Source organism: Ascaphus truei, chromosome 3 (assembly GCF_040206685.1).
Source record: "Ascaphus truei isolate aAscTru1 chromosome 3, aAscTru1.hap1, whole genome shotgun sequence".
Lineage (NCBI taxonomy): Eukaryota > Metazoa > Chordata > Amphibia > Anura > Ascaphidae > Ascaphus > Ascaphus truei.
In genome coordinates this window covers 145414255-145545235 of record NC_134485.1, presented here as the reverse complement: position 1 = coordinate 145545235, position 130981 = coordinate 145414255, and the positions used below count along the sequence as shown (strand labels likewise).

The 130981-nt window shown below is 45.3% G+C and overlaps 2 protein-coding genes across 5 annotated transcripts in view; both read right to left on the bottom strand.

Annotated features, from left to right (window-relative positions):
* Nucleotides 1–7221, bottom strand: part of BCAS3 (BCAS3 microtubule associated cell migration factor) — a 1601451-nt gene extending 1594230 nt beyond the window's left edge. For both annotated transcript variants that reach the window (XM_075589630.1, XM_075589629.1), the window contains exons 1-4: nucleotides 7072–7221; nucleotides 6004–6094; nucleotides 4073–4127; nucleotides 2755–2830 (exon numbers count right to left, since the gene is read on the bottom strand). In XM_075589630.1, coding sequence (XP_075445745.1) covers nucleotides 2755–2830; nucleotides 4073–4127; nucleotides 6004–6074 — 202 coding nt within the window. In that variant the 5' untranslated portion in view covers nucleotides 6075–6094; nucleotides 7072–7221. The remainder of the gene's footprint in view (nucleotides 1–2754; nucleotides 2831–4072; nucleotides 4128–6003; nucleotides 6095–7071) is intronic.
* Nucleotides 7222–28271: 21050 nt separating this feature from the next.
* Nucleotides 28272–114870, bottom strand: PPM1D (protein phosphatase, Mg2+/Mn2+ dependent 1D). 3 transcript variants are annotated; one of them, XM_075589623.1, is made up of 7 exons: nucleotides 114098–114870; nucleotides 93904–94129; nucleotides 76564–76688; nucleotides 67173–67360; nucleotides 45332–45571; nucleotides 43364–43453; nucleotides 28272–30550 (listed from the first exon to the last, which is right to left on the bottom strand). In XM_075589623.1, the coding sequence occupies exons 1-7, from the start codon at nucleotides 114498–114500 to the stop codon at nucleotides 30002–30004; spliced, it is 1821 nt and encodes a 606-aa protein (XP_075445738.1). In that variant the 5' UTR covers nucleotides 114501–114870; the 3' UTR covers nucleotides 28272–30001. The 3 variants fall into 3 exon arrangements, with proteins under 3 accessions (XP_075445738.1, XP_075445742.1, XP_075445743.1); XM_075589627.1 differs by having other exon boundaries at nucleotides 43364–43450; XM_075589628.1 differs by lacking the exon at nucleotides 43364–43453 and having other exon boundaries at nucleotides 114098–114868.
* Nucleotides 114871–130981: the final 16111 nt, after the last annotated feature.

Here is a 130981-nt window from a genome sequence, read left to right as displayed (position 1 = left end):
CAGATTTGACATTTTAATGTCAAAGCAAGCACAACCATCCCATTAAAATTGGTGCAGACTATTAATAGAGTTGACAAATGTTTTAATAATCAGTAAAGTTGTATATTAACTTGAATATTTTGTAATAAGCAACAGACGCAAGTGGAGCAGGTGTTTTTGCCGTGGGATTTTTGCTTATTAATGCGAGGGGTGGCGCAAGAAAAAAAAATTCTGTTCTACTCTGTGAAATTGGTTCCTCCTCTCAAGCCACACATGTGGGTCTCTATAAATGCAAGGAGAACTGGGGACACATCTCAGACACTCTGGATAAAACCCAGAGAGGTGACAACCCTGATTTATGATTAGCTTTTCACAAGGGGAACACAAAGTTAAAACAGCACTGCAAATTAATAATCATGCAACATAAAATAGTCCAGAAAACAAACAGGTAGCGCTATATCCCACAAATAGGCTGGCTGCCTATGATATAACCCTGACCCCTAGTCAGGCAATAGAAGTGGAAAATGTTATATCTATGGCGCTCTGCACTATTATAAATTGAACAAAATGTAATAAAAATATAATAAATAGATGTTATACAACCAGTATCACGGAATTCGCCCATCCATACAGGTGCTCCACGTGGTGTTGATATACATGTAAATATAAGAAATTCAAATCATAGCATAATACTGCAACAACAAACATACAACATATATCTAACACTAGACAAATACTGAGATCAACAGGTGACAATTAACAAACACATTTAATTATGACATATCATTATAAAATTACACATAAAAATACATGAAAAAGGTTCTAGCAAGACACTCCAACTCAGGTGGGGGTACCTGCTTTCCGGAGGCAAGAAGGTATCAGTCGTTGGATAGATTAAAGAGTATCCCCTCTTATGGAAAGCTGCTGCCGTTGCCGACACCTGGGCTCAGACGTGTAGTACTCTTGTGTATCAGGGACAGGCTTCCCTAACCCGCGGCGTCTGCCTCCATTCGCAATCTTACCCCTGAGGAAAGCTGGACTTTCGAAACGCGTATGGTGGTTCTACGTGGTCCTTTACACTCGGGTGTGATTGCTGTCTCCCTTGGAAGCTGTTGCCTGTGGGCTGACTCTTGTCGGTGCATGAATCACCCGCACTCTGAATTTGCATCGTTTGGCGGGGTCGGGACAGGACGGATCTGCGGCTGCCATTCCACAGCCACCACTACACGTGGACAGTGCTGATTGCGGACGGAGGCAGACGCCGGCGGTTAGGGAAGCCTGTCCCTGATACACAGGAGAACTACACGTCTGAGCCCAGGTGTCAGCAACGGTAGCAGCTTTCCATAAGAGGGGATACTCTTTAATCTATCCAACGCCTGATACCTTCTTTCCTCCGGGAAGCAGGTACCCCCACCTGAGTTGGAGTGTCTTGCTAGAACCTTTTTCATGTATTTTTATGTGTAATTTTATAATGATATGTCATAATTAAATGTGTTTGTTAATTGTCACCTGTTGATCTCAGCATTTGTCTAGTGTTAGATATATGTTGTATGTTTGTTGTTGCAGTATTATGCTATGATTTGAATTTTTTTATATTTACATGTATATCAACACCACGTGGAGCACCTGTATGGACAGGCGAATTCCGTGATACTGGTTGTATAACATCTATTTATTATATTTTTATTACATTTTGTTCAATTTATAATAGTGCAGAGCACCATAGATATAACATTTTTCCACAACATAAAATAGTCCACTATTTATGTCAAATTTAAAATAGTAAGAGGCCTTTTTCGTTCAAAAATGCCACGTCAAACAATTTCAATTGCACTTGTGTGCACCCATGAGGTAAACCCAAATGTTTCCATCTGTGCCCAATTTGGCTGTGGTTGGCACACGGATATAAAAATAGCATGTATTAAGATTTGTACACTATAAAAACAATTAAAAGTATGTCAAAATCATCTGCCAAGTTTAACTTGGCGTAAATCCTAAAAAGACTGTTAGTGTAGAATAAAGTTACTGTGTATCAACCCACAAATGTATTTAACGCAGAAGGGATGTTTCATGATATAGATTAACAAGTTGTATTATCACAGTATGGCTATTATACATAATATTACACCTAATATTATACTAATAAATTGCAGTACCTAAAACACATCTGTCTGTTTTAATTTAAATTGTATTAATCAGGTATTCAAAATGACGAGTCAAACTAGATTTCAAGCAAAGCATTATGCGTAATTTCAGGCTGCATACATAAGACGCACAATTTATGAAGGTTTTTATTATCTCTTTGCTCTGAAATTGTTGCAATTTGTTTTAATAATAGAATGTGTGTTCAATCCTTGATATTGGTGTTATTTACACCTAGAGAAATATTTTTCATACAGTTTTAAATTAAAGTTTCACCTCAACATTTTTCTCCTCTAGAAAAAGTGTTTCACTTTAATTGCGAGCCTGATACAAATTAAGAGAGTAAGGTGGAGTTGTAACGAAGTTTTGTTTTGAAAAATTCATGTCAATTATCTGGCAAATGTGGCTGCTAAAACATTGCTGCAAAGTTTTACAGTTGCATAGTCTCCATGACTGAGGAATGCATATAATAGGCAAGAAATTTAAATGTAGCATTAAGTAATATTTTGGCAAACGAAGTAAGATGGAATTGTCACTTTTACCCATCATAACTTGATTATGTCTGGTTTGCATGAAACATTAAAATATTGAGGATTAATGTACATACTAAAGGATGAATATGAAGCCATTTACCATTCAGATCTGCATTATCAAACCGGACCCAGATTATTTTTTCTTTTTCATCTGTGGTAGGCGACCCGCTGTAAGCCTGTAAGGTAAACAGAAGCAATCAAATAAGTACACATTGAAGGTCATGTTAGTCCTTTCTGCAGCTTTTTAAAGCACTCTTTCCACTTTGAAAGACAACTTCAATTTAATATATGGGCAAATCAAGAACAAATTATCTGCCATTTTAATATTACAGCTTTAAGACCAAAAAACATGCTTTTAATGGCAGAAAAGCAAATAGATCATCTAAATTTTAGTCAACATGTCAAATAAACCTGTGCAGGAGGATGCAACGCCAGATCGATGATGTAAAGCAGAGCTGAGAAAAAAATCGCAATAAGCCTATAAATGCTAATTTTATTATTTCTTTCCATACATCCTTCCAAGACTTTGCTCCTACTGAGGCATAGTTTGGAAATAGATTGGGTGAGAAGAGAACGTGGTGGATTCCCTAACAGTGTATAACACAACTCCAACCTGACAGTCCCCAACAGAAATATGTAGATGAACGACTTATAATTATCTGTTTAACAATATAACTATATTTAAGACATTTACTCTATTAGTGAGTAGACCGGAATAGAATACGATATAATAAGTGGACAAGTGGGGTTTTCGCGGATTTTACATCAACATACTTTTTTTTTTTTTTTTTTTTTTTTTTTTTTTTTTTTACATTTTCAGAGTAGCAACAATTGTTGAGAGATCAAGAAGTGTTATTTTACTTTTTTCCCCTTGAAGTGAAATGGATGCTGGATATTAATGAGATAAAGATAAACCTGAACAGAAAATTAAGACTCTAAATGGCCAGACAGCATGCATATAGTGTGACGTGTGAAAATTATTTTAAAGTTTTTGGTTTTGGACCATGTCATTTATTCTGATTTCCATATAATTTAGAAAGTGAACTCCCAAAACAAAAAGCTGTAAAGCCACAATGTGTGAGGACGGATGGTAGTGACTAGATCGGCTAAATGAACTTTAGATAGACCAATGGCTCCCTCTGCATGACGTACGAGATATTCATTTAAGTAAATGTTCAAGATAGTGACGAAGATTCAAAGTGGTATACTTTTTTTGGCTATTTTTGTGGTGCATTTGTCAACAATGGGATGAGCAACACTTATTTTTCGCTTTAAGCAAGATCCTTTAAAATCTGAAATACGGCTGTAACATTAAGAGATACAAATGATACCATTTTCACCTGTGAAGCATGACAGGTGCATTGCTAAAATATTCATTGTGCCTTATTACTTTTACAGAAGATATTTTTAACACTAACCTGTGGCACCACATCTTGAAGAAATGTAACAACACTTTCCATGTATGATTGTTCCCTAAAACAAAAACAAGATTTATAAGAAACACAATGAAAAAGAACAGACTAAAATATATATTTTTTTTAATAACGTTACTTTGTGCATGCAAGCATCCCCAATTACTCTTAGGGCAGGTTTGCTATATTTCGCACATTTGCTGAAAAGTCATCTTGTGCATGGACAGGTTATCTCAATTATAAAAAACAGTGTTTCATGGTGAAAAAATAATAAAATAATAATAAAGTCCTGGCGCAAATATCATGGAGAATACCAGTCCTTCCAAAGAAATGGGGAGGGTAGAAGAATGGAGTCAAGGACAGTCCTGTTTCCACCGTTCTTTTCTTTATATGGAGTATTCTCTTGTTCCTATTCTTTTGTCTTGGTGCTCTGCAAGGAAAAAGCACAAAAACAAAAAACCATTGCGCAGTATCTTCAGAGTGACGAATACACCTTTCCCCAGCCACTATCTACTTACAGCAAGACTGTAGGGAATGGACACCGATTGGTATCTTTATTGCTGATTCCAGGCACCCGCAATATACACTGGATCACTCCGCACCACGTCTTGTCTCCAAGTATCTATTCTGACACTCGAGTGCCCAGAGGATATAGAGGACAGATATGGTGCAAATACCGCTACAAAAAATTATTTTAAAACCATATACACAAGACACCACAAGGTATCACACTCACATTTAAAATGTGATGGTTCAACCATCTACAACGTGCCGTCCGCTGTTTGTAAGTTTTAAGCTGCATGCACTGGTAGCTGGGGTTGGATCCTTCCCTCCTTCCAAGCGGCCGCGACTCTAATGAGATCCTCCCCCCAATGTAAACACTGCCATGCTGATGCTCTTTTCCTACATGCACGGGATGACGTCACAAATAAGCTCCACCCTACGCGTTTCGTAACTATCGCGTTACTTCGTCAGGGACGTCACTGACGAAGTAACGCGATAGTTACGAAACGCGCAGGGTGGAGGTTATTGGTGACGTCATCCCGTGCAAGAAGGAAGAGAGCAGCAGCCTGGCAGTGTTTAAATCGGGGGGAGGATCTCATTAGAGTCGCGGCCGCGAGGAAGGAGGGAAGGATCCAACCCCAGCTACCAGTGCATGCAGCTTAAAACTTACAAACAGCGGACGGCACGTTGTAGATGGTTCAACCATCACATTTTAAATGTGAGTGTGATACCTTGTGGTGTCTTGTGTATATGGTTTTAAAATAATTTTTTTGTAGCGGTATTTGCACCATATCTGTCCTCTATATCCTCTGGGCACTCGAGTGTCAGAATAGATACTTGGAGACAAGACGTGGTGCGGAGTGATCCAGTGTATATTGCGGGTGCCTGGAATCAGCAATAAAGATACCAATCGGTGTCCATTCCCTACAGTCTTGCTGTAAGTAGACGGTGGCTGGGGAAAGGTGTATTCGTCACTCTGAAGATACTGCGCAATGGTTTTTTGTTTTTGTGCTTTTTCTTTGCAGAGCACCAAGACAAAAGAATAGGAACAAGAGAACACTCCATATAAAGAAAAGAACTGTGGAAACAGGACTGTCCTTGACTTCATTCTTCTACCCTCCCCATTTCTTTGAAAGGACTGGTATTCTCCATGATATTTGCGCCAGGACTTTATTATTATTTTTTCATATTGTTGGTACAAGTCGCTGGATAGACTTGTTAGACTGTCCTAAGTCTGCCATCCCACAATTTTATTAATAGTTGTAATTGGGATTATATCACACATGTATTGTTTTCACGTTAATTACATTGCAGTTTAGGTTGAGCACACAGTGTAGTATATTTTCTAGTCAGTGTTTCATGGTAATGGAAGGAATTCTGGGAACCTATGCCAGAGAACGCAACTGCAAGCAAAAGATAGCAGCAATTCTTACGTGACTGCCTGAGGACGAACCATCACTCCACCCGTGCATCGACTCGGACGGCGAGGAGATTCTGTTGTCATATTTGAGTTGTGAATTTATGCTGGAAATCAAATTTGAAAAAAAAAAAAAATAATAATAATTAAAGTAAGTGATTATTATTCCAAGTGCAGCCTATTTTTTGTTTGAAGATTTGTACAAACAATTTCACAAGTTTAAGCAGTTGCAAATATAAACTAACTACTGTGAGGCATAAAAATGTTTTACAAATGCAATTTACTGGAAATAAAAATAGCATTAAGGAGGGACTTTCATTATACACACACGCCACAACTCAAGATAATAACGGTTATTACAATATACAGTACTATAAAGTTAAAAAAAAAAAAACATTTAGCGCTGCTTTTTTTGACATAAGATTTATGCAACTGTACCTCAATTTTTACATAAAGGTGCATACATCAATCTCTTCACTACCATATACTGTAGGTTAGAGATTGTGAGCAATTTTTAGGTTTTAGACTGAAAATCTTACATTTCTGTTTTCTAATCAGTTCCACCTCTTGCAGCAGCACAAAAAGGCAACACAATGGGAGTATGGAAACATTTTTTTTAAAACAATAAACAAGCACACCAATAAACAATTTAAATGTGTCCTTTTTTGCATTAATTTTTAAAAAAAAGTCACAATTCCACATCTCTCCTGATTACTATTGAGATGGCTAAATTACTCATATTGCCTATGAGTCTGAGTCAGCCCTATAATTTAAATACTTGTTGAACAAGCGAGTTAAGGTTTTGTAGCAATAGTAATATTGTTAAATACACACACACACACACACACACACACACACACACACACAGAGATAAATACAATATTGGTGTGTCAATTCCCTGTGACAGGAGGCATTCAAAGTAAGTATGTAGGGTGATATAAAATTAGTTATCTTTCTTGAGTGCTCGTACGACGGTCGCTACCACCAGGATCACACACAAAAGTAAAAACTGTCCACGGCACTCCAATTGAAGTAAAACATTGTTTATCTTATTCAATCAATAAAAGTACACAGAAGTACGTACTGTACTAAACCAGGAGACGTTTTGATCCCAACCGGTCTTTTGTCAAGCTCCGAATGCAGTAGTGTCTCAAACTGGTTGTTTGTGAGAGAGCTTACCTCACCGTCTTCTGATTAACTTCCTGTATACGGAAGCCTAGGAGGGTTAATTGTAGAATACGGTGGCTCTTAAGGTTAAAAATAACAGGAATTTCAATCACCACTCAAGAGAGGCACATTATCTTCAATGGCTCAATTAGATGAAACAAGGGAAACCAACTCTAATGATTGTCATGGATACTGTCATAACATGGAAGCATTGTTCAGATGTTTTGCACTATGGTGACCTCTTAGGGACAATATATTCGATCAAGTAATTCTTAAATATGATCATATACTCTGAATTCAGCTACAGTATGTTGCAAGTGATATATCAAGAGGTCTGTGAATCAAATGCTATACATACTCATAAGATGCAAATCTAAACCTGAGTTTGTAAATAATTTGCAGGAGTTTGTCATAAGAATAACAGTCAATACAATTCAATAATATTTACTATGTGTACTGTACAGATTATAGAGTAAAACGAGATATTTCGCCCTATTTCCTTACTGTCTGTCACCCATAAGCCTCAGCGGTGCCTTACTTTCCAGAGTATCCTTTTCTGGCCCGTTAGTAGTTAATTCAAGGTTCCTAAACCCTGTGGTAATATTTAGTTGTGTGTCTTATGGCTTCGTCCCCGGGGGCAGTGGCAGCGTGCCCGACGGCGTACGCGCCGCATACAATGTACAGCCCTCTATGGGACAGGCCCCAGTCAGCGTTTGAGCGCGCACGCACATGGTGCAATACGCGACTGCCTTTGCCAAAAGACAAGATTTTACGGCCCCAGTCACTGCATGCACGCGCGCATCGAAGTGCGGAGCGTGCACCAGTTTAAGGCATGATCTGCGTTGGAATGCGCGTCCAGAAGATTTTTGCGGGAGCGCGGCCATGACGCGCTCATTGGCTGAACCGCCACCGTGACATAGCCAGCACTCAGCCTTTGGCGGGCTCCTCCGCTCAGGGTGCGCCGTCGCTTTCGATGACGTCACATACGGAACTCAGCTCCCGCTCGCCCTTGGGGGTTGACGTCCCCACCGCAGCAGCTCTTGGGTGATACTTCGGCCGGAGCATCACAATGGAGTGCCCCATTCACTTTCTTTCAACGTAGCATTGGACACGCTGTAAGGATCCGTGAGTCTCGCTACACTCTGTGTGCTTCTCGCTTACCCCAGCCCGCTATCGGGTGCTCCACTTCCCCCGCCTCCTGCGGCGTGTCACCTGGGCCATCTACCAGCCGCCGATCTACGGGCACGCGCAAGTATTAATGCGGAATCCTCTGGTCCCGCCTCCGGGTTGCACTCGATTGGGGGCATTATCGGCACGTCACATATACGCAGGTCGCGCGCTCTACGCGCACAGGTACCGCGTCACCAGCCTCCGTCTGAAAGCCATCCCATACCTGTCACTCAGCAGGCACTCCTGACGCCCCCTCTCATCTTGTCCTCATTGGTCCCAGTATCCTTATATGCTTAGCTGTTCCTCTGGTTCATCGGCTGAGCATAAACCTTCCTACGAGTGAAGTGTTCATTGCTGTCTAGCCTCCACAGTCTTGTCGTGCTTCCTAATCCTTGCTCCTGACCTTAGCTTTTCCTCCGGACTCCACTCTTCTGTTCTCCTGACCTCGGCTACATACGACCTCTCCCTCCCGACCCCGGCTAAGCACCTTGACGATCTGCTCCTCCCCAAAACTGACCTCGGCTAAGTACCACGACGATCCGCCTCTCTCCAATTCAGACCATGGCTACGTACCTCCTATGATCCGCTACTCTCCAACACTGACCTCGGCAAGTATTACTGACCATCTTGACCTCTCTTACCCAGACACGGTTACCTCGACCAATCTACACTCCAGACGCACCCACGCGGCTGTGGGTTGGTGCAATATCAAATCCGCACCTTGGCCTTACGGTCACGCCTTATTTGTATCTAAAGTCCTCTCCTGCCGTAAACCTTTCTCACTGACTGCCCCGCACCTCTGGAATGCCCTTCCCATCAATACCCAACTAGCACCCTCTCTATCCACCTTTAAGACCCACCTTAAGACACATCTGCTTAAAGATGCATATGAATAGCACTGGATAATCCTGGACACATGACACATAAAGCTTGGCCCCCTGCAGACGCACTTACTAGAATTCCCTCCTACTGTCTCTGTACGTTCTCCCTACCTACCAATTAGATGTAAGCTCCTCGGAGCAGGGACTCCTCTTCCTTAATGTTACTTTTATGTCTGAAGCACTTATTCCCATGACCTGTTATTTATATTATTTGTTATTTCTATGATTACAACATGCATTACTACTGTGAAGCGCTATGTACATTTATGGCGCTATATAAATAAAGACATACAATACAAGCCCCCTGGGAAAAAGGACCAGGACACCTTGCTGGTGGATGGTGGCTGCTTGCAGGCAGTGGTCCCCCACCTGCACCACCAGCGGAAGTGCCTCAGCCTCCTCCTGAGGCGGTCATCTCACCAGATACATTTCTTGAATAACACGGGGCAGAGACACACAGTTCTCTTGGAGCTCCCGATTCCGCAGTCCATGCCTCGTGCGGGTGTAGGTAGACCCGCATCATCTCTGTGTGGCTCAGTGCGAGTGGTAGCCCCATATTGGGCTTAAGATGGGGAGTCCCGCACCTCTTACACCTTGACTCCAGGCTCACCTCTCCCCCAGTAGAGGGGGATGAGTTTTCCTCATTTAGTCACACTAGTAGGAAGCCTCCTGGTAGTGAATGTTGGGAAATTCTAAAGTCAGCCATGGTAGGGATGTTGAGTGGGAACAGGGTTAGATAGCTCCTGCTCCATGCCTCACCCTGGTGGATCCAGGAGCACAGGCTCATTATAGATAGGCACGGCGTCACTTTCATGCAAAGCCACTCACAGCAGGTAATTTGAGGGGGTTTCTGAGAGCTTGCTGGGTATCTGTGTGTTTTTTAACTTTGTCCAGCTGGTCTCAGCTGTTTTGGAGGTTAGTGGCTCCTCCCACCCAGGGTTTAAAGCTCACCCCTCCCCACTTTCCAAGTAAGCAGGTTTTCTTTGCATGCAGCTGGTTGCGACAGGTTCAATGCCAGGACCATCCTGCCTCTAATTATAGAGGTAAATAAGGATTTTAATCAGTTAATGTTAGGACCTGCGAACTGTTCGTGGCTCGCAGGCTTATACGCTTTGGCCAAAGGGTTAACTAAATGACCCTTTTTCAAGAGATATATAGGTATTTCACTGTGTATTTTTGTCACATTGGATGTTGCTCTGGACTTCTTTGTTTCTTGTTTTATACAATTAGCCACGCCCAGTAGCACTCCTTTTGACACACACACACATATATATATATATATATATATTGTGGTCATTTTGAGGGGTTTCTGAGAGCTTGCTGGGTATCTGTGTCTTTGTTAGCTCCTGCTCCTTGCCTCACCCTGGTGGATCAAGGAGACCAGGCACATTATAGATAGGCATGGCGTCACTTTCGTGCCAAGCCACTCACAGCAGGTGGGTGCGGCTTTGCTTTCACGCCGAACCCAGCCCTTATTGTGGGTGGAGCTTTGTTTTCAGGCAAAACCAAGAACAATTTGCAACAGAAAGGTTACAACTTTGCAAACCTCCCCACGCAATCCTCCCGATGTTGTCAGGAACCGCTCTTTCACTTGCTGTATTGCTGTAGCACCTTAAAAATTGAGGTTCTGGCCCCCCGATCTTCGAGAGCCCCCCTGGCATGCTACACATACGTGGACAGTTCAGCTAGAGCACACTGAGGCTCCCTGTGCTGGGGACCGCTTAAGTATTTGCTGCAGTTCCTCAAACGGAGGTTCTAGGCTGCCTGAGATCAAGCGCCCCTCCTCAGACACTACCGCCATACTGTGAACAGAATTACTAGTGGTTGGACCCGTGATGCCATAGTCCCCTTCCGAAGTTTCTGGGTCCCCAGGATCCCAAAATACCCCCAGGAGCCCTACACATCAGTCCTCTGAAAATGGCCTTGATACAGTGGTTTTTCAAGCACCTGTCAATTTGGCATGAACTAGAACATATTAGGGAGCGAGCAGCACGGGCTGCAGTTCCACTTGCGGGGAAGTTGGTCCCTTGCTGGGCAAGAGTCCTATTGGACCCTACACCTGCCCCCCATCGTTCATAACAGGAGCGTACCTCCTTTCTCGTACTGCAAAAGCCTGTCCTAATGATGCAATCTCAGCAGCGACTCCAAATGTAACTGGTGTTCCCCCACCATAAGGGAGATTTCACTATTACCTGTACTCTCGCTGTGCTGTACCTGTGAGGCTTACAGGATTGCAAGTGTGCGCCAATGTTATTGGGGAAGACAGGACAGGCTTTCAGGATATTCTTTTTCTGGGTGCAGCGCCTCTATTTCCAGCAGGCCCCCGCAGAGCTGGGTGCAGTTCCTGCAGGAAAACCATCTTGCACTCCCCCTGATAAACTGCAGTCACAGGCAGGAGTAGAAAAAGAGCAACTGATCTTTATTGAGTACAGCCGTACACAATCAACAATGCATTTCCTCTGGTCCCTGGAATCAACCCCCAGGGCTTGAAGTCCCAAAGGTCTATCCTTTGCTCCCCTACTCCCTGGTGGAGTAAGGGGTAAGAGCTCCCACTCCCCTGCGGGAGGGGATAGAATAACAACCCACTCCCTTGAGGGCAGAGGGGAGAACTGACTAACTGACAACTTCCAACTGTCAATTCCAAACTGCCCACCCCAACTGGTACCAGGGGCGCGGCTTCAGGTCTCAACCCTGTGTGGGCGGCACCTAGGCCTAAGGCCACGTGATTATTAAACAGGCAGAGGACAAGTCAGGCAGCACCGCTTTGTGGGGGGGAGGTGGGGAAGGGTATAAGCCAAACTGCGGCCTGGGGGCATTTAACTAACCTTTAGTGGACACTGCATTTCTAATTTATTTTGCAAAAGGATATAGGTTTTTCGGTTAACAGTTGTGTTACAGTAAATATGTTTCAATATAAAGTTGATGCCATTCCTTGACAAAGGCTGCCTAGATGGCCGAAACAGGATTCAATACAAATTCCAGCACTAAACCTAATGAATATGGGATGGTGATCCAATTATTAAATGTTAAATAAATATGATTAAACAATTATTAATAAATAATATTATATCACAGTAAAGGGTGACAGTATGATCGTCCACATATACAAGTCCTGCTTCCAAACTCACGGATCGTCCAAATCCTTCAATCAATTGATGAAACAAATAGTCCTTGGTGCTGGTCTTTAGTTGCATGTGAACAACGTGATAGTGCTGGTCAAAATGCACTATAGTTGGTGACAAGCATTAATAAATGTATTAAATAATAGTAATCGTGCAAGTGAATTATTGCAATAAAATTATGCAATTCTCTTAATGAATCAAATGTCTAAGTAACTAAACAATATATTCATGACGTGAAATGGTTAATTAGTGAAGGTGGTATACCATTAGTTAAATCCCAGTGATATGTATGAGCATGGCCGCCAACAGCCCCTTGATTTAAAAAAAAAAAATTACAAAAAAATGAATGGCCCCGATTAACCCGTGCACATGAGCAGAGCCGAAGTCACGGCGCGCATGCGCAAGGCAAGCAGGGTGTCCGGCCTGCTGCCTGTGGGCCTGCTCCGTCCTCACTCGTCCCACGTTGGGAGTGGGGGGGAGTGGAAGCGCCAACCCAGCTTCCCCCGCGCGCCAAACCAGCTTCCCCTGCGCGCGCCTCCTGCCCCAGCCCTCTAGTCTCCCTCCCCGAGCCCACCTCCCGCCCCGGGCAGCTGCCCCACCCAGTCACTGTCACCCAGTCACTAAGTCACTGTCTCCCACCCAGTCACTCGCACTCACCCAGTCACTGTCACCCAGTCACTCAACCCACCCACCCAGTCAGTCTCCCACCCAGTCACTGTCACTCAACCCACCCACCCAGTCACTGTCACCCACCCAGTCACCCAACCCACCCACCCACTCACTCTCACCCACCCAGTCACTGTCATCCACCCAGTTACTGTCACCCACCCACCCAGTCACGGCCATTCACCCAACCAGTCACTCAAAGGTCACTGTCATTCACCCACCGAGTCACTCAAGTCACTAATGTGTCACTAACCCAAACCCACCTAGTCACCCACCCAGTTAACCCAGTCACTAACCCACCCACCAAGTCCCTAACCCAAGTCACTAACCCACCCAAGCCACTCAATCATCCACCCACTCAGTCACTCAGTCACCCACCCAGTCACTCAGTCACCATCCCAGTCACTGTCACCCACCCAGTCACTGTCACCCACCCACCCAGTCACTGTCATTCACCCACCCAGTGACCAAGCTAAGGTAACTAACCAACACACCCAGTCACCCACCCAAGACACTAACACACCCACCCACCCTGTCACTAAAAGTCCCAAACCCACCCACCCAGTCAAGTGTCACTAACCCACCCACCCAGTCACTAACCCCCCCAGTCACTAGTCACTAACCCACCCAGTCACTAACCCACCAACCCAGTCACTAACCCACCCACTCAGTCACTAACCCAAGTCACTCAGTCACCCACCCACTCACCCACCCAGTCACTGTTACCCACTGACCACAAGGATAAATGTCCCACCCTTATATGTGGTCAGCGCTGCCACTATGGTGTGTGTATACTGTTGGTGCACTTTAGGATAAAGGTACCTGCCTGGTGCTCCAGCACCCGGGAGTGCCGAGGAGATAACGGGGAGGATCCGCTGATCCAGCGATGTCCTCCGCGACAAGTCCACCTCCACGTGAGATGGTATCCTGCAGAGTGGTCCCACATGCAGGTAGTCTCTCTCTCTCCCTTGTGGTATATATATATATATATATATATATATAAATATATATATATATATATATACATATAATGCATGAAATCACCAGCAAGGTGATAAAAGAAGACAGCACTCAGCAGGTAAAGTCCAAATAAACTGTATTCAGAGTATTCACTCAAATTGGGAATTTGTGTGAATACTCTGAATACAGTTTATTTGAACTTTACCTGCTGAGTGCTGTCTTCTTTTATCACCTTGCTGGTGATTTCATGCATTATTCATCTTTATGGGTTAAGCATCGCTCTTATACCTACACACCTAGGAGGGCCAGTGACCGCTTTTGGATATATATATATATATATGTGTGTAATAGTCGTCCCATGGACTGGTGAAAAAAGTGTAAAAGTGGGTTAAATAAAGCATGAGCTTATGCGAGTAGTGTAATTAAAATCTGGCTAAAGCCAGTATCATACTTACCTTTGCTATAAAGGTAATCTGGGTGCACAAATTCCCTGGTGTGAATATATTAAAACTTACACATATGTAGCGGGTGTACCCCTAGGGTACTATAACTATGGGTACTGTGGTCACCTGTGAGGCTAACAAGAGGCCTGAACCTCCGCCACTGGGAGCCTGCGGTATACTTACACTTGGTGCAGCGCCTCCACAGATGAGGGATCCCAGCGGGGTGGGAGTGTGCCCTCACCAGAACAATCATACAGTAAACACACACACTTGAATAAAACAGTATTTACTAAACATCTTAGTAACCGTGGCATATCATCAACACATCATTGCATAACTTTGCATCACCCTGAATGCGTACCATCCCACCAACACACATGTCCATCAGTACATCACCCTTTGTCCTTGGTGTACTAAAGTGCCAGGGCACTTAACCTCTGAGTGTCTACCAGCTATAAGGTCAATGTGAATGTGAGGGATAACGCTTCCCTGTGTTGGGGCCCGTTGGTGCACTTATACTACCTTCCTGGTTACTGTCCTAACCAGGATAATCCTTGGATGGTAAGCAGCTCCGCAACGTTATCCCATGGCGCGATGCGCTGCTCCCTGCAGGAATGGATACACAATCTGACTCCCCAGGGGAGGGATCCCCAGCCGGATGATCCTTTACAAACAGTCTCTGCTATGGAGTCAGATCCTCTTTCAGCTACACACTGTACTGACAGTCAGGCACTGTCCTGCAGCATCTCACTCTCTGAGTACAGTGAAGGAGTCCCTATCTTTAGGCAGTTCCCTATACCATACAGTTACTTCTCTACAGTGTCTCAGGGGACTAACTGGGCCCTGGGCGTATACCTCTGGCCTAGTCCCTGGAGCACTGCTCCATGGACACTACCTGCCCCTTCAGTCTCCAGGTCTTGTTTTTACACTTCCTGTCCCAGCAGGCAGTAGTCTTTCCTTCCTTCAGAAGCAATCCAGGGAAGCATCATGGGAGTTGTAGTCTCTCATGCACAATTAACATTGGGACCGCGTGCGCCTAGGACACTGCGCATGCGCGACTCTAATGGCCACCGCAACCTTGCCCCGCTCTTGCGCAACCTTCCATGGCTCTTCCAGGCCCTCGCCGCTTCTGCGCATGCGCTACTCTGCACTCGTGCGCGCGCACGCCCAACATGGTGGCGCCCTGGGGCGAGAACCACCGGTAACTCCTTTGCCCTGCATAAATATACTGAGGGTAAGGAAGAGGAAAACGGGAGCGCGGGGAGACCGGAGGGTACCTGGCTACATCCTCCCCCTGGTGAAAACCTTAACCACCCGGCTTGAACCAACACATATACAACATTATATAATAAAAATGCAGTTTCTGTGTACAACTTAACGATCAACTTTAAACAAGATTGTACATTTCTACAAACATATTTATCACAGAGGCTAGCTTGGCTTTTGCTTGTTTCTGAGACTCATAGTGAGGTGCCCCTAATGAATCATAAGCCACTCTAGTGGGAGGGCGTCTCACTCGCTGACTTTTGCGAGTCTCAGTCTCCATCTCTTCATCTGGGGAGAGTCCATCATAGGCTTGAGGCCTGGACTCTCGGGCAGAGGGTGAACCAGTTTGGGAAAAGTCTCTTTGTGACTGAACATTGTCTCTGTGTGGCACAAAACTCGGGCTATTAGGATTTAGTTGAATATTGGGTGTCTCGTCTGAGGAGGGGACTGGCGTCACAGGCCCATTACCCGTTGCTCCTTCGGGAGGTGCCCATCAATCTCGGTTGGAAGTACCTCCCAGAGGATCTGGAGTCGTCTCCGCTCTTGAACTTGAATTCTCCATAGACTCTTCAGGCTCACTATCGCTAACTACTGTTTCTGCTTCTGGGTCACTTTCTCCCAGTTGTGGGATAGGTAACAAATGGTTTCGGTGCCAGACTTTTACTCTGCCATTCACGTCACATATGCGATAGACAGGGAGGCCCGGCATTTGGGACTCTACTTGGAAGGGTCCCTCTCTCCAGCGATCAGCCAGCTTGTGCTTGCCGGGAATCCCTAAGTTGCGTGGGAGAACCGCGTCTCCAGGTTTGAGCTCTTGATAACGTACTTTGTGGTCGTACCTCCTCTTGTTATTGACATTGAGTCTAGCTGACTCTTTCTGCTAACTGATAGGCACGGTGCAGACTATCCTGGAGTATTCTCACATATTGATAATGAGCCATATTGGGTACCCCATCGATAGATACCCGCAGGCGGATGTCGACTGGCAATCTGGCTTCTCTCCCAAACATCATGAACTATGGCGTGTACCCTGTGGACTCGTGCCTAGTGTAATTGTAGGCATGCACCAATGCCTCCACATGTTTGCTCCATTCTCCTTTTTGGGAATCTTTAAGAGTGCCTAGCATGTCCAGCAATGTCCGATTTAATCTTTCAAGGAGCGCATCCCCCTATGGATGGTAGGGGGTAGTCCTTGATTTCTGAATATTTAACAGGGTTAGCAACTCTTTGATCAGTTTGCTCTCGAAATTTCGTCCCTGGTCTGAGTGCATCCTATTGGGTAGACCATAGTGCACAAAATACTTCTCCCACAGCACTTTGGCCACAGTGGTAGCTTTCTGATCTTTAGTTGGAAAGGCTTGTGCATAGCGAGTATAGTGGTCGGTCACTACTAGCACGTTGCCTATGCCTTTTGAGACTGACTCTATACACAATTAGTCCAGAGCTTTTAAGATGACCCATTGGGGCAGCACGGATGGGCAGTGTCTTTCTTTGTATACATCGTATGCACTTCTGGCAATGTTGTACCACTTACTCTCGCATTTTAGGCCAGAAGAACCGATCTCTTGCTAATCCGAGTGTCTTATCCACTCCTAGGTGTCCGTGATCATCATGCAAGGATCGTAAGACAAGTCGTTGTAGATGTCTAGGCAGGAACAATTGGCGGCGATCCAGATGGTTGTGGTATGGAACAATCCGATAAAGGAGGCCGTTGTCCATTTCAAATTTTTCCCATTCCCTCATAAGAAGTGCAAATATATCTTTAGGGACCGTTCTCATCATAGAGGGATCATTCTTGTATTGAGCCTCACGAACCGCATTAACCACTGGATCACTGGTTTGAGCTAGGACCATTTCCTTCCAAGTGAAGATGACATTTTGAGTAAGACCCATGCCATCAGGGTGGCAGTATGCATTTGGAAGGGCCTGGGGTCGGCATCCTAATGAATCCACCACTCGCAACTCTGAGAACGCCACCTTATTCTCCACTACCGCTGCCGTAGAGCACATTGTCTTCATTCCAGGTCCAGAAATCTCCTCCCAAGGCTCGTCATCCGACATAGGGTTGAACCCCGGTCTTCTAGATAGTGTGTCCGCGCCTATGTTCAGAGGCCCGGGCTTATATTTTAAGGTGAACTGGTAGTTGAATAAGGCTGCCAACCACCTGTGACCAGTGGCATCCAGTTTGGCAGTTGTTAAGATGTAGGTTAATGGGTTGTTATCTGTTCTCACTTCAAAGGAGACACCGTACAGATAATCGTGGAGCTTTTCTACTATGGCCCACTTGAGGGTGAGGAATTCTAACTTGTGAACCGGATAGTTCTTCACACTAGGAGCCAGGCTTCGGCTCACATACGCCACTGGACGTAGACCAGTCGGGTACTTCTGATGTAACACCGCTCCCAGCCCGCTGAAGCTAGCATCTACATGCAAGACATAGGGTTTCTCCGGATCAGCATAGGCCAGTACAGGAGCTTCCGTCAGACTCTTCTTCAGCCCCAGGAACGCCTTCTCACAGTCGGAGGTCCATTTATCTCCAAAAGGTGTCCTAGCAAGGGTAGCTTTCTGTCGAGGCTCTTCGGGGTAAATCTTAAGTAGATTATTGAGAGCCTTGGCCTTATGAAACCCTGTACTGCCCGCAGATCTGGCCAGTCCCCAGTACTGAGGTGGGTAAGGGTATAACATGCACCCACAGCAGTGAGGGAGTGCCCGGAGTGTGGTAGGGTGCGTTGCCGGGACTGGTGAGAAAGGATTAGCCAGATACTTGCCGAGTCCGGGGCGCCAGAGGTCCGAGTAGTGAGATCCAGAAGCCGTAGGTCGAAGACAGGAGAGAACAGCGTAGTAGAGTCCAAAGCCGGGTCCAGGGGGTAGAGAGGTACACGTAGTCAAACGGAACCCGAGATCAAGTCCAAAGGTAGCACACGGGGGAGGAACTGGAGCGAGAGCTGAAACACACAAGAGAGCCAGGCATAGAACTCCGTACAGCAAGAGCCACAAGAAACTATGCAGAGCGAGGAAGGAGAGGGCAGACTGGGGTAATATACGTGGGTGGACCAATAGGAGGAAGAGGTGGAGCGGGGGTGTGCCCGAGCAGGCCCAGGGATAGGCTCAGGTGCCTAAACAGGGAGCCAGCCAGGTGAGTGGAGGAGATTGCCCTGATGTCCTGCGGCAGGTGGGAGGCGGAGCCAGACGTGCGAGAGGATGACCAAAAGGAAGGTTTCCGCGCGCGCGCCCCGGCAGCGTGCGGGTGGAGACGGCGTGTGCCGTAGGGGAGAGGAGCGGCGCCCGACCGGAACGGGTAAGGAGCCGGCAGGGAGGGCGCACGGCGTGTGCGGTGATGCAGGAAGCCGGAGCAGCGGGGACCCGCCGTAGGGAGCGTGTCCCCCGATCCCTTACACCTTACTAGAGTATCCTTCAACGAACCTTCTGTAATAGCCGCAGAAACCTAAGAACGATCGTAACTCCATCACATTGTCGGGTCTGGGCCAGTTGACCATGGCTTCCACCTTGGCAGGATCTGTGGCCACTCCTTCGACCGAAACTATGTGGCCAACATAGGAAACGGAGGTTCTGCAAAATCGACACTTATCTATGGATAGTTTCAGGCCTTCTTTGCCCAACCTATCCAACAACATCATGAGACGGGCCTCATGTTCTTCTAGGGTCTTCCTGAACACGATTATGTCATCCAGATGGACGATGCACTCGCATGGATTCATGTCCCCGATTGTCTTCTCTATCATCCTCTGGAATGTCGCAGGAGCACCACAAATACCTTGAGTCATCCAGGTGAACTGGTAAAACCCAAGGGGGTAAATGAAGGCCTTTTTCTCTTGGTCAGGCGGGCTAATGGGGACTTGATAGTAGCCTGAGCGTAGATCCAACAAGCTGAACCATTGACTGCCAGACAACGCATCAAGGATCTCCTCAATTCGCGGTAGTGTGTACTGATCAGGGATAGTACGTTGATTCAAGGTACGATAGTAAACACACAGGCGGACGGACCCGTTCTTCTTCCTGACTATCACTATTGGAGAAGCGTAGGGACTTCGGGACTCAGTCACTATGCCGGCCGTCTCCATCTCGTTGATGACATTCCTTACATCATCCACATCCCGTGGTGCAATGCGTCTGGACCGTTCTCGGAATGGAGTGGCATCGTTCAATCTGATCGTGTGTTGGGCGTTACGGCTACAGCCCACGTCCAGCTCACTGGTAGAGAACACTTCTCGGCGCTCAACTGCTTCTTTCATTCCTCAGAGATAGTTGAATCTCCAAAGTCAAACTGCAAGCCTTCGGATTCTTCCTGGGCGGTAGCAGCCTTCACATGCACTACTGTCTCGACCGTGGTCACCGGGTATATCCTGCCCAGTCTTTGTCCAAATTCAAACGGCACTGGATGTGGGGAGACGTTTTGCATGGACATCGTAATTTTCTCAGGAATAGCTGCTGTCCATTCCCTCATCTCCGGCACCATCTTGTATCCTCTTTTGAAATCGTCTTCAGGAGTGGTCTCCAGAGAGAACAAGGTGTCTGCAGTACTTCGGCCCCAGTATCTGACCACGGCGGTCATATGTCTCACTCCCTAACCCTATAAATTTAAATATGCCAAACAAACTACCAGAGCAAACTTGTCAAGGAAAGTTGAACACCGCTTCATGATGGTATCCTCGGAATGGGTCTCCTCATAGACAGATATTATGCGATGTAGATTCTTTTGTTTACTCTGATCTAAAACAAACGGAAAAGGAATCACACTGACACGTTCCCTGGTTGGTAAAAGCAGCAAGTGTTTTGGGCACACACTCATCCTCTCGCAGTCCCAGTCGCGTACCAGCTCCAACCTGCACACAGAATGCCCGATCGTCCACTGCTGCTTCCGTGTTGTGATCACGAAGACGCAGGAAACACAGAAGGGCTGCTGATAGTGCTGCTCCTACCAGCAGAATATTCTGACCAAATACGTTGTCCCCCCGAGGGACAATTCTTTTTTTGGACACTGCTCCTTTTAACTTTAGGAACTACATGAGTTGTTTTTGGGGCACTTCCATAAACTTTGATGAAGTCGCATTTCCGCAACGAAACACGTAAAATGCACTAGTGATGTCACCCACAGAATATCGGAGCAAGCGGTTAAAGCTTAATATTGGCATCTGCTGTTACCTGTTAAAACTCTAATCTATTTGTTTGCAGTACACGAGTGCATTTCATATATATGAAAAAAGAGAAGAAAAAAGCGCCCGATCTTCGTGTGATAACATTTAAAAATGTAATAAAACCAAAAATCAATCTCACAATTTATTTGGAGCGGTAAAAAACCACGGATTAAAGTAAAAATGATGCAGAAAGCTAAGGAAGCTGGTGGCCTGGCGGTTCCGAGCGTTATATCCTACTACAAAGCGGCGCAGTTGTGCCAAATTACGCAGTGGCATGGAGATCCTGAGCTCAGGCGGTGGGTGGCGCTGGAGAGGGAGGTGTGCGCCCCGCTTGAGCTCAAGGACACGGGTGAAGGATGTACTCATTCCGCTGGCCTCTGTTCTCAACTCACTCTCGGTTTGGGAGGCTTCTAAAGGTAATCGCTCGATAACCTCCAAACACACACTTATGGCTCCCTTATATGGCAACCCAGATTTTGCTCCTGGTTTAGCAAACAAGAGTTTTCCGCTTTGGCGCAAATTGGGGATTAGGCGCTTGAAGGACCTGGAGGGTAGTGGCAAGATTAAATCCTTTGAGCTATTACAGTCGTAAATAGACATACCTAACACTGAATTTATGAGGTACCTCCAGGTTCGGGCATATTACAACACACACCCGGTGAGACCACCGTTAACGAATTTTGAACAGCTCTGCGTGCGCGGGGCAGACATGCGGGGACTGATCTCTGCCTTATACAGAGGGGTGGTTAATACTGTCTCGGACAGGACAGCCAAACCCCGTTTTATGGTTCAGTGGGAGGAGGATTTACAGGGCACATTAGAGGACGAGGACTGGTCTGCGGTGTTTAAAGCCGCAGCTAGTAGCTCCATTTGTACGACATTGAAGGAGAACTCATATAAGGTGTTGTTACGCTGGTACCTCACCCCAGTTAGATTAGCAAAATTCATCCCGGGCTCTTCCCCGCTCTGCCCTAGGCAGTGCGGGGAACAGGGGGATCTGGTCCACATGCTGTGGTCTTGCCCGAAAATAGTGCCTGTCTGGACCCAGATCCGAGATTGGCTGCAGAGGATCTTCTTGGGGCTCAAAATTCAGCTGGACCCGTGGCTATTTTTATTAGGCAAACCTACGAATGAGGTATCTAGATCGGGTAACAAGCTGATAGCACATTTTGCTACCGCTATGAGGTGTGAGACCGCAGCATTGTGGAATCAAAATGCGATTCCTTCTATAGATAAAATCAGAAACAGAATTTGGTTCATATGCCGAATGGAGAAGTTAACGAGCTTAGTTAACGATTCGGCCGATAAATTCGAAAAAGTCTGGTCATTATGGTTGGCTCAGACTGATATCCAGGGGGTGAATGATGCCACAATATGGCTTTGATAGATTTAGGTTAGTTCTCCTTGGATGGGTGGCTGGGAGCTAGATATGACGGACGGACAGAAGGGAGCCCCCAGGGACTTAGCGATATTCTAAATAGATAGAAACAGAAAGCTGAAGTGGAACTATTCCAGAGACCTCTGGGAGGTGGTAAAGAGCAGGGCGCCAGTAGTGGTGGTGCATGACACCTGAAAACACGATAAAAGTGGTTATGCTTCGCCGATCCCTTTCCCCCTCCCCCCCCCTTTTTTCTCCACTGTTGTCGTGGGTTTGTTGATGTTTTGTCCTGTTGTCTCCCCATCTTGTGTTCGTTTTATGTAGTTTGTCCTTGATAGTTCGGTGTATACTATGAACAGTTATCAATATCCTGTATTCTCATGTTTGTATGCACAAAAAACTAATAAAGACAAAGTTGAAAAAAAAAATATATAATAAAACATGTGTGAAGACAATTCAAAACTCACAAGAGTACGATATAAAACAGCATTGTATAAGTTTATACTCATATACAGGAGTAGCCTCGAAGTGCCGCCGCGTCTCTGCTCTTCCGCTGGGAATGCTTTAGATGTCGCCACTCCTCATCAGTGGTGTAACAGGTTTGAAATTCCTCCGTCAACCACAGTCCTGTGGCGCAGGTTCCCTCTAATAAAAGAGTCCCAGTGTACCGGAGCAATGTTTGGCCTGCTCAAACCTCTTGGCTGCTAGTAAAAGTCAAATGAGCACTAAATCATGTGCAATAATTATCCCTGAAGAAGTCAGAGAAAGTCTGAGGAAACGCGTAGGGATGGTATTATTGCACATGATTTAGTTCTCATTTGATTTTTACTAGCAGCCAAGAGGTTTGAGCAGGACAAACATTGCTCCGGTACACTTTGACTCTTTTATTAGAGGGAACCTGCACCACAGGACTGTGGTTGACGGAGGAATTTGAAACCTGTTACACCACTGATGAGGAGTGACGACATCTAAAGCATTCCCAGCGGAAGAGCAGAGACGCGGCGGCACCTCGAGGCTACTCCTGTATATGAGTATAAACTTATACAATGCTGTTTTATATCGTACTCTTGTGAGTTTTGAATTGTCTTCACACATGTTTTAATACATTTTTAAACGTTATCACACAAAGATCGGGCGCTTTTTTCTTAAGGTTCGTCAAGGGCGTTTGTTGCACCCAAGAAGAAAGCTGCCAGCATCTTTGTTTCATTTGAGATCAACACAGGTCACATTTTTTTATTAGATTCACTCACATAGTATATATACTTACATTTGGACAATAATATACACATATATATTTTTCACATATGTATTTTTTTCACTCATGATTTTTATTTTTTCTATTTCTGTATTTTTAATTTTTATATTTTTTTAATTATATATTATTTTTGTTCAATTATATTTGCATTAAGCCAGCATTGAATTTACATTATTGATCATTGTATGGGCACATAATTTTTGTTCATTATTACCTTATTAGCTAAGTTAGTGGTATTTATATCGATTTATTACAACATCATTTTCAACTTAATATTCCTGGTTATATCCTTGCATTTAGGCGCAGTCTTTTTATTTTTATATATATATATATATATATATATATATATATATATATATATATATATATCTATATATATATTTCTCAAAATCTTGTGTGTGTGTCTGGAGACCATTTGATTGGTCCGTCAGTCCGCCCGCCCTCCCACGGCTCTCATTGGCCGGTGTGTCTCGCCCACCCCAGTGTGTCCTGCCCCCCCACGGCTCTCATTGGCCGGTGTGCTCTAACCCACTGTTCCACTCACACACCACACTCATACAGCTTCAGACTCTCATCCCCCTGAGCTTCCTCATACTGTGAGCCTACCCTGCGGATTCCATTCGTAACACACACCACACTGACACAGCCTCAACCACTCACCCCTGGAGAAGCTGACCACGACACAGAACAAAGTAAGTACAACACTCCCCCCTCTAACCCCTCCGGCCTTGACCCCCCCCCCCCCCCCTCTATCACCCCTCCGCACTTGCCACCGCATACGCCCTTCCCACACTCGCCACCGCATACGCCCTTCCCACACTCAAACACCACATGCCCGCCAGCCTCACACACACCACGCCTTTGAGCCCGCTCCCCGGCGCTCCCTTCCCCAGCTCTCACTTCCCCCCCCACCCGAGCCCGCTTCCCCCCCAGAGCAAGCCACCATGCTCTCTCCGCCTCTCCCTTCACCGGCTCCTATCTGCAGCCAGAGGGGAGTGATGCGTGCGCGTACCGTTCTGCCTCACCGGGGGGGCCGGACACTGCCGACGTGGATGTGGAGTGCAGCCGGTACCTGGAGGGGGGAGGTTGGGCCGCGGCCTAGCTCCTCTGTATCAGCCCGGTAGCCGGCGGAGGCCAGGAGGGAGGAGAGACCCGGGGGCAGCCCGAGGAGCGCGGACGGGTGCGAGGTGAGGAACCGCAGGGGGAGAGAGGGATATATGGGCAAGCTGGGGGGTATGCCTCCTTGGGATCAGGGCGACAGGGGGAGATTGTGATGCTGGCTCCTTCCCGTGCACCCCCCCACCCACGTCACTGCCAAAACCCCTATCACTGCCTGCCCACCACCCCCACCCCTATCACTGCCTGCCCATCCCCCCCACCCCTATCACTGCCTGCCAATCCCCCCCACCCACCCCTATCACTGCCTGCCCATCCACCCGTCACTGCCTGCCCACCCCCACACCCGTCACTGCCTGCCTGCCCACCTCCACACCCCAGTCACTGCCTGCCTGCCCACCCTGACACCCCATTCACTGCCTGCCTGCCGCCCCACCCACCCACCCCAGTCACTGCCTGCCCAACCCCCCACCCACCCGTCACTGCCTACCCACCCCAGTCACTGCCTGCCCACCCCCCCCACCCACCCGTCACTGCCTGCCCACCGCCCCCACCCACGTCACTGCCTGCCCACCCACCCCAGTCACTGCCTGACTGTAACCCGTCACTACCTGCCCATCCCCCCCACCTACCCGTTACTGCCTGCCCACCCCCCAACCACCCGTCACTGTCCGAACCCGTCACTTCCTGAACCAGTCCCTGCCTGAACCCGTCACTGCCAGACCACCCCCCCACCACCAGTCACTGCCTGCCCGCCCGCACACCCCTCCCTGTCACTGCCTGCCCACCCGCACACCCCTCCCAGTCACTGCCTGCCAGCCCCTCCCAGTCACTGCCCGATATCCCAGTCACTGCCCGACCGCCCGCCCACACCTCCCAGTCACTTCCCAACCGCCGCCCGCCCACACCTCCCAGTCACTGCCCGAACATCCGCCCACACCTCCCAGTCACTGCCCGACCGCCCGCCCACACCTCCCAGTCACTGCCCGACCGCCCGCCCACACCTCCCAGTCACTTCCCAACCGCCGCCCGCCCACACCTCCCAGTCACTGCCCGAACGTCCGCCCACACCTCCCAGTCACTGCCCGACCGCCCGCCCACACCTCCCAGTCACTGCCCGACCGCCCGCCCACACCTCAGTCACTGCCCGCCCGCCCACACCTCCGTCACTGTCCGACCGCCCGCCCACGCCTCCCAGTCACTGCCCGACCGCCCGCCCACACCTCCCAGTCACTGCCCGACCGCCCGCCCGCACCTCCCAGTCACTGCCCGACCGCCCACACCTTCCAGTCACTGCCCAACCGCCCGCCCACACCTCCCAGTCACTGGCCGCCCACACCTCCCAGTCACTGGCCACCCACACCTCCCAGTCACTGGCCACCCACACCTCCCAGTCACTGCCCGCCCACACCTCCCAGTCACTGCCCGCCCAAATAAACACCCACCCCTCCCTGCCCTAATAGGGGAATGGACATGTGACGGGGGGGGGGCGCACCGGCCCCTGATCAAAGGGAGGACATTGGAGCTGTGAAGGGGGGGGGGAATTGGAGCTGTGAATGGGGGGGGCGGAGCTGTGAAAGGGGTGTGGATCGGACATCTGAACGCGGTGGGGGGAACCAGCTGTGAAGGGGGGGTGCGGAGAGAGGGGGGGGAGCAGGAAAATTAAAGCCCAGGCAACGCCGGGTATATCAGCTAGTGTACATATATATATTCACCCATAATGTAACGAGAAGCATACTTTAAAAAAAATCGTCCCATCAAACTGGTACAAATGGCAAACATGGGTGTTTAGTATTTATCTTGTGTTTTATAGTATAATATAATGTGGACAGGTGATCCAGGATGAGCAGTTTCCCTGTCAATTGAGAGGTCAGTTTATTGCAAGAAAACCTGATTTGGAGCATATTGCAGTAGCCAAACTTTGGAAGACAAAAAAATGTAAATTTTGCTTTCTACTGATTATTGGTAGAAACTATATTATAAACCAGACCAGTATGAGAGAAGGCACACATTGGACACACTTGTATAATAAGAGGGTAGTGAGCAACTTTCCATTTAAAGCAGCACTCATGCCTAGGGCAAAAATGGACTAAGGACAGTGGCATGTTTAAATAGGTTTAATGTAGCTGATTGAGAACAAAAATATCAGACTAATATAAATATTAAGAAAACAATTTTGTCTATTTTTTAGTTAGATTTGCCAATCCTCAAAATAATAATATGTATCATGTTAGCATTGCTGTTTTTTGGTTGCCAGGCAATAAATGGTGCCATCATTCAACAAATCAATAAACATAAGTATCTGCGTGCTTGTATCTAGTGTGTCTGGCAGAAGATTCTAATTGAGAAAATAACTTTGAACAGGATTGAATCCTTCTAAAGAAGCCAATTACATTGATGGCCTATTGAAAACATTGACAGGGAAGATAAAAACGGAGCACAATCCAATGCAAAAAAAGATCCAGAGTTGGCTAACTCATGAAAATAGAAAGACTTTATTGGATCATACAAAAGATCCCTACAGAGGCAGCAAAAACACACAATGCGTTTTGCGCATGTAGCGCTTCATCATGTAGCGCTGTCAATGTTTTCAATAGGCCATCAATGTAATTGGCTTCTTTAGAAAGATTTAATCCTGTTCAAAGTTATTTGAACTTCTGAAAAAAAAACAAGTATCTCGTTTTGACAGAAACACTAGATTCAAGCTCATCAGATACTTATGTTTATCGGTTTGTCGAATGATGGCACCATTTATTGCCGGCGACGCTTTTACTATTGAAAACATTGGACTTGTTTTCTTGATTTAGTCACTCACATCTCAAAGCCTTGATACAGACCTGGCTTTTAGAGAAACATTTTAGATTATGTATGTATATATATATATATATATATATATATATATATATATATATATATATATATATATATGTATATATATATATATACACACATACACAAAGTGTGTGCTCCATAGTGCTTAGCAGTATGAAAATTATTTAATAGTTTGGTTAAAAGGAGTGGTAGGAGATGCACTCACAAGGGAAGGTAAGTTAAAAGCATTTAGAGAGTAGTGCTCATGGTCACCACAATGGAGCAGTCCTCTGGCACATCTGTGACTGGAACGCTGGGTGTAAAGGTGAACAGTGTCGGGTAAATCTGAATAACTGGATGGTAGTAGGTAACGTCTTGGAGCAGTAGCAATCGTATATATATACGATTGCTACTGCTCCAAGATGTTACCTACTACCATCCAGTTATTCAGATTTACCCGACTAAATAACTAAAATGTTTCTCTAAAAGCCAGGTCTGTATCAAGGCTTTGAGAACTACTGATGTGAGTGACAAAATCAAGAAAACAAGTCCAATGTTTTCAATATATATATATATATATATATATATATATATATATATATATATATATATACAGTGTTCGACAAACCTATACATTTGCACGCCCCGGGCCACAACCAAAATAAGTACGGGTGCACTGTCCCTTTAAGAAACTACTTTCTTGCAAATTAAAGCCTAGTCCCGTTAGGGACACTAACTCACTTCTTGAGCCCTTACTAACAGGACAGCCAGCTAATCTGGTCATGCCCAAAACATGCTACACAAACGATAACCAATAAGCATAATAATAAAGTCTTATCTGTATTGAAAAACACATTCCTCTTCAATTGTGGTCACAGAAGAAAAATCAAGTCTAACGGTTCACTGATTTTATTTAGGTGAACATACTGTACAGAGAGGATTTACATACTCATGAGATCTGTTTCACTCTACTCACCACCAACCCCTTTCTTCCCCCAAAAGATAAAATAACTTAAGAAATTCTGGTTAGAAGTATTGCAGCATTTACAGATAACTCTCTCACTACAAGAAGGGCCTGCTGAGCATTGATTGCATATAAAAAGTTATCTCCGAAAACAATGAATGACAGAACTGTCTTGCAGCAAAGTTCAACCACTCTGCTAGAAGGGATCTTGCTCTTTAGATCCTTCAAAGCAAGATCTTATAAAAAAAAAAAAGTGAGCGAGCACTTGTCCCTCTCAATGTAGAAAACTGTACCTTTTAAATCATCCTCTAAAAACATCCAGTGGAAGCCTCCTCCCCACCCACCAACTTTGATTAGGAAGAACTGTATTGCTGCGTTATTTATTTTTATGTCGAACAATAAAAGAAGACAATTTCTTAACGTTAAGGAGGCATACAAATCCTTACCTCATTATAGGTGGCCTCTCAATTCTGGCAAGATATTGTTTAATAAAAAACGAAAACAAACAAAAAAAAAATAGCATTTTCTGAAAAAGATAGAAATAGGAGCTTATTCTTTCAAAATAAATGTTCCATCTGTTTAATAGTGGCATTAATAAGTTTACCGATACAAAATTTGGTGTGTCAAACTTTAAGGCTGAATTTGACTATTTCTCTTTTTTATTGTGAAGTGTCGAAAAGGGGAGGCAAGTCATCCAGTCACTCCCACGTCACACAATTCACAGTTAGCGGTTTAAGTAGTATTTCCTGTTAAGAGCTTTTCTTTTTTTTTACCTGCATATTAACATTGTAACTTTTTAAATGATAAATCATAGCTATATGCTTCCATAGCCATAGATGAACAGTCATAGAATTGCAATATTTGCGCTGTCACACACAGAAGTTTTTATTTTGGGGGTAAGGCATGTCGAATACTGAGTCATGCAGAGGGCGAAGTGCCATAAAGAAGCCTTGGTACTGTGTTTCGTCAGACATTATTATATTTTTAAACATTGTGACAAGGCTATTTGGACACAATTTGAACAGGTTTACACCAGTGTTTCTCAGTTACAGTGCCATTGTCACATTAGCACCCCTGTACTGTTAAAATAATTTTAAAATCTAAAATACTAGAAAATTATAAATTTACATCTGGATATGACATCACAGACACCGTTTTGTGAAAATGCAATGGCAACTTTAAAATTCCTCAGTAGTTAAATATTTTATATCCATTTCTAACCAGTTTTAGAATGGAAGTAACTACTGATAAAACAATAGATGGGTCATGGTAAATTGGGATCCTTATAGTACGGTGGAGAAACACTGCCTTACGCTAAATGTACGTGTATGTGATATCAAAATAGAAGAAAAAAAACCCCAACATGATGAGACTTAAAATTGTCTATTTCCATAAAAATTTGTTATACTCCATACTACTCGGTACCATCATACGTCACCTTCAACAAATTATTTGATTGGGTCTCTAATCTTTAGACAGCATAAGAGTTGGAACTGTAGAGAGATATTCCGTACTGCTTATTGTGCAGCAAGTTATTTTTCAAGAGGGATGTCACTCAATATGAAATACTGTTTAAAAAAAAAAATCATAAAAATACACGGGAAAGACATTCAGCATAAGACATTGATGCACACAAAGATACGTGTAAAAAATATGCATTTAACAGACACATATTGTTTTTCTGTGCTGCTGTAACAAAGGATGTCCGAGCTTCTTCTGGCCTCTGAGGCTACGTCTCATAATCACTTTGTCCGCACCTCTGCGCTTCGGTGTGATGGACGGGCCCTCTGGCTGCGCCCCACCGTTCCTGGTTAAGTTCCGCCGGGGTTTCTTCTCGGCTGGTCCACTGTTGGACTCCTCCAGTGTCCGTTTCAAGGAGCTCGTCCTATCAGTTTCTGGGTTTTTTGTCTGGCTGCTGCCTGAGGCCTTCGGAGCATGTGCATCTGAGCCAGCGTTAGAGGAGTTGGTAGGGAAAAGGCAGAGAGACGGGGAGACGCTTGGGGAATGAAGGGACCACTGGGCCCGGCTGGTGTTCTCTTCAGATGTGTCCGCGTCTCCCGGTGGTGGGGAGGGAGTGGCTGCTCCTCTACAGTTTCCTGACTTGCTGCCCCATTCCACATAGTTTTCAGAGTATCCATTCCTGCGTATTAGGGATGGAAGCGGCTCTGAGAAAGTTAATCGCCACCAGGGATCCTCCTCCTCCAAAAACTTAATTAGGGGGAAAGAAAAAAGAATAAATGAATATTCATACCGCTGTTAAAAAGGCATAAAAGACATTTACTAAAGCACATACATAAAAAAAAAAAAAAAACATGGTTAGATTACATTTTAATAAAAAGTTACATAGCTTTAACAGGTTTAAGAACCATACATGACCAGGAGGGAGGCAGGCTCTAGACGTGCAAGCACTTTCTGAACACACAGTGACGGCAAACAAAAGGGAGAAGCCAGAGCAAAATCAACCCAAATAAATAAACACCCTCATGTCTCAGATGTTTACAAACTTTAAAATCATTTAAAAATATTACTGTATGGGGTCAGATTATGGAAAGCAAGGCAATCACCCAGATGTAGCCCCTTAAACATGGCACTGGCATTAGTTTGTTTTAGTCCTAGGAGGGCTCCGACATGTAGCTACTACATAAGGGGTCTGGCACTCCAGGAGCCCAATGACTTAGTAGATACATTAAAAAAAATGCTTGTTATGCTAGGAGAGATCGCATCCTGCACTCCGCGATGACTCCTTCCCTTTCACTCTGGTGCTGTGGCCCCTCCGACATTCAAAATATTAAGGAAAGTGTAACCTCTTTGTACTCTAGGGGCTCGCGTCTCCCAAATTACAATTTTTACAGAACAGTTCCAAACAAAAACAAGAAAAAAAAATACATTAAAAAATTACTACGGGGGGCGTGGCCAGCAGCCGTTCTGTGAAGCAGCACAGTCACAGAGCTCCGTGAGACACCCACAATAAGGCGAGCAAAACACCTCTAAAACCGCACCAAACAGAGGCGAAAAAGCACCCCACGAGCGGGGGAGACTCACCCGCACCCCGTGTGGCCCCGAGGCGGTGAATCGAGCGTGCAGCAAGCGTGGGGGAGAGCTGGAATCCCGGAGCCCCTCCGGCCTTAAAATTCAAGATGGCCGCCGGACGCAACTGAAAGAGCTCAGAGGCGGCTGCACCCGGCTTGAAATCCTGATCGACGGGAGAGGTAGCAGAGATAACAGGGGGGCTCTGACCAACAGCAGCCAAAGCAAAGCCAGACAGGGCAAACAAAAGTGGGAGAGAGGGAGGACAGCCACTACATAACTGCAGAGCTGGGGAAACGTGGGGCAAAGGCCACCCAGCCTGCACACTAAAGGAGAGCTGACAGAAGGGCATTTGCCCCCACCTGGCCCCTACACCAGACCCTCCTAAGAGCAGCTCCGGCCAAGAGTGAAGATACCTGAGGGTCCCCCTCCCCGCTCCCCCCGTATCAAGAATTCACAGCAAACAGACACTGAACCATAAAGCTAAGAATTTAAAAATATACACTGCACACCCAAGATGGCCGCCGGTGATCTGTGACTGAGGGGAGAGAGGATAATACAGAGAGATCTGCAAGAGGACCTACTGAACATTAAACTACACACAACGGGCACTATCAGATCTAAACATCAAAACCTGAAAACAAACGTTGAGCAGACGCGCACATGCACGCCCCCTTCCCCCCCTCCCAACCCCCGACGAAACGCTAAAGAACCAGGGTCTATGTACTTAGCCCCATGCACTAGCAAAATGTCCAAGTGAGAGGATGCAACTGTGGTACTGAGATAAGCCCAGAAAAAGAACGAGATTTACTCTGAATTATTTAATATCTTAATTAAATTATATTAATTATTATCATAATTTAACGCAGCCAAACATAGCATAAGAAGAAAGACTGTGGACTGACACACCCGCACACCCTCCAGCTGAGTGCCGGCGACATGGCTCCCCCCAGAAAGTCAGGGAAACCAGAAGCCTCCACGTTCTTCACGAAAAGAAGCACTACGCCCTCACTAACAGGCACAAGCCCAAGACCCAGAGGAAACGGACTCGGGCGCAGATCAAAATCCAGATATCAGAAGTGAGCTAAAGGCCTGGGTTAAAGAAATAAAGCAGACGTTCCACGAGGAGTTGCAAAGCGCAATGCAGAGCCTCCACATTAGAGTCGTGGAGCAAGTGGAGACGGACGGAGAAATATCCCAAATAAAAGAACAGATTGCCCGACTCCAGGATGCCCAAGAACAGGCGAGAATAGATCACGGAGGAACAATCTCAGAATCCGGAACATTCCAGAGTCAGTCCCCAACGAAGAAATCAAGCCCTACCTCAACAGGCTATTCCAGAGCATCCTCTCTGAAGCTACTAACGCTAAGCTGGAACTGGACAGAGCCCACAGAATATATAGACCAAAAGAATTTGAAAACAGAGGGCCCAGAGACATAATTACAAGGCTCCACTATTACATCACCAAAGAGGCAATATTCAATAAGGTCAGAAACCTAGACAAGATCCTTTTTGAAGATGCAGAACTACAGATCTTCTCAGACCTCGCACCAACAACAATCGCCAAAAGACGCAAACTCAAAGTAATTACAAGTTACCTGAGAAGCAAGGACGTCAGATACAGATGGGGCTTCCTCTTTCGCCTCCAAGCCAGAGGAATTCAAGAGTGACAAAGCGAGGACTCGCGCACAGCCGAGACGAGAAAGGTGGGCCAGAGTGCCTAAGAATCCAAGATAATCAACCACGCCCCAAACACTGAGGCTTGATAACCTGAACTTGGCAAAGCTCTGAGAGCATAGAAGAGACATGCTCGCCCCATCTGGTGCCCCCACCTCAGACCTTTTATACCGATCCAAATAGGAAGTTGCAAACAACGGGGGGCACAAGGAAGAGAAAAAGAGAGCAGAATAACTAAACAACTGATAGAAGAAGGAATAAGCCATTATTATTCCTCTAGAGACTTTGTTTAGCTTAAATAACATCGTAACCGTGTTCCACTTTATGTTATGATTGTTCCAAAAGTTTGACTGTTGTGTTTTATCTCCTTATATATGTGTTCTAGTTCCAGTCTGCCTCACTAGAAAAGAAGGTTACCCAGCAACCTGGACCACCGACAAGGGCCCAAGCAGGGACGCTGACTGCATACGTTCACAACCTTTCAGACTGCAAGTACCACATTGCACCCCACACACACCCTTCACTTTTTCTTGACTCTGCATGTCCCAAACACCCCAAAAGCAGTCAAAGGCCCAAAGCAACAGAGGGCCCTACCCCATACCATGTTAAAACCCCCCAAGGTTACTTTTGTTCCACTCCATCCCATACCCCCCCTCAACCCCCATTCCACCCAAGCCGTTACACACATGTAGGCATCCAAAAAGACACAATTAAAACACAAGCTAAGCCAAGATTGAGAAAGCCGGAAAATCCCCATAGGACACCCAATAATAAAAAGAAGACCATAGCGATTACCTACACAAGATACCTTAAACAAGAATATGGCTAAATTACTAAAGGTAAATACCCAGAATGTAAAGGGCCTGAATTCCCCTATGAAAAGGAGACTACTGTTCAGGGATCTCAAAGTTAGGCAAAGCGACATACACATGATCCAAGAAACGCATGTAAATAGAGAGGATACGATCAGGTTAAAAGACACAAATTTTCACCAAATTTTCCACTCACCAGCGATAGATAAGAAAGCAGGAGTAGCCATCCTGATCAGAACCAGCGTCCCCTTTGAAGTAGAAAAAATAAAAAGAGACAAGATCGGCCGAATGCTAATTGTGTCAGGCAAACTGGGCACAGCCGAACTAACACTAGTATGCCTATATGCCCCTAATCTGACCAGGAAAGCTTCATCAACGAGGCCTTCGAGGTGATAAACCAAAACAAGAAGGGTTACTTAATAATTGGAGGTGATTTCAACACAGTTATAGACTGCACGAAAGACAAGGCGAGATTCACGAGTAAAGAGCACCACTCGAGATTGAAGAGCTCGATCGCCCTTAAACTAAGTATAAGAACGAGTGGGTTGGTCGACTCTTGGAGACTAATGAATCCCATATCCAAAGGATTTACCTTCTATTCAGCCCCGCATAGGCAATACACCCGCATTGACTATATCCTTATATCTAGAGAACTGGCAGGCCAGATAACCAAAGCAGAAATAGACAATATAACATGGTCAGACCATGCCCCGGTATCACTAACCATAAGAGACATTCACCAGAGGCCGACAGGCACGCTCTGGCGTATGAATGACCTTCTACTTAGGATACCAAAAACCAAAAAAGCCATAGAATCCGCCATACGGGATTATTTCCCACTAAACGATAACGGCCAAGTCAGTGACTGCACATTATGGGCAGCGCACAAAGCCACTCTTAGGGGGAAAATAATCAGTATTGCCTCTCATAGAAAAAGAGAGAAAAACAAGAGGATAGACAGCCTCAATAACAGTATTAGAAAAAATGAAGAGTCATAAACAAAACCCAACAGGTACCGTTAGAGCCACAAGCGATAAAGACAGATCAGAACTTAAAGGTATACTGATAGAAGACACAGAGAAAGCAATGGGGTGGACAAACCAGATTTTCTATGAAAAGGGCAATAAAGCAGACAGACAGCTAGCGGCCAAACTCCGAAATAAAACAGCGAGCCTTAATATATATAGCATTAAAACCAGCCAAACTATTTTAACTTATAACCCAGCCGAAATCAACAAAGAGTTCGTCCAATACTACAGTGATTTATACAACCTAACACCCAGAACAAGATAACAGGGAAGTAGAAACAAAATTAGATGAATACATAAAAGCATCAAAATGAACCAAATTGGATAAATCAGAATCTACCCAACTAGGAGCCCCAATAACATTTGAGAAGGTATCAGCAGCCATTAAATCCCTCAAGAACTCCAAAGCCCCAGGCCCAGATGGGTTCACTAACTTCTATTATAAGAAATTTGAGAATACACTGAAACCATACCTAGTCCGATGGTTCAACAAGATTCTGGATGGTGAAGCCCCACCGAAAGAATCCCTAGAAGCCTCAATTATCGTCATACTAAAAGAATGGAAAGACCCTGCGCTATGCTCTAGCTATAGGCCCATCTCTCTGATCAATACAGACATAAAACTATTCGGCAACATTTTTGCAACTAGATTGAACCGAGTACTAAATACCTTGATCCACCTGGACCAGGTGGGATTTACCCCAGAACAACAAGCTTCCGATAACATACGGAGAATAATTAACATTATCCACAACAGTAATACGAACCAACGTCCCACCCTGGTTCTGGGGCTAGATGCCGAGAAGGCTTTTGACCGAGTGGACTGGTCCTTTATTTTCCGGGTGTTCAGAGAGATGGGCCTAAACGACAACTTTATTATGGGTATTAAAGCGTTATACTCCAACCCAATAGCTACAGTGCATACCCCAGGCTATACTTCAGCACCATTTAAAGTTTCTAACAGAACTAGACAGGGCTGCCCCCTCTCACCTATGCTATTCGCCATGTGCATAGAAGTACTAGCCTCAAGGATTAGAGGGAATCAGGAGATAGAGGGAGTTTCTATAGGAAACAACATATACAAAGTGTCCTTATTCGCGGACGATACCCTACTCTCCCTGACTAACCCGGAAACCTCACTAAAAAAAACCTATTCGACACATTAGACGAATTTGGCAAACTATCAAACTTCAAAGTGAACCACACTAAATCAGAGGCTACAGGCCTACTACACATACCCAAAGAAACAGAAAATGCACTAAAGAAAACATTCCCAATAAAATGGATGCCAGGCAAAATGAAATATTTAGGAGTGTACATTACAAGACTATATGATGACATTTACAGAGCAAACTACCCAAACCTTATCAAAAGCTTGAAAAAAGACCTAGAGGCCTGGTCAAGATACCAGATATCCTGGTTGGGCAAGATTATCTCTGTGAAAATGAACTTGTTACCCAGAATACTCTATCTGTTCCAAGTGCTTCCTGTAACCGTCCCAATCTATGTAATTAAAGACCTGGAAAAAGAGATAACTAAATTTATCTGGAACGGAAGAAAACCCAGAATAAAGAAGAAACGGATGGTCCTCCCTCTGACCCGGGGAGGCCTAGGTCAGCCTGATCTAGCTAAATATTACGAAGCAGCCAGACTAAGCCCACTAATTTATTGGTACAGAGCCCCAGGAAAAACCCCGTTGGTGGACATAGAGAGGTCGGAAGCTGGGTACGAGGAGCTAGCGTCTCTTCTATGGGAAAAAAAGGCAAATAGGCAGCCAAGCTATAGAAATCATCCAGTCTTACTACACTCCTTAAATATCTGGGATAAAAACTGCAAGCATAAGCAGATCTCTTCCATCCCTTCGCCTCTAACACCAATCAGATCTAACCCTAACTTTACCCCAGCGCATAACTCGAACATCTTTAAACAATGGGAAGAGGAAGGGCTATCTAAGTTAGGAGACATGCAAAGAGGAGGCAAGGTCAAATCATTTATGGGGATAAGAGAGGAATACAATATCCCAAGCGTACAAATATTCCAATATATACAGCTGGCCCACTTTGTCTCCTCGATACAGCCAGGAGACACTTGGAACAGACCACTCACCAACTTCGAGAGTCTGTTCCAAAGGGGACAATACAACAGAGGGACGATTGCCCAACTTTACCAGACGCTACTGAAACAAAATGTAGGCCAAACAAGCAAAAACATATCGGAATGGGAACACGATATTGGAAACCCCTTAGAGGAAGAGAACTGGGAAGAAATATACGAAATGATAGCTAGAGCCTCGCGGTGCTCAACAATCAGGGAAACAAATCTGAAAGTCCTACACAGATGGTACTATACCCCAGCGCGCCTCCACTCTTTCTTCCCATTAACTTCACCTATGTGCTGGCGTAACTGTGGCCAAATAGGCACATTCAAACACATATGGTGGTCCTGCCCTAAGATAATCCTCTTTTGGGGGAGAATCAAGCGGCTAATTGAAGGGGTAACAGGCATGGACCTACCCTGGGACATAGAAACAGTGCTCCTACTAAAACCGAACGAGGGCCTAGAGAGAAAAATAGACTACCTGATAACACAGATCCTATCAGCAGCCAAAACACTAATAGCAAAACACTGGAAGCAGAACGACCCCCCTCCTATCACCGAAGTATTGCACAAGATAAATTACATTATGACAATGGAGAGACTCACAAGTCTAATCCATGACCGGCACCACACCTTTCTGACACCATGGGATCCGTGGGAGACATACATTTGGAAGAATCCAATAGGTTCAACGATATAAGGAGACTACTAATGGGTAAACAGACTTAGTTCTGGTTGAGGATGCCTCATGTGTACCTGAATGTACGCTCCATTAGTGGAGCACATGATAATTGTCATTCCACTACCCCTTCCCCCCACACCCTTTTATTTTTTGTACCCACTCTCCCCCACCCTCTCTTCTCTCTTTTGTTTCCACTTTCGTTATCAGTTTGGAAAAAATAAAAAATACAAGTTATAATTTAAAAAAAAAAAAATTATTACTACAATAAGCACTCACTATTTTTTTCTTAAATATGTTTTTCAAAGGCACCCCACAGCAGATTAACCTATTGCTATTTGTTTACGAAGATCTTCAGTAGGACCACACATTCATTACAATAACACCATGAAGTGTGACACTAAAAAGAACAAATAATATTAAAAGTCATGAATGACCCTGTTAAGTTGAATGTTCGGGTTTTTCCAAGGATTCAATTTTTTTTCCCCGTGGCAGGAGGGGGATTTATTGTTTATTGCTGGATTGCATCTAAACAATTATAGAAATATTTGTTTTTTAGATAGTCTTTCAAAAAGGTATTAATAGCAACCCTTAACCCCTGAGTGACTAGTACAGTGGCTTTAAGCAATTTCTAGTGATAAGTGATAAAAAAATTAAACAATTTACAAGGGATTATTTCCACCTAAATGGACAAGGCTCCCTTTTATAGAAAACAAAAAAAAGGAAGCCAATGAAAGATGCCTAAATACTACTTTTTTTATTTTACAAAGAGAATGAAAACAAAACATGATCTGATGGCCAACCATTCAAGCATTCCTCACCCATATTAAAAAGATAATCTAAAATGTTGTAATGCTTCACTGAAAGTGGCTATGCGAGAAAGGAAGTGAATGAGTCGATGAAAAAGTGTTGACTATAGGTCGACAGGACCTTTTGAGTCCTAAGCAGGATGCTCGTTCACATGATAAGCTTTTTTTGTATTTCCACAGCCTGCAAATCCTTTAGCATTGGCATATCCTGGCATGGGATACAAATATTGGACACCTTTGTAAGGATTGTCCTCTTTTTTTTCTTTTTTTTTTGCTATAAAGTGGCAGAACTGTATCAATGGATAAATAAAAATTCTAATAAAAATCCAATGGCTTCCACAACTGAAAGGTGCCTTCAAATGCCATGGCTGTGTCAACTGCGCATTTATTAATCACTAGCACCCAGTACACCCATCGACCAAAAAGGGACTCAAATTAAGATTGATAATTGTATGAACTGTCAAACCAAGTATATTTCACCATGTGCCCCTGCGGTTTATACTACATAGGTAAAACCAAAACAATGTTTAAGGAATGTATGGAACGACATAGATTGATGATCAGGAAGGCATTGGCAAGGAATTGTAGTAATAATAAACTCGTATCACAACACTGTTGCAAGACAGTCATCAGAGAGGCCACAATGTGAATAAATGAGATGCATGCCAATCGCACGCATCACAAAATTACCTTGAGGTGGTGATGGGGACAAAAGCCTCTTACAATTGGAAACAAGGCTGATTTAAAAGTTGGGTACGCTTTCACCTAAGGGTTTGAATGAGGATGTCAAAATGGGATGTTTTCTATAGTATTTTTCTTTTATATAGGGTTGTGTCATGTGATGATGGCTACCAATGTGCAATGAAGTTACTTTCTTCATATCAGGACTATGTAGATCTCGGATCTTTTTATTTCCTTTTACCAATGGGTGACAGTTGAACGGCTGCAAAAGAATGAAAGCAGCAAGACAAGACAGCTGAATTTCCAGGGTAACTAAAGACTGTGAACCGACCAAGCGACACACTATGGACGGCCATGACGCTAAACTTTTTGCTCTTCCTGGAGCCAGTTGACGGTCGCAGCCAATTTCTGCACAATTTTTTTTACAGCAGTGATACCGGTGGGAAGGATACAGGTCCTGACTTCCCTAAGTATACCCTATGCAGCGGTGCGCAAACTGGGGGGCGCAGGCGGTGTGCCGGCAGACGCTGTGCGCGGGCGGTTGAACAAGCTCCGTGCTGCTTCTCTGATCTCTGTTTGTTGCGGGGCCTTGCTGTGCGGGCGGGTTCTTGCTGCGGGGGCGGGGTCTTGCTGCTTCTCTGCGGGGCTTTTCCTGCACACAGACAGCCCCTCCTCCTCCTGTCTGTTTCCCCCACACGGGGTACCGGAGCATGCGAGTACTACCCCCCCAGGTAAAAGTGTGTGAGAGTGTAAGTGTGAGAGTGTCTGCAGTGTGCGAGAGAGTGTCTGCAGTGTGCGAGAGAGTGTCTGCAGTGTGCGAGAGAGTGTCTGCAGTGTGCGAGAGAGTGTCTGCAGTGTGCGAGAGAGTGTCTGCAGTGTGCGAGAGAGTGTCTGCAGTGTGCGAGAGAGTGTCTGCAGTGTGCGAGAGAGTGTCTGCAGTGTGCGAGAGAGTGTCTGCAGTGTGCGAGAGAGTGTCTGCAGTGTGCGAGAGAGTGTCTGCAGTGTGCGAGAGAGTGTCTGCAGTGTGCGAGAGTGTCTGCAGTGTGCGAGAGTGTCTGCAGTGTCTAAGCAGTGTGGTAGTGTCTGAGTGTGTGAGTTGTGATTGAGTATGTGTGCTGTGTCTGTGCGTGTTGTGATCGAGTATGTGTGGGTGTTGTGATTGAATGCAGAGGTGCGCAAACTGGTGTGTGCGCCCGGGGGGGGTAGCGCAAGCGGCGAAACCTGGTGTGCGCGGACCGGCAGACGCTGTGCACTGGAGGGCAAAAAAGCTGTGTGCGGGCAGCAGAACCAGACAGTGGAGGTGGTGGCCACGTGATGGCGTGGGGCTTCGGTGGTACGAGGGAGGAGCACGCCCCAGCGCTGTGATGTCAAACGCCCCTCCTTACGGTGTCTGCCCTACAATAGCGCTGTGTTCCTGCTCTCCTCCGCTGGCAACCTGCTTCGCTGCGATCCTCTGCAAGTGAAAGGGTAGGCTGCCACTATATCAATCATACTATGAATGTACAGAAATAATAAAAAAAAGTGAAAACACAACATTGAAAACGGAAAAAAAAAAATAATACTGTAGGTAGGAGTGTGGATGACACTGGGTACAGCAAACCAAAGAGCAGGGAGAATAAAAAGGCGAATGAGAGAAGGAAAAAAGGGAGGGGGAAGGGAAAAAAAAGGGGGGGGAGGGGGGTGGAGAGAGGGAAGGGAGGTAGCAAAGAGGAGGATAAATGCCTCCCCAAAAGGACTGCCTTTGTGCACGTACGCTCTCCCAAGCTTGGCACTTGGGGAGACAAACAAAATTGACTTTGAAGCACGCTCGGCAGTCAATGCACCCCCCCCCCCCCCCCCAACGCCTGTGCTTACAAAATTATGCAGGACACCCTGTGCTCATGCTTGGAGAGTTGATGATGTCACCGCTCTCAGCGGCAGCGTGGACGCAGCCTAATTTTGCAAGCGCAAACTGCTGAAATATGTAAGTATTTAGACATATTTGTATTTACATTGTATATAGTTTAATAAAGGTTTTTTTAATTTTTTTATTTTTCATGTGATTTTGATGGCATCAGGCAGGGGGGGGCTCGAGAAATTTCATGGATGAAAAGGGGGGTTCGGCATAAAAAGTTTGCTCACCCTTGCACTATTGCATGGACTCTCTCGGAATGACAATCCATGGTCCGGACTAAGACTTTGATTTAGACCATATTCCTGGGTCACCAGAGGGTCGAAGCTATATGCTGCATCAAGAGTGATATGGAATTCTGGACTATAAGGGTCTTTTTGCTGATAGAGGAGGACAGAGATGCTTGTAATGTAATAACTCCATGTGGTGAATGGGTTAAATGTGTCTGTATGTATGTCTGGATGACTAATGGTTCTGCTCTCAGTTAAAAAAACTGTCACTAGGCAGTTTACAATCAACAAACACTGACCTGCACACAGGCACAGACACTGACCTGCAGAGACACAGACACTGACCTGCAGAGACACAGACACTGACCTGCAGAGACACAGACACTGACCTGCAGAGACACAGACACTGACCTGCAGAGACACTGACACAGACACTGACCTGCACAGGCACAGACACTGACCTGCACAGGCAGACACTGACCTGCACAGGCACAGGCACTGACCTGCACAGGCACAGACACTGACCTGCACAGACACTGACCTGCACAGGCACAGACACTGACCTGCACAGGCACAGACACTGACTTGCACAGGCACAGACACTGACCTGCACAGGCACATACACTGACCTGCACAGGCACAGACACTGACCTGCACAGGCACAGACACTGACCTGCACAGACACTGACCTGCACAGGCACTGCCACACTGGCACTGCCACTAGCTCTGAGGAGCAGCTGCAGGGGGGGGTGTGTCCTACCTTTCACTGTGGAGCATGGCTGGTGGGGGGAAGCCACCTTGGCCCCTGGCAGCAGGCACCTCACTTCCTGCTCTCACTAACAAGCTCCGCTGTCACTAACCCCGCCCCCACCCTCTGCAGTCAGACCGGCCTCTGCTCTCCTCCTGCTCTCCTCTCTGCCTGCAGAAGATCGCATCAAACTGCTGTCAATCCTTCCCTAATAGGCAGAGGGGGTTGGGGGGCGCCATCACAATGCTATCGCTCAGCAGAGTGGGCTCAGGAGGGGGTGGGGAGCGTGTCAAAATGCTGGCGCTCCTTCCTTCCTGTGTATGCAGAGCGGGCTGGGGGGGGGGGGAGAAGAGGAGGGCATCGCGGGCCGCACAGGGAGTCCACAACAGAACAGTGATATACAGCACACACTGGATAACAAAAGAATTTTTGCAGGGAGTCCAGGCGGGCCGCATGTTGTGCAGGCCTGTTCTAGAGCATGTGATAGACTATTCTGTTGTGGCCTATTATTACAAGATAAAAACAGATATAAAATTGTTGAGAAAAGACAAGTCAGCCTTTTAATATAGAATTGCTAAGTAATGACAAGTCAGTTTTGGTAATCTGCTTCGTAACGTACCATGTGATATATAGAAAATTGTATAAAGACTGAAAAGAAAATGCCTTTCTTCAGAGTAGCCTGAAGTCTTGTATGACAAATTGATTCTCCCTGTACGTGTTTGTATTTTAAGTATCAATAAACATACTCTTTCTTTCAGAGAACCTGGACTCCAGTTATCTATAAATCAGCCTGAATATGAGGGTCCATAACTAGAGGACAACAGTGAACACCCACTGTAAATAAACTGGTCCAAGACTTCTCCGATGACTGCACAAGGAATGTAACAGTAACACCGGTGGAATAGCTGGCCTCCATTTGCCCCAAGAAGCCACGACTGTCCATATGTCACCATATGAATCACCTTGATTACCCAAGTAATACAATGTTGGCTATATTATTGATTAGTTATTGGCTCAATTAGCTATGTAAACCAAAAGCAGTGATACCGGCAACATTTGGCCCAGAGCAATAGAGCCACAGATGGGTGCTTACAATTGGATGCGGTCTGGGCAGCTTAGGTCACATGTTTGGACTATATTTCCTACTGCTTATGGTTCTAGGAGCCACGATTCTTTATTTAAAAAAAAAAAATGTAAAATGTTAAAAGTAGTGATAGTGGCTCAGACTGCGATGGTCACTGATCATGATTGAAATTGGAGGCGATCTACACAGCACCTGCCTCAGGCTTGGCAGGACACTTTTGGGGCAGTGACTGGATTTTTAAAATCAGCCGTACTTACACCACGGGAATAATGCTCGGGGACTGCTGAGAGGTTGGCCCCGCCCCCTGTGATGGCCGATGTATGAAATCCATTGGAGCAGCGCTGCTGCTGAAAACGACACCACACTATTATATGGCATATACAATATGTCAGGACTCATTTTTATAGTATTGCTATACAGTATTGTGTTTTTTTTGTTGTTGTTGCTATGTTGTAACCGTGCTTGTATTTTTTGTGATATTCTGGTCTTTGATTAATTCTCCTGCTCGAGCAGCTTCCCTCCCCTCTGGAGGGATTGCGACAACCACTTCTGTATGTTTGTTATTTTCGGTTGCTTGGCAACAGGGCACATAGGGCCCAGCAGGCTTTTCACGCTCTTTGCTTTCACTCTCTTCTGGTGGTTTGATATAAAGAGTATTTGCATCCAATGTACACCACCCTGAAGATTATAGGACCTAAAATTGTTTTCTTGGACTATAATATATTTCTGCACTGAAAGATGTGTGTCCTGTATCTTCAAACCTTGGTTTGGGTAATGTATGTTGAGACAGACCGACACTGACACACAGACACACGCACACAGTCAACAAATGTGTCCACTCTACAAATATATAAATAAATGGAATAGAACTAGAAGTTGTCGAAAACAAATGTCTACGTTGGCCCTCATGTAACCATAGATGGGAACATTCTGAATGAAATGAATAGAAGAATGAAGATGGGATGGAGCGCATTTGGAAGAAATAAGACATTTTCTAGGTAACTTTCCACTGTGTCTAAACCAGTGTATTCTGCCTGTGGTCAAATTTCAGATAATTCAAATTAGTATTTAGTGATGTATGCTGGGTATTGAAAGCAAACAGAAGTCTGACATCATCACAAGGGTGAAGAAACTAAAATAGCAGTGGGCTGGACATATCGCAAGAAAAGCCCTTTGTTGTACAAAGATGTACTCAACTGGACTCCAAGGGATATCAAAAGACCAAAAGTAATATGGGAGGATGAAATCAGAGTAACATGGAAAAGAGGCGTGCAACAGTAATACCTTGAAGATCATTGGGGAGGCCTTCATCCAGCAATGGATCGACAAGGCTTGCAGATGATGATGATGTGTGTAAATAAATATTTGTGTAAGTAACTCATGCAAAATGATGTAAAAAAATAAACAAAACAAAAAAAATAAAAAGCACTGTAGTAGAGTGCACACACATTGAGATGGAGAATAAACAACTGTAATGAACAAGTGCACAGTTCAATCAAGAGGTTACTATGGTAGCTTTGATATCTTACCAATCTATCATCTTGCCATTGAAAGCGGCCTTGTTTTATATGAATTCTCATATATTGTAAACAGTATGTTAATTGAATGTGCATTACATAGATGTAAAATAGAGTTGGTGACTAGAAGGAGATTCAGGACTGTAGCAACACTACGTACAACGCTCAAGTCTCGAATTACAAACATCTAATTAACAGCCGAGGACCATGTGTGTGTGCATGTGTACGGACACAAAAAATTATAAACACTGAGTATTTGCTTCACGACATAAGACAATGGGACATTTTTCATTATGCAACAGCAATTACTGTATAAGGAGACCAGGTATCCCAGTGAAGTGAAATTAATTTTCTAAGCATGATATACTTACTGCAGTTTTAACACGTAGCCCCCCGTAGCATACTTTACGTTTAACTTTTCCCCCCATTTTTCAGCCCAATGATTGGTAGGTGGTTTATATGGGCTGCTATAGATTGATTCTCGACAGAACAATCAAATTGCAAAGTTTGACCCCATCTATCTGACATGGTCAGGAACCAAATCACATTGCAGGAAACAGGCTAGACATAATCTAATAACAATTCTCTTCCCTTCCTTCATGGAACTACTGCATAATAGAGATTCTACATGTATCACTTAATTTTTTGTGTGCTGGATGGGGCCTGTAAAGGGGTTGAGGTGGTTCTAAATACCATTATTCTCTTTACCTTGAGAGGTGGAGTGGAGCATGGTGATGTGGATGTCCGGTACATCTCCTGACTCTTGTAATGGGGACTCTCAGCCAGATTTAGGTACAGCTCCTCAGTAGAGCAGTGCCTCGGCTTCTCTTGTACAGGCGAGATACAGATCACAATGGCACTGGTGTTGTCTGCCCGCAGCATGCGCTGCCGCCATTGTGTCAGTGCCCGGTTCACAAGCATCTTAGCACAAGACTGACCAAAGTCTCCCTTAAATGACAACATAAAAGGATTGTAAGTAAACCATCTGGGGGCTGCTTAACCTATTTACTTCTGAGTGCACTTGAGGCATCATTTGCAAATGGCACCTTTAAAGTAAAAGCAGATAATTAAATACTCAACTTCAACAACGTATGAGCACTCTTATAGAGCTTAAAAAAAAAAAAAAAAAAAGAGTGGAAATAGACAGACAATTATGTTTTTGCCATGAAACACATACAGATGTTAATATAAAAGGATGTATGTATATAGCGCTACACACAGCAGTAATACACGTGACATAATAATATAAATAACAATTAATACAAATGACAATGGAAAGAAGCGCTTCAAACATAAAACTTTAGTCCCTGTCCCGAAAAGCTTACAATCTAATTGGTAAGTAGGGAGAACATACAGAGACACTAGGAATGTGTCTGCAAGGGTCCATGGTCGATGTATGAAGTATATAGTGTCAGCCACAGAGCTACTCATATGCATTATTAAGGAAGTGAGTTGTAAGATGGGGCTTAAAAGGTGGCTATAGAGGGCGCTAGTCGTATATTGATGGAGAAGCGTATTTCAATGGTGTGGGGCATTGAGTGATAAAGGTTGTAGGCGGGAGAGGGCTTTATATACAAAACGGGTAGAGAGAAAACATCCTTGAGCAGAACGCAAGATTCGGGATGGTGTAAATTAGATGGAGAGGTAAGGAGGGGCAGAAGAGTGTATAGCCTTAAAAGTGAAGTGAATTGTGTGTGTGATACAGGATTTGATAGAAAGCCAAAAGAAGGATTTCAGCAGGAGAGACACGAGACAGATTTAGGCAGCGTGGGGTAAGGGCGGAGAAGTGACAAGGGGGGTGGCAAGGCCGGAGGCATGAGAGGGGGAGGTGGCGGCATGGCGTAAGGGCGGAGGACGGCGGTGGCAAGGGCGGAGGGGTGGCAAGGCCGGAGGGGTGAGAGGGGGGGTGGCGGCGTAGTGAAGTAGGTGCAGCGGTGGTAAGGGCAGAGGAGAGGGGGTGGCGGCGTTGTGAAGTAGGTGCAGCGGCAGTAAGGCTGGAGGGGTGAGGCGGCGTGGTGAAGTAGGTGCAGCGGCGGTAAGGGCGGAGGAGTGAGAGGAGGGGTGGCGGCGTGGTGAAGTAGGTGCAGCGGCGGTAAGGGCGGAGGAGTGAGAGGGGGGTGGCGGCGTGGTCAAGTAGGTGCAGCGACGGTAAGGCCGGAGGGGTGAGAGGGGGAGGGGGGGTGGCGGCGTGGGGAAGTGCAGCGGTGGTAAGGGCGGAGGAGTGAAGGGGGGGGGGGGGGGTGGCGGCGTGGTCAAGTAGGTGCGGCGGCGGTAAGGGCAGAGGAGAGGGGGGGGCGGTGGCAGCGTTGTGAAGTAGGTGCAGCGGTGGTAAGGCCGGAGGAGTGAGAGGGGGGCAGGGTGCCGGCGTCGTGTAGCAGCTGCAGCGGCGGCAAGGCGCAGCCGTACGGAGGTGTGTGAGGGAGGGGGGTGGTTGTGCCGGGGGGTGGCGATGTCGTCCAGAAGCTGCAGCGGCGGTAAGACACAGGCGTTGGAGGTGTGTGAGGGAGGGGGGTGGTTGTGCCGTGTGCTCTGCTTAGTTTGAAAGGGGCCGGAGGGGTGAGAGGGGGGGAGGGTGGTGGCATCGTTCAGGAAGTCCAGTGGCGCCAAAACCGGAGGGGTGAGAGGGGGTGTGGCGGCGACTTGGCGGCAGAGTTCGACTTGCTTTGGTCGGTGTGGTGGTCAGCGTCTCCAAGGGTGTCAGCGTCTCCAGGGGTGATGGTCGGTGTCATGGTCAGCATCTCCAGGGGTGTCAGCGTCTCCAGGATTGAGCGGTTGAGGCTGTGTCAGTGTGTAATCCGCAGGGTAGGCTCAGGCAGTATGAGGAAGCTCGGGGGTCTGATCAGTCCACACGGGTGAGAGGCTCAAGCGGTATGAGTGTGGTGTGTGAGTGTAACAGTGGGTGAGAGCGCACCGACCAATGAGAGCTGTGGGGTGGCGGGACACACGTGGGGGGGGCGAGACACACCGGCCAATGAGAGCCGTAGGAGGGTTGGGAGGACCGACGAACCAATCAAATTTTCTACAGGGACGCACAAACACTTTCAGTTTTATATATATAGATTTATTATTTTATAGTATTTATTAATATTTGGTAGACTACGCAAGTCCTCCATGCGATTTGTGTCTTTGTAGTGTTTTAACATTGGTCCTTGGATTTTTTAATTCCCAAATAAATGTATTAATTTTACTTTGAAGCGCGGCAATATAATGCTTGGAGACCTTAACTGGGATAGTTTGGAACAGATACACAAGCCTCAGCAATATATTAATTTTAATACAGTTAACCCACACTTTTAGATAATTTTCTATTGTTTTTGCCAATGGGATATATACCGGGAATAAAACTACTTTTGGTGTTATGTTTGTGCGTAAACATTTTATACTTTTGCTTTTCAATTCGAAAGGGAATTTTTTTTAAATTTGTTTTGCCAACCCTGCTGGGAAATTTATATTTAAAACCTCTGTTTTTGTTGAGTTCATTTTAAAATTAGATACTAAACTATATTTATCCAGAACGTTCTTTATATTTGTCAGCAATATTAATGGGTTTGTTATTATTAAAAGATTATCATCCGCATATAAAGCAATTTTATGTTCTTTATCACCTATTTTTACCCCCGCAATGTCTGGGTGAATCCTTATTGATTCTGCTAGTGGCTCCATTACTAGAGCAAAGATTAACGGGACAGTGAGCAACCCTGCCTCGTACCATTAAGTAGTTTAAACAGATCTGAGACTTGCCTGTTCACCTTGACCCTTGCCAATGGGTTGCTATAGACCGCTTTTATATATTGTCTGAACATATCCCCTGTTCCTATACGTTCCAACATTTTAAACATTAAATCCCATTGCACGCTATCAAATGCTTTATCTTCGTGGATAGATGGATGTCACAGGAGACCAGGTGCTTTACACATTTTTACCAGGATCATTCATTCAGCAAAACAGGGTAATGAAATAAATGAAAGTTTAGTCGCACAAATTCGCTTACACACAATGCTACACAAAATACAGATAAAAAGACATTTACTTTGGGGCTGGGGTCGAAAACTAGACATTCCTAGGTGCAGGGACCCTTACCGGGACTTAGCCCGGAATTCCCTGGAACTCAAATCAGCATGAAGTTCCACACGCCACCGGTACGTTCTCTTCTGAGAACTTGGTCCCGCATGACCAGAGTTACTCCAAATCCTCTGGAACTCAAATCGGCATAAAATCCCAGATGCGTCCGCTACGTTCGATTTTGAAAACTTGGGTGCAAAAGTCAGGACTTAACTCTCTGGCAGGCAGGCTTTTCGGCTTGAAATCGAAGCCGGTTTCTCTGCTATTCACGCAAGAGCAACTTTGAAAAGCCTGCCCGCACTCTTACAACAGGAGAACACCAATTTGATTGGCTCACAGGTTCTTTATAGTATTCTGAGTTTCACAGCAGCCAATCATCGCATGGGAAAATTCCCAGCAACCAATCAGAGCCAAGCCGGCTAGAAAAGCCGTGTCAGCGGGAAATCTGAAATAGCCGAGGGACAGGCGCAAGCTTACCACCTCCGTCCCTGGCTATCTCAATGCCACCCGCTGGGGCAGGCTCCACCAGGTCTAGCAGAGCAAGTGGCAGCCCGGATGACAGCCATTGGTCTCCGGACATGGTACTCGACCTTTCCCCGCAGCCCAAATGCTATTCACATCTCTGGCATCCTCTTAATGCTTTGAAATCTGATGTCTAGTAGACTTACCGGCGCCTATAGGTTAGCTCAGGCAGCCTGTTTGGACATCGGTTCCGAATGTAAAAGCACATTACATTATTAAAGTATATTTTAATACACTAGGGTATACGTTTTAATATACTTCTGTGTCTCTGCATACAGGGGATAGAATAAGAAAGATGTTGTACTTTTATTCCTAGCTGCCTTACACCCCATACACTCTCTCGGACTCATGCTGGACTCGAGTCCCCCTTCAACCTTATATTTAGGCACCCACAAATCCTACACAGGTTCTGGGTCACCTTGGCACTAGCTGAGGTACCCCCCTTAACCTAGGAATTCCCTCAGCTACAGGGATACCTATTCATCCTTGTGCCTCATTCTCCTTTCTGGGCTATGCTAAAGAAGGGTACTCTAGTGGTGATTCGCGCTTGCTATTTCAAGGGGAGATATTGCGGGGCAATGTGCCTACAGGCTTGATTCCCGGGTACATTTATGGGGGAACCAACAACTTAGGACCACAAACTTCTAGGCACATTCTGATATCAGATCCTCCGCAAAACCAGACTTCAAACTCAGCCCCTAGCAATCCCTGCTCGCTGGTATGCCCGGAAAGGGAAAAACACAAAATACTTTTATTGCATACAGTACATGGAAACAGTACACGGTTACTGGGCCCAAGAGCCAACTCTCAGACCCTTATACATGGATCAAGGGTAACCAAAATGGGCTTAACCTTTATTTGAGAGCCTGGTTACCACCCCCAACCGTCACAATAGATAGTATAGTTGGGATCTGCATTTTTATTGATCTGGTTTAGTATATTTATTATTCGTCAGGTGTTGTCTTTAGCTTGCAAACGGAGAACAGAAAACTAGATTGGGCACTCAATACAGCTGGTGGGTGATGAGTGAATGAATTAAAACAAACTTTAATAAACCACTTAAAATATAGGGGAGTAAAACGAATATTAAACGTATAGATCCTAAATGTGAACTTGAATTACCAGGTTCTGGATCACAAATATATTGATTGTCAATACACTCAAATTAGTGTTATGCAATCAAAACAAGTGGCTACAATAGACCACTTGTGAGAGTAAACAAAGGTAGGGAACTCTACTGCAGTATGTGTATCAGTACATAAACCCTGAGGTCACAGTAGGGCAAAGATTACAAATACAAATGTGAATCCTAGCCAGGTCTGCCAGATGCCACAAAACCTAATGGCACACAGACACAAATGACTGGGTTGGTATATACCATAGGAAATAAGGCAAATGATGGTATAAATCTACGTTGCTATGTGATTAAATTTACCAACACAGGGTATATGGATATAGTTCAGTCCACCTGGATAGTTGTAAAATCTCCATTTAAGTAGACCTTCGTATATGGGGATAGGTATAGTCCCCAAACCATATAATATGGCACAAGTCAAAAACTGAACTACACATACACTCAGTACACTATATAGACAGATACAGCTTAAGTTTAAAGCAGGCTATCCCCCTCACCATAAATAACCCTATGTATGTGACAATGCAAAGAGGTTCACACAATACAAATCTCGTGATAGATAATTAGGGTAGGGTAAAACAGCACTGACCCAAAACCAGCTCTGTTAATCAGGGCTGGTCAATAAAAGGTCAGTGCTAGTGGGAGGGTAGAGTAGTGTATAGAAATGATATAGGTACACTAATGTGCACCCTACTGATATAGTGTAGGCACGAGGAGAAAAGCCTCTGTTTACCGGTGCTCCTGCAGACCATCCAGTCATAGAAGCCACTTATAATTTTTCCACGCCGCAAACGCCGGGGGATAATGCATCTGAGTCATGCGCGTGCCCGTATGCCTGACGCACTCGTTTCGCTCCCCCTCGTACCTGCCTTTGAGAAAGCGTTACGTGAAACGCGCGCGTCAGGCATACGGGCATGCGCATGACTCAGATGCTGACTTGCGAGTCAGCTGGCGGAATTGTCCCCCGGCGTTTGTGGCGTGTGGAACAATTATAAGTGGCTTCTATGACTGGATGGTCTGCAGGAGCACCGGTAAACAGAGGCTTTTCTCCTCGTGCCTACACTATATCAGTAGGGTGCACATTAGTGTACCTATTTATTTATAAAATATTTTACCAGGAAGTAATACATTGAGAGTTACCTCTCGTTTTCAAGTAATAGTACCTATACTATTTCTATACACTACTCTACCCTCCCACTAGCACTGACCTTTTATTGACCAGTCCAGATTAACAGAGCTGGTTTTGGGTCAGTGCTGTTTTACCCTACCCTAATTATCTATCACGAGATTTGTATTGTGTGAACCTCTTTCCATTGTCACATTCATAGGGTTATTTATGGTGAGGGGTGATAGCCTGCTTTAAACTTAAACTGTGTCTGTCTATATAGTGTACCGAGTATGTGTAATTCAGTTTTTTACTTGTGCCATATTATATGGTTTGGGGACTATACCTATCCCCATATACGAAGGTCCACTTAAAGCTGCAGTTCAGGCAATATCCTGCATGTGTGTTTTTTTTTAAAATAAATCAGTTCTGTAGTAAGAAAAAATACTTAGCATTTTCTGTTTTAAAAAAAAAACTTTGAAAGATCAATTTTCTTGTATTCTATTTTAACAAGCATGCTTGTTCCTATAGCAACGATTTACATTCCCCATATTTAAAGATGTCGCCAAACTTTGCCGATCAATAGACGGAGAACGAATTGACCGGCAGCTATGCAGTTCTTTAGGTAATTAGAGATTGCCCACATGAAACTATTGAAGTAAAAAAAAATAAAAAAAAGACTGAACTGCAGCTTTTACTGGAGATTTTACAACTATCCAGGTAGACTGAACTATATCCATATACCCTGTGTTGGTAAATATAATCACATAGCAACGTAGATTTATACCATCATTGTGTCTGTGTGCCATTAGTATGGTTTTGTGGCATCTGACAGACCTGGCTAGGATTCGCATTTGTATTCGTTGCCCTACTGTGACCTCAGGGTTTATGTACTGATACACATACTGCAGTAGAGTTCTCTACCTTTGTTTACTCTCACAAGTGGTCTATTGTAGCCACTTGTTTTGATTGTCAATACACTCAAATTAGTGTTATGCAATCAATATATTTGTGATCCAGAACCTGGTAATTCAAGTTCACATTTAGGATCTATACGTTAAATATTTGTTTTACTCCCCTATATTTTAAGTGGTTTATTAAAGTTTGTTTTAATTCATTCACTCATCACCCACCAGATGTATTGAGTACCCAATCTAGGTTTCTGTTCTCCGTTTGCTATCTAATATACCTACCTAGGGAGCACCTACATCCACTTTAGGGACAGTTGCAGGGGTTCCCCTATAGTTTTCACGTTGTCTTTAGCTTCTCTTTTTATTATAAATCCAGTTTGATCTAAATTCACCAAATCTGGTAAATAGTCATAAAGTCTATTTGCTAATATTTTTGCGTGAATCTACATTTATAGGTGATATTTGGTGATGGCTTGCACAGTTTAATTTATCTTTCCCCGGTTTGGGAATGACCATTAAAGTGCTTCCGACATATATTGAGTCAAATTCCCTGTATCTCTTAACATATTGAGTAGTGAAAAGAAGTGATAAAAGGCGCGAACAACTTAGTAAAAAGTGAAAATAATAATAATAATAAGTGTTTAAATGATGAAAATAAATAGATTATTCAAACACCCAGCTCAAAACCTCTCTGGTGGGACCTGTTTCACGGGTTCCAAGGTTTAGCAATTTCTCAAAACATCCAGGGGGAGCATATAGGGGAATAAGAGAACAAAATACACAAATTTAAGTGCAGACGTTTCTAAAACAAGGGTATTATATAGACTGTGTCTTGGCTTATATAGTTGCTCTACTCGCAGGATTCTAGAGTTTATAAAGGCAGCTGGCAAATTGGGTTGCCACCCATGCAGGTACTGTGCACTGGACCCCCTATCGAATTCTCCGTCAGCAATGTTAGCATGTAAAATGAGAGAGAAAGCTACATAGTGCGATTAAATTGATAAACTTTATGTAATAAAAGAAGGGTAAAAAATGCGCACTTACAATGTGCCAATATAAAAAAAGCATGTATCATACAAGGTGAATTGGAGGTGTCCTGAACAGCTCACCGCCTCCCTTAGGTCTCTTGCTGGCTTCCACGGCTCTGTGTCCCGAATCGGAGCTTCCCTCTGTGCGCCCGTCTGGATCTGTGACGTCACGGCTGCAGGGTTGGTTTGCTACGGGTCGCCTCCAAGCCCAAAATTGGTCCACTCAACGCGTTTCGCCCAGCTACCAGGAACTGTTCTCGGCTTCGTCAGGAGTATGAGTTATTGTGTGCTGGTGGCTCTTATATACCCATTTGTCCTGCTAAATTAGCATGTCTTTCAATTAAACAATTCAATCAGCATTAATTGCACTGGGAGTAGAAGTTGATACAATATGTCTATAACATGTATAAAAAATCTTAAAATGCTACAATGATTGTAGAATCAATACATTGCTGTTAGATTTATGTCCCCCCATGTATTGATTGACGAAGCCGAGAACAGTTCCTGGTAGCTGGGCGAAACGCGTTGAGTGGACCAATTTTGGGCTTGGAGGCGACCCGTAGCAAACCAACCCTGCAGCCGTGACGTCACAGATCCAGACGGGCGCACAGAGGGAAGCTCCGATTCGGGACACAGAGCCGTGGAAGCCAGCAAGAGACCTAAGGGAGGCGGTGAGCTGTTCGGGACACCTCCAATTCACCTTGTGTGATACATGCTTTTTTTATATTGGCACATTGTAAGTGCGCATTTTGTACCCTTCTTTTATTACATAAAGTTTATCAATTTGATCGCACTATGTAGCTTTCTCTCTCATTTTACATGCTAACATTGCTGACGGAGAATTCGATAGGGGGTCCAGTGCACAGTACCTGCATGGGTGGCAACCCAATTTGCCAGCTGCCTTTATAAACTCTAGAATCCTGTGAGTAGAGCAACTATATGAGCCAAGACACAGTCTATATAATACACTTGTTTTAGAAACGTCGGCACTTAAACTTGTGTATTTTGTTCTCTTATTCCCCTATATGCTCCCCCTGGATGTTTTGAGAAATCTCTTAACATATTGAACATACCCTGGATATATACCATGAGAGAGTTATACCATACGTATGTGGTAGTCCGTCAGGACCTGGGTTTTTCCCATTGGGCAATTCTTTTATCACTTTCTATTCATCCCATGTTATAGCTGCATCAAGCTCAGTTCTCGCTTCAGGGTTAATTGTTTTAGTTTTTATATCTTTCATAAAATTTTCTCTATCCTCCATTTGCTCCTTTTCCCCCATTTTGCATGGCTTCTATACTATATAACTTATCATAAAATAGTCTAAACTCTTCCTTAGTAACTTTTGGATCCTGTGATACTATTCCGTCCTGTTTCTGAATTTTGCTAATATTATATTGGTTTAGCTTCTGCTTTAATTGGTTAGCTAGTAGTCTATCCATCTTGTTACCTTTCTCATAATATCTATGTTTAAGCCGTGTCAGCGATTTTTCAGGTTGTTAATAAATTAAACTTTCCTCTCAGTTATTAATTCTGCTAATATTTCCCAGCCCACCATTCGTTTATGCTTTGTTTCAAGATTTTGAATTGTCTTGCTTAGTTTTATAATTTATTTTTCTCTTACTTTTTTTCCTAAGGGATGCTTGTTGAACTTCCCCCTTACACTTTTAAAATTGCTGGGGATATATTTCCTATATTATTTTCTGCAAATTAATTTTTAAGAGCATCCTCAATTATGAATATTACTGTACTGTTTTTCAATAGAGACTCAGTCAGTCTCCATGTCCATTCACCTTTCTGTGTGGGTCACACATCCATATCAATTTCTAAAATATTACTGGAGCGTGGTCTGACCACGTAATATTGCTAATATTTATTTTCCGTATTTTGATCACATTGATTTGGTCTATAAATATATAATCTATCCCAGAGTAGCTATCGTGTGGGTGTGAATAATATGTACAATCTTTCCTTGATGTTGATTCAATATTAATATATTTATTCTGTTTTTTTTTTTTTTTTTTTTTACTAACTTTTGTGCGCCCTATGGAGTCATCTAATACAGTGCTACATTAAAGTCACCTCACAAATAAAGAGCCCCTTCCGTGAATATATAAATTATCAATAATACTCTCTAAAAATTCTGCCTGCTCTACATTGGGGGCATATATATTTGCTCAAGTGATATTCTTCCCCTTTAGCTTCCCTTTGATCATAATATATCTACCGTATGTATCTTTTTTTGGTGGTGATATCTTGTCATGTGAAATTTTTACTAAGCAGGATTGCCATCTCATTTTCTTATTTCTGGATGAACTCTAAAAATGTTGCTCAATATCTTTGTTTATCATTTTTGGTTATTATCTCTCTTAAAATGTGTTTCCTGTATATATAAAATAAAAAATAAATAAACAAATAAAAAGGGGGGGGGGGAGGGAATTATGTAATCTCCTCAAGAGCTCGTCTCCTTTTTATCAGTGAATTTAGTCCCTTTACATTCAAAGTGCTTATTCTATATGCCATATTTGTTTTGGTGTTTGGGTTCGTAATTGATAAACTGTGATCCAACCCCAGTTTACCTTTTCTATAAAAATTATTTACCCTCTTTGGTACTACCTTTTTCCCCAGACATCTCCAGCACGCTGTGGACTTTGGATACATTTTCTCTGCAGCTTGTGACTTTAATAAAAACAAACACACAAATACACACATACATAGTTAATCAACATTTTGGGATTAATTTCCTGATCATCCACTGCCCAAGAATATCTGTTCTATTCTCTTGAAATGGGTAACGTTGCTGCCAAAACCGGTATCAGACACAGGCACTTGCTCACACCAGTCCTGGTGTGTTGGTGTAAGGGGGAGGCAAGTGTGCTCACCTGGACGGTCCGGCTGTCCACGTTCCACAAGGGGGGTCACTCCAATCTTCTATCTGATCTAATCTATTTTATTTTTGTTACATGATTTCAAGGGGTTGAACAAGAATATCGTATGAAACGTTTAGGAATTGAAACCATTTTCATACACAGTCCCCTTATTTTAGGGGCTCAAATGTAATTGGACAAATTAACACAATCATAAATAAAATGTTAATTTTTAATACTTTGTCAAGAATCCTTTGTAGGCAATGACTGCTTGAAGTCTGGAACGCATGGACATCACCCAACGCTGGTTTCCTCCTTTGTGATGCTTTGCCAGGCCTTTAAGCCGTCTTCAGTTGTTTTTTCGTGGGTCTTTCTGCCTTAAGTTTTGTCTTCAGCAAGTGAAATGCATGCTCGATTGGGTCCGTTTTCAGTCAGAATCAAGCAAATCTGTCACTGATCTTTGAAATGCCTGTTTTTGATTGACATGCGAGTTTTCACCTGAAATTTTCTCCGTACATTTCTCCATTTCCAAACTTTATTTGCACTATGTTGTGTTTTTATTTGTTCCCTATTGCAAATTGACTTCTGCGCTCCCCTATCTCCTGGAAAAATAAAGCCAATCACTGCCTGCTCAGGCCCAGTCACCGAGCCTGACCATAATAAAAAAAAAAAGAAGAAGAAAAAGACAGTCCAACCAGGGCTTTAAGTGAGCTCACCAAATTCACCCAGGCATAGACCCCTCTCGGAGAGTGCCAATAAAACATTTGTTTCATAGGAGAGGTTATATAATATTTTAAAATATTTGGAACGGCCATACCACCTCTGTCCTTAGTGTCCAACATAATTGCCTGGCTACTCTCGGCTGTTTGTGTTTCCAAATAAATTGCATAATTCAATTCTGAATTTCTTTTATATTTGAATGCGGAACAGATATCGGTAATGGTTGAAAATAATACAGACGTCTAGGGAGAATATTCATCTTGACCACAGTTATACGCCCTATCCAGGAAATACAATGAGACTTTCAGGCTTAAAAAAAAGATTTACATCTTTGAGAAAAGGTCAGGGTAATTATATTTAAATAATACATTAAATCTCTTGTAAGGTAAATCCCCAGATATTTCAAATGGGTCTTTTCCCATTTATTGTCAAAGTGCCGTTTAGGAACCTCGACCTCCTTTTCAGTTAATGTTAAATTTAGAGCTTCCGACTTTCCATATTAATGTTATACCCAGGCAGCTCACCAAATTCCCGGAGGGTGGATTCCAGGTTCGGGAGAGACGTCAATGGATTAGATATGGTAAAAATAATATAATCTGCAAACAACGATATTTTTTAGCACTTATTTATCTTTGAGGAGGTTCTGCTAGTTGCCGAAGGGGTTCGATTGTCAAGGTGAAAAGGGGAGAAACGGGACACCCCTGCCTGGTCCCATTCTTGATTGTTATGAGATTCCCCTCCCCACCTGGAATCTTCAGGGTGGCTGTTGGCGACCGATAAAGGGCACAAACCCCCTGTAAAAAAAGGGCACAAACCCCCTGTAAAAAAAAAAAACGAAAATCCAAATGCCTCTAGCGTTTTGTCTTGAAAATCCCCCCTTATCCTATCAAACACCTTCTTCACATCTAGGTTCAACAAAATAGCTTTCAATTTAGACTTGTGTGTCTGATCAATAACATTAATAATTTTTCTTGTGTTATCCGACGCCTGACGTTCGCTCACAAAACGCACCTGATCATAGTGAATTAGTCTAAGAAGTATTGCATTCACCCTGTTGGTCAAAATGTTACTATAGATTTTCAGATCTGTATTAAGCATTGAGATTGGCCTGTAGCTACCACAATATAAAGGATCCGTTCCTTCTTTAGGGATCACCACTATATTGGTCTTCGTCATGTGTGTGTGGGGGTTGAATTATGAAGGTCCGTATAAATTTGGCAAGTTCCTCTGCAATCCTTAAGGGGTTGTAAGTCACTCCTCCACCTTTTATCCTAAAAGCGAGAACCGAGGCCCTCGACCCGATTCCTCTAAGTTTGTGTGCCAATAACCGATCCGCCTTATCTCCCTTGTTATAATACATCTGCTTAATTCACTTAAGGGCCATCCGTACATCCTTCAGTTGTAGCCTCTTGAGTTCCTCCCTAGACTGACTCAATTATATAAATTTTTCTTGACAGGATTTTTTTAATATCTTTCCAATTTTATAATTTTTTTCCATTAAATAGTTTTGTTTTTCCATTATTATTCTCTTTCTGTATGATGCTATTGAGATGAGCTGTTCTCTAATCATGGCCTTGTGTGCCTCCCATAAAATTGCTGTTGATTCTACAGACCCATTATTGATGATCCAAAAATAATTTTTACGCGAGTCTCCAATTTGTGCACTAATCTCCGGGTAATTTAGTAATGAAACGTTCATCCTCCAATAAAATGATCGAGACTTCACGAATGGTGGGTCAAACATAATTGCCACCGGGGTGTGGTCCGATCACGTGATGGACCCAGTGCCGTCTTAACGCATGGGCACGCTGGCAGTTGCCCACGAGCATAGGGGCACCATGCTAATCTATACACAGACCAGAATTTAACACTAATTTTCCGATTACCCGCCTCAACATTCAAATCTCCCGCTTACTCGGTAGAAGAAGAAAAATTACAACTTGTAGCGGAGAGTTGGCATGTCTGCATTCGCAAGAGAATAAACTCAGTCGCTTCATAGTCTTTGGTCCGAGGCCCACCTCACCCACCACCCGTGCCCAAGTCCGTTCATTCACCATATGGTATCATCAGCAGCAGACCGTCTCGCAGGGAGTGGGCAGTAGACTCCAGATCACGGGCAAGACTGTCCCTGCCGATTTGATCCATCCTTGGGGGGCCAGATTTAAAGCCGAAAGAAAGAAAGCAGATTACTCAGGATAACGAAGTGAGATCTGTTTGCCCTCATGGTTGTCTATAAGACGAAATAGGAAGGCCCAGCGATACCGAATCACCTTCTCCTGAAGTATCGCTGTCTTCGTCGCTCTATTGTCAGCCTGGACAGATCCAGGAATATCTGGATAGAGCCATTTTCAAATTCAATTGAGCCTCTATTTCTGCAACCCTTTATAATCTTTTCCTTGGTCATATACTGATGGAGCCTTAGAACCACATCCCTGCTTCTTTTGGGGTCGTCAAATCTCGGATCCAACGCTCTGTGAGCTCTGTCCATCATAAGCTCATTGTCTTGGAGTTAGGGATCAATTGACAAAAATAGCCTTTTAATATATGGCTGCAGGGCTTCTGCAGACACAGACTAAGGGATATTGCGGATTCGCAAATTCTGCCTTCGTTCCCTGTTCTCAAGAGCATCCATACCATCTCGCATAGCTCTTATCTCTTCGCCGAGACAAAAGACCTCATCGTCAGTATTTGCCTGTTTTTTTAAGGCGACATCCATTTTGTTTTCCAGCTCCGTGGTTCTTAGCTAGCGAAGAAACTTCTGCCTTCTGTTTTCTGTCCAGAGCTGACTGAAAACACTCTTGCATTTCTTTAGACATAGAATGAAGGCCCTGCATTGTAATCACAGCGTTTCCCTCTGCAGCGACAGCTCTCGCCTCTGAATCTTGCCTGCTGTGTCCTTGTTTGCGGAGTTTCTCAGCGTTGCCCGTCTCTCTAGAGCCGCTCCCTCCAGCCCGCCTCTCTCTGTGGCTGGTGCTGCGCGCTCCCATGTACTCGCGTCAGCGTCGTCTTTGTTTTTTCCTTTCTTCTCGGCTGTCGCCGACTGTACCCGGCTGAAACGGGAGCGATCTGGGGTCCCTGGCCTGCCGTTCTTCCCGAGGGACATCTCCGCTACTTCCCCCGACTGCTGCTGCGGCTTACGGATCACGAAAAAGGTGCCGATCAAGGGTTATATCAAATTATGCTGTCAGAGTGCACAGAGCTGTCCTAGAAAACGTGTATCCGCGGTGACGTCACGCGCGCGCCCCCACAATTAACTATTAACCATCCTAGAAATCATGACAGTCTCTTTACCGTTTCTAACTTTAACCGGCCACACTGACATGTCACCTAGCCTGATGGCTGAACATGAAAATATATAATCAATAGCCTCAGTCATATTATAATATATTTATTATTATTATTATTATTATTATATATATATATATATATATATATATATATATATATATATATATAAAATAATAATATCTATAGATCTATCTATATGTAATATATATATCTATATCTTTATGATATAACAAGGAACATCACCTTGATAAAGGTCCCGCTAGCGAACCGAAACGTTGGAATGATGTCTTGTTAACCACAATACATTTTTTGACTACCATTTGGAGTGCTGTCTTTGATATTCGTCTCAACACGGTATTGTATTGTGTGTGTGTGTCTAATTAATATATATATATATATATATATATATATATATATATATATATATATATATATATATATATATATATATATAACACACACAGTGTTCGACAATTGTATACATTTACTCGCCCGGGGCGGGTGGATTTAACCCCCGGGCGAGTAAATATTGGCACAAGCAGCACACGTGTATTTTTTAAATTTCCCGCGCTCGCGCTGCTGTTTTTCCCGCGCTCGCGCTGGAGAAAAAAAAAAAAGCCAGCTCTCTGATCACTGCCTTCGCTCCTCCCCCGCCTCTCAGCAACTTCCCCTCCTCAGCTCTTCCACTCCTCCCCCTTCCGCCAGCCAGCCCCTTCCACGCCTGTCTGCCTCAGGCCCCTGCAGGGCCATCTGTCACCCCCCCTCCCTCCCATCGGGCCATCCGCCCCCCCCTCGCATCGGCCATCCACCACCCCCTCCCATCGGGCCATCCACCACCCCCTCCCATCGGGCCATCCACCCCCCCCTCACCCCAATCTCTCCCGGCCTCCGTGCCCCCCCCCCTCACCCCACGCGTGCCTCTCCCTGCTCTAAGCAGGGGAAATCCCCTCACCGGAGCCTCTCCCTGCTCTAAGCAGGGGAAATCCCCTCACCGGAGCCTCTCCCTGCTCTAAGCAGGGGAAATCCCCTCACCGGAGCCTCTCCCTGCTCTAAGCAGGGGAAATCCCCTCACCGGGGCCTCTGCCTGCTCTAAGCAGGGGAAATCCCCTCACCGGGGCCTCTGCCTGCTCTAAGCAGGGGAAATCCCCTCACCGGAGCCTCTCCCTGCTCTAAGCAGGGGAAATCCCCTCACCGGAGCCTCTGCCTGCTCTAAGCAGGGGAAATCCCCTCACCGGAGCCTCACCCTGCTCGGTCTAAGCAGGATACTGCGGTGTCGGCGTCCCCCTCTGGAGGGGGCGCGGCCCCTTGCAGAGGCCCTCCTGCCGTGCGGAGGCCCCCCTGCCTTGCAGAGGCCCTCCTGCCGTGCGGAGGCCCCCGCTGCCATGTGCGACCCCCTGCCTTGCGGGTGAGTGTTTGTGTGTGTGAGTGACAGACTGTGTGTGTGTGTGAGTTTGTCTGAGTGAGAGTGGGTGTCTGTGTCTGTGAGTGTGTCACCCTCTCTCCCTCTCCCTGTGTCTCCCTCTCCCTGTGTCACCCTCTCCCTGTGTCACCCTCTCCCTGTGTCACCCTCTCCCTGTGTCACCCTCACCCTGTGTCACCCTCTCCTTCTCCTTGTGTCACCCTCTCCCTGTGTCTCCCTCTCCCTGTGTCACCCTCTCTCTCCCTCCCTCTCCCTGTGTCACCCTCTCCCTCTCCGTGTCACCCTCTCCGTGTCACCCTCCCTCTCCGTATCACCCTCTCCGTGTCACCATCTCCCTCCCTCCCTGTGTCACCCTCTCCCTGTGTCACCCTCCCTCTCCCTGTGTCACCCTCTCCCTCTCCCTTTGTCACCCTCTCCCTCTCCCTGTGTCACCCTCTCCCTGTGTCACCCTCTCTCTCCCTCTCCCTGTGTCACCCTCTCCCTGTGTCACCCTCTCCGTGTCACCCTCTCCCTGTCTCTGTGTCACCCTCTCCCTCTCCGTGTCACCCTCCCTGTCCCTGTCACCCTCCCTGTCACCCTCCCTGTCCCTGTCACCCTCCCTGTCCCTGTCACCCACCCTCTCCCTGTGTCACCCTCCCTCCCTCCCTGTGTCACCCACCCTCTCCCTGTGTCACCCTCCCTCCCTCCCTGTGTCACCCTCCCTCCCTGTGTCACCCTCCCTCCCTCCCTGTGTCACCCTCCCTCTCCCTGTGTCACCCACCCTCTCCCTGTGTCACCCTCTCCGTGTCACCCTCCCTCTCCCTGTGTCACCCTCCCTCCCTGTCACCCTCCCTCTCCCTGTGTCACCCTCCCTCTCCCTGTGTCACCCTCCCTCTCCCTGTGTCACCCTCCCTCTCCCTGTCACCCTCCCTCTCCCTGTCACCCTCCCTCTCCGTGTCACCCACCCTCTCCCTCTCCCTGTGTCACCCTCTCCCTGTGTCACCCTCTCCGTGTCACCCTCCCTCTCCCTGTGTCACCCTCCCTCTCCCTGTGTCAACCTCTCCCTCCCTCCCTGTGTCTCCCTCTCTCCCTCCCTGTGTCTCCCTCTCTCCCTCTCCCTGTGTCACCCTCTCCCTGTGTCACCCTCCCTCTCCCTGTGTCACCCTCTCTCTCCCTCTCCCTGTGTCACCCTCTCTCTCCCTGTCCCTGTGTCACCCTCTCCCTGTCCCTGTGTCACCCTCTCCCTGTCCCTGTGTCACCCTCTCCCTGTGTCACCCTCCCTCTCCCTGTCACCCTCCCTCTCCCTGTGTCACCCTCTCCCTGTGTCACCCTCTCCCTGTCCCTGTCACCCTCTCCCTGTCCCTGTGTCACCCTCTCCCTCTCCCTGTGTCGCCCTCTCCCTGTGTCGCCCTCTCCCTCTCTCTGTCGCCCTCTCCCTCTCTCTGTCACCCTCTCTCTGTCACCCTCTCCCTCTCTCTGTCACCCTCTCCCTCTCTCTGTCTCCCTCTCTCTGTCGCACTCTCTCTTTGTCTCTCATTCTCTCACTGTGTGTGTCTCTCATTCTCTCTCTTTCTCTGTGTGTCTCTTTCTCTGTGTGTCTCTCTTTCTCTCTGTGTGGGTGTGCCGCTCTCTGTGTGTGTGTGGGTGTCTATCTGTCTCTCTCTGTGAAGCGCCGACGTCCAGACACTGGTTAAGGGGTTCAGGAAACTAGTCATTCACATCTGGCTTTTATTTCTAGATCCGACATTGACACACACACACACACGACTAATTGTAGTATAATGTAATACAATAAATACATTTATGTCAAAAACGAATGTTGTTCTGACTAGGAATTTATTAAATGTATTTTATTTATATATTTTATTTTAAAGCGGGGTTGGGGGCGGGACTAGGGGCGGAGTTGGGGGTGGGACTAGGTGGCGAGTAGATTTTTTGGTTGGGCGAGTAGATTTTTGGGTGATTTGTCGAACACTATATATATATATATATATATATATATATATATATATATATAATTTGATAACCTCATTTTTTTTCTTGCGACTTTTTCGTGTCTCCAGTCTGTTTGCTGTTGTCCTGTAGATCTTTGCTTTTTTCTTGTCCGTGTTAACCCATTGTTGTGATCTCTGCATTGGGTGGTGCTAGGACTTTCTGGGGACCGTGGAGTCCTGCGGTGCTTTACTTGTTTTGGGTCCTGGAATATCAAGTCTCTCAAAAAAGTTAGTTGGGTTTCCTCCATATTGCAGCACGTACACTTTTCCTTGTTTTATAATAATTAACTTTATTCGTGAACCCTAATTTGTATCTCACATTAGCATTTTGCAGGTACACAATGATTTCTCTCATTTCTCTGCAGTGCTGCAGGGTTAGTGTGGAGAGGTCATTACAGATGTATCTTGACTCCCTCATGCTCTATGTTAATGCTTCTGACTTTTTGTATGATTGTCTCATTGTCAGTTAAGACTTGTAACTTTAGGACTGTCACGGGGGGTTTGATGGTCTGGGTCTAAGCGCTCTATGTGCCCTGTCCATCTTCCAAACCGTTCCCTTGACTCGCCTGCCACATGGGAGAGTAGTTTTTGTAGGTATGGTTCCAGCTCTGGGGTTCTTCTGTTTTTGGTATACGCCTAATTCTTTTGTTGGAGCGTCTCCCTCTATTGTGCAGATCCTCAATATGTAGGAGCATATTTTACACAGTCTCCTCCTGTTCATGCACTTAATAAGTTATATAATCCTGTGCTGCTGATATTGTGCCAGCTTCTTTTTCGAGCTCATCTACCCTGTCTCCCAAAATGGTAATGTCTGTTTTAATCTCAGTCAGTTCTGTTTTGATCATTAGTGTTAAGTCCGCTAACAATTTTTGTATGTCTTCATATATGTATAGTAGCTATGTTTGTCATGTCTGCATTGGTAGCATATTCTACCTGGTCTTCAGCCATTTCAGCTCTTTGAGAAAAAGACAGCGTCCGCGATCAAGCTGCCCACTTCGATCCCGTCTGAAGATCTGGTGTGTGCTTTCTGCTATTATTATTTTTTTGTGCTGGGCATTCTGTATGGCTCCGTTGCATCACACTTCTATTTTTGGGCAATGTTATTTTTGGTTATTATTAGTTCTCGTCTGGCCTGATTGTAATTTCCTCTGTGGTGACAGAGCTCCGTCTTGTCCGCCACTAGCCACGCTTCCCCACAGCTGTATTAGAGACAAGGCGAATCCCCGGCAGAGGAAACTTATCAGCGCGCGCCAAGCAGTCTCACCAGCTTCACATCCACAATCAGCTGATCGCACCAGTTGGGATGTGTCCCGCTCACGCCCACAGCCCAGCAGAGAACTTATCCTTTGTTCAGGGAAAAGGGGGGGCGGGACCTCACTCACCCGACGGCACTCTGGGAGATCACCAAACCTTGTTTTTATGATTAAAAATTTTCATGCTTCTCTCTATTCTAGTCTAGTAGTTAATCCACATGTTAAGTGAGGCGGCAGACGGTCATCCAGGATAATATAGCTAAGACACTCAGAAACTTTGCTCTGTACAGCAGGTGTAAGGTCGCGGTTAAAAAGTAAAATGTGTGTCATCAGCATAGAGGTGATATTTTAACCCAAGAGATGTGATAAGGTCACCTAGAGTGTGTGTGTAAAGAGAAAAGAGAATAGGTCCCAGGACAGACCCAAGAGGAAGAGTAAGAGGGGGAGGGAGAGGAGAGCGGGAGAAAGATTGGCAAACGAGACACTGAAAGTACGATGGGAGGGGTAAGAGGAAATCCAGGATAGTTTTTTTTCCCCCCACGGATACCATGAGCATGGCGAGTGTGAAGAAGAAGAGGGTGCAGAGAGGTCAAGCAATATGTAACCTTTGTCTTTGGTGGCATGGAGGTCATTATTTATTTTAGTGAGGTCTGTTTCAGTGCATAAGCCAGATATTATAGAGGATAGGAGAAAATGGAGAAAGTGACAGAATACAAGGCGTTCAAGGAGTTTAGAGGCAAAAGGCAGGAGGGAGACAGTACGATAGTTAGAAAGACAGGTAGGGCTAAGCTTGCTATTTTTGGGTAATGGTATAACTTTGGATGTTTGAAGGAGGAGGGAAAGGTAACAGATTAGAGGGAGTACTTGAAAAAATATTTGAACGCAGGGATTAGAGTAGGAGCAAGGAGGTTTAGGAGATAGAAGGGAATGGGGTCAAGAAGGCAAGTGGTAGAGGGAGAAAAGGAGCTCAGCAGTGATGCATCCTTCTCTGTGACAGTGGAAAGAGTCGAGGAAGGCAGGAGGAGAGTTAGGAAGAGGTGTAGGATGGGAGGATTCAAAGTGGATGTTCAGACATATGGATTCCACCTTTTCCTTAAAATAGCCAAAGTTCAAAGGCGAAATGGAAAAGAAAAACAGGTAGCAAACGGTGGTCTTTGAGTAGAGTCAAAGATAAAGAGTAAGCATGGGTTAGACTTGTGCATGTTGCAGTGAAGAAAAGTAGGTTTGTTTAGCCTGAGAGAGGACAGAGTTGAAACAGGATAGGATACATTTGTAGTAAAAGAAGTCTGCAAGAGTGTGAGATTTCCTCCAGAGGCATTTAGAGGAGCGAGTGCAGGAACGCAGCATGCATGTGTGGAAGTTAAGCCAGGGTCTGAGATTAAAAGGGCGAGAACGACAGAGAATAAGAGGAAAATGCAGATGGAGAGGAGGATAGGGCAGAGTTGTAGTTTCTGACCAGGTTGTCAGTCTGGTGCAGAGAGAGGAGAGGGAGGAGAGGGAGGAGCGCAAAGTGGAATCAAAAGCTGGTAGGTTAATAGAGCGCAGGTCTCTGCAGAAACGAGTGGTAGATGGAGGTGGAGAAGGGGAGAAGTGAGAGCGAGAAAATTAGATGATGGTCCGGGATCGGAAAGGGGGAAATGAAGACAGAGATAAAAGTGTTTTGTGAAAAACGAATCCTGTTAGTGGCCACCCTTGTGGGTGTTGGTTGCTGTCCATTGGTGAAGGCCAAAAGAAGAGGTTAGAGTGAAAAAGGGGGATACCCAAGGGAAGAGAGGGGTCATCAATATGGCAAGTTAAGTTCCCAAGGAGAAAAACATAGTTACTCATGTCAAGATTTCCTGATCTCAGGATTTAATGTGGTACCTAATGCAGAATGTAAGTAAATCATTGGCCCCTACAGCTGCAAATCTATTATGAACACTCCCCCCAATGTAGCAGTACACGTATGATGGTACAGCAAATATAAAGTGATATTACCATAACTCACAAAGCTCACTTTTTCCCCAAATATAAATTGGCTCTATTTTTACTAGGAGAAATACAACATAAACTTTATTATTACGTCCAAATAAGGCGTGTCCTTCTCCCTAGCTCCCTTGAGTTCGAGGGAATGCAAGTTTCAGTGTCTTTTTTTTTTTAGATCAGACAAAAAACATTTTTTTTTTAGATCAGACAAAAAACAACATTACATGGGACACCAACCGCTGCACCAAAGATGTATATGGTAAAACTTCCCACCCATTTCCAAAAGCATCTCTACTCACAGTCACACCAGATTTCTCCTGCACATGGCACATTGAAATGGCGTCCTGCGCAGACACCATGTTCCAGAGGCCATCGCTGCCTAGGATGATGAACTTGTGCTTCTGCGGATCAATCGTGTGAACGCTTGTGTCTGGCTCTGGAGATACCACAAACTTACCACTGTAGAAATCATAGCTCCACAGATCACCTGCGAAAGAACATTAGAAGAAATCAAAAAAGATGGCACAATACAATGGTGCCCGTATTCGTACAATGCCAGTTAAAATAAATAAATTATATATATATATATATATATATATATATATATATATATATATATATATATATATATATATATATATTATTGCACAATCAAATCTAGAGAGAACACCCCCCCCCCCCACCCCCCAAAAATAAACAAAAAAACTTGCGCCCCCCAGTTTGCGTACTGCTGGCTTAGTCTATAAACGCTGAAGTTGCAGACCGCATTGTGATGGCGTTATAAATTTCATTGACTTAATTGGGAGTTTTCGGATTGCTAACGGTAAACATGTACTTGCATTTTTTAGAAATTTAAAAATGTAGGCACCTTTAGGCACATCTTTAAAATTGTGACATTTGTCATCACACAGTTTAGCGATTCACTTTGTAGCAAATTCAAAGAAATAATGAACATTTTAGATCTACAAACTTGGCTAACTGCTAAACTGCCTTCCTTGGAAATTCCTCAATTTTAGATCTGTTTTCACTTAGCCTTTATGAATGCTTCCTAGCAAAGTTTCTTACCTTAAAAAAAAAAAAAAAGAGAAAAAACTCAAGAGGTTTAACATTCATTCCATGTGACAAGGAGCGGGTTCACTGATGCTTGCCACTAGATCAGACCAAAGTTTACTCCTACAACGCAATCCGTGATATTTAGGAAAGGATTCCTTCCGCTCTCTTTTACGGTATAGAGCAGGGGAGTGCAATCTTTTTTCCCTCTAACGACCTGGCATAGTGCCGTCACGTTGCCATAGCAACACCACATGACCTGCGGCGTCATTTGACGACGTGTTGCCATGGCGATGCTTCACCACAAGCCGTCTGAACCTCGATAAGGAGAAGTTTACAGAGGTCTTGCAGCTCCCTCTGCATTAATTTAAATGCCTTCGGGAACCCCGCGGGGCCTCTGTAAACCCCGCGCCCACTATAGCAAATCTCACGCCCCCACTTGGTGCTTATGTTGGGTAATTCAGACCTGTATAGAATGTCTGTTCCTTAACTGTAAGCATAACAAATCTGTAGAAGATAATTTCTAAAATATTGTGGATCTCCTGTTTTTCAGAAAAAGAAATTGCACTGGTGAGAACACCTGGAGTGCAAGATGGGTGCGCTATTAATACACAGACTACTTCAAACCGTAGATACCAGGGAGGGGGTGTAGCAAAGGAGGGATCCTCCAGAGTGCATAAATCACAATTGAATAAGGATGAGAATATTATACAATACAGTTGCTTACAATCTTAATGTGCAAAAGACACCTACCCTTTAGATACAGACCAGTGAGCAGACAATGACCAAAGCAATCTAATCAATTGGTTCTATTTGAACCTGAGCAGCTCTGCACAATGTGTTGCACAATGTGTGTATATATAGGGAGGAAGGGGAGGTGCATCCCTATCCCTGATGAAGCCACATCACGTGGTGAAACGCGTAGGAGCCAGCATTGAGTCCAGAGTACAGAGTGACAGAGGAAGCCGTGAGGTGAGTATCGTGCTGCTGATTAGGCTGACCAGCCTGCTGCCTATCCTTACCGGAATCTAGTGACTGTGGAAGTCTAACCGGAGGTGGTAACTTGTAGACATCCAGGACTGTACATCTGACGGGTCATGCCAAGGAGACCCACAATTCCCGCTTACTCACGGAGGAAGTAAGTCCCAACAGTGTATACGGCCGATCCAGCCCTGAAGCAGGAACTATCTGGTGTTAACCCCAGAGTGGAAGGACTTCGCACGAACTGACAGCCAACAGATGCAATCCAGACAGCATCCACCCAAATAGGCAATATCTCTGTCCTTTCACACACTACTATCAGTTCATTTCTTGAACTGATCAATATAGCAATTCTATTTATATCAGAACTACATTTATTCTATGTGGTTGTTTAGTTTGTGTCTATGCACTAGTGTAATTTATGTGCAATTTTCATGTTTATATGGACTTCATGGGTTAATATAAAGTTGAATTTACTTGTTACTGCGCCTCCACTTAATTTCTTTTCCTGTTTTTCTGTTAGGGTTTATATCATTAAACTATGATCACTTAAAAATGGCATGAAACGTGTGGGCGATTTTTTTTTTTTTTTTTTTTTTTTAACTGGGAAAAGCAAAGTCTACAACAAACTTGTGGACCTGGCAATCTGCCCAATGAATATCATGTAAACAAAAACAAAAGGGTTTTGAAAGCATAAATCCTTGAATTAATATTTTAATTGCCCTGCTGTTTTTATGGTAAATGTAGAAGGAAGGGGGGGAAAAATAGATGCATTTAACTAATTTGTCCGATAAATTCCTGGAAAGTTCATCATTAGCATTGATGATGGTGGAAGGCCAATGAATACAAAACATTTCACATCAATCATCCCTCGTCTCAGCAGGTAGAGGCACTGGTTATACAGAGCAGCTGTGCTGTGCACAACATGTGATAATTGGGGACCAAGAACTACTTTTCAGAAATATGATTTCCTCTTCTACCTACTTAAAGAACAATACAACTCGCAAAACAAATGTGTGCTCTTTATAGAGAAACGCTGCAGTGCAGCTGACATTTAAAGCAGCAATTACGAATATAAAAATGAAGGGAAGCTTTGTTAGTTTCAGCTTTAAGAGGGGAAAAAAAATATGGGAATGTAAAAAACAAAAAAGAAAACCACTGTGTAATTAATCAATCAACTCTGATGCCATGGACGCAGCTCAAACTGACAGTAGTTCAACCCTAAATAATTCCTAACAGCAGCACACTCATTCGGCATATTGCCAAACAAATTCTACAGACAGCATGAAATAGTAGAGCTGAAAAAAAGGGATTTTAGAGAGTTTTCTGTTCAAGCTACCAAAATGAAGGGGTAACAATATCCAACTATGTATAGCTTCCCCACTAAGGGGTAAATTCCATCTAGTCCAAAGCGGATCTTTGCGTCGCTTTTGGTCAAAAATCCCCATTAAAGTTTCTGTGGCTTTTTGGCCAAAAATGATCAGAATGGCTGCTTCGGCCGATATAGAATTTACTGTTAAATCTCTGCAGTTATCAATGAATGGAGCAACAGAAAACTTACTAGCAAAGTCAATGGGAGCTGTGTGTGTACAGGCTCTTGTTACACAAGAGGATATTACAAAGAACCTCCTGCTACTACCAGTCCAGTGCTATTTATCCCCATCTCCACAACACTTCCACTGCCTACTTTCTCAAGAACCATGCTATGCCAAATTCAATGCGCCATGTGCTCCTGTTGGGCCACTGTATGGACAGATGTGATGTAACCCATATTTATCTGTACTGCAGATTACAAAACTGACGTAAGTGATCTGTTCAATAATTAAACCCTTAAAGAAGATGGGACATAATTACTTATGCCCAATTCCTTTGCTTCTTGTCTCCTAATTTATCATCAATTATCCAAAACCTGTACATACAATATTGGCAGATTTACCAATTCCCCTTCATGACTCTTCTACAGACTGAATCGTCAGTTCTTTCAACCTTTTGACTTAGTCCCGTCGATTGTTTTCCAGGCCTCTATAATTTTTAATTGCGCTCCTATGGACAAGCTCCACTTTGTACAGAAGGTACAACATGGGAACATGCACTACAAATTCTGAACACACAAGACTTATGAAGAAAATATGATCCCAAATTTCACATGATTCATGTAACCCAACCTTTTTGCTGCAAATCTACAGATCCAATTTGAACCAAATTGGCCAACTGAAACAAAATATTTAGATATAATTACATATATAAAACACAAAAAAACAAATAGTAGCGCTAGTTTGTGATAGAAATAACCGTGATGTGCAAAAAGTTATACATGTTTAAAAGGTGAAGGTGAAGTGCAGTTAATATTAAATACGTAGATAAAATATTGATGTTAGCATAGGAAAAGTCTGTGCGGAAGAGGCAATGCTTCTAAATGGTCAAGCCTGACCATAATAAACTACAAACCAAAAAGAAAGAAGCGCCAGTTCCGTACAATGAATAATATAAACTGGAATTTATCAATAACCAGAATAGTCTCAAGGACAATGCAAAACTGGTGTGTTTAAAAAGCAATATTGACAAAAAATAAAATGAGATGGTTAGGAGCAATATGCAAGTGACATATGAGGAACTTGTGAGCGAGGAGGCAATAGATGGTAAGGAGGAGGTGACCACTAGAGCATATAAGAGTAATTGTAGTCTGTGTATTAGCTTACAGCTAGAGAACAATAGTCACCAAATAGAGAATGACCCTTCTCAGAAGTAAATAAGTGTATTGTAGACAGACCTGATGGTGCACGGAGTAAATCCTCTCAACGTGCAGTGTGATTCCGCTGTAAAAAACAGTGCTCACTCCTAGAAGAAATCCTCCTGTGATGTAATGAGACCCCAGCTTGTCTCGTACGACCCCCTGCTAGCACGTGACCTGCATACGGGACAAGGGTTAATACCGACGCTCGCAAGCGTACCCACTCAGGGGTCCCTCAAATGGGTTGTATCTCTCCTCAAGCCGTCCCAATATACCACCGCCACGAACACAAGTGAGCACGTGACTTAAGATATGCAACCAGGGTTAATACACAAAGGCTTCTCTGGCAACCCCCCTTTCTCCTCTGCAAGGAACCAGCGAGTTAGTATTAACCCTCCACTCAACTGCACATCATAACCATCCACTGCCACCACCTGAGGTTATGCAGATATGATAAAAGATCTTAGACTAAAATATCCGCCAGGGCCTCAGGTCCCTGTTTATTATAGGAAAAACGATGCACTTTAACACAAAATCAGTTGTAGTAACATGTGCCTGAATTTAGCAAGTTATTCTCTCCAGCGTGTACAAAGTTCATTCAGAGCCCAAAGCATTACTTATTAAATGGTTTAATATATATAAAATACAGTGCTTGAATTACAGAAAAGGTATTACAAAATAAACATACAATTACAATATAAGGCAGAACAGCTTCTTAAAATAAAAGGGGTAAAACAGAAAATCCTATATAGTACGTTACCACATGCTACGGACTTTTCCCAGAGAGGCACTGGTTCAGAAGATGAGGTCTGCCATGCTATCCAAGCATGCCCCTGGTCAGATCTGCCGTTTTACAACCTGGCCCAGACTTAAGTACAATTCTTTCTTAGGGCACCTTCATGAGCCCACCCCTTCTACAAAATACCTTAAAGCTGTTCTCCCCCAACCCTGTCTATAGACCTTGATTAATTCAATTGACACCTCGAGTGGGCCATTCACACGGACACCCCTCCCCAAGTAAATCCCTTTGAAATTCAGAGCCGTTCAAAGAAACAGTTCTGACCTGTTTCAGACTCAGCATTTTGTATTTTTCTTAAAAGTGTAGCTCATTAATCCCTTAAGCACCAGAGGGATTAAAAACACCCAATATCTCATGACATTATCATGACACAGCTGTTTGCCAAATCTTACGGAGAGATGGTAATTTTCTCAGTGTCAGACCTCATAAGTAAAATTCCGGTGTATGCCTCTTCCTGAGATGCAGAGTAATATCCTGTGCTCAATGCACCTCCGTGTTAAGCCTCACTCTGTCGCAAAGTGTACAATTACAGCGTATATCCAGATAGAGAGCTGAAATCTGTACTTCAAGTTCCTCTGAGTGTAACCGCGTCACTGCGTAGCTGCATGATGGCGTCACCACATTCCAATGCGTTTCGGCACCGAGAGTGACTTTCTCAAGGATCTTACTCTTATATGCTCCAGTGGTTACCTCCTCCTTACCATCATTGCCTCCTCGCTCACAAGTTCCTCATATATGTCACTTGCATATTGCTCCTAACCATCTCATTTTATTTTTTGTCAATATTGCTTTTTAAACACACCAGTTTTGCATTGTCCTTGAGACTATTCTGGTTATTAATAAATTCCAGTTTATATTATTCATTGTACGGAACTGGCGCTTCTTTCTTTTTGGTTTACATATATAAAACAGTTTGCAAATAAACTGATTGTTGAACTATGTTTCAACGTGTAAAGGTGAGTAAAATATCTAATGCTCCTACTGTAAGGTTAAAATTGTCTCCTGTCACCTCTGTTCCCCTCAGGAATTGATAAGGTTAAACAGTAGATGCTGGCCTTGCTATTTCTCAGAGACTATTGTAAATAGCTTGGAAAGCAGCTGTGTTGAGCTTGTCATATGCTGTTAAAGCAAGACTACCAGAGGACAGGATTGCCTTATAAGACACCATTGTATATCTCTTGCTCAGCAGTTAAATGTTTTAAGATTTACAGAAAAGGCATTATGTAAAGGTTACATGTAAATTTAGATGTGTATCCATATTTGTAAAAGATGACAACGGTTTTTTTGTCCCTGCCTTATGTATAAAAAACTGCTTTGTGAACCATTAAATCCAGTTGTAAGAAGTCAGCCATAGTCTCCTCTGATTTCTTACAGCTCCGGGCCCGTCTGCTATACTATTTGAGACAAACACATATCCGTGCCGTACGATGCTCCCGGGAGAAATTGTGTGTGTGTGTGTATATTTAGCTTGCCCTGAAAAGATAACCTGATCTGTAGAGATCTAACACCTACTTTGAGCCACTAGGGGGCCCTCTTACTTCATCGGAATATAGCAAAATGAATGACCCCAAAAAATACATGCAGTTTTTGATGTTGATACAAGGTTATAAGTACAAAAGTTACTAAAAGACTTCAAGGTTGTCCTCAATTAACACATAGCAATGTGTTAGAACACCAATTTTCAACCTTATAAGTAACACAGAACATTTTCTGAAATCCAAATGAAGTTTTTTGTATGTAAAAGTACTGTCAGTCTAGTATGAGTTCCTATAGCATATACACGTTATATAAAGGTCACTGTCATGCACAGCCCAACTGTGAGCACGTGACCTGTGTTAATACTCTGCTTTCTAGCAGGCTCATTTTTCACCTTCACAAAACGTTCAAATGAACAATATCTCTGGTCAATCCGTTCCCATATACCAGCTGTCACCTGTGAGCACGTGACAGATATGCAACCAGGGTTAATACACACGGCTACTCTAGCCAACCCACCTTTTTCCTCAAGGTACTTTCAATGAGTTAATACCTCTTACTCAATTGCAATCATATCTATCTGCTGCCACCACCCAAGAAATACGCAAAATATGTTAATATATCTGCCAGGGTGTTAGGTACCTGTTTATTAAAGAAAAAACTATGCGCTTCACACACAAAAATGTTGTAGTAGCACAATATGTCTTAAAATGTAAATACTCTCTACAAAGTGTGCAACAGTTCATTCAAAGCCACAAAGCATTACTTATTAAAGAACTGTTTAACATATATAAAAATACAGAACTTAGATTACAGGAAAAAAATAAGATTACAAGAACATACAGTTACAATAAATGCATAACAGCTTAGTAAAATAAAATAGAACAGAAAAAAAGAAATCCCTATACAGTACGTTACCATATGTCATAGGTGTTTCCCAGAGAGGTCACTGGAGTAGGATATGAAAATGTACGTGTTTGATCTCAAAACACACCCCTATTGAATTCTAACTTATAATTAAAAAGTGGGGATTGTTATTCTGACTTCCCTTCATTGGGAACACCATAAGCCCACCCCTGTCATAAATCAGCTACTTGACTGACATTTTTATGACTTGGGGGAAAATAAAAACTCCTAAACAAACGTTTAAAAAGGTGCCTAGATATATGAAAGACCTCATATTTTAATTTTGACAATACTTAGACAAAGGTGAGTCATATCAATAGATTCACTGACGTGCTCCTAAATCTGAGTGACAAATGGATATATGTCCCTGCCCACTTCCTAGACATTAGGTGTCTGGCCATATCGCATTAGTCGTCCTTAAATATCTAAATGTTATTATCCAGAGTAAATGATGTCACATGATACTCATTTTTAATAATTTCCTTCAAGTATGTGTTGACCTGTGTGTCAACTATCTCTGTGACACACAAGTGATCATTCAGGACTGTCAATGTTTTCTTTGAAAGTGGCTTGTTTATAAAAATGTCAAGAGCCATAATTGAATCCCATCAAGACCTCTTTGTAGATCTGGACCCCAGGAAGTGTCTTGATCTGTCAAACCCAATACCTTGTATTTTAAAAGACAAATGGTAACCATATAAACCCCTGAAGCATCAGATTGATTAAATACTTAATATCCCATTATATTATCATGACAGTGACAAAAGAGAATAACATTGTATAAACTTGTTTTCTGTATTATTTTAGTGATAAACTACTTATGTGCTGTACAAAATGAAATACGCATTGATTAAAACAAGACAGTACAAAGTTGATACCAAGGTGAATGCTACATAAAGTGAAACATTATGTTATCCTTTGAAGACACACCATTAGTCTTAACATGATAAGCTAGGTTAATGCCATGTTAAGTGACTTTACAGACCTTTGGGAATCTGGGCCATAGTGATATCACACAAAAGGGAAGTAGCTAGAGCTATGTTTTTATTTATATAAGCCTTTTTATGTAACCTTATAATTATATTATAAAATTCTTTGGAACCCCATCCCTCTCTAATACCACGTCTGAGATCAAATGCATTGATCATGCCTTGACCATGCTGCTTGTGCTAGAGAGACCTGCACGGTGAATCACATTTGGGTAATGTGATAGTGTATGGTGCGCGCGAGCACTTGCGCGTTGGCCGGAGAGCTGCTTGCCGAGACAAATAATTTTGCTATGAGAGCCGGGTCACGTGAGCAGTTTGCCCAATGAGGGCGAACCAGCTCCGTCACAACACAGCCATGCCCCTCTGCACCCAACAGCTCAGTCCAGGAAACACCTCTGCTGCAAGCAAGCTTAACGTCACGGCACTCCGTCTCGCGCTCAGACAGCATGGACTCGGCCTAAGGAACCTCAACCCTCTCTAATAGCGCTTCTGAGATCAGATGCATCGTCAATTCTTCTGTATTTGGTGCACTTTTAAATTACATGAAAATTCCAGGGAACCATTTTAAGGATGCCCAGGGAACAAGGTGTTTTAAAGAAAGTGAAACGCTCATATACAATATACTGTATATATCTATGCATCCCTTCCATTAATCCTAAAAGGTTAAACTTTCACAAATATGGCTCGTCTCTGGATAGATGCGTGGAGATATATTCAGACACACACTTCACAGACTCCTTTGTTTTCTGTACACTTACCAAGGGCACGAGCCACTGCCAAGAAGGGAATCTGGTCAATCACAGTGCTTCTCCTGACAGGACCATTATGTGTCAAACGGGGCCTTTTCCACACCACACGATTCACACCAGATTTGTTGATTACACTGAAGAGGAGCAAAAATTTGATCAAGCCACCAATCAATCCATGATACATTACTTATTTTTTTTATTTCACTCTTGAAAGGTTTTTCAATTAACTTCCCATGTTCGGCTACCCTAGTCCTGCCTCACTTCAGATGAATTCCACTATATGCCGCTTGGCTCAATCCTACAGAGATGTATTTGATTCAGAGTGATGGTTACAGTGCCAGAAGCACAATGTTTCAGGAAAACCCTTGGTCAGGTGCAAAGCAGCAATATGAAAGATCCAAACTCCATTAAATACGCAAACCCATCAATGATGACACTCCCCTCCGAAGATGGATGCCAAACATCCTGTTCATGGTCCCAAGGCTCAACAAAGTATCCGGACGTTCCTCCTTCTCCTACCGTGCACCCCAAAACTGGAACAACCTACCAGAGACCCTCACATCCTCCACCAGTTTAAGTTCTTTCAAATCTAAGGCTGTCTCACATTTTAACCTGGTCTGTAACTGTTTCATACGCTCATAATATATATTTTCTTTAACTGTGCACGCAATGTCTTGTATATAATGTATACCCTGCTCATTTATGTAACTGTACTTGTAACCATGTATTATTTGTTTTACTCTGTGCCCAGGACATACTTGAAAACGAGAGGTAACTCTCAATGTATTACTTCCTGGTAAAAATATTTTATAAATAAATAAAACATAACATTCATGACACGCACGGTCAATGTATCAGTGACATCCTACAGCAGTAATCTTCCTAGGTAAACAAAACCCATTTCTTAGCAGCGTTCAGTTATCTTTCTTTGTACAGGATACCAAGTAGTCCATAAGGATGTGAAAGTACAATGGGAGAAGCGCCTAATAAAAACAAGGGTATCACCACAGTGTCTATAAGATGCGAGACCTCAAATAAGTTAAAAACGATACAACTGTTTAGTAGAGATCTCTTAACTGTGTCAAAGAGATAATTAACTATTATTTGTCAATTATAAAGTGATACACATTGCAGTATGTAGTGCAGTGGTTTTCAACTTTTTTTGGTTAAGGAACCACAAGTGAAATTCTGAGGAACCCCTACCATCTCAAATAGAAACTCTGAGATTAGATGCATTGTAAATTCTTCTGTATTTGATACAATTTTTCAAAATCACCAGAAAATTGTAGGGAAACCTTTAGCGATGCCCAGGAAACCAAAGGGTTCCTACGAACCATGGTTGAAAAACACTGATGTAGTGCATAATATCAGTGAGTGGTATGCAGGGGTGTAGCCATAGCCTGTGTGACCACACTCTTGGGGGGCCCGCTCTTCTCTCTATCGGCAGCCCATACCTCTCTTCAGACAGGTGGGGGAGATGGTATGCGGCAGCAGGCCCCCAACGTTAAACAGAGGATAAGCCGGGAGAGGAATAAGCAGCTGTTACAGAGCAGGACAGCAGGGGAGGAGCACGCTCAAAAACAGACAACGGAAGTAAGAAAGACTTCCGGGTTAGACCACTAGAGCACGCGACTCCATGCTCTGTCTGTGTAACAGCTGCTGATACCTCTGCCGGCTTATCCTCTGTTAAACGCCGGACCAGGCATGGGGGAGGAGTGGGGAAGAGAGGTGATTGGGGGGTGGGGTGGGGGCATAGAGAGGCGATTGGGGGGCGTAGAGAGGCGATGGGGAGCGTAGAGAAGTGGATGGGGGGTGTAGAGAGGTGGATGGGGGGCGTAGAGAGGTGAAGGGGGGGAGAGAGCTGTGTGAATGCCTGCTTATTTAGACTTGGGAGAAAGACTGGGTTCTCAAACAAAGTAATTTCTAGTCGTGAGCTTGTATTTAACATTTTAGTTTGTCCCACAGCTTGAGAGTGTGGGAAAGAAATCGGTAGCAATTTTTGATTGGGTAATCTGGCTCGACGTGGAAGACAGAGTAGTTTAGATCTATGGGAAGAATCTGGAATGCTTCAAGGGCAACCCATTTTCTAAGATCAGGGTTCATGTGCCTGGCCTGCACTACTTTGTAGTATGATAGCAGGCATGGGAGCCCAAGTCCTCCCGCATTAGAGAGATTGATTAAGATAGGTCTTCTAATTCTAGGTTTCTATTCCATAGAAATCAAGTAATGAGATTATAGTTTAATGATATCTGAATTTATAATAGTGATAGGGAGGGTCTGGAAGAGGTACAGTAGTCTGGGAAGCAGATTCATTTTAACAAATTGGACACTACCTATCCACGAAATATTACATTTAGTCCAAGTTTGGAGGTCCACGCTGAGTCTTCAGTATTTAGGGGTAATTCGCTTTATAAAAGGGAGTTATAGTCCTTACACAGAAGTTTTTAATAAAACATTTTTTAAGTGAAACTTCCTTTGAGGCACCAAATCCGTTTTCCAGGAAGCGGACGTAGGTTATGGAAGTGACGTCAGTGCTGGCAGATGAGGTCGTCGGGCTGTGCACGTGCAGAAGCAGCCCTCACAACACTTACCTCACCAACAGTTTGGTCATCGGCGGCAACCAGCACAAGCGCTGAGGCCGGCAAAAGCGCTCAGGAGGAGAGTGGTGGCGCCAGCGCAGATCTTTCACAGGGAGAGCCGTCCCAACCAACACACGCGTAGGATCTCTAGCCACAGCCAGTGCATGCGCAGCAGCTTGCTCGGCGCACATGCGCAGTAGCCGGCAGCTCAGCGCACATGCAACCCTTGCCCCCCCACTTTTGAAAACACACACAGATAAATAGAAGTGCAAATAGCTAAAACGGGATGTGTGCCGAGCACACATGTTCTTAGACAAACCTGTTTGCGTTTTGTCACTGAAATTGTTTTGATTTTTAATTTTAAAAAAAAATCACCATCACAAATACAATTGCTGTGACAAAACAGTGACAAAAGACAAAGAAGCTTCACTTAAAATGCACGTGCTCGGGCCCCACCCCCTTCACCAAGGGTAGGATTGAGACGAGCAGCATGTAGTGGAATTCATTTGAAGCGAGACAGATCTAGCTTTTCTTCAAGTATCTTAATGTTGCCACGGATCGTCATCCCACTTTTACCTGCACCAGATTCTATAACCCTCTAGTGTTGGCTTTAAATATGCATCAACACCAACAGCTAAACCAACCAAAAAAATCTGCTGGACATAAAATGTAAGATCTGCGCTGTACAGCCTGAGCGGTTGTATTAGTTTATGCAACATCACTGGTCTAATGTCATCAGCCACGTTCTTGTTTAAACATGCGAAAGGAATTCAACTTGAGGACTTTTGATCATGCCAGGTAAAGCCCATCGGAGAGGAGTGTGTTTTACCAACCTAAGTTAACTCTCCAATGCATTAGCCCTGTTCCTCTCAACATCTGCAATCAATTTAAAGGAGAAATCCATGCAATATCCTATGTGTGTTTTTTTTTCTCCAAATAACTCTGTTCTGTAGTAATAAATAATACTTACATTTTTTTTTATATAACTCCATGCTATTTTTAAATTAGTTTTAATATACTGAGCATCCTTTGAGTTATAAAGCAGGTTTTAGCCTATCTTTGCAACACTTTCCTGTTCGGGAATTTTTGTTGCCAATATTCCCAGCAGTGTAAGCTGTAAACTAACAATACATTTTTTTTTTTTTTTTTAAATGCCACTTGGATTGCCTCCAACATTCAGCATCGTTACTGAATATGCCTCACTACTTCGAACAATAATTAGAGAGGAGAAAGAAGACCACTGAAAACAAGGCTACAGATACACAGAACATCAAAGCATATTGGAAATTATTCAACGCTTTGATTGGATATGCAATTTGCCTACAAATTATCTTTAGGCAGAAGAAGAAGAAAAAAAATCGTATACAAAAGATAACATCTAAAACTAAAAATATGTCTTCACCAAGTATGTTTTTTTCTTTTTTTCTTTTTTAATGTATGCTATTTTTCACATATTTTCAATAGTTATGTTTATACACTATGTTTTTAGATTTCTTGTTACATGTCCCTGTTAGTATTTGCCGAGTGACTGACGTCACGATACTTTACATACAGGCATACCCCGCATTAACGTACGCAATGGGACCAGAGCATGTATTTAAAGGGAAAATGTACTTTAAGTGAAGCACTACCCTTTTCCCACGTATTGATGCATGTTCTGTACTGCAATCATCATATACAAGCATAACTGATGTAAATAACGCATTTGTAACAGCCTCTATAGTCTCCCCGCTTGCGCACAGCTTCGGTACAGGTAGGGAGCCGTATTGCTGTTCAGGACGTGCTGACAGGCGCATGCGTGAGCTGCCGTTTGCCTATTGGGCGATATGTCCTTACTCGCGAGTGTACTTAAACCGGGGTATGCCTGTACAGAGATGTTAGTGTGAACATCAATAAAGTTTTTCCTTTGGAATGGCCAATAAAGCTTGTGTTCAAAGGCTGTTCACTCTTGGGCTGCGATCCCAGTCATGTCTGTGACATGCGCGCCCGGCGGGAAGGGCAGCGCGTGCACAGCGCTAACTGCGATCTGCGGGAGCTTGCGACGGGAGGGGGCATGGTCAGGGATTTGCGGGGGCGTGCCCATTACGTCACGCGGCTGGTTCGCCCCCATTGGGTGAACCGCCTGGGTGGGGGCGTGGCCACGCCTCCATCGCAAGTTTTAAACTCAATTTCATTGAGTTTAAAAAATCTTGCAGTACGGCGCGGCTGCACCTTCAGCGTGAAGGTGCGTACTGGGCCCTTCCCCATTGAGGGGCGGTGCTTACACGCACAGCGCACGTCGCGCCGTGCGCTGTGGCAGTGACTGGGACCGCAGCCTTAGAGGTTGGAAGAACGCTTGTTCAGTGTAAATAAAGTTATTCAAGTTTGGTGCACACACTTCACCCAATTAGAGGCTCCACATGAAGGAGCAGGTAGCGGATAGGTTGAAGTTCCGTGACATCACTCACTGGCGCGAACGGGACCGGTATTTAGGTACTGGGTTTTTTAGCAACAGTATACACCTTGATAAAGGGCATACGGCCCGAAACGCGTAGGTGTGGTGCTGTTGGACATGTCTGGGGCTTTTCTGTCTGATCCTGTTATGGAATAAAGGATTATTTTTTTTTTTTTTTTACTTAAATTTTTATTAAACATTTTTTTTTTCATACAAAAGAAAAATTAACAAAACATATAACATATAAAAGGGGGGATAGGGGAGGGGGGGAAGGGATAGCATTTGTAAAAATATAGCGTTGTACACAACAATTTAACTGTCACATATATCACTCTGTTCCAAGTATTCTAATCTATGTATGGGGATATACCTGCGTGGCGAAACCAAGGAGCCCAAATCTCAGAGAATTGTGAGGTCGAGCCATTCAGAAAGGCTGAGAGTTTTTCCATATAAACTATATGCCAGATTTTATTGTTTATTTGGTTTAAGGATGGGGGGGCAGGTTGTTTCCAATTTTTGGCAATTGTACACCGTGTAGCATTTAACATTTGGGTTAGTACTCTAGCTTTTTTTCGGGGAATATTGGCTATTGGCTTGCCTAACAATATATATACTGGGTCATGTGGGACAGTGATTTCTAGGATCTTGTGTATTAAGGTGAACACTTCTGTCCAAGTTTGTTGGATTTTGGGACATGACCAGAATATATGCAGAATATCCCCAACTTCGCCACAACCACGCCAGCATAATGGGGAGACCCCTGGGAGAAAAGAGTGCAGTTTGGCAGGAGTCATGTACCATCTGTATATTAACTTGTAAATATTCTCTTTTATAACAACGCACGATGAATTTTTGGAGGCAGCTTCCCAGATGTCTTTCCAAGTATCAAGATCTATACAGACATTAAGATCTTTTTCCCAGGATACCATATAGTCATCGGGGGTTTGGTTGCTCTTGATAGAGGATAAATTTTGATATACCCTGGAGGTAATGCCCTTCATATGGGGCTGGTGTAGACACCAGTCTTCAAATAAAGTCAAAGCCTGGGGTTGACCTGACTTGTAGACTGATTGGATATAATGCCTAACCTGGAGAAATCTGAAAAAGTCGGCCGTGGGGATGTCATAATTCGTTTGTAATGAAGCGAATGGGGGGACTTTCCCTTGAGTGAGAATATCCTTGACTCTCGTGAGTCCTTTTTGAACCCAGGTATGGGAGAGCGGGTTTTCTGTGTAAAAAGGAAGGGAGGGGTCCGAGAATAGGGGTTGCATGAGGGAAGGGGAACCAGTTAGTTGAAACTTGGATTTGAGGGAGTCCCAGAGATTACAGGCAAAGGATATCACCGGGTTCTTGAGACTCTCGGGTGGTCTAAACTTTTTGATGAGCCAGAGAAGATTTTTTATTTTGCATGGGGAACAGATCAAATCCTCTATCTCGACCCACCTCCTTTCGGTTGTGTTTGAATGCCAGCTAACAAGTTGCCCTAATTGAGCTGCTCTATAGTAGTTTTGTAAGTTCGGAAGAGCTAAGCCTCCTTCTAATTTGGACTTATAAAGAATATCTTTGCGGACTCTAGGTCGCCTGTTTTACCAGACAAATTTCAAAATTTTCTTCTGAATATTGTTTAGATCTTTCTGACAGATTTTAACCGGGAGGGTTTGGAAGAGGTAGAGGAGTCGAGGTAAAATGTTCATTTTAATAGTGGTTATTCTCCCAAACCAGGATATTATATATGGGTTCCAATTGGCTAAGTCCTTGACTATCTGCTCAAAAAAGGGTTTAAAATTTGCGTTGTATAGGGTCGAATAATGTTTTGTTAGTTGCACCCCTAGATATTTAATATGGTTCGCATTCCATTTAAAGTCAAAATTTAGTTGGAGTAATTTTACTAATTCTTTAGGGAGGTTTAAACTAAGGGCCATGGATTTGGAATGATTAATTTTATAACCTGAAAGTGAGCCGAATTCTGATAATACATGGAAAAGGTTAGGGAGGGATGTGAGGGGTTTTGAAAGTGTCACTAGAATATCGTCCGCAAAAAGAGCTATTTTGAATTCTTCCTGGCCAACAGAAATACCCGCAATATTGGGGTTCATCCTTATCTGGCATGCTAATGGTTCTATGGCTAAGGCAAACAATAAAGGTGAGAGCGGACAACCCTGCCTGGTTCCATTTAATATTGGAAAGGGGTCAGACAGAGAGCTGTTCGTCCTTACAGTGGCCGTTGGTGTGGAGTATAGTGTGTTTATACTATTTAAAATTTTGGCTGTGAATCCCATCTGCGAAAGCGTAGCTGACATAAACTGCCAATCTAATCGATCGAACGCTTTTTCAGCGTCTAAAGAAAGTAATAGAGATGGGCACTTCGTGAGATTTGCTACATGTATTAGATTCACTGTCCTCCTTGTATTATCAAGGGCTTGTCTGCCCAGGACAAACCCCACCTGGTCCGGATGAACCAATTTAGGGAGGATACTATTTAATCTGTTGGCCAGAATCTTTGCGAATAGTTTTAAATCTGTATTTAATAGCGAAATAGGTCTGTAGCTAGAGCACAGCAGGGGATCTTTCCCCTCTTTGGGGATTACCACTATGGTAGCTTGAAGCATGTCTCTAGGAGGGGGAGCGCCTAGTGTCATCTCATTGAAGACTTTGGTAAGAAATGGGAGGAGAGTTGTGGAATATTTCTTGTAATAAAGATTAGAGAATCCATCCGGACCAGGGGCCTTCCCAATTTTCAGGGATTTTATTGCTTCCATAATTTCCAGGGGCTCTATAGTTTTTTCAAGGTTTGTGATGTCGTTTGGGTCTAGCGTGGGGAGTCGGCATTTTGCTAGATAATTTCGAATTTTTATTGCTCTTTTCTCTTTAGCCGAGTCCCCCACTGGGCCTGGTAGATTGTAAAGGGATGTGTAGTAGTCCCTAAATGCATCACTTATGATTTTGGGGTTGTGAGATACTGAGCCATTTTTAGTGTAGATGTTGTGAATTTTAGCCTTAGCTTGTTTTTGCTTTAATTTGCGTGCCAACATTCTATCTGCTTTATTACTTTTTTCGTAGTACTTCTGTTGAGTCCATCTTATAGCTCTTTCTGCGTTTGACACTAACAAAAGGTTTAGTTCGCCCCTCACTGAGATTATCTGCCTGTAATTTTTCCGAGATGGATTTGACTTGTGGGTAGATTCTAGTTCTGATAATTTTTGTGTTAGTGTTTCAATTTGTTTTGTTTTTTCTTTTTTTTTCTGAGAAGCCAGGGCAATCAGTTTGCCTCTTATCACTGATTTGTGGGCCTCCCAAAGGGTAAAAGAGGAAACCTCTGGGGTATTGTTTAATTCAAAGTATTGGGCCAGTTCTTTTTCTATTAGTTGGAGATTTTGTGGGTTCAGTAGTAGGGATTCATTCAAGGACCACGACCTTGTTTTATTTTTGGACGCGAGGCCAGCCAATTTGGTTATAAGCGTAGAGTGGTCTGACCAAGCAGAGGGGGCAATTACTGAGGAAATATTATTGCTAATTTGTTGGTCTATTAGGATATAGTCAATTCGAGAATAGCTATTATGGGGGTGAGAGAAAAAGGAGACATCCTTTACATTGCTATTGACTAATCTCCAGGAGTCTACCAACAATAGATCCTTGGTCATAGATACAAGTCCCCGAGTGGGGGGGACTATTTTTTGTGGCGGGGGGGGACTGGGAGATTTATCTAAATTTGGGTCCATAATTGCGTTTAGATCTCCTGCTAAAATTAAAAGACCTTTCTGGACAGAGAGAATTAAATTTGTTAGTTCCTGGAAAAAGGATTCTTGATTTTCATTGGGGGCATAAGTGTTGACTATTGTTATATCAGTGGAGTCCAGTGACCCTGTAATAATTAGAATTCTCCCAGCGTGATCATTTTTAATTTTGTCTACTTTGAAGTTTAAATTTTTATGGAAAAGTGTTGCTACGCCATTTTTTTTCGTGGGAGCTGATGAGTGGTAGATTAGGGGGTAGTCATTGCTGAACAGCAGCGACTGATCCTCTTTTTTCAAATGAGTTTCTTGTAGCAAGATTATATCTCCTGCCAGTCTTTTGGCTTCCGAGAGAGCAATACGTCTCTTTCGGGGGGTGTTTAAGCCCTTGGTGTTTTGGGATATTATATTAATCGGCATGGTGGTGGTTCAAGGTTCTATAATACAAATGAACAGAGTGATAACTTACATACAGCCGAAGAGTCGGTACATCCATCTTTGGAAACAATCTGGTATGGGAACATATTCAACGGAAGATATACATATTATCACATGGTAGTGGCAAATGCTTGCAAAACGTGGAGGAGGGGAGGGATAGAGAGGGAGGGGAGGGGTAAACCGAGGACCCCGGCTTCCAAACCTTGTTTGGGGGGACCAGCCATGGTAGGACCCGTGGTGCAAGTCTCTCGCACTCACAGGTTAAATGAACGTGAGGGGGGCGGGCAGTGGCCCAGCGGCTTGACGTCGCAGTGCTCCGTTGTTTAGGAGCTAAACTTTCGAAAAGGGAAAACAAAATCACCCCATAGAGTACGGGGTGGGTTGTGTGTGTGATCTTACACATCAGGGAAATAAAAGCAAGAATGGGGGGCATTAAACGTTATAACTGTTTACAGCAACATGTCTTTTCTCAATTTTAAAAGCATTGAGTAGGGTTGACTGGCAACTATAGTTTGGCAGACTCTGCATTCGTATTTTACAGGGGGAGAGGGATAAATAACATGGAAAAATTACCTAAAACGTAACCTTTAATATTTTAACCTGTACTAAAGAATTGGTAGCTGAACTTTTGGAGACCAATTCTATTATAGCCAACATATAAACTTATATTACAAATACAATTTTGTCTAGAAAACAGTTCCAAACAAACATTGTATGTCAGTCCTATTAAGTGTTCGGGTTAGTTCAAACTGATTGTCCAACTTTGAATGATTCGAACTTGTGGGTAACTTGGGAGAATAGTTTCACAATGAACAAGGAAATAACCTAGATTTTGGGACTTGTCGTGGTCATTGTGGCTTGACCGAGTTGGTAGATGTGTTCCAGGTACCTCAAATGTTGGTTAGTTTTTAGGTGGGTTACTGGAGTGGGCCACGTCTCGGTGAGTACCTTAAGTCCAGACCACGTTGTGGCTTGTCTGCCATCTTAAATGGGTGTTAAGTAAGTATCCAGCTCTAGTTCTTCAAGTGGGTTGGGTCTTTGCTCGCCCAGAGGTTGGTGTTTTCACCCATGCCTGGCGTTGTGCCTTAGGTGAATGACGAGGCTTTTGAGAGGCCTCCGGATCCTCTGGTTCGAGTAAGCCCAATGATCGTAGTTTTTCCTCACCTTCTTCAGGTGAGAGTAGGATGTACATCGTCTCTTGATGAGTGAACAAAATTTTGCACGGGAAACCCCAGCGATAGCGGATTTTATTGTTCCGCAGTGAGTTGGTGATCTGCGTGAACATTCTCCATTTATTCAGCGTGGTTTGAGCCAAGTCCGGGAAGATGAGGAGTGGAACATTATCCTGCTCTATCTTTGGGGTGGTTCTAGCGGCTCTCAGTATTTCTTCTTTAATACGGAAATAGTGTAGGCGAGTGATCACATCTCGTGGCTTTGCTGGGTCTAGGCCTTTCGGTCTAGGAAGCCTATGGGCTCTGTCCATCTGAAGTTTTTCATCCGATGTTTCGGGTAACAGGGACATGAAAAGCCGAGTGAGATAAGCCTCCAATTGGGCATTGTCCACTTCTTCCGGGATACCTCTGATCCGCAGGTTATTGCGTCTTGACCGGTTCTCCGTATCTTCCAGTTTTTCAAAGATAGTTTTGACTTGAGTTTTTAATTCCTCGATGTCTTGCGTTTGGGTCTCCTGTGCCAGGGCGGTGTTATCCACTTTCTCCTCCAAGTCCACAATGCGGTCACCTATGGACGCAATCTCCTCTCTGATGCTGCGGCGGAAGCTCTGCATCTCAGAGTGGAAAGAGCTTTTTAGTTCTTGTACAAACCCCATCATTTCTTTGCGGGTAAGTGGAGCGTCCGTCTCTTCTCCAGAGTCTAGATCTGAATCTGCGTCTCCGCCTGCGGTAGACGCGTCTTGATCTTTGGTATTTTGTTTTTTGAAGAAAAGGGATGCCTCACGTCTGGCCACCGTTTTTTTTTGTTTAGTGGATGGCATGTTTGTTGTTTTTTCTTGGTAAGTTTTTTGACTTTGAATAGAGCTGAATATATTTAGGTGATGTAGCACAAAAAAAAAGCAAAAAAAAAAAGAGAATAGTTAAATTGGAATAAGCCCCCTCATTCCTATGGAGACCTGATCACACAAACATTGGAAGCGGTTCCATGGTTGCTTTTAATTGAGCCTTTGTTCCATGTGATTTTGCTCTCCCCCTTCTCATCTGGGCCGATTTTAGAGACTGTACTGGGCCCAGTGGAAAGTTAATGGAGGATGTTGGGACTCCCAGTGAAGATGGTTTGTAGGGGAGGGAGAGTGGGTGAATTTTCATTAACACTTTCTTCCAGCTCTTTATTTTCAGTGTCACTTTATCTTTTATTTACTTAGATGCAGTTTGTGCTGTTTGGGAGGAGCAAGGTGGCCGCCAACCACCTCTCAGGATTTTTTATTTTTAACCCTTGAGCCTCCTCCCGTTTTGTTGGCAGTGCGCTGCCTATTTTTCATCTTTTTTCTAAAACTTATAAGGGACCTTTTTACGATTCCTGCTGTAATGCTGCACTCTGGAGATGTTTGCTTTATTAAAAATAAATATAAAAACACTTTTAAAATGGCTGCTTAATTACTGTTTCTCAGGATAAACTGACAAGGGAGAAAAACCACTGAAGGCGGTTTACGGTAACATTTTTTTAGTCCCACATATTATCCCAAAAGGGATTCCCCTTTAAGGGACATCTCACTTTTTTTATAATAATAATAATAATAATAATACCAACACACACACACACACACACACACACACACACAAAAATATATATATACACCCGTTAAGATTTGTAGAATATATATTGTAAAAAAGACACAAATCACCAACGTTTCGGACCCACAAACTGGACCTTCCTCAGGGTAGTGCGAGGAAGGTCCCATTTGTGGGTCCGAAACGTTGGTGATGTGTCTTTTGTACAATATATATTCTACAAATCTTAACCTGAGTGCTGTCTGCTAATTCCCGTGAGAACGGTATCGTATGTTTATCTGCTTATTATGGGACATGCACCTACCCTATTATGCTTCATTGGAGTGCCGGCTGTTCATCTTTCTCTACACATAAATACAGACACACAGACACACAGACACACAGACACACAGACACACAGACACACAGACACACAGACACACAGACACACAGACACACAGACACGCCCTTGAAAGCATAATTGGAACTGGTGATTTCAGTATTTATAATGTACGTAGCATCTGAACTACTTGCAGTAGCTAAAAAAGCAGCGACCAACAACAAAATATAACAACCACTTTTTACTTAAGCATTGTTTCTTTTAAATTATTAAAAAGTTATCCGCCATTTTCCAAGTAGCTTTCTACTGTTTTCCATCAACAAATGGACAATGTTCAGGGGACAACAGATCCAGAAGTGGTCCCTTGGTCCAGATTATAGAAATCATTCAGTTAAAATACACAAAAATAAAATGGACACACACATCAACACCCCCATTAAAGACCTTATCTTCTGATCTATAGGTTGTGAATCTGTATGTTTCCTAGTACTGTACCACTGCAGTGGGTGTCAAAACTAACTGGAAATTTGGCGTTGCTGTCAAATGGCAGTCCTGTGACATCAGGTCAGTCCCTTCTGTCAGGGGAAAAAAAGAAGCAAGCCATTTCCGGAGAGAGTGGCACCAGAAAGCAGGGATGTCGTACATAGGGTGACCACCCGTCCCCCTTTTGCCGGTACAGTCCCGGTTTTTCGGGAGCTGTACCGATTTTCTGTGTGTACCGGAAATGTCCCGGATTTTCCTCAATGTGTCCCCATTTTTATTTTTTTTGTCCCCGGCGGTGCGCGAGTAAGCTGCGGTGCGCTGTGCGCTGTGCGCGAGTCTGCGGCGCGGAGGAGGAGACTGCAGCAGCCCGGCTGGTAAGTATTTTTTTTTTTTTTAATGCCAACCCCCCCACCCGGCAGTTTCCTACCTTGTTGGCCAATCCCCAGCGTCCCGGCATTAAGCCCCGCCCCCCGGCATCATCCTTCACCAAGGACCGGCATGTGGAATGGATGGAAGGAAGGGTGCCTGGGGGCGGGGCTTCCGCTTCCTGTGGCAGAGCACACGTGGTGTGTGTCTCTGCCCGCGGCTCCTGGCTCTTCTGCGCGGTGTTTCCCCCCCTCTGCCCGCCCGGGGGGATAGGAGGTGGGTTTTTTATCCTTTGTCTCCTGTCCTGGTGCTCCCTTCCCCCTCCCCCCCTGTCCCCTTGGTTCGGGAGATGGGCGCGGGGGCTGGCAGTGGTGGCTGCGCGGTGTTCCCCCATTCTGCCCCGGGAGCCCGTGGCTGCCCTCCGGGGGAGGGGGGGCGGCGGCAGTTTACCTTTGTGTCCCGGCGCTCCTATCCCCCCCCCCCCCCCTAGGTGCGGGAGATGGGCGCGGGGGTGGGTGCAAGGGGAGGTGGAGAGCCACCTGCTCGTGGCTGCCTCTGTACTCCAGTCTGTGTGTGTGTGTGTGTGTGTGTGTGTGTGTGTGTGTGTGTGTACCAGTGTGTGTGTGTGTGTATGTACCAGTGTGTGTGTGTGTGTGTGTGTGTGTGTACCAGTGTGTGTGTGTGTGTGTGTGTGTACCAGTGTGTGTGTGTGTGTGTGTGTGTGTGTGTACCAGTGTGTGTGTGTGTGTGTGTGTGTGTACCAGTGTGTGTGTGTGTGTGTGTGTGTGTGTGTGTGTGTGTACCAGTGTGTGTGTGTGTGTGTGTGTGTACCAGTGTGTGTGTGTGTGTGTGTGTGTGTACCAGTGTGTGTGTGTGTGTGTGTGTGTGTGTGTACCAGTGTGTGTGTGTGTGTGTACCAGTGTGTGTGTGTGTGTACCAGTGTGTGTGTGTACCAGTGTGTGTGTGTACCTGTGTGTGTGTACCAGTGTGTGTGTGTGTGTACCAGTGTGTGTGTGTGTGTACCAGTGTATGTGTGTGTGTACCAGTGTGTGTGTGTGTGTACGTGTGTGTGTGTGTGTGTACGTGTGTGTGTGTGTGTGTGTGTGTACCAGTGTGTGTGTGTGTGTACCAGTGTGTGTGTGTGTACCAGTGTGTGTGTGTGTGTGTGTACCAGTGTGTGTGTGTGTGTACCAGTGTGTGTGTACCAGTGTGTGTGTACCAGTGTGTGTGTACCAGTGTGTGTGTGTACCAGTGTGTGTGTGTACCAGTGTGTGTGTGTACCAGTGTGTGTGTGTACCAGTGTGTGTGTGTACCAGTGTGTGTGTGTGTGTACCAGTGTGTGTGTGTGTGTACCAGTGTGTGTGTGTGTGTGTGTACCAGTGTGTGTGTGTGTGTGTACCAGTGTGTGTGTGTGTGTGTGTACCAGTGTGTGTGTGTGTGTACCAGTGTGTGTGTGTGTGTACCAGTGTGTGTGTGTGTGTACCAGTGTGTGTGTGTGTGTACCAGTGTGTGTGTGTGTGTACCAGTGTGTGTGTGTGTACCAGTGTGTGTGTGTGTACCAGTGTGTGTGTGTGTACCAGTGTGTGTGTGTGTGTACCAGTGTGTGTGTGTGTACCAGTGTGTGTGTGTGTGTACCCGTGTCTGTCTCCCCCTCTCCCTCCCCCTCTCTCCCTCCCCCTCTCACCCTCACCCTCTCACCCTCACCCTCACCCTCACCCTCACCCTCTCACCCTCACCCTCTCACCCTCACCCTCTCTGTCTCTCTCACCCTCTGTCTCTCTCACCCTCTGTCTCTCTCACCCTCTGTCTCTCTCACCCTCTGTCTCTCTCACCCTCTGTCTCTCTCACCCTCTGTCTCTCTCACCCTCTGTCTCTCTCACCCTCTGTCTCTCTCACCCTCTGTCTCTCTCACCCTCTGTCTCTCTCACCCTCTGTCTCTCTCACCCTCTGTCTCTCTCACCCTCTGTCTCTCTCACCCTCTGTCTCTCTCACCCTCTGTCTCTCTCACCCTCTGTCTCTCTCACCCTCTGTCTCTCTCACCCTCTGTCTCTCTCACCCTCTGTCTCTCTCACCCTCTGTCTCTCTCACCCTCTGTCTCTCTCACCCTCTGTCTCTCTCACCCTCTGTCTCTCTCACCCTCTGTCTCTCTCACCCTCTGTCTCTCTCACCCTCTGTCTCTCTCACCCTCTCTCTGCCTCTCTCACCCTCTCTCTGCCTCTCTCACCCTCTCTCTGCCTCTCTCACCCTCTCTCTGCCTCTCTCACCCTCTCTCTGCCTCTCTCACCCTCTCTCTGCCTCTCTCACCCTCTCTCTGCCTCTCTCACCCTCTCTCTGCCTCTCTCACCCTCTCTCTGCCTCTCTCACCCTCTCTCTGCCTCTCTCACCCTCTCTCTGCCTCTCTCACCCTCTCTCTGCCTCTCTCACCCTCTCTCTGCCTCTCTCACCCTCTCTCTGCCTCTCTCACCCTCTCTCTGCCTCTGTCACCCTCTCCCTGTCTCTGTCACCCTCTCCCTGTCTCTGTCACCCTCTCCCTGTCTCTGTCACCCTCTCCCTGTCTCTGTCACCCTCTCCCTGTCTCTGTCACCCTCTCCCTGTCTCTCTCACCCTCTCCCTGTCTCTCTCACCCTCTCCCTGTCTCTCTCACCCACTCTCTGTCTCTCTCACCCACTCTCTGTCTCTCTCACCCACTCTCTGTCTCTCTCACCCACTCTCTGTCTCTCTCACCCACTCTCTGTCTCTCTCACCCACTCTCTGTCTCTCTCACCCACTCTCTGTCTCTCTCACCCACTCTCTGTCTCTCTCACCCACTCTCTGTCTCTCTCACCCACTCTCTGTCTCTCTCACCCACTCTCTGTCTCTCTCACCCACTCTCTGTCTCTCTCACCCACTCTCTGTCTCTCTCACCCACTCTCTGTCTCTCTCACCCACTCTCTGTCTCTCTCACCCACTCTCTGTCTCTCTCACCCACTCTCTGTCTCTCTCACCCACTCTCTGTCTCTCTCACCCACTCTCTGTCTCTCTCACCCACTCTCTGTCTCTCTCACCCACTCTCTGTCTCTCTCACCCACTCTCTGTCTCTCTCACCCACTCTCTGTCTCTCTCACCCACTCTCTGTCTCTCTCACCCACTCTCTGTCTCTCTCACCCACTCTCTGTCTCTCTCACCCACTCTCTGTCTCTCTCACCCACTCTCTGTCTCTCTCACCCACTCTCTGTCTCTCTCACCCACTCTCTGTCTCTCTCACCCACTCTCTGTCTCTCTCACCCACTCTCTGTCTCTCTCACCCACTCTCTGTCTCTCTCACCCACTCTCTGTCTCTCTCACCCACTCTCTGTCTCTCTCACCCACTCTCTGTCTCTCTCACCCACTCTCTGTCTCTCTCACCCACTCTCTGTCTCTCTCACCCACTCTCTGTCTCTCTCACCCACTCTCTGTCTCTCTCACCCACTCTCTGTCTCTCTCACCCACTCTCTGTCTCTCTCACCCACTCTCTGTCTCTCTCACCCACTCTCTGTCTCTCTCACCCACTCTCTGTCTCTCTCACCCACTCTCTGTCTCTCTCACCCACTCTCTGTCTCTCTCACCCTCTCTCTCTGTCTCTCTCACCCTCTCTCTCTGTCTCTCTCACCCTCTCTCTCTGTCTCTCTCACCCTCTCTCTGTCTCTCTCACCCTCTCTCTCTCTCTGTCTCTCTCACCCTCTCACCCTCTGTCTCTCTCACCCTCTCACCCTCTGTCTGTCTCTGTCTGTCTCTGTCTCTCTCACCCTCTCTCTGTCTCTCACCCTCCCTGTCTTATTTTAACTGCCGTATACCTACACCGAAGTAACCTACCCTTCTTTCTTCCAGATCTGACTCAAGTTTCACACGGGAGACCTCGAAAGACAGGTAGGGAACACCTCCCCTCCAGTATAGTACCTTGAGGGACTGCGGATCAGGTAAGATCCCAGCTGCTTTAGAAATTGTGAAGAGGGGGCATCCAGACACTGGTTAAGGGGTTCAGAATCATTCACATCTGGGTTTTTTTTGTTCGATTAGTGAGGTCAACACACACACACAACTATGTAACAAAGACTAATGGTCGTAAGTATAAGTGTACTACAATAAATAAACTTATGTAAAAAAAAAAATGTCCCGGTTTTTCATTTTCAAAATCTGGTCACCCTAGTCGTACAGCCAAAATAGGCTAGGATGTATTGTGCGGAGAACACAGTCACTCCAGTAGACTTGAGAATGTCAGGAGCATAAGGGCTGTTACCTGCCACCAAGGCCTTCAATCCGCTCCCGCTCCCTGGGTAGCTCAGGTTTGTGGTCCTGCGTCACCTCCACGGCCTTCACTGCGTCTTTAGAGCTGCTCTGAACCCCAAGGACAACACCAGAGTCTCCCACGTGAGCCACATACATCTTGTTGCCGCGGATGATGACCACGCTGGCCGTGGTTCCTGAAGTGCTCGGAAGGCCGGTCATGGTCTTTGGCCATTCAGCTGCAGAGCAAAGAAAGAACATGAGGATGCTTACTTTTGTATCAAAATTCATACAATTTTCTCCCCATTAACTTATTTCTATTTTTATTATTTACCTGAACCTTCATATGTAGGGGCTAATACAACCGGATGCTTGATGGCAAAAGATAAATATAACTGCCAGCAACATGAATGAGTAAGGAGTAAGTTGCAATATGATGTGTGATTCCTATTCTTACTCATTGGTCAGCATTGACGGCACTAATGTTAACCTCATAATTTGTTGGGTGACAAAAAAAAAAAAAAAGAAGAAGAAGAATATATACATATAATTTGAGGAAAATGTTGCATTAAAACTGAACTAGCAGTTCCCTGAACAGTTAATAAAGCACACACACGTGACTAATTGTTGCCAGCAGATGGCAGGTTTAACATAAACTGCAACAACTTCCTAATTCCAAGGCCATGCTAGGCGCGCATACGACGGAATGCGTGGCGTCGCACGTGCTTGCAGCAGAGGCAATTTGTGGCCTAGGGGAAGATGCGATGGGAGGCGTGGCGTCACAGAGCTTGTTCGCCCTCACTGGCTGAACCGCTCGTGTGACCCGGGAGTCACGAGACAATATTTAAAAAAAATTGCCTTGCGAAAAACTAGCCGCGCTGGCACTCACATGGACATCCGCATTGACTGCCTGTGTTTTGTTTGCGGCGCTAGACATCATGTGCGCCGTGATTTTGCACTTCGGTGGTACATCAATGTTCCAACAAACATCCACCTCCTCCACTCATGTAAAATAATAAGGTGCCAGTTGCCATGATGTTGAGTGGCAATCAAGCAGCTAAAAGCTAAATAGAAGTAGAATGAAACACACAATATTGAAAGTAAACTAAAATAAGCACCTTTGTGCATATAATTTGGGCAACATCCTGATGTTCCCAAAACAAGGGTCAAGACATTATATTTATTTGGGTTTGTTGAGAGTGTTTGTCTTCCTGAATGAAGGAGAATGAGCAACGTCTACATACGTGCCCCTTTACTAAAAATTAGAATAACGAACAAGAACACCAAAATACAAAAGCAATAGAAATAACATTTGCATCATTAAATGTTATGTAGGATAAAAAAGGAACCACGTGCTCAAAGCACAGGTGCTGCATATGGACTTTGGGCCATTGGATATACAACATTGCCCTAATTTTGGGTTGACCCCCCAAAAATAAAAAAATAATTAAAAAGTATGACCACTTCTATGCAAACTCAGAAACTCATGTCACCAATTTAGATTGTGCATTTCAAACAGGATGTTGGCCTCAGGTTTCAGTTATCATAAGGTATCTTACATTGAAAAAACCCACCAGGCAAAAATAAAAAAAAATTTAAGCACCCCTCCCTCTGTCACTCTCTTCCCTCCTCTCCAACTGCTAACTATCTCACACTCAATCCCCCTCCCTTTTTAGCTTGCCTCATGGGAAATGTGGGACTGGGGCGAGGCTTCGGGTCCCACATCGGTGGGAAGCTAGGGCCACACAGGCAGATGCAGAAGTTAGGCCCGATTTCTGAGCGTGCCCAACTTCTGTCGCCAACTGGGACATGGGTACACTGGCGGGGTGGGTTGGCATGAGGGCACCGCAGCCCGACATTGGTTGGGTCCGACACCTGGACATGCCCAACTTCAAGTGCCGGCCATTTCCCCCCCCCCCCCCCCCCCATATACATTGCAGGGGTTTGCAGTACTGGGTTTGCAGTAGTTTAGTTACACTCCTCCTGCAGAGTGCACTCATTTTATTGCAGCTCCAATATATGTTTTTCAAATTGAGATGGCATCAGCCAACTCACTAGATCCAGTATATACATTTGTTCCCAATGTCAAGTTTTCTTATCCTCGTTGAATAGTTCCTTGTGAAATATAAAATGTTAAGACTCCTACGGATACTGTCCTAAATTAACAACTATAACATCAGGCCAATGATAATATGAAAAGCTGTAGAGGGCATAAATCACATAATCCTACAGGTGGGACATGCATATCATGATGCACATTATCCTGAAAGTTGTTGCGGGCTCACAAAATCAATCAAGCTATCCTCCTGTCAAAAGATGGTATTTGAAATGTTGCATTCCTTTGACAGGGGATAATCAAATCGTATCTATAACTTTATTTCATATAGCGCTTTTCTCCCAATGGGACAAAGCGCTTAACAATTACAGTATAGCGCTATACACAGGATCTAGGTTTTTGGTGCCCGAGCCACAGGGAGATAAAGTTACTTGCCCAAGGCCACAAGGAGCAGACACCAGGAAATGAACCATGTTCCCCGGATTCAAACGCAATGTCATTGTTTAGTCAGTGTCGTTTACTCACCGAGTTGCTCCTTCTCACCCATATTGCAATGTAAAGCACGTACGTCATCAATACATAACATGTTGTTACCCCTTAGCTGCCAGAAGGATAAGCAAAGCATTGCAGAGCAAATTATTGCTACGGGTTAAAACAGGCCACAACATCAGCTCTTCTAAGAGGTTGTCTCGCTTGCAAAATTCCTCGAAAAACATAAGAGCAATAGCTTTTGCCCTTCTTTACCTTCTGTGCATAACCTTCACTAAAATCACATAATTTTATTAATTTATAGTATTGCCATCCGTAAGCTACACCTTGACCTGACATAACCTGTTATACACCTTGAAATTATAGCTATGAACTAGAGATGATAGCTTTTGTGTGATGTAAACCATGCCTGGCCTTCTTGTGACTTCACAAAAGTACTTGTGAAATCATTCCAATACAGGCATGTCCTAACAAGTATTCTGCCAGCCAGCCAAGAGCACTGCAAGAGACAAGCAGGCAGGTTTAGTTTCTATGGGAAAAGAAATTATGTACTTACTGTGAAGCAGAGCCGTTTTTTTTAGGCTACATAATTATACTGAGCCTATGAACTCCTTCCCAGCTAGCTGGGCATTCAATTAATTGCTCTTAGTTTAAAAACAGCAATTGTCCACTTCTGGCTTAAGTTTTTTTTATTGTTTTGTTTATAAACCAGGATGGGAACCAACGCGGTTCAACTCCAGGGGCCCCCTGGTTCACAAGATATTGTAACAGTAAAAGTATTAATAATATAATAACTATTTCATATACATAGCGCTTTTTTTCCTAGTAAGGCGTTGGTCCCGCTGCTTCCGGCGGCACGCGCAGCCGCGGACCAGCAGCTCCTTTCCTCCAGTCTGGAGGTCCCCGCTGGCTCCTTCCGACGTGGCTGACTGCGTGCTGTGACGCGTCAGCTAGCCGATGCTGCAAGCTCCTAGTGATTTGCAGCTCTGACGCGTCACGTGGTGTGGCAGTCAGCCAATGAGGGAAGGAGGGGAGGGAAGGAGCTACGGAAAGGAGGTGGATTGAGAGGGGAGCAGGGAAGGAGCTGCGGGGGAAAAGTGTATGTATGTGTGTGTATATGTGTGTATGTATATATGTGTATGTATATATGTGTGTGTATGTATATATGTGTGTATATATGTGTGTGTGTATATATATGTGTGTGTGTATATGTGTATATGTGTATATGTGTATATGTGTATGTGTGTGTGTGTGTGTGTGTGTGTGTATGTGTATGTGTGTGTGTGTGTGTGTGTGTGTGTGTGTGTGTGTGTGTGTACCACGGCAAAAAGAAGTTACCGTTCTGTCCCTGAACGCAGAACATTCTTGAAACTGGAATACCCCAAGCTCGGGTAACATTTGAGAGATTTCGCCACAATACAGGGAGCCAATGAGGGGGCAAGGGGGAGGGAGGTTGCGGCCAGCTTCTGCTGCTGAGCGGCGTGGTGTGTATAGATGCTGGTCAAGGCTGCAGTGTGTCCCAAGCCCTCTGGCAGTCAAGGGTTAAAGATATGGCCGTACTTGGCGACATATTCCCTGGTAGGAGGCAGCAGCAGATGCACGGGAGGAGGGGGTTGTTTGTGCAAAAGCATGACAGCTCCGTCTGGAATCCTGTCTGCTGCCGTTTTGGCCACGCCCCCCAACGCCAAAAACCGGCTCCTTAAAGACCGCATATAGTGGTCAAGTGCCTCTCCACGCGCCGCCTGTCTGCAGTGCGGGCGTGTGGTCTGAGGCAGCGGGACCTTAGACTAAGGCTAAGGCCCCGCTCCCTCCGTCAGCGCTCCCACACTGTAGACAGGCGGGGCGCTGACATACACAGACCGCGATATGCGGTCTGTAGGGAGCGGGAGCCGGAGCGGGAGGTGGGCGGGAGTGGGAGGCTTGAGCGGGAGGAGGGCGTGGCTTGAGCGGAGGGACCCGCTACTCCCCCCCCCCCTCGGGCTCGGGCTGGAACTGCTGATCACAATGTAATCACAAGCAACACACACACACACTCATATACACACGCAGGCACTCATACACACACACACACACACAGGCAGGCACTCACGCTGCTTTCCCTCCACACTCCTCCCCGCTCCCCGAAGCCTCTCCTCCTCCCGAAGCCTCCTGTCCTCATTGGCTCACAGCCACACCACATGACGCGTCCAAGCTAGGGATTACAATTCTCTTGTATCCCCTAGCGGCTGACGCGTCACAGCGTGTAGTGAGCTGTGCAGCCAGGGGGGACTGGGACCGGCTCGGGAGGATTCCCCTGCTGGTGGGGAAAGCCCGTGCAGCCGCCCGCGCCGCCGGGCGCAGCGGGTCCCAGCCCTAAGATTCAAAGCGCTTCCCAATTACAATACTGTATAGAGCACGCTACGCAGCACTGTACACAGAATTTCCACACAGTCCTTGCCCATGAATTTACAATCTAGGTTTTGGTGACAGAGGCACAGGGAGATAAAGTGACTTATCCAAGGTCACAAGGAGCCAACACTAGGATTTAAACCAGTTTCCCCTGCTTCAAACTCAGCATCATTCTCAGTCATTGTATTTACTCACTGAGCCACTCCATCAAGTGGCGTTGATACTACCTGGTTTTTAGAGCCCTCACATCACACGGATAGTCAGTCATTCATCTGTTACGGCTTCCTATTGGTTTCCATGATGTGGAAGATTTAAACCGCCATATTATTTCCCATGGGGAGGGTGGGGGTTTGTGATGAAGAGGTAACCAGGCTTACTAATAAAGGTTAAAAAAGCCCATTTGGTTACCTCTGACCCATGTGTTGGGGTTCAGGAGTGTCTGCTCTTGGGCCCAACTGTTGTAAAATACACAGATACCCAACAAGCTCTGAGAAACCCCAACCATTACCACATAATATATATATATGCATATAAGTGTCAAAAGGAGTGCTAGTGGGCGTGGCTAAATGTATACAACAAAAAACTAAAATGTCCAAAGCTACTTCCATTGTGACAAAAATACACAGTGCAATATATATATATATATATCTATATTGAGGCAAAAAGTGACACTGTGTGCTCATTTGCATGTCATTTCCCAGAATCCCTTGCTGCAGTGGAAGTGCTGTATGCTGGGTGATAATGGGGAAAGGCGGGGTTGCAGACCTGCCTAAGACATGCAGATGAGCATACAGCTATATTTGCATATATATATATATATATATATATCTATATCTTGTAAAAAGGGTAATTTAGTTTAACCCTTTGGCCAAAGCGTCTTAAGCCTGCTGCCACTTACAAGGCATGAACGAAAGCAGGTCCCAACACTCACCTGGGTTCAAATTCTTATTTTCCTGTATTATTACAGGAAGAATGATCACATTGGATCTGTCATAACCTGGCAAAATGAAACTGACCTGCCAGCTTGGAAAGTGGGGTGGGGCAAGCTTAAACCTTGGGGGGGAGGGGCCACTACTCTCCCATAAGCAACTGAGACCAGCTGCCCACAGTTAGCAAAATACACAGATTCCCAACAAGCTCTGAGAAACCCCAACCATTACCACATAATATATATATATATGCATATAAGTGTCAAAAGTAGTGCTAGTGGGCGTGGCTAAATGTATACATTTATATACTGTGTATTTTTAGCACCAATGACAAAGTCAGAGAAAGATTGAGGGTCCTAAAGAATGTTTTCAGGAATCTAGGATAAAAGCTTTAGGCAAGGACCTCCAAGGAATTATTTTCTGAAATACTACCAGTACCCTGTGCTACCACAAGGAGAGAGAGATTAGGGAGGTTAGTGCATGGCTAAGAAAGTGGTGTAGGAAGGAGGTTTTTTTTTTTTTTTAGAGCAATGGGACTCCTTTTCTGAGAGGTACAATCTTTATGGTAGGGGTGGATTGCACCTCAATGAAGAAGGATCTTCTGTGCTGGGGGGGGGGGGGGGGTGAGAATGTTAAAAAGGTTGGAGATTTTAACTAGGATGGAGGGACAGGGACAAGAAACAGATAACGAACTAAATAGAATAGATAGGAAAATAGTAAGTGGTTATGGAGGTAGAATGGGGGCAAGTGGGAGTTTGGCAAGCATCGAGACACCCATAGTAAAACATATAGAACCCCTACAAGGCCATATTGAACCCCCAAAATAACCACAATATATATATGCGTATAAGTGTCAAAAAGGAGTGCTAGTGAGCATGGCAATATATATTTAAAACCAGAGACAGAACATTAAACACAGACAGACAGAGCTCAGTGCTACACACACAAACACACACACACAATTGGCGCAGAAATGTAGAGACCTTGTGGCTAGAAATTAGCAGTGGAGGTAAAAAGTATAAAGAAAATGTTTGTATGGATACGTTATAAACCACCAATTATCTGTAAGATTGAGGAAGCTAAAAATACTTTTGCTAATGGAGAAGGCATCAAAACTAAATCATATTTGCATAATGGGTGATTTTAATTATCCAGACAGACGGGGCAATGAGATTTGTTGTAATGCTAAAGGGAAAAGTTTTTTTGAGAGGTGCTTAAAGACAATTATATGACCCAAATTATTGAGGAACCTACCAGGAGAGGGGCAATACTGGAATTAGCAATATCAAACAAACAATGTTGAAGTAATACCCAAATGTTCCAGGACTTGAATATTTGTTAACAGTGATTATAACATGGTCTAATTTGAAATAAATTATCAAAAAACAGATTACTTGGGTTTAACAAAGACCTTAAACTTTAGAAAGGCAGATTTTAATAAACTGAGGACTAATCTACAAGGAATACATTGGGATTATGTTTTGCAGGGGGAAATGTGGAAAATAAATGGGATTAGTACTGGAACCCTTGCTTTTTAACTTATTTATTAATGGCATAGAGAGAAAAGTCTACATCTCTGCTGATGACACTAAATTGTGTAAGTATGTAATTTCAGAGCAGGATGTAATTTTTCCCCAAAGGGACTTGGATAGACTGGAAACTTGGGCAAATAAATGACAGATGAAGTTTAATACACAAATGTAAAAGTTATGCATTTGGGAAACAAGAATAAACAGTCGACTTACAAATTAAATGGGGATAAATTGGGGGAATCCTTGATGGAGAAGGATTTAGGAGTGCTTGTAGCTTTGGGCAATAGTGCCCAAAGTCATGCATTAGCTGCAAAGGCAAACAAGATCTTATCTTGCATCAAACGGGCAATGGATGGAAGGTAAGTAAACATAATTATGCCCCTTTACAAAGCATTAGTAAGACCACACCTTGAATATGGAGTACAATTTTGGGCACCAATCCTAAGAAAAGACATTATGGGACCAGAGAGAATGCAGAGAAGAGCCACCAAATTAATAAAGGGGATGGACAATATGGTTTATGAGGAGAGGTTAGCTAAATTAGATTTACTTACATTAGAAAAGGTGGTGTCTGGCCCAACTCAAACAAGTAATAATGTGGAACAATGACCCAACTACAAGTTGTTGGATTGGGATAGAGTATACCTATGCGAGAACTCTCTCTCTCCTGGCCACTCTATGGACTGAGGGGGGAAGAGAGACCTTCTCGGAGAAATTAAAACTGGGAGCAATGAAATGTACATGGAGGATGTAGACTAAAAATAAGGGGAAATATGATTTGATAGCCACCCCCACACTATTAACCCCTATTTTTAATAATCCTGAGTTTCCCCCAGGCTGGCTCCCGCAGGGACTTAATAAATTCAAGAAGCTAAAGATGATTGTAGCCGACGACTTTGTAGAGAAGGGTAAGATCTTACCTCTCCAGGACCTAGAGAAAAAATATCAAATAGTAAACCTTCCAGTGTTTGGTTTTCTCCAGATCTGACACTACCTGCAAACAGTCTCCAAAGATTCGGCATTCCAACCTTTAACAAATTTTGAACGACTGTGCAGGAGAGGATATTATTGTAAAGGACTGATTTCGGAGGTATATCTGGGCCTGGCGAGATCCGCAGGTTGTTCCCAACATAACTATATGCTCAAATGGGCAGACGATTTGAATAAAGAGATCGATAGAGAAGACTGGGAGGATATCTGGAGGCAGCTTCAAAAACATCAATTTGTACCACATTCAAAGAGAATATTTACAAAATCTTATTTCATTGGTACCTAACCCCGAACAGGCTGAGCCAGATCTTCCCCGGATCCTCAGATTTGTGCTGGAGAGGGTGCGGGCAAAGAGGAGATATGGCTCATATCTGGTGGAATTATCCAAAAATTCAGGGATTCTGGGTCATGATTCAAACATTGATCCGTGAATACCTGGGAGTAGGAATTGAGATGGACCCGCTGACCATGATGTTAGCCAAACCAATTGATGACCTAGAAACAGCAGAAAGCAAAATAATAATCCATGTTCTTACGGCAGCCCGCTGCTCAATTGCGGCGGCCTGGAAAAAGGTAAATGTGCCCTCCAAACAGACAGTTCTACGAAGAATCAGGGAAATAAAGATGATGGAACTCCTCTCGGCGCAACTGAGCCAAAAGATGGACAAATTTCATAAAACCTGGGAAATATGGCCAGGAAACTAATAGCCCAATAGGGAAGTACATAGAGGGGCTAGACAGGCGGGCTCGTCCCCTTTCCCCCCCCCCCCCCCTCTTCTTCTCCTCTGCTCTTCTCTTCGCTATCTCTAAGAGAGACACACGAGGAAGCGGCTGCTTCCCTAATAAAATCCAAACTGTGGGAACATATGACAATAACACAATGAATATCTTAAAACAAATATTTTATTCAAGCAGAGATGAAAGACTGTTGATACCTACTGTAGTTATCACAAATGTCAATGTTCAACCAGTACATGTATAACAATGTCTATTATATGTTGTTTATCTCGCTAAAAACAATAAAAAAAATTGAAACCAAAAAAAAAAAAAAAAGAAAGAAAAAGGTGTTGTCTAAGAGGGGATATAATAACTAAATACAAATAAATTCGGGGATAGTACAAGGAGCTTTCAAAAGAACTATTCATCCCAATGGCAGTACAAAAGACATGGGGTAATCTGTTAAGGTTGGAGGAAAGGAGATCTCACCAGCAACAAAGGAAAGGGTTATTTACAGTAAGGGCAGTTAAAATGTGAAATTCATTACCCATGGAGACTGTGATGGCAGATACAATAGATTTGATCAAAAAAGGCTGTACATCTTTTTAGAAAGGAAAGGTATTCAGGGATATACCAAATAAGTAAACACGGGAAGGATGTTGATCCAGGGAGTAATCGGATTGCCAATATTTGTAGTCAGGAAGGGAATTTGTTTTTGCCCTTATGAGAGATCATTGGATATTTAACTGGGGTTTTTTGTTTGCCTTCCTCTGGATCAAAATACTGTAAGTACCGATATAGGATAAAGTAGGGGTACATAAACTGGCGTGGCGGTTACAGAGGCCCTGCGCTGCCCCGAAGGCATTTAAATTAAATGCCGGGGGACTGCACAAGCCCTCTGTAACTTCCCTTACTTCGGCTTCCAGAGACCAGTCATGACCCCGCAGCGTCATTTGACGCTGGAGCCAAGGTAAAAGGGGGGGAAGTTTGTGCACCCCTGGGATAAAGTATCTGTCGTCTAAAATTTAGCATAGGTTGAATTTGATGGAGGCATGTCTTTTTTTCAACCTCATCTACTATGTAGAGTAGGGAGAATTGCTGCTTTAAGAAATAAAATTAAGAAAATAATAATGTTGGGTTTATGTGGATGCCTTCATCCGAAGGGAAGAAAAAAAAGTGTACATTTGTAGAAAAACACACACTAGAAAACGGTATTTACTTCCTTTTCATTTTAACGAAGGTTAAATCCATAATTTTAGATAGCCATTTAGCAGCACTGTTTCTCTGTTTGGAAAAAAAATGGAGCCATATTTACCAACTAGTGCTAAAACCTCACTTCACTGGGCCACAAGACTGCACCTGTTTAGTTAATTTACTCAGTAAAAGGTGGCTTTGAATCTTTTTAGCTAGTCACACTTTTTAAAAGGACAAGCAAAATAAGATGCATTTTTCAAGATTGTATAACCCCATCCTTTACAAACATGAAGTCCTCTAAATGAAGAACTGGTTACAAATACTGTTGTTTTAGGTGGTCTTAACAAAAGATTACTAATATAGATTTTAGTTGACACTTTCTACTGCTTTGGTGACCAAAAGCATCTGCAGCAAAAAGATCTTATTTATAAAGTGTTAAAACACAAATGTTAAAAGATAACCTATCGCTCTAACGAGGCTCACTTCAGGATTATAAACAGTCACTGTTCTATTGATTATATGGACATGATTATTATATTCAGGTATGTACTACTACAAGAATTTAATGTGTAGGTTTTCTGTTATCAAAAATATGGTTCTTGAGATTTAGAGGCAGACTTATCAAGCAACAGCGCAGGTTGAATGGAACTTGAATGAGAGTTTACAGAGCCAGATTGGGTGTGCTAAGCTGTACTAGCTCTATATGAGAAGTAAAAGTGGAAAAGCATTTACTACACTAACATTTTGGTTTTTAGTAGTTCTTAATTTTTGCATAGCCAGCCACTGAGTAAAAGTGGTAAAGTCCAACATTGCAACTACCCCTAAAAAATAAATCTTATTATATATTTGTGAAAGCACTGTATGCCTGTCTGCATCTTCCTGTGTCCCTAGGGGAAATCTCATTGTTCCCTTGGCCCACCCGCCCCCGCACCTGATTGGCCTGAGACGGAGTGACGACACACACACACACACACACACACACACACACACACACACACACACACACACACCTCTCTCTCTGTCCTCTCCCACCCCCCATCACACTCACCTCCCCCCCTCAGCTCCCCCCCCCCGGTGCTCCGCTCAGCTCCCCCCCGGTGCTCCGCTCAGCTCCCCCCCGGTGCTCCGCTCAGCTACCCCCCCGGTGCTCCGCTCAGCTACCCCCCGGTGCTCCGCTCAGCTCCCCCCCGGTGCTCCGCTCACCTCCCCCCCGGTGCTCCGCTCAGCTCCCCCCCCCCCGGTACTCCACTCACCTCCCCTCCCGGCGGGGGAACAGGCAGTGGCCGGCCAGCCTGCAACTGCCTCGCGGCACGTAAGATGGCGGCGGCCGGAACGACCCCCTTCCTCCCTCGCGGCACATAAGATGGCGGCGCCCAGAAGGACCCCCTTCCTCCCTCGCGAGGGAGTGCTCCGCTCAGCTCCCCGCTCAGCCCCCCCCCGGTGCTGCGCTCAGCTCCCCCCCGGTGCTCCGCTTAGCTCCCCGCTCAGCTCCCCCCGGTGCTCCGCTCACCTCCCCCCCGGTGCTCCACTAACCTCCCCCTCGGTGCTCCGACAGGCAGTGGGCAGGCAGCCTGCAGATGCCACGCAGGGCGCCTAAGATGGCGGCGCCCGGAAGGACCCCCTTCCTCCCTCGAGGTGATGTGTGTGTGTGTGTGTGTGTCTCACTGTGTGTGTGTGTGCGCGTGTGCGTGACAATGTGTGTGTGTGCGTGTGTTACACTGTGTGTGTGTGTGTTACACTGTGTGTGTGTGACACTGTGTGAGTGTGTGTGTGTGACACTGTGTGTGTGTGAGTCACTGTGTGTGTGTCAGACACTCCGGAGCTACGCATGGGGGGGGTCCCGTCCACTGTCTCCCTCCCCCTCCCGTCCACTGTCCCTCCCCCCCTCCTGTCCACTGTCCCTCCCCCCCCTCCCCTCCTCCTGTCCACTGTCCCTCCCCCCTCCTGTCCACTGTCCCTCCCCCCCCTTATCCCCCTCTCCCCCCCCCCCCTTTTCCTAGCGGGAAATTTAACTCACGGGCAACGCCGGGTCTCTCAGCTAGTAAAAAATAAAACCTGTATGATATATTGCTTTAAATGTGAATCGTCAAACAATGTCCCGTTTTCTCCAGATAGCAAAGAATGCATAAACACAGAATATATATTTATGGCAAACTCAAGAGCTATACTATTTTTCTCCAGCAACGGGGTACTGTCGAAAGACTAGCTTAAAAATATATTCTGTTAGTACCAAAACAAATTCTTTATTGGTGTAACGGTACGACCCCCCCACCCAATCTCATATTGGCCCCTGTGGGTGTAATCTGTTCCCAGTTACATGTGTGTGTCATGTGGTGCACCAGCTGGCAACAGGACTCCAGAGTCTCCCGCTGGTTGGTAATGGGGAATATCACCATGACAGGCGTTGGAGGTAGTGTGCTGAGTCCTACTCACATTTGGTACAGCGCCTCCACCCCATCAGGATCCCTACGGCAGCAGGGAGGAATATCTGACGGGGAATTCCTAGGTGCATCTTCTTGTGGAATAACTCCAGACTCACACAGGAAGGGTATCTTGAACCAGGGCATCTTTAATTGCATGTCTCTTGGCAGACTGCCCATCACAGCGGCCGACACTTAGCCGCACATCTTGTAGAGAGGTACTCCATGCAGAAGGTTCCTCCTATCTCTTTAATTGAGTTGTTCCTCCACCTCTCCCCTAAGGGAGGCCACCAGCTGTGCCAGGTCCCTGGACACAGTGTGTAATAGATTGTCCCTTGGCCACTCTGAGACAGACTTGAACTGCTGCAAACCTTCAACTCCAACTCTGAACCAGCAGAACTTAACACGCTAACTTTTGGGAGTGCTGTGCAATATATAGGCTCCAGAAAGACCCACCTCTGTGTCACTAACAGTGGACACAAAGCATGCTGTCACTTCCTTTACTACATATATGACACATCACAGGGGTTTGAGGGCAAACCTCCATGATCACTACTGGCAACCCTGCCTTCTTACCAGGATTACTACCAGCATGAGAAAGATCTGTACACCAATTTTACACATGGCTAGAATGGTTTTATAGATATGGGCACAAATTGCACTTAATTGTTGTGATTTGCAGTTTCTTAGATAAGAATTGAACAGTAGTTGGATGCAGAACAGTAGACTTCAGCACAACAATAGGACATTAGTCTTAAAAATCCAGAAGGAAGAAAAATAGTTGTAATGCACAAAGAATGTAATTATTTAAAAAAACAAAAAAAACAAGTATTTCTTTTAATATATAAACACCATAGTATTTAGGTGTCTAATAAAACACAATAATTGGAGGTGTTTAATGCATTAAATTCTAGTTTATAGATCATGTTATGTATCAACCGACATGAACGGTATGAGAAGCTTAACAATTCTGGGTAGCTCCTGGTTCTGTGGTTGCTGCAATTGCTGTGAACATCTAAATAATAGTTGATATTTATATATATTTAAGTGACATATTAGTTGTAACAAGATAAGCTTAAGAACACAAGGTTAGAGACATTAAAAAAAAAAAAAAACATTATGCATAGACAATAACATGACATCTGATCTCAATTATTTCATTACACACTGTTCTTGACAGGCACTTGTCAGACACCCCAACAGGGAGATTTTGAATAAAATGCTTTTTTTTGTGTGTGTGCCCAAACCGTTATGCCTACCTGTAACCTCCTCACAAATATAGCAGGTTTACAATGTCACCTACTTTTGTCTGACGGTATCTATTTATTTGCCGATATGCCAATGTATTGTTGTGGTTTTGATTATATTTAGTACTAGCTGATATACCCGGCGTTGCCCGGAGGCAGGGAGGGGGGGCGTGAAAGTCAGGAGGGGGGGCGTGAAAGGCAGGAGGGGAGGCGTGAAAGGCAGGAGGGGGGGCGTGAATGAAAGGCAGGAGGCGTGAAAGGCAGGAGGGGGGGGGGCGTGAAAGGCAGGAGGGGGGGGCGTGAAAGGCAAGAGGGGGGGGCGTGAAAGGCAGGGGGGGGCGTGAAAGGCAGGGGGGGGGCGTGAAAGGCAGGGGGGGTGTGAAAGGCAGGGGGGGTGTGAAAGGCAGGGGTGGGGGTGTGTGAAAGGCAGGGGGGGTGTGAAAGGCAGGGGTGGGGGTGTGTGAAAGGCAGGGGGGGGTGTGAAAGGCAGGGGGGGTGTGAAAGGCAGGGGGTGTGTGAAAGGCGGGGGGGGGCGACACACACACACATGTCACTCGGCGCCGCAGGAAGGGGGTCCTTCCGGCCGCCGCCATCTTAGACGCCGCGAGGCAGCTGCAGCCTGCCTGGCCGCTGCCTGTTCCCCAGCCGGGGATGGAGATCAGCGAAGCGGAGGGAGGGGAGAGGTGAGCGGAGGGAGGGGAGAGGTGAGCGGAGGGAGGGGAGAGGTGAGCGGAGGGAGGGGAGAGATGACGCGAGGCAGCTGCAGCCTGCCTGCCCGCTGCCTGTTCCCCCGCCGGGGATGGAGATCAGCGGAGCGGAGGGAGAGGTGACCGGAGGGAGGGGAGAGGTGAGCGGAGGGAGGGGAGAGATGAGCGGAAGGAGGGGAGAGATGACGCGAGGCAGCTGCAGCCTGCCTGGCCGTTGCCTGTTCCCCCGCCGGGGATGGAGATCAGCGGAGCAGAGGGAGAGTTGAGCGGAAGGAGGGGAGAGATGACGCGGCAGCTGCAGCCTGCCTGCTGCCTGTTCCCCCGCCGGGGATGGAGATCAGCGGAGCGGAGGGAGAGGTGAGCGGAGGGAGGGGAGAGATGAGCGGAGGGAGGGGAGAGATGAGCGGTGTGTGAGCGGTGTGTGAGCGGCGCGAGCCGAGGGGAAGAGAGTGGCAGTTTGGTGGGTGTGACGTCACCCACCAATCTGATTGGCCACAGGCTGAGGACCAATCAGATTCACCGCAGCTAGTACCAACCTTTGGATTTTATATATTAAGATATGCAGCACCTCCCCCATATTTTTATGAAGAGACAGTAGGAACAGCTGTTAATCTTCCATTCACATGTATTTGAAGTAGAGCACATTTGACAGAAATAATTGCAAAGTAGTACATTTTTAGCAAAATGTCATCGACAAAATAGCTCTCTGCAACGAACTGCAACACAGTGAGCATGACGCTAATTGGTTTAAACCAGCGCGTCTCATGGCGACCCGCACCCCTACAGCTCATCAGAAAACGATCCCCGACAGCATCGCCTTCCAGAACCTATTCTACTCTCGCGCCCCAGGAGACCCATAAAATAAATCGACAGCTAGCTCCGATTGGACAAATTGTATAGGGGGAGGGGGATGCATAGATGCACTGTCCTATTGGCTGGATCCGACAGTCACTCAGAGAAACATTTTAAAAACGCCAGTGTCATGGAACAGAAATACCCGTCTGCCTTTTCTGTTCAGCCCCCCTTCTAGCTGCACTAGGATGTCACTTTCCTTGCAGATCACTCTCAGTGCAGATGGAATGGATACATTATATATCTCTTTCTCCTTCCAGTCTGTCATACCCCTGGTTGCTCTGGCAACATCTCCAGTCCTCCTAGTTATGGGCTTTCCCATTTCCCCCCTGTCTTTTGCTGACAGTTAGCGCAGTCTCACTGAACCTTTAGTGTGACCCCTGCCCCTCACTTCCTTTTCCACCATTACCTCTGGATGAGTGAGCACTGCTGTAACTCCTGTATGGTAGGATTATCTTTTCACCTGCCTTTAACTACCAAGCACACAGAGAGACATTATCCCTACATCTCTACACAAGTTCCTGTTCTTCACCTGCTTTCCACAAATAAAGTAAAGAAAAGAAACAGACTTGTTGTGCTTGGAAAAGAGGGCCGAGTTGACACTATCTGGGCTAAATCATCTTACACATGACCCCTGGCTTTCAGAATAGCCAGCCTCGGAATGCTACTTGAAGAATGCAAGTGGCCTCCCAGGTCCACAAAGTTCCATTCCCTACCACACACAGTGAGGCCAAGCACATGCGCCCAAAATAAGGAATGTATGTGCACCAGTCTGGTGAAGCAAGTTTAAACCACAGAGAAGGCAGCTAAAAACCTAAATTGATAAGCTAAGCTCTTCCCAACAGTTAACATTCAGCTTCAGAGACAACAAAATGGATTGCCCATAGTTCATGCCCATCCTGAAGAAAAATAGTAAAGGGTTACCCTCTGTTTTGGCGCAAAATAGGCACAAGATGTAAAGCCTTTGCATAAAGCTAAAGAATAAATTATGTACTACACATACTTGGCTAAAGTCTCCCAAAAGGTAAATGGTCTCCCACAAAGGGATTCGAGCATTAAAAGTACGCCGCTTGTGGTGTGTGCGAGAAAACCAAAATGTCGTACTGTTCTGCAGTGTCATCTTCGAGATACTAAAACTTGAAGCAGAACCAAACAGGAGACCGTAACTATACAGATTTCATTGGGCCATCCAACCCACAAGAGAATTTATGCACAGCTGGAATTTTCTAGTGTTGGAAGAGAGTGGGTGCTTAAAAGGGAGTAATGTGGTCAGTAGTCAATTTTTGATAACACCCAATAATACTAAAGTTACTTTGTTTCCTTGACCCAAAACGTTAGAAGTCTAATCACTGTTTCATAACTAAAGCCATATTAAAAAAAAAAGGTACAGTATATTTCATATGCAGCAAAAAGGAGTTCGTGCAAAAAAAGTGAATTCAACACAATGGATACAAAAAAGGTTCAGACAAAATAATGTAACATTGGGTCAATTGTAAAACGTGTAAATAAAAATAAACTTACAACAATATGAAGCAACGCTGACCACACTTTCCATAAAGTGTATTGTGTGTGGACTATACAGGCAAAATAAATAAATTGTGTTCAGTCTCAAAACCTACTTGTAACCACTTACTCTTCCCCAAGTCTCTTCAGAAAACGAAATTCTCTTAAATAAAGTCCAATGTGGCCGTGAGGCCCTAAGTGACACCAAGGCTTAAGACACCCTTAATGGGCTGTAATGTTTCTTATGGCCTGACACTGCTTAGTAAATGTAGCCCCGCTTCCAAGAATATCATTAAAACTTTAATCACTGCATCTAAACGGAAACGAATACTGTAAGAAAGGACTCTGTTGGTTACTACTGTCAGTTTAGTAGAGTGATGCTGTTGCAGCACTAAATTAACATTTGAAAAATTGAGTGTCCAGTTTGTAAAACATAAGATCTATATGCACCAGACTCTTTACAAAACATATCTAATGGTGTCCCTGTAGACATAGTAGGTATAATTTAATTGTTTAACATATCCATAGAGATGTCACATTCCAAGTTCCCAAATCCATAACAGCTTCTAGGCAAAAAAACAAAGACACTTTATGAAAGATTACTGGCGTCAATAAGTTTGCCTCCAATGAAGTCAGTGATGGCATTGATGTTTAAAAAAAAACAAAAAAAAAAACTAGACAGCAAATAAGCGACAACTGAAAGCCCTGCATATTGAAATGGGACTTCTCAGTACTCCCAACCACGTGAATATTTTGCACCTTGTCTAGAATTAAGTTTCCAAAGCTTAGGCCGTATTGAGAGTGGATGCTACGCGACATGTGCGCGTACGTCCGTCACAATTTCAGGTTGTTCGGTGGGAGTTTTCAAACGGAAAACTCCACCGGCGGCAAAGTACAGCGTTGACGCTGCTACAACCCAAAATTATATTTTGGGCTACAGTCGCGTCTGTGACACGTTCATCACGCCCCCAATCGCTGAGACCCAACTCCTGCAGCCAAGGCTGCGTCCCCGCTGGCAGTGAGCGTGCTGTCCGCTCGCCGCTTTTTCATCTTGTACTTGTAATGTAGACGTCCCCACTCACGCGGTATGCGCGCTCATCCATGCACGCTCTCCCAAGCTTGGCGCTTAAGACAAAAAAAAAAAGTGACTTTCAAGCGCGCTCAACATTTTCCCAATGCCACCCGCTCCCGAAATACAGGACACAAAGCGCTCCTGCTTAGAGAGTTGGTGATGTCACCACTCATGCATGAGCGCGGTCAGCACCAGCGGGGACTCAGCCTAAGTCACAGATCGCTGAGCTGCAGGAGCATGCAACGGAGGTGTGCACGGAAGGTCGCGGCCGTAGCATCCACCCTGAACTCGGCCTTAGTCAAAGGCAGTTTTGCAACTACGGGCCTGAACACTGCATCCACACAAAAGGGATCTCTGGTTATAAGCACATAGAAAAAAGTGCATTCTATTAAAACTATTTTATTTCTAATTTCAGATAATTTGGCACATCCAGATTCTTTACAAACAGTTGAAGCCCTTTAGTGGGTCAAATTAAAACTACATATGGACTTTCAAGAAAATAAGACTGCCTGGTGAAGTTCGTGGATGGATTTTCTGATGTACAGTACACTGAAAGAAAATACATAGGCATTCTTAAGCCAATGTTCATCTAACCATATGGGTGACACTCATGTTGGCTCATCACTAGAGATCACAATCCATTAAATGAGTGTTATATCAATGAGACCATAAACTCCTGAAAAATGACTCTTCCAGTAGTCATAAGGGATAATAGGTCTAATTAAAAAAGCAGTCTGGTCACAATGGGAGATGACCAACAGCAGCTGCATAAAGACATTAAAAGCTGCCCCTGGTTAGAAATAATTCGATTTCATCTCCAGATCTTTTTAACATGTGGTGCCTCGAATTAAAATCAAACCACATTCCCAATTCCACATACCATCTGCCAGGTTGAGCAAAGCAAAGAGCGCAGGTTAAATGTGCCTAGTTTTATACACGTTTCCCTCTAAAAAGATATGCAAATCTTAATATCAAATTTACCTTTACCCTCACAAAAACTTAATGTGGCAAAATTGGGTGCTGTGGTTGATAAAACAGGAAACTGAGAGGACAGGGCAATTCCTTATCCGGTTCCCAGATATACCTATGGTACAGCTACAAATAAGAGAATGCTAGCTGCACAACAGACAGCATTATTAATAACAATAACATTAAGGTAGGAGAGTTTTACTCAACAAAAACACTCCAGTGAGCAACATATACTCAAACTGCTGCACAACTATTAAAGTCATACCTATCTGATGTAAAACGGGAAACATTGACATGACCATTTAAGATTTTGTAATATAGTGTTTCGCATTTTTGCTAAACACGCTGCTGTTTTACACTGCGAATGGAAATGAAAAATATATATCCTGTAAAACAGAGCAAGACCTCCAAAATCCAATTACTTCATACATTGATCTGGTACACGATCCTAACAAATGTATTCTAAATTCTGCAGACCCTATAAAAAGTAAACTCCATCCACCTCTGCTTTATGAGAAAGCAGATGAAATCTTAAAACATCATAATTTTGTGCCTTGCACAACATGTCCCTTTGTCCCATTTTGAACAGGCAGCAATAAGCTGCACCTCAATTCCACCCCATCTCACATACATATGGGACAAACTCCATACTCTACAGGAAACTATTGTTACTTGTAGTTATTAATGTACTTATATGGGGACATTTTCTATAACCTTCAAACTGCAATCAGGTGACTGGGACCACATGCTTTGGCCACATTATATGTCGCCTTTATATTCACCATTGTTTCTTCTAGCGATTAACAAGGTTTTTTAGAAGCTATACTGTACATCTTACCTGCATGTCCAATTGTTCTTTCAGTCATCAGTAACATTTGACTTCGTACCCCATCTGTAGTTATGGTGATCAGAAAGTTTTTGGAGTGACATTTGTTGCAATAAAATATACTACTTTTTATTGTCAAAAAGCTTCTCAGATAAATAATTTGTAATAAAAAAAAAAAAAAAATTTATTCCCCAATTTCTATCATTGATCATCAGCCCTGTACTGTGTTTTCTACACCTTGTGGACATGAAGACCCTATCAGTGCACCCCCCCCCCCCATCCGGTCACTCTGTGTTTAGGATTAAGGAACACTTACGGAGCTTTTTCCACATAGCATGGTGACAAGCCAAGAATCCCTTGCGGATGGAGGCGCAGACATCCTCCGGGTCCTGGGACATGAAGCCCTTCTGTTTCCGAATAAAGCCCCACAGGTTATCCCGGGCGAAATGAGCAGCTTCCCGGCCCCCGTGACCGTCGTACACTGCGAAGAAGGCCACCGATTGCTTTTCCCCGGCCCGAACACCTTTCCCAAGGTTCTTGGAGGATCTAGTCGGTATCCCTGTGCTGGGGGACCCCGCTTCTTCGTCCCCTTCCTCCATCCACGGCAGCTCGCCCTCTCCCGGCTCGGGCTCCACCCGTATCTGGGTGACATCCTCCATGTATTTTCTGCCCCCCTGATCCGAAGAGAAGCTCACCCGCAGGGTGAAAGTACTCTCCATGGAACCCCCTTTGTTACCTTGCTCGAGACTTGGGAGGTGGGAAGGGGTTACAAAAAAAAAAAAAAAAAAAGTAATTGCCTCCCCCACTCCTGCAGAAAATCGTCTTCTAATTTTTCAAACCCCTCCTTGCACTGGACCACTGGATGGGGGAGATGGACCACTGGATGGGGGAGATGGATCAAATAGATGTCCCAGTATCCTGCGCCCGCCACTCGCGCCTCTTTATTGTTTATTTTCAACACTGTTTGGACATGTCCGGGAGCCGGCGTGACGTCATAATCCAGAAGTAGAACTCAGCGGCGTCAGGCAGCACAGAGATTCACTCCCCTGCCAAACGCGATCACACCCCTCCCACTCCTCCGGCTTCTGAGCATGCGCAGAACTACGAACATAGCGAAGCTGCCAGCTCCATCAGCCAGAAGGGCAGCTTGGCTGTTCCTGCCAGGCCGGGAGAAAGGTCACGTAGAATTATGAGCGAATGTGAAGAAGGTTCCGGAACTTGTAAAAACGGCTGACATGCGCCGTTCTAGGAAAGGCAGCGGGCGTCCATCTTCGTTTGGGGAAAATACACAATTACAAATACACAGTTGTTGGTTACTGTATGGTTCAGGCAAAGCAAAGTGAAAAGAAAAGTAGCTGTAATACTGTATCAAGAATATACACTGGAATTAACTGAGCAACTTACAATTGAGAACAAATGCTCAGTGAGTTTTGCCAATGTTCTACTAATACATGACTCCAATATATAATGATATAATAGCTTGCCTAATTTATATATAGTTACTAACACATGCCATGTCGCAATGCGTGTCAGCATATCTTGATCTCAAAGATATTTGATTTTCAGTCAGTCGCTTTAGCATCAACATCTCATATCAATGGAATGGCTGCAGTGGAAGCAATGTATGTTACAGTTAAGAGATAATGGTGAAAAGCAGGTTTGCAGACCTGTCTGAGACGTGAATGTGCTCACAAGTGATTTTTATATATTTATATATATATATATATATATATTGTGACAAACGGCTTACTCCGGGGCTCCGCCGTCTGTCCGGGACTGTTAGAACACGGTCTTTTAGGGTAGGTTAAATGATGAGACGTCACGTACTGTTCCTTTAAACAGGCTATGCCTGGTTTATTCAGTCCCAGGCACTGAGACTGCCACAGTTTAAACAGAAAACAAAGCCAAACAAAAAGCTGCTCGTCTGAGCGATAACTTAAACTTAGATGTCCCTGACTCAGAGTTGGAAGTGGCTTGTCCACTTCCACCAACAAAATAAGTACCTTTGCAGTCTTTAGACAAACTAACAGAATGAATGAAGCGATTTGGGAAAGAGGCTTTCTCACCCCTCTGCAGTTCAGCAGCCTTGCAGGCTCTTGGGCGGGGCCCAGAGGAAACAGGAAACAGGTCTTATATACCTGAACTCTAATCAGCATGACAGGTGACAGAAAACAGGCAGCAGACAAACTGTGGAATGGAGTGCCTGTACCACGAGGCTGCCCTGTTCAGCTTAGACAGGACAGAAACTGTTCAGTATCCTGGGAGCCCTGTATATGGAGTTTATTACCAACCCCTGGTTTCTGTCACATATCCTCCCCCCCAGCTCAGACCTCGAGGGGTGAGCGACCATGGATATTAGGGAGTGCATCCTTGACAACCCGTCGGCATTGCCATGTTTGTGCCCCAACCTGTGTTCCACAGAAAATTTAAAGGGCTGTAGGCTTAGGAACCACCTGGTCACCCTAGCGTTCTTCTCCCTATTTTGACACATCCAGGTAAGGGGTGCATGATCTGTGACCAATCGGAACTTTCTCCCCAACAGATAATACTTGAGTGTCTCTACAGCCCACTTTATTGCGAGACACTCTTTCTCGACTATGGAGTAATTTTTCTCCTGGGGATTTAGTTTCCTACTTAAATAAAGGATGGGGTGCTCCTCCCCTTGAGACTCCTGGGAGAGTACCGCCCCCAGCCCTACCTCAGATGCGTCGGTTTGGACTACGAACTCTTTGGAGAAGTCAGGTGTAACCAACACTGGTTGGGCACAGAGAGCTTCTTTCAGGCTTCTAAAGGCCTGTTCGGCTTCGGGGGACCACTTTACCATTAGCGGTCCTCTTGCTTTTGTGAGGTCGGTTAGTGGGGTTGCCTTAGTTGCAAAATTGGGAATAAACCTCCTATAGTAGCCAATTAACCCTAAAAAGGTCCTTACTTGTTTTTTTGTGACTGGCCTTGGCCAATTTTGTATCGCCTCTACTTTGAGTGTTTGTGGTTTGAGTAACCCTCTACCAATAGAATACCCCAGATACTTGGCCTCCTCCAGACCAATAGTGCATTTAGCGGGGTTAGCAGTTAGTCCAGCAGACCGAACTGCGTCGAGCACAGCTTGGACCTTTGGAAGGTGGGACTGCCAATCTTCACTATGGATTACCACATCATCCAGGTAGGCGGCAGCGTACCGAACATGTGGTTTTAAAATTTTATCCATCATTCTTTGGAATGTGGCGGGAGCTCCATGTAAGCCAAAAGGCAGCACCTTATATTGAAAGAGGCCGTCTGGGGTTGAGAAGGCTGTTTTTTCTTTTGCCCTTTCTGTGAGGGGAACCTGCCAGTACCCTTTTGTTAGGTCTAGGGTTGTGAGATATCGGGCTTTGCCCAGTCTCTCTACAAGTTCATCCACCCTGGGCATAGGATAAGTATCAAATTTTGACACCGCGTTTAGTTTCCGGTAGTCATTACAAAACCTTGTTGTACCGTCTGGCTTTGGGACTAAAACTATAGGGCTGTTCCACCCACTTTGGGATTCCTCAATTACGCCTAGTTTTAGCATTTTTTTAACCTCTAAACTTATAGCCTCTCTCTTGGCCTCTGGGATTCGGTACGGTTTAAGGTTAACTCGGACCCCCGGTTCAGAGACTATGTCATGTTTAATTACGTTAGTTTTACCTGGCTGTGTAGAGAAGATTTCTTTGTTCCTTCTCACTAAACTCTGGACCTCTCGTTTCTGATGCACGGACAGTGTTTCAGCTATGCTAACCTCTGGGTCAATTTCTTGATTCTCTGACGGACCTGGGGGTACTAGGGTTAACAAGACCTCTCTATCTTTCCAGGGCTTGAGTAGGTTTATATGGTAAATTTGCTCAGGTTTCCTCCTACCTGGCTGACTTACCCTATAATTTACTTCTCCCACTCTTTCCAAGACCTCATATGGCCCATGCCATTTAGCAAGGAATTTACTCTCCACGGTGGGAACCAGAACTAGTACCCTATCACCTGGAAAAAAAATTCTGACCCTAGCACCCTTATTATACGTATTCCTTTGTGCTTCTTGAGCTTTCTCCATGTGTTCCCTCACTATGGGTAGGACTGCAGCAATGCGGTCCTGCATTTGGGCAACATGCTCTATTACACTTCTGTAAGGGGTAACCTCGTGTTCCCAAGTTTCTTTGGCTATATCCAGTAAGCCCCTTGGATGTCGGCCATACAATAGTTCAAACGGGGAGAAGCCTGTGGATGACTGGGGAACTTCCCTAATGGCAAATAACAGGTATGGTAACAAACAGTCCCAGTTTTTCCCATCCTTATCGACCGCCCGGCGTAACATGCTCTTTAAGGTTTTATTGAACCTTTCCACTAAACCATCTGTTTGTGGATGATAGACTGAGGTTCTGAGATGCTTGATTTTTAGGAGTTTACATAGCTCTTTTGTTACTTGGGACATAAATGGTGTTCCCTGGTCAGATAAGATCTCTTTAGGAATTCCGACCCGGGAAAACAGAAGTACTAACTCTTTTGCTATGTTTTTAGCAGAGGTGCTACGTAGGGGAACTGCCTCCGGATATCGGGTAGCATAATCTAATATTACCAATATATGCTGATGTCCCCTAGCAGACTTTATTAGGGGTCCTACTAGATCCATAGCAATCCGGTCAAATGGTACCTCTATTATGGGAAGGGGTACCAATGGGCTGCGGTATGCTTTGAACGGGGCGGTGATCTGACATTCTGGGCATGAGGAACAATAGTTTGTAATTTCTGCCAGAACCCCAGGCCAATAAAAGCTTCGGAGAACCTTTTCTTTTGTCTTTTCCACCCCTAGGTGTCCCCCCAATGGATGACTATGTGCGAGGTGTAATACTACGTTACGGAATGTCCGTGGTACCAACAATTGTTTAGTTGTAACTGATTTTCTTTTATCAACCCGATATACTAGGTCGTTCTCTACCTCGAAGTAGGGGTAAGCAAGTGACCTATCTGGTTGGCCATGAGTACTATTCTGGTCCCGTATATTTCCCCTTGCTACCGCTAATGTGGGGTCCTCCCACTGGGCCTTCTTAAAACTCCCAGGACTGACCTCTAGGTCAGCGAGGGTCTTATCCTGTACTGGGGTGGTAAGTGCCTGATCAACATCTTGATTTGGGGTATTCCCTACCAAAGTAGTGATGGGGAAGGGAATTTCACAGCACTCCTCCTTTTCCCCCTTCTTATTTGGGCCCTCGTCAACCTCCATTTCTGAAAAAGGGAAAGGATTTGTTTCTTCTAACACTTCGTTATGGTCTGCTATTGAACTCTGGGCGCTATTCTGAGCTGGGGACCACATTTTTAGAAAATGGGGAAAGTCGGTCCCTATTAACACATCATGTGCCAGTTTGGGTACAACACCCACCTTGAAATCTAAAGAACCAAATTCTGTTTCAAAAAAAACATCAACAGTGGAATATTCATGATTATCCCCATGTATACAACAAATTGCCACTCTTTGTGAACTGTTTACCTGTTTCTTCTTAATGGGCAATAGGTATTCGGACACTAGTGTGACCATACTCCCAGAGTCAAGAAGTGCCCGAACCCTCTTACCATTAACCTTTACAAATGCCCACAGATGGTTATTCAAGGGGTCCTCTGGGCTAGGGCCCATACATTGGGACAACAGCGAATAAGGTTCCACGCTGTTGCATTGCATGGGCTCATCATTTAGTGGGCAGATTTTTGCTGTGTGGCCCCTCTCATGACAATTTACACATTTAGGTACATAGTCTGTGTCCCACTTAGAGCCTTTTCCCGGCTCCCCATGTTGGCTATTGCCCTTAGTGTGCGAACCACTGTTGCTGGAGCGGCGTGAAGGTGGTCGCCGCTCTTCAGCGCCCCTTAACCCCGGTACCCTTTTACCGTCTCTGGAAGAGTCCTGGAACCTCGGATAGTGGGGTTGCTCCACGACTGTGGGTTGCGGGTGCTCTTCTGCTGCACTGTACCTTTCTACAAGGGCCACAAGCTCATCCGCATTGTGGGGGTCACTCCGACTGACCCAACGGCGTAAGGCAGAGGGAAGTTTCCTCAAGAACTGGTCCATGACCAACCGTTCCACGATGTGGCTTGCTGAGTTGATCTCGGGTTGTAGCCACTTCCGGGCGAGGTGGATGAGGTCATACATCTGGCTTCGGGTGGCTTTATCCATCGTGAAGGACCATGCGTGAAACCTTTGGGCACGAACAGCCGTGGTTACGCCGAGGCGGGCGAGGATCTCGAACTTCAATTTTGCATAGACGTTAGCTTCGGCTGGCTCTAGATCAAAGTAAGCCTTCTGGGGTTCGCCGCTTAGGAAGGGTGCGATTAGACCAGCCCACTCAGCTTCTGGCCATCCCTCTCTCTGTGCCGTGCGTTCAAACGTGAGAAGATAGGCTTCCACATCATCCGAGGGTCCCATCTTCTGAAGGTAGTGGCTTGCCCTGGTCATTTTCAGAACTGGGGCTGCCTCTGCCAGTGGAAGGTTACTGATAGTCCCCCTCAGGATCTCGAGTTCCTGCTGTAAGCCCTGAGCGAACCGCTTTTGCTCCTCTCTCAGCAGGCGGTTTGTCTCTTGCTGGTTTGCATTAGTCTCTTGCTGGGCTATTAACAGCTGTCGCTGGGTTTCACTCGCCTGTTGCTGGGCTTCATTCGCGTCTTTCTGGACAGCGACATTGCGTACCAGCGCACTCACCACGTCTTCCATCTTGTTTGGAGAGAGAGGAAAAAAAACCTTCTTTTTTTTTTTTTTTTTTTAAAGTTCTTTAACCCCCAGACCTTTCAGTGTTCTGCCCGCATTCTCCACCATATGTGACAAACGGCTTACTCCGGGGCTCCGCCGTCTGTCCGGGACTGTTAGAACACGGTCTTTTAGGGTAGGTTAAATGATGAGACGTCACGTACTGTTCCTTTAAACAGGCTATGCCTGGTTTATTCAGTCCCAGGCACTGAGACTGCCACAGTTTAAACAGAAAACAAAGCCAAACAAAAAGCTGCTCGTCTGAGCGATAACTTAAACTTAGATGTCCCTGACTCAGAGTTGGAAGTGGCTTGTCCACTTCCACCAACAAAATAAGTACCTTTGCAGTCTTTAGACAAACTAACAGAATGAATGAAGCGATTTGGGAAAGAGGCTTTCTCACCCCTCTGCAGTTCAGCAGCCTTGCAGGCTCTTGGGCGGGGCCCAGAGGAAACAGGAAACAGGTCTTATATACCTGAACTCTAATCAGCATGACAGGTGACAGAAAACAGGCAGCAGACAAACTGTGGAATGGAGTGCCTGTACCACGAGGCTGCCCTGTTCAGCTTAGACAGGACAGAAACTGTTCAGTATCCTGGGAGCCCTGTATATGGAGTTTATTACCAACCCCTGGTTTCTGTCACAATATATATATATATATATATATATATATATATATTTTATTGGAATTTCATTATTAACATGATCACTTTTCCATTAAAATGCCATTTTGTTGTCCAGATCTATCAAATATCACTAATTTAAATCCTTGGAGGTTAACATCTCTGCTCAAAGTAATTTCGATACTTTGATGTATTTAAAATGCCTCTTTTTAAAACACATTTTTTTTAGCTCTACATACAAAAGGTTATTTATCAAATTATGGGTGCAAAATATTTTTTTTTTAAATAGCACAAGATTTATAAAGAAACTTTTTTTTTTACATTTAGTTTGTAAACATGTCGAGCTGAAATTTAGGAGGTGTTTAATTTCCCCTGGCTACTCCCCCTCAATTATATTGTTTTTCTGATAGTGACTCCATGGGCTAGGGCAGTGGTTCCCAAACTTTTTCGGTTCAAGGCTCCCCAAGGCAATCAGGATTTTTTCAAGGCTCCCCAAGGCGATCAGGATTTTTCCACGGCGCCCAAAGTAAAAACAAAGGTGTATATACATACCTAACAGTTGCAGTGCGCAGTTGGTGTCTCTCTCAGACACTCTCACTCTCAGACCTCACTCTCTCCCTCAGACCTCACTCTCTCCCTCAGACCTCACTCTCTCCCTCTCTCTCTATCCCTCACTCTCTCTCAGACCTCAATCTTTCTCCCTCAGACCTCACTCTCTCTCCCTCAGACCTCATTCTCTCTCTCTCCCTCAGACCTCACTCTCTCAGACCTCTCTCTCACAGACCTCTCTCTCTCTCTCTCAGACCTCTCTCTCTCTCTCAGACCTCTCTCTCTCAGACCTCTCTCTCTCAGACCTCTCTCTCTCTCAGACCTCTCTCTGTCACGGTAGCTTATGACAAGATATAATGAACACCAAATATCTGGGTTGAACTGAACGAGGCTTAGATATAATAAAATATAATTTATTCCTTAAATAAGGTGAACACAGCAATATAGTACAATTAACAGGCAAGAAGATAACACTTACTTAGGGTTGGGGGATGGAGAAGTATCCACTAGCAATTCTCCAGCAGTCCAGTGACATTCAAGATGGAATCAGAAGCACAACTCCAGCAATCCAGTGACATTCAAGATGGTATCAGAAGCACAACTCAAAACTGTAGGGTTGACACAGTTTATATACCTGTGCAACCCTATTCTTAACATTGAACACAGCTTATTGGTGAACAAGTATCTGTATCCACTCTCTAATGTGGAGACACAGACTAACAGACTAACCCATGCCCTCAGGTAACAATTAGACTGGCAGAGTTTGTTGATTGACTAATACTTAATCCCTAGACATTGGGTAACAATCAAGGCAGTTACTTTTTGATCACTGTGCTTAGGCTACTCAGCCGTCTGCCCTTCATGATTTATTAGCCTAGCAAATGGCGTCTGCATTTTCAGAACAGATCCAAAATAAAATACATATACACTTTAATATCTACACATATTAATAAGTTCCATTCTGGTGGGCTCAGTGGGTCGACCTTTGCCAGTTTTTAATGCCTACAGTGACTCCACATATTGGCCAAATATGAACTCTCTGCGACATCCAGAATTGGAGATACAGAAATGCACTTTAAAACATTAATATACATGCTTATAATGAAACATGGGAACAGGGGAACATACATGTTCAAGGTATAATAAGGTGCAAACCTCATCCCTGGACCGCAGTCCAGTTAACCCCTTGTCTCTCTAGTGAGGTCAGGGGATGGCCATATGGGGTGCAGCCCCTTTAATACCGGGCCACCCCCTTTCTCCCTCTACATTCTCTATCAGACCTCTCAGACCTCTCTCCCGCTCTCTCAGACCTCTCTCTCTCTCTCAGACCTCTCTCTCTCTCAGACCTCTCTCTCAGACCTCTCTCTCTCAGACCTCTCTCTCTCTCAGACCTCTCTCTCTCTCTAAGACCTCTCTCTCTCTCAGACCTCTCTCTCTCTCAGACCTCTCTCTCTCAGACCTCTCTCTCAGGCCTCTCTCTCTCTCAGACCTCTCTCTCTCAGACCTCTCTCTCTCAGACCTCTCTCTCGCTCTCTCTCTCAGACCTCTCTCTCTCTCAGACCTCTCTCTCACAGACCTCTCTCTCTCAGACCTCTCTCAGACCTCTCTCTGACCTCTCTCTCTCTCTCTCTCAGACCTCTCTCTCTCAGACCTCTCTCCCTCTGACCTCTCTCTCTCAGACCTCTCTCTCTCTCAGACCTCTCTCTCTCTCAGACCTCTCTCTCTCAGACCTCTCACTCTCAGACCTCTCTCTCTCAGACCTCTCTCTCAGACCCCTCTCTCTCAGACCTCTCTCAGACCTCTCTCTCTCACACCTCTCTCTCTCAGACCTCTCTCTCTCAGACCTGTCTCTCAGACCTCTCTCTCTCTCAGACCTCTCTCTCTCAGACCTCTCTCTCTCAGACCTCTCTCTCTCTCTCTCAGACCTCTCTCTCAGACCTCTCTCTCTCTCTCAGACCTCTCTCTCTCTCAGACCTCTCTCTCTCAGACCTCTCTCTCTCTCAGACCTCTCTCTCAGACCTCTCTCTCTTTCTCAGACCTCTCTCTCTTTCTCAGACCTCTCTCTCTCTCAGACCTCTCTCTCTCAGACCTCTCTCTCTCCCCCTGACCTCTCTCTCTCTCTCAGACCTCTCTCTCTCTCAGACCCTTCTCTCTCTCTCAGACCTCTCTCTCTCTCAGACCTCTATCTCTCTCAGACCTCTCTCTCTCAGACCTCTCTCTCTCTCTCAGACCTCTCTCTCTCTCAGACCTCTCTCAGACCTCTCTCTCTCAGACCTCTCTCTCAGACCTCTCTCTCTCAGACCTCTCTCTCTCAGACCTCTCTCTCTCAGACCTCTCTCTCTCTCAGACCTCTCTCTCAGACCTCTCTCTCAGACCTCTCTCTCTCAGACCTCTCTCTCTCTCAGACCTCTCTCTCTCAGACCTCTCTCTCTCTCAGACCTCTCTCTCTCAGACCTCTCTCTCTCTCAGACCTCTCTCTCTCTCAGACCTCTCTCTCTCTCTCAGACCTCCCTCTCTCTCTCTCTGACCTCTCTCTCTCTCTCAGACCTCTCTCTCTCTCAGACCTCTCTCTCTCAGACCTCTCTCTCTCTCTCTCAGACCTCTCTCTCAGACCTCTCTCTCTCAGACCTCTCTCTCTCTCTCAGACCTCTCTCTCTCTCATACCTCTCTCTCTCTCCCAGACCTCTCTCAGACCTCTCTCTCTCTCTCAGACCTCTCTCTCAGACCTCTCTCTCTCAGACCTCTCTCTCTCAGACCTCTCTCTCTCTCTCTCTGACCTCTCTCTCTCTGACCTCTCTCTCTCAGACCTCTCTCAGACCTCTCTCTCTCAGACCTCTCTCTCTCTCAGACCTCTCTCTCTCAGACCGCTCTCTCTCTCAGACCTCTCTCTCTCTCAGACCTCTCTCTCTCAGACCTCTCTCTCTCAGACCTCTCTCTCTCAGACCTCTCTCTCTCTGACCTCTCTCTCTCTCAGACCTCTCTCTCTCTCAGACCTCTCTCTCTCAGACCTCTCTCTCTCAGACCTCTCTCTTTCTCTGACCTCTCTCTCTCAGACCTCTCTCTCTCTCAGACCTCTCTCTCTCAGACCTCTCTCTCTCTCTCTCTCAGACCTCTCTCTCTCATACCTCTCTCTCTCTCTGACCTCTCTCTCTCAGACCCCTCTCTCTCTCTCTGACCTCTCTCTCTCAGACCTCTCTCTCTCTCTCAGACCTCTCTCTCTCTCAGACCCCCCCCCCCCCTCTCTCTCTCAGACCTCTCTCTCTCTCTCTCTCTCTCTCAGACCTCTCTCTCTCAGACCTCTCTCTCAGACCTCTCTCTCAGACCCCTCTCTCTCTCTCTGACCTCTCTCTCTCTCTGATCTCTCTCTCTCTCTCAGACCCCTCTCTCTCTCAGACCTCTCTCTCTCTCAGACCTCTCTCTCTCTCTCTCAGACCTCTCTCAGACCTCACTCTCTCTCTCAGACCTCACTCTCTCTCTCTCAGACCTCACTCTCTCTCAGACCTCACTCTCTCTCTCTCAGACCTCACTCTCAGACCTCACTCTCTCTCTCAGACCTCACTCTCTCTCTCAGACCTCACTTTCTCTCTCTCTGACCTCACTCTCTCTCTCTCTCTGACCTCACTCTCTCTCTCTCTTTGACCTCTCTCTCTCTGACCTCACTCTCTCTCTCTGACCTCACTCTCTCTCTCTGACCTCACTCTCTCTGACCTCACTCTCTCTCTGACCTCACTCTCTCTCTCTGACCTCACTCTCTCTGACCTCACTCTCTCTCACAGACAGACACTCTCTCTCACAGACAGACCCTCTCTCAGACAGACACACTCTCTCTCTCTCTCTCTCAGACAGACACTCTCTCTCAGACAGACACTCTCTCTCTCAGACAGACACTCTCTCAGACAGACACTCTCTCTCTCTCTCTCAGACAGACTGTCATGGAACCAGAACTACCTTTCTGACTCACCTCCCTCTCTCCTTTGCAGCTTCTGCCTGTCAGATCTTATTCCCAGCTGCATGGAGTTTGCACACACATACACACATACTGTTTGCTACCCCTACGCTGCACGCTGCAGGACACCGCTCGGCATCATCTGAGACAGACGCCCATCGCTGACACAGGTAAAAGACCGCACGCCACACGCACTGGCTAAAGGCCTACACACACCTACAGCATGGCAGAACTCAGAGCCTCACCAGACATCACGCAGGAAAGCGATCACTCAGACACAGAGACCGCTGCGCAACTGCAACAGGCGCAGGCGGGCGCAAGGCCCAAACGGGCAGTCACATTGACACAAAAGGCCCGCAAAAAATATGAGACTGACATTGAAGCGCACCGCGCTAATTTAGAGTTGGCCTGGGAAACAACCACACTTGGGATACGCAATGTCGCCGAAGCCGGCAATTATGTACAACAGCTCGAGCAGGCAATAACTCAATTAAAGATAGATCACGCACGCTACCAAGAGCTGCCAGAGGCATACGTCACTTACTTGGCCAGGGCTAACACCGGCGAAAGCTTGCAAGAAAGGTACCTACAGCATAACATTGACATGACATGTGACAGCCGCGTGCGAACCTCTATCACGGAAGCCGAGACTAAGAGGAAAGACCTTTTTCTGGAAACCGCATCGCAGCGCTCAAGCACATCCAGGCATTCTTCAAGGTCAGCAAGATCAGCGCAATCTAACATGTCCAGCGCAAGCGCGAGCACTACCAAGGCGCGAGCCATCGCAGAGGCCGCACGCGCCAGGGCCGAATATGGTCGGAGAGAGGCAGCCGTAAGGGCAGAAAAAGCGCGCATAGAAGAGGAGGAGCAAGCCGCCGCCGCTGCCAATGCCGCCACCGCTGCTACTACCGCCGCTGCCAATGCTGCCACCGCTGATGCCAATGCGCGTAGAAAGGCCGAATTGGACGCGGATCTAGAGGCTCTAAGCAAAGAAGAGGAAGCCGCTGCCGCCATAGCCCAAGCCGAAGTCCTAGAAGCAGCTGCGAGACAGGACAGCGGGGAGCTACCGTACAGACGGATAGCCTCAGAGGATCCAGCCCAATGCACTGAAGACTACGTAAGGAGCCTCTTCAGTGTAAATACCAGCACACCATCTCAACACGGAGGGAGTGACTCCACAGACACCAAAGACTTGCTAGGTCCACGAGGAGAAGACGCTGCTCCCTCAATGGTACATGCTGCCTGGGATAGCCACGGCCGCAACAGTGATCCACATGCCAGCGCGCACACGGATGCACTACAACAGGCTCGCCGTCCAGGTACACCCACACAGGAGAACACAGCCCCTCATACCGACCAGCAGTCATCACGCGTCCACGCCAAAAAGAGGCGACCGCACGAACACTCCCAGCAACTACCTCAGAACGGGACAAACACGCCGAGGCCTCAGGCCTGACAGACATAGTCAAGTACATGATCCGGCGTGACCTGGTGCAAGCAGGACTCACCAGCTTCGATGACCGCCCTGAGAACTACCGGACGTGGAAGTTCACGTTCAAAGACGCAATCAACAGCTTTGACTTCTCAGCGAGGGAAGAGCTCAACCTGCTATTCAAGTTCCTAGGGAACGAATCCAGAGAGCACGCGAATAGACTGCGGGCGGCAAACGCGCACCAACCCCAAGTAGGTCTTGACCTAGTGTGGAAAAGGCTAGAAGAGTCCTACGGCAGCCCCGAAGCAGTCGAGGATTCGCTCTTCAAAAGAGTCGACAGCTTCCCCAAGATCACAACTAAAGACTACTCGAAGTTACGAGAGCTCGGGGACCTGCTGCAAGAACTGGAGTTTGCAAGGAAAGACCATTCCTTAATAGGTCTCAACATCCTAGACTCAGCCCGTGGAGTGAGACCCATCCTGGAGAAGCTACCCTTCAATCTCCAAGAAAAATGGATCTCACAAGGCTCCAAATACAAAAGGGAGAAGCAAGTCGTCTACCCCCCATTCTCGATTTTCTTGAGCTTCATTCGCGAAGCGGCAAGGACAAGGAACGATCCCAGTTTCATCTTGGGTGCGCAAACCACATACAGTGCAAGCAGCCTGAGGAACGAGAGATCAACGACGAGATATGGTAACACCCAAACACCCATCTTGGCCCGTAGGACGGACGTGCCTCCTACGACCCAAACTACTCCCGATCAGTCGGTCGCCGGAGACAAGGAACCAAGGGACCCAAACAGGGAATGTCCCATACACAAGAAGCCACACCCACTCAACAAGTGCTTTGGGTTCAGGATGAAGTCCCTAGAGGACCGCAAGAGGTTACTTGGAGAATTCAGAGTTTGCTTCAGGTGCTGCGGTTCCACGACTCACCTAGCCAGGGACTGCAAAGAAGAGATCAAATGCACAGTGTGCGAAAGTGACAAGCACGTGACAGCGTTACACTCAGAGGCGCTGACACTCCATCAACTCAAGAACCCATCCTCCGTAGCGGAGCATGGCGGGGAGAAAGAAGAAGGAGAGTCAACATCTGTCACATCTCAGCGCACTGAGGTTTGCGGAAAAGAAGGTGACAAAATATCCTGCTCCAAAATATGCCTTGTCGCAGTGCACCCCCAGGGACAACCTGAGAAGGCTATTCGGATGTACGCAATCCTCGACGACCAGAGAAACCGATCGCTGGTCAGGTCAGAGTTCTTCGATATGTTTAACATACAAGACGGTGCTTCTCCTTACACTCTCAGAACGTGTGCAGGGCGAATGGAGACCACAGGGAGAAGAGTGAATGGCTACACCATATGCCCAATAGACGGCAAAGTGAACATGCCCCTTCCCACACTCATCGAGTGCAGCCACATGGCCACAAACAGGGACGAGATTCCCACACCAGACATGGCACGCCATTACCCGCACCTCAAAGGAATAGCCAACTACATCCTGCCGGTAGAACAAGGCGCCAAGATCTTGCTGCTGCTCGGCAGGGACATCATGAGGGTACATAAAGTCCGTAAACAGCATAACGGACCCCACAACGTGCCATACGCCCAAAGACTTGACCTAGGATGGGTGATAGTGGGCAACGCGTGCACTGACACAGAGCACGAACAAGACTATGTTGACGCCCGCAGAACGTTAGTAACAGAATGTGGACACACATCTCTCCCTGAACCATGTCTTGGCCATCTCCAAGCGACCGAAGGGCCAAGTGAAGAGAAAAGACAAGGTCATAGCCCTGAGGTCAACAAAAATATCCTTGCATTGGAGGGATGTGACAATGGCCTAGGATGCTTAGCGGTTCAGATAACCAAGGATGACAAGTCGACTCCACTGAAGAAAGAAAGTAACCTCCCAAAGGTGACCGTCAAAGGGGTCATCCAAAAGACAATAAACAATCGGACGATCCTCTCGCGAGCAATGGCACGGCTAGGACGTACAGTCGTTCCTCTCCACAGAGTATCCAGCGATACAGCAGCCAGCTGTCACGGCTGGCATAGCCGCAAAAGATTGCGCCCTACAGGTGAAGCCACAGTGTCAAAAAGACTGTTCTTTCACACACGTAAGAGGAGACAGTTGCAGAGACATTTCCCAAAAGGATTTACAAGGACAAAAGAGACTGTTCTTCGTCATGTCCAGGGAGAGAACAACCTCCTGAGGGCAGTCAACAAAGAGACAGAAAGGCGCCTCCCCAATAATGGAGAACATGCCATCTCTAGGTTCACTTCGTACCGCTGCGACCTACAAAGGAAACCGGAGACCAAAAGCAACTTTGTGGCCTTAATCCAGAAGAGACTCCTTACCGGCCATGCAAAGCCATCACCTCTAATGAAGGAAGGTGAAGAATGCTGGTACCTCCAATTATCTGGGGCCTACCACCCTCAGGAACCCGATCAAATCCGGGTAGTGTTCAGCCCCAGCGCTCAGCTCCAGGGAGTCTCCCTGAACGACATCCTCTTTACTGGACTAGATTCGACAACCAGTCTTCCAGGAGTTTTGTTCCGCTTCCGCAAGGAGTCAAAAGCCATCTCCTTCTGCCAAACACCAGGTGATAGAGCGACAAGCTACCACGACTGGCATACCTACAAGGGGATGCATTCTGTGGGTAAAACTACAGAGACAAAAAGACTGTTCTCTCACAAGGCTAAAAGGAAACAGCGCCAGAGACTTTTACACAAAGACATTGTGGTGCAACCAGCAAACCTGGAGCTGTGCATCCACCCTGCATCCTATGCCAAAGAACCTTGACCAAGGGACCTTGATACCAGTGATACCGGCCGGTGTCACATCGCTATGTGGACATGGACTCTTGCATCGTTTGAGAATGTGATGTTATCTTTGTTATGCATTGCACATATGTTCCATAGTGTTATATAGTGGTATCTACAGATACCAGACGGGGAGTGTCATGGAACCAGAACTACCTTTCTGACTCACCTCCCCCTCTCCTTTGCAGCTTCTGCCTGTCAGATCTTATTCCCAGCTGCATGGAGTTTGCACACACATACTGTGCCTGTGCAACTTGCAACAATGTTGCATTTCTTGCCTCTGGGCATGGAATCCGTGAGCTGCTACTGCAGTTTCTGAGATCCTCACCAGAATGGGCTAGTCTGCCCACCCTCCTGTTTGTTCAGAGATAGTCTGCCCCTAGACTATTCCTTTACCCACACGGCCCCTCACTTCCTTTTCCACCCTGGAGACAGTGAGTACAAGACCCTTCTCTGTTCATCCCCCATGGTGAGGCCATCTCTTTTTACCGGTTTCTAACTAATAATCACCACTACATACCATCCACAAGTATCTGTATCCTGCTGCCTTTTCCCAATAAAGTGGAGGAAATATTACAGGGCTTGGAGTGATTTAAAAGGGAACTGAGTTAATGCTATCGAGAGCCATTCACACATCAAACGTGACCCTGGCTTCAGAAAACAGACACTCTCTCTCTCGCAGACAGACACTCTCTCTCTCTCTCGCAGACAGACACTCTCTCTCGCAGACAGACACTCTCTCGCAGACAGACACTCTCTCGCAGACAGACACTCTCTCTCTCTCACAGACAGACACTCTCTCTCTCGCAGACAGACACTCTCTCTCTCGCAGACAGACACTCTCTCTCTCTCGCAGACAGACACTCTCTCTCTCGCAGACAGACACTCTCTCTCTCGCAGACAGACACTCTCTCTCGCAGACAGACACTCTCTCTCTCTCTCGCAGACAGACACTCTATCTCGCAGACAGACACTCTCTCTCGCAGACAGACACTCTCTCTCTCTCGCAGACAGACACTCTCTCTCGCAGACAGACACTCTCTCTCTCGCAGACAGACACTCTCTCTCTCGCAGACAGACACTCTCT

What these genes read in the sequence shown, in the direction of transcription:
- PPM1D (XM_075589623.1), bottom strand. Translation starts at nt 114,500, where the DNA reads ATGGAGAGTACTTTCACCCTGCGGGTGAGCTTCTCTTCGGATCAGGGG. An exon ending in TGCTATGTGGAAAAAGCTCC is followed by an intron (nt 94,130 to 114,097) that starts GTAAGTGTTCCT and finishes TTTGCTCTGCAG; the next exon opens with CTGAATGGCCAAAGACCATG. An exon ending in GGCAGTGGCTCGTGCCCTTG is followed by an intron (nt 67,361 to 76,563) that starts GTAAGTGTACAG and finishes GTTCTTTCGCAG; the next exon opens with GTGATCTGTGGAGCTATGAT.